We start from the raw sequence: 126,580 nt of genomic DNA, 5'->3' as shown, positions 1-126,580 counted from the left end.
GAGCTGCTTATAGTATCTGTCATTGACTGTAGGCTTTTTTGAATCTTTTGTAAGTTTCAAACTCTGTTCCATGGGAGTGGATGCAATCTGCTATATGAAACTTCTTCAGGAGATTGTCAACATATTTGAGCTGACTCATGAAGGTGTTGTCTGAATCATGCCAGAACTCAATTCCAACAATCATATCATCTACGTACAAACATGCAATAGTAATGTCTTCCCCTTGAACTTTGTAGTAGAGAGTATGATCTGCTTTGGACTTCATGTATCCTAAATTAATAAAATACTTGTCAATTCTACTGTACCAACTTCTAGGTGCTTGCTTTAAGCCATACAGTCTTTTCTTAAGATGGCAAACCTGATTCTCCTTTCTTGGTTTAACATAACCTACTGGTTGTTGCATGTAGACTTCCTCATCTAGGTAACCATTGAGAAATCCATTCTTGACATCGAGCTGATACACATTCCATCTAGTGAGTGTCACTATTAATATCAAGAACCATATATGGAATCCATCTTTGCTACTGGAGCATAAGTCTCATCATAATCCTAGCCATATTGCTGTGCAAATCCTTTTGCAACTAGTCTGGCTTTGTATCTTTGAATACTTCCATTTGGATTGTACTTCACTTTGTATACCCATTGGTTTGCTATGGCCTTTTTTCCTGGTGGAAGGTCAAATAATTCCCAAGTATTATTCTTGTACAAAGCTTGCATTTCTTCATTCATAGCAGTTTGCCATTCTAGCTTGTCTACTGCATCTTCAAAGTACACTGGCTCTAGTCTAGCCATGATGGTAGTCATAAGAGCACAGTTGGTGGTTTCAACATGAATTGCTTTGCCTTTCTAAGCATATGTCAATCTGGATGGTGTTCTACTTTCCCTAGTAGACCGTTTGAGCTATTGTGGCTCTGCTTGGGGTGTTTCTGGCAATTCTTGCTCTTTTTCATCAACCTTTTATGTAGATGACTCCTTTTATGTAGATGACTAAGTAGTCGGTGCATCTATCTCCTGTGTATTTGATATTTTCCATTCTGGTTCCTCATCAAAGATTCATACAACTTGTATGCGTTGCTTTCTTCACTGTAGCCAACCATGATGCATTTACGTGACTTTGCATCCAATTTCCTATGATGGTTATCGTGTATGTGGGCATATGCAATGAAACCAAATATGTGGAGATGCCCAATGTGTGGCTTGTGTCCAGTGAATGCTTCATAAGGTGTCATATCTTGGATCAGTTTGGTAGGAAGCTGATTAAGCAAATAGTTTACAGTGGCTATTGCTTCTGCCTAATACTGATTCGAAATATGCTTCTCACTAAGCATTGCTCTAGCACTGTCTGCTAAAGTACCATTCTTCCTTTCAGCTCTTACATTTTGCTGAGGAGTATCTACACAAGAGAATTGTCTTTGAATGCCGTGACTTCTGCAAAAGTTCATGAATGTTGAGAACATGTATTCACCTCCTCTATCTGATCTCATGGCTTTGGTCTTTTTGCCTATCTCATTTTCTACCATGGCTTTGAATTCTTAAAATCTAGAAAACACTTTAGATTTCTCTTTCAGAAAGTAGACCCAACAATATCTATTGTAGTCGTCGATGAAAATCAAGTAGTAAAGTAAACCATTTATGTTGCGGGTCTAGGCATAACCCCATACATCTGTATGTATTAAATCAAGAATACCTCTTGCTTGAGAGGTGCTTCTGCCAAAGTTGGTTCGCTTTTGTTTGCCGAATCAGCATGCTTTGCAAACTTTTCCAAGAAACTGTAGCTTAGGAATCCCAATTGCCACATTTTGATTCTTGAGATCTATTAAGCTCTTGAAATTGACATGACCATATCTCAATCATCTGCCAGCTCAGATGGAGAGGACATGTAGGATGACACCGTATTAGGTAGCGTTCTCCTTGCTAGGTCAAAGAAGAGAAAATTCAATGTCCAAATAGTTTCTAAGTCTCATGTGATTAATACAAGGATGGAGAGGACCCCAAGCAAAAGGAGGAGTTACTATGGGCATACAAGTTAGCAGAGACAAGCAAGTAGTGTGTGATCCGAGTGTGTGAGGAGGTCTATGATAGTCCATTAGACTAGCCTGAAGAGCTAGGAGAGGCTTTCTATAAAGAGGTTGATAAGATAGTCGGGAGTTTGGAATTTCCTTGAGTTGCAAAATGTCGTATTTTGAAAAAGTAAAAATTTTGCAGACATTTCTTGGACTTGTGGACTTTCTCGGCCCTGCCATCATCCAGGCCAAGTGACGGAACACAACTACCGAGTCATATTTGATGGAGATGAATGCCCTATTAGAGACAAATCCAGAAGATTACAACTAGTAGGAAAAGGATTCAAGGAAGGATGCTTGTATAGAATGCTAGCTATAGTACCAAATTTGCATACCATGTCAGCTCAACCGCAAACAGATGCCACTATCCAAAAATGGAAAGCACAGCAAGGTTAAAGACATAGATAGCAGTGAAAATTTCACTCAGGTAGCTGAGATTATATCAGGCCCCCAACTTGAAATAGAGCTGGATTTAGCAAAAGAAACCTTTAAATCATCAAAACTGCACCGGGTCTGTGCTGGAGAGCACTTGGCTGCTGCAAGCACAAGTTTCTTGAGTAATATGCAACATCTGGTTGAGGAGCTCCAATGCAGGGTCCACGAGTTATGAATCTAGCACCAATAGACCATCCCGTAGGCTCTGCAGCATAAACTATGAAGGTGGATATTGAATGGTGAGATTCTTAACATTCCATTAATAAATCGATGTTTTAGGTTTTACAATTAGGTCCTCGTACAAGTGGTATCTATTTACTCTTTCAATAATTGTGTGGGTGTGATTTCTATGGTCTCAAATTTTGTCAAGAAAATATTGATGTGGTGTTTGCACCATGTTCACACACATACCACATGATGTGTGCATCATTCCATTTTTCAGAGAAGTTGCAATGCATTTATCCATCCTACAAAGTATCTATATCAAATGCATGGTTGGCTGCCATGGGCTCCAACAAAGCAGATACATTTTCTATACTCTTTGTTTGTTATTACTTATAACTCAATAGTATTGAGACATACCATATGACTAAATAGAGTGACTAAATAGTATTGTTTAGTACTATTCAGCACTATTTAACAGAGATTTTACACTATTTAGCACTATTTAGTATTTTAATTTTAGTACTATTTAGTACTAGTTAGCACTTAGTACTATTTAGCATTTAGTACTAGTTAGCACTTAGTACTATTTACCACTTAGTAGTATTTAGCACTATTAGTCACACATAGCACTAAGTAATATTTAGTACTTAGCAATATTAGTAGTATTTAGCACTATTAGTAGCACTTAGCACACTTAATACTATTTTGCACTTAGTATTTAGCACTTAGCATGTAGTACTATTTAGCATTTACTACTATTTAGTTATTAGTAGTATTTAGCACTTAGCACCTAGTATTATATAGCATTTACTAGTCTTAGCACTTAGTACTATTTAGCATTTACTACTATTTAGCACTTACTACTATTTAGCATTTAGTACTAAGTTACCACTTAGCACTAAGTAATATTTAGTACTTAGAAGTATTATTAGTATTTAGAACTATTATTAGCCCTTAGAACTTAGTACTATCTAGCACTTAGTAGTATTTAGCACTTAGCACTTAGTACTATGTAATAGTATTGTTTGTTGTTTGAAATCAATTCACATATTTAGGATTTGTTTTTTCTTACTTATACTCTTTAGTACTAAATAGAATTGTGTATTGTTTATGAATAACTAGTATTGTTTAGTCTGAATTAGTATTGTTTATAACTAAATAGTATTGTTTAGTACTAATTAGCTCTAGACTGCAACACAGACCTTGTCAATATGGCCCTTGATTCCTCATCCAAAAAAGTTCAAGGATGCCACAACGCAAGGTGAACCTATTAAAAGTGGAAATTTTAAAACTTCCAACATTTTAAAAGTGTTCATAGACATGGAGAAAGAACAACGCAAAGAAGGACATGCCTCGTGTAGAGTACATCTTTCACTAATCCTTTCGTACCAGTGAAATTGTTCATAGGGATAATGCATGTCCTTTGAACTAGATTCGGTGTATTATCTGCTGTGTAGATGACATTCTTTTGACCTTCTAACGGTTTCATCTCTATGAACCATTCCTGATGCTTTGTCATATGAGATGATGCACCGTTGTCGATGTACCAAGGATCCTGATCTACTTGGTCGACTTGATAGCTGAAATCCTCTTTTGGATTGCAATCAGTGTCTAGGTACACTATATCAGTCTTTTGCATTTGCAAGAAACATATTCCCATGTTCATTTGCAAAATAATTGTGAGTAGAATGTCCACCATGATGATTTTCTCTTCCATGGAAATTCCCTTGATTATTGCTGGATTGACCTCCTTGGTCATACTGCTTCTTGAGGTGATCTCTTTCATAGTGTCCAAATTTATGACAGTAGTTGCACTGAATGTTTGACACGTTGGTGGATGCATTCCCTCGTCCTTGAAATCTTCCTCGATTGGAATGATTTTCTCTTTGCTGATTCTAATGTTGCTGAGGATGATGCTAATGCTGATTTTGACTTTGATGATGATATTGTTGTTGATGATGACCACTTCTATGGAATATTCTACCTCTACCTCTGCCTCTTCCTCTGCTTCTGTCTGAAGCTGTGAATGCCTGATCATTAGAATGACCTTTGCATGCATGAATGGCCTGAGTCTTGAGTTCTTCACCAAGTAAGACTGACTGAAGTTCTTCTAGTGTCAAAATTTGCCATTGAATGGCAATACTCTAGACTAGATTCTTGTATCCCTCTCCTATTCCATTCAGGATGACTTGAACCATTTCTACTGGATTCATGGTTTCTCCTACTGTTGCGAGTTGATTGTTGTAGTCTTTGATTCTAAGTACGTAAGCATGATCGATTTCATTGCTATTGCAGAAACTTTGGTTGATTTGGTTTCTCAGTGTGAGAATCCTAGAAGTGATCTTCGACTCTAGAGAGCTGCGAACATATCCCATGCTTCTTTTGATGTCGTGATAGTGTTGAGCTATCCTAGCATGACATCTTGCACATTCTACTTGATCAGATGATATGCATACTTATCTTTCTTATCCCATTCTGCTTGTGCTCAAGCAATGGCAAGATCTGCTACAGGTGCAAAAACTATTTGTGTAGCTATAGATCCCACTACTAGTGTTGTGTGACAATAGGTGGAGTAGAGCTACTACTGGCTGTGGATCATCTAATGGTCTAGGTGTAGATCCATCAACATACTCCCATTTGTCCTAAAGTACAAGAATGGTCTCCATTTGGTATTTCCATGTGCTCTAATTGGAGTTGTCTAGCTTAGCAGATGCCTCCAGATTGAAGTTGCTAGTCGTAGACATGGTGCAAGAAATGTACTCAAAGTGTCATGAAAATCACTGTATGAATCAACTGCAAAACAATGACTGTGGCAAGTGAAATTTGAACTATCGATGAAGTAGAACTACAATATATATAATCCGATCTGAATTACAAGGCTTGTGGCAAATGATGCTGGGAATAGCCAAGAGGCTTTACAAGGCTGAAATGATGTGCACGATGCCGTGAAATAGCCAAATAGGCTTTACAATGATGGCATGTGTGTGTGAAATCAAATCATGTGCTATCTACCCACTGATCAAATGACAATGCCTCTGAACACTCTGAAGTCTGCTCACTTAACTGATGAATGTCAGGTTTCAGGCAATGTGATGATGTGAAACCATATGTGACAGTAGGGACTGACTCCGAGTAGGAACTAGTCAAGAATTTTGGGCATGGCTTGGATTGGCAACTTGGAGAAATTCAAAGAGTCTCCTCTATGGCGATCTAGTCTATCTGATCTAGATCTATACCAACCATCAATCGATGAAAAAATAGCAAATAATTTATTTTCTTTAGTTCTTTTTATGTACTAGGTCAGGATGTAGAGGCTGATGTACGTGTAGGAAGTGGATTTATCGGCGGCAAGGCTCAAAAGTGAGTGATACTTGCACCAAAATTTGTGCATGATGTGACGAGTGTGTAGAGCATGAAAAACTGGTCGTTTCACCTTTTTGTAGCATCCTCAAATTCCTCCTGGATCAAGAGATATGACTTGATCTAGGTGGAGGGGCAAAAAAGAGTGAAATGGTGACGTGGCACTCAAGTCACATGTAAAAAAAAGATTGTGCCTATGGAGAGACAGTGCTTAGGAAGCACTGTGTGATGTTGTGTCAGCTGGGTGCACATGGAGTGACTGTATGTGCCTAGCAGGAGGTCACTGTGCTTAACAGGGGCAATCCCACAGGGCAGTGCTGACATGGCACTGATGATGTGGCTTGCTGACTGGTCAAGATGATGTGGACTCGTGATGTGGATGCTGATAAGCCAAGTGACATGGCCAGGTGATGTGTCAGGGGTAACGTGGACCCGATGATGTGGTAGATTAGGTCTACTACTGATGTGGCAAGATAGGGTGACATGTGTCATAAGGGTGACCAAACCTCTTAACCAGGGGTTAACTATAACTATGCCTAGTTACATGCTATTTGCCAAGTGTCGACTCAAGGTGGTCCAAAATCCTGGAGATGCTTCGAAATCTTTAGAGATTCCGTTGACGAAGGTTTTCCTCTATCGATGGCTTGTCTTGTGAGCCTGTGAGCTTGTGAGCCGTCATTTGCCATTGGAGCCTCTGATGGAGAGGCAGCTTTGCTAAAGGAGGTGGCTCTGTAAAGTAGAGTCGTGTGGCAGTCCGTCGATGGAGCGACACTGCGTTTGGAGAGGTTTGTAGTTGAAGCATATGTAGATAACCTTGGAGGTGAGCACTGAGCCTCCCATTTAGAGCTACTGTCGATTGAGTCAAGGCCATTGAGCGTCTGTTGGGAGCCGTCTTGAGTCCATCCCGACTAACTGTACACTAGATTTAGTTGAAAATGTAGAATATATATAAACCCATTTAGGGTTAGGGTTAGGGCATCTAACCCTTTCCTTTATAGCACTCTATAAGTGTTAGTGCTATTCACATGTAATCACATGATGATGAGCGTGGTCTCTCAACAAGCAAGAGATTCAAACACATATGCATCAAGTTGTGGGAAAGCATTGTTGTAAAGTTGGCCATGTAAGGTTGTTGCCATTACAAGAACCACCTTTGTAAATCGTTTAAGAAGAACATAAGGGATTTTAATAGTGCGATGGCATTTGTCTTGCTTGGTGCTCAGCTAGATGGAATGTTTTCGGCGAATAGAGGTATACACAACCTTCGAGTTCATGGTAGTGTATACCATCGTGTCGGGAATTTGTTGCCTAATGAGTTTAGACAAGATGTCCCATGTTTTGCACAACTATATGTGTTTGGCACGGAAAATGAACTACAAAACCATTTGAATGGAATGCTTGGATTTTGGATCTTGGCATTTTGGAAGAGTTGCAGAGTGCATGCTTGCAATCCATATGCCAATGCATTGTTAGTTGTGGGGGAAGTCTTGAAAAGAAATCCATATGCAAACTTAAAGATGGTGATTTGTGAAAGTCATCCAACCTCTAAGCAATATTAACAATCTACTTTATGGTGACTTTCTAGGTGGCTAGTTTTGGAACAAGCCCTGTAAGAAATGGACTAAAAGAAAGATAGGAAACATCATTAGTATGTATAATGTTTCTTCATTTGCCGGTGAGCAATATTTCATGCGTATGTTACTGAACATTTGTAGGGTTGTAAGTTGTTTGATGACCTGTATACATTTTTCAAACAACTTTATCCTTCTTTCAAGGTAGCATGCATAGCTAGGGGACTATTGGAAAGTGATGAGGAGTGGTTTGTTTATATGCAAGAGGCTACATTCAATCAAAATAAAATGCAATTGAGACACCTGTTTGTTACAATCTTGGTCTTTTGTGAGCCTACGTTTCCTGGACTTTTGTGGGAAAATTTCTCTTTAGCACTTTCGGATGATTTTTTCCATGCATTTTAATCTATTGTGGATAATAGAATTGATTATCGGGCAGTGGCAATAAAGGATTCCCTACTGTAATTAGAGCAAAATCTTTAGCAATGCAGATGAAGATTGTCAGATTTTGATGGGTTGCCTATGGTGGTGGACAAACCATCTTTCTCAGTCATAAATGGTTTAGTGCAAGAAGAGAGAATGTTTGATGTTAGGCAACATGTACAAATCGCTCGAGATATGGAAAGAACTTTAAATAATTGCCATCGGGCTGCTTTTAAACGAATTCTGGTGACAATATATGCAGAGGTTGATGGAATGGTTTTTTTAATGGCTCGGGAGGATCTAAAAGACCTTTCTCTATAATCTTTTGCTCTCTCGGCTACGTGCTGAGGAACACATTGCTTTAGCATGCACATCTTTTGGCATTGCAACATAGCTATTTGCCAATGGCCGCACTTCATACTCACGCTTCAAGATAACATTGGATCTGCATGCCACTAGCACGTGCAATATAAGGTTACAGCCACCTTGTGAATGTTTTGAAGGTACCCAAGCTAATAATATGGGATGAGGCACCTATGACTCATCGCTATGCGTTTCAAGCATTGGATCGGTCGTTGCAAGATATCATGTCTTGTGATCAATGTATTGGTGGGAGGTAGTGTTGTTGGGGGGAGATTTTAGACAAGTGTAGCTAGTGTTCCAAAGACAAGCTGAGAGGACATTTTCAATGCTGCATTGTGCAATTCAAACATTCGGAGATATACAAAATTCTTGAGGCTCATACAAAATATGCGAGTTCTTTAAAATGGTGACAACCCAACAGAGCACGAATTCATACATTGGGTTCTAGACATAGGCAATGGAATAAACAAAGGGATACAAGAAGGTGAGGTTGTAATTTCAAAAAAAAAAAGCATTTGGAGAGAAAATCCATGGAAGGCTTGATTGAATCGGTTTATAGAGGCCTTCCAAGAATGGTGGACTATGCAACATATTTTTGGGAGCGTGCTATCCTGGCACCTCGAAGCCTTGATGTTGAGTATATTCAGAACATCGAAATATATGCATAGATCCAAGACTATGGGATGCTCCAGTACTGGCTCAATTATTGATTGATCTGGTAGACTTGGCCAGTTTTTCTCGGTGAATATTTTGTAATTTTTGTTTCTATTCCTTTGTTTTTTTTTGTAATTTTTGTTTCTATTCCTTTGGTTTTTTTTTTGTATACATTTTTTGGTTTATATACAAGTGTTTAAAAGGGCTATTGTTTTTACTATAGGTTGATTCAAGGTGGGGTGTTTGTATTAAAGCTTAGCATCTATGATTGGGTTTTGGAGGGGAGTATCTTCCCCTTGGGTTTTAGAGAATTCATGCTCATAAAGCTACTGGACTTTCCGGTCCACACACCATCTCTGTAAGCTGCTTAGTAAATAAACTACATGGGGCTTTGCATGTTTTTATTAGGACCTCAAATGATTATTACACATATAGCTTTTTGAGGCTTTTTAGGCAACCACCAATGCTTATTAGGCAACCACACCAGTGCGTGAAATTAAGTATCCTAATGTGGAACATGCAATTACTTTTTTATTCAATATTTATTATTCTTAATCTTAAATTTTTAAAACTTGCATAGGTACAAGTTGTATCACTGGAAGTCCAGCGTATAGGGGTCGACCATGTACTCTTGAAATACTACATAGATATCATCTTTTTTTATTAGTTGATCTTATAGAGGGGAGATCTACAATATTCTTTCATTAGGGGAGATCTACGTAGAAATACTATATCTTTTTATATATGGATATGCACTTATGTGTACCATTTTGCTTTTCATATCGAGTTGGAGGCCTTAATACTTTGTTTTGTATCATTGTGTTCTTTAATGCAGACTCTCTCTCTCTCTCTCTTTCTCTCTCTCTCTCTCTCTCTCTCTCTATATATATATATATATATAATTTATTTATTTCTTTATTTAGAGAGAGAGAGAGATGTACATAATGCTATCAAGATTCAATTTGAAAATGCTATCAATTTTTAAACAAAACCTACAATCTTATTCATATGATCCCAATTCCCAACATGAGATCTGATGAAGGAGGGTTGCTAACCCTTTGTAGATGGGTTAGGGTACTCGTATATGTTATCTTCTAAGATTGTTAATCCTTTCATGATGGAAAGTTTGAGGCCTTGGTGAGCAACTCTCGTAGTGATAAGGTAATAGCTTCCAAGTTTACGAGATTATCAAGGGAGGAAGTCTCTTACCCTTATATCTGAATCACACGCTAAATAAGCACATGAGGGGGAGAAGGACAGAGTGTTGTGTGGATTGTTGGTGATTCTAATGGACAAGGTCTGAATGGGTTTTTACAAGACTAGAAAAAGGGGGGTTCATATGAGGGTCAATGCACGATCAGGTGTAGCCAATTGCAAAACTATTTTAGGGATAGTTTTGGGGCTGCGATGCGACACATTGGTGGGTAAAATTTTGAATTTCAAGTGGACTCATGTTCTCGCCAAAATTTTTCTTGACATAATGATTGCCTTCCTAGCATAATAATGAGATGAAATCTGTCAAAACTTGTTGTTCTAAACACTGCAGAGCTCAACACATGTCATTACATGAGTAGTTCTGCCCTCCTTCGTGTAGTCTCTATGCTGCATCTTTGTGCATCAGACGAGTCTATCCTGTCATCTACCACAGCTCGCCACCTATCATGTACCCACAAGTATCACCACCTATTATCTACGTGGAGCTTTTTTGCGCTATCTTGGATTTGCTAGACTACCACACTAACGATGGCTTGGTGCGACCATAACGCTGGTTCTTGGTCAAGGAGAGAGGAGGTGGAGATACTTTCCCTCCAAACTTCAAGTAGTTTGGGGCCTATCCAGTCCCAAAAGACCTTGTATAATTCTACATGTAAGCTATCCTCTCCAAGAGTTTTGCCATCTTTCATTGACAACATTGCTTCCTTGAGTTCTCCCAAGGTTAGAGGCACTTCCAAGCTCTGATGATTAAGACCAGTGGACAACCTTCTGTCTTGAGGCCTTGCATCTAGCTCTTGCTTGCGTAACTCCATCATCTTCCTGTGTCATTTGTGACCGAATATTCTTAAAGTGATCAACAATGTACTCTCTATTCTCAGTGTCCGATTGAGCCCAAACGTTTTCTCTGATTTCTAGGAGTGGGATTTCCTGTGCCAATCTCTTCCTACATATAATCTTAAAGGTATCCTTTGTTGGCCTATCCAGCTTGCCATCCCACCACCTTCTGGTATATAGCTTGGCGGAAGAGTACCTTAAGCTTTCAAGTCCGGCTAGATCATTCTTTGCAAGACGAAGTTCCTCCTATGCTTGAGTGTCACAGTTACGAGCCTGGGCTTCAAGAGCATCGAACCTTTTCTGGACGTTGAGAATCCTCTAACAGTGGACTTTATCTTTGAGCTTTCTCGCCTTCTTAAGCACTTCCTGCGTTTTGATGATATTCATGATCCAAAAGTAAGCCTCAGACTCATCAATGAGTCTAGGAGAGTTCCATAGCTCCTTCACTTTGTTTTGAACAGTTCCCAGCTGGAAGAGTGAGGGATCCACCTTAAACTAGGACGGAGCGACCCTTTTTCATGACCCAAAATCACATTGAAGGAGAAGTGTTTTGTGATCAGAAAATGCAAAGGTGGAGAATACTGTGCATTTCATATTAGAAGTGTCTTGGAAGAGCCCCTGGGAGAGAGAAACTTTGTCCAAGTGAGCCTCTCTTCTTGAGTCCCCGATCTACCGGTTGGACCACGTGAATTTGCCTGATCAACAATTGTCCACCGTGTAGAGAATCCTTAGATCACTCTAAGAGCGCAGTTCAAATCCTCTTAAAGTGTTCCCTTTCCCCAGCCATCTATCATTGCTTGATTTGACCATATTGAAGTCTCTTAAGAGTACAACGTCCTCTTCGAAATTGGAAAGAGACTACCAAGTGGTGCACCTCTCATGACAGCTAGTAGGAGCATAAACCAAAACTAACGAGAAGGAAATTCCCTTGAATAGGTACTTTAGAAGAATCCACCGATTGTTTGTATCAACGATCACATCTAGAACACTCAAAGAGTAGTGTGATAAAATTTTGATTGCACACCCTCCTCTACCATCCTCGTGTGTTGTGTAAAACCAAGTTCTCCTCTTGTCCACACTCTTGAGTCGAGCCTCAAGAGCTTGACCTGTGGTTTTAATTTCTTGTAGAACCAGAAAAGTTGACGAGATAGAGTTATCTCTTAACCAAGTGGCCAGCATACCTGCCCTGTTGGGGTCTGTGAGACCTCGAGCATCCAATGTTAGAAAGGAAATGGGTTTACTTACCGTTCTTCTTCTGCCCCTTTTTGGCCCTGGGGTTTGGGCTACTTGCATGAGCTGTAGGACCTTTGGTTGTAGACAATCTTCTCTTGCTATGAGTTGTAATAATAGGTTTGCCCTTAACTACTATGCCTTTATCTGGCTGAGGAGGAAGAGGGAGATCTTCTTGAGAGTCATCTAAGTCCTTCGTGAGCATATCATCACTCTTTATTACTTCATCTTCAAACTCGTTGTCCCAACCATCACCCTGTTCCATCTTATGAATGATCTGAGGATTGGGTTCAAGCATAGGTTCAGCCAATGCTTCAAAATCGTTTTTCATTTGAATGTCAGGTGCAGCACTGGCTTTAGGTACCGGAGAGACTGCCCATTTTGATTTAATTGGGCTGGTTGGGCAAGAAATAGTTTTCGCCTACTTGGGAATCTCAGGCTATTTGGACGTCCATTTTTTGTTTAGATCTTTGGGCTGATCAGAATCATTCTTGGACTTGACTCGTTTTAGCAAGCAGCTCTTAACTGTGTGGTTGGATAGACCACACAGAAAACACGAGTTAGGGAGGTTATTATAAAGAACCTTTTGTTCTCTTAGTATTCCTCCTCTCCGGTTAAGAATTACTATTGTATCAAGTAGTTCCTCCGCTACATCAAGTTGCATAGAGACCTAGGGATTTCCTCTAGGATTGAGGAATTGTTCTCTTTCTACACTAACCACCTCTCCGAGGCTACTGCATATCGATGCGGCTTGATTGCACAGTGAGAAAGGCAAATCTAGAAGCCCTACCCATACTGATAGAATCGTAGAGCGAGGGTTATTCGGACTGAAGAAAGGAGACCAGTTGTCAAGAGAAAGAGCTGGTTGCACATAGTCCAGAGTCCATGCCACAAGACTCTTGCAGCATGCTCTGCTTTTTCGAAGAGAAACATGAAATAGCCTCTATAGAGGAAATGGAGATTGGTTACTATATTGCCTCTCCTGCTCCAATTAGTTCTAAACCAATTTTCGAGGAATGTAGCTAGGGGACAAGGACCATGCAGATACCCAACAAGTGAATGCGACTTGAGCCATTTGACCAATTCATTAAGAAGATCCTCATCAACTTGGGCGGACACAGTTTTACCTAGTTCAGAAGGCGTCCTCTCTCCTGGAATGCTTGAGCTCTACTTTTAAAAGCCTCATGTAGCATCAAATGATCTATTTCCTGCTTCTGTTCTATTGGGGGCGGGGGCGTCACCTTTGCCTAGAATCTTACTGGTCGGTTGGCCTTCCTCTTGGGTCAACTTTTCACCCACGGTTTGGGTCCCATTCCGCTTTTCTTGTACGCCCGCTTGTCCGGGAGCTGCCAAAAGGTTTTTTCTTTCTCTCAAGGGGATGGAGAAGAAGCACCTGCTACTCTGCTGAAGAGTGCCTACATACGAGCCACCGGGTGCTGAAGCTTGTCCAGGGCAGCTAGAAGACGTTGCTTCAGTGTTGAGAGCACCACGACTTGAGGACCTTCCAAGTCTGCTACCTTCGTGATCGGCAATGGCGTAGGAGTTTCCTCATTCACTGGTTCCTCTTTGGGTTCCTTCTTGGGAGCTAGCAGGAGAGGTGTTGGCATCTCTATATCCATCTCCAACATTCGTTTGGGAAAGCACAGTCGAGTTGTCTACTAGTGGCAGAAATGCAGCAAGGTCTGTGAAGTCAGGGTCAAAGTAGTCTCTTCCAAAGGAGGGAATGAGGGGCGCAGCCATTGTAACATCTTGCATGCAGAATGAGGGATTCTCAATGAGTGTCATATTTGGTGAAGGTTGACTTGAGTGAGACAAGAATGATGTAGGGAGGGCACCATACGCAGGTCTGAGAGGGAGTGGAGGGAGCCTAGATTGTGAGGGACACAGGTCACCACCATCACCGTCCTCCATCCAACCCTATCTCCAATCCTCTGACCCCTTTTCCTCCTCTCTCCTCTCCCTGCCCCTCTTTTTCAACTTAGCAATTGTTGATAGCCTTAGAGCCCAAATATTACATCCAACAAGGATAACCACTCAGCCAAAGGTGGGAAAAAAATTGAGCACATGCCTACTGCTAAGCAACACTTTTGTAAGTGGATACACCTCTACCCACAATCCATGATGTCTAGGACTACATTATAATGGATAGGGGAAAGTACTTGTTGGACACATGAAATCTATTCTTGAGTTGGACAAGCAACTAGGCCTCGAGGAAGCTTCTAGGTGGGTCTTCAATAAGTAAAGATTGTATAATTTCCTTGTATTATCTACAACTTATCCTTTTTATATTGTAAAGGTAGCAAACTAAGGAATCATACATTAGTTGTTGTCATGACTCCATTTAATTTATGTTTCAAGATTCTTTACTTGTAAGATGAGGAGTTTTGTCACATGTCCCACCCATGGTGTCAAATTAGGAGGGGATTGGATTTATAGCGGTTGGGCTCTCTATATGTGTAAGGACTTGTGCCATGAAAGAGTACTATATCTACCAAAGCATCCTCATTGGATGTTTTTGTCATTTCAACTACTTTTCATGCATATCTTTTTGTTTACCAACACATTATGGTGCAGGCTATGGACTTGGTGTTTGCATTGATAAGGGCACTATTGATGGTGTGCTTACAGGAAGTTAGGATGCATTTTTTTTGGGGAGCTTTTTGAAGCGGGATTTTTGTAAACTTACAACTTTTGGTGATCTTTTAAATTTTAGATTTAGAGGTAAATTTCAAGCAAGGCGAGCTTCGTTGTAAATTTATAATTTTTATAGAGCTTTCAAGATTTAGATCTAGAGGCAAATTTTTTAGTGACTTATACACCTACACATCAATACAACCTTATTACGCAATTTGATTTTGCAACTTCCAGAAGCACCTTCTTCGTGCTGTGCCCAACCCCTATCTTTATAGCCTCATCTTATTGGATCAAAGCTTGATGTAGCCAAAATGAACAATCACAAGCCAACATGTCTCTACCGATACTTCATCTTGGTCTAATCAAGCATCTCATCAACTACTCCACATCAGCATACACATGATCTATGTATATTTGGAATAGCTCAAGTGCAATATATAGCGGTTAGATCTCCTCCCTCGAGTAGCTTTTGGATCAACCTTGAGTTCACATTTAAAGAGTCTACCAGTCAACAATAATCCATATGCATCACCAACCCTAAGCAACACATCCATACATGCTCAGGGAGGCAACTCAAAATTATATAAGATAGCATGTGAGGTCAGAAAAAGGGGGTTACATAAAATACACATACGTAAAGCGGTTTTCATTTGAAAAGTGAAAATTTCCATACAAAAGGGGTGTTTCAATTATGGAAAGAGGTACGTAAGGGGTATATCTAAACCTAAAAAATATGTAAGTAGGGGATTTTATAAATACCCCATGAATGCACGTGCTATATAGAGTTTTCATATACTGGTCTCCATGAGTGTACATGTTATATCCTCCTACTGAGGGACATCACGCTATCCTCCTCCTCCTCATGAGGGACACTAGCTTGACCCTACCCACCACCATCTCACCTTCTTCTTGCACTCTCACAAGCACCCTAACTTCTTCCTCATCACCATCCTCCTCCTCTACCATCACCTCCTCCTCCGCCAACCTCCTCCTCCTCTACTATAGCCTCGTTGTCATCTTGTTCCTCTTCCTCCTCCTCCTCCTCTCCATCCCCATCACTAGCCTCCCCTCCCCTTTGCATACTCCTTTAGCCCGTACACCACCCCTCCCTTAAAACTCTCTCATTCCTTCCCCCTTTCCATATACCATAGTTTACCACTTGATTCAGTATCATTGTAACACCTATCCAAGAATAGTTGTAGCATCTTTGATGTTCTTTTTTTTAACATGGCATTGCAAAGTCTAGCAAATTGCCAAAATGATACATAGGTTGCAATCCACCCTTGCCTTTGGCATATAAGTTGATGAGATTAATCAAGGTCTTGCCTACCAGAGGTGTACAAAGGCTAGGCATCCTCAATGTAGAAAAGAGTACTCAATATTATTTGAATTTTGAAAAATTTTGCGTTCTTTCAAGGCATAATAGCTTTGTTCACATATAGTCATGGAAACATCTACAATAGATACTCCCAAAGCTTTCACTAAGCGAAAACCACTTCTTGGTTTGGCCAGGTTCATGTATTTTTTTGTTTGTGGCCAGAACTAGGAAGTGGCTTTGGCTTAGTGAAATATTGTTATTGGCTTTGGCTATAAAATTTTTTTGCCTCATCCAATAGATTACTTAAACTAATTCGTCCCAATAAACAAAGTCGCATGTCAAGAAGACTTTTCTACTTTGAAAGCATGATTGATATGGCAACCCAAAAGGGAACATAAAGGATTGACAAGAAGCAATCATCCAAGGCTGCAAAAGTAAACAACAAAAATTATCATTTAGAATCTAGACATTGTTGGTTATCCGTGGGCAAAGCACAACTTGAGAAGCAAATCCTTCAGGGTAGCAATCAGATCATTAGAGTGGACAAAGCTACTACATAGCATGGAATAGCTCCCTCCAGCTAAATTGAGGTATGACAATTGATGCAGATTTGGGAGTTCAAGGAGAAATTCCAGTATACATCAATTGAACAAAGTAGACATCACATGATGAGGCCTATCCATCCATACGCCTTTTGCACAAATGCTCGAAGTTGGAGGACCCAGGCTACTCCTATTCTACTTATTCAATTTCTAGCCTGGGGTAAGATGGGCATGCAGAAGCTCGTCACAACTAGGCAAATACCCTTAAAAAAAGGCAAGCTCAATAGACATATAGAAGCTCAGTGTCAGAATCAGAGACCAATGTAAAGATGCTAGTCTAGTGCATTGGCAGACAAGGCTACTAGGCGACTGCAGGAGATTGAGAGAGCAAGAAAAATGTACTCGTTCACCTTAGCCAAAAAAATCGTGCTACAAACTTAACCCACATAAAAAGATCTTCAGTGATGGCTCTCCTTCTATCATGCTAACATGCAAGATACAACTATAAACCAACACACCCACAAACTTGTAAATAGTCTTTGCACCTTATGATGGCTTGAAGTTTTCTATATCACAATCGCATATGCAAAAGAAGTTCCAATACATTAGATTGGAGGACTAGAGTACAAAATGGCTCCAAGATTTGCAATTGCTAGATTTAAAACTCCTAATGTACTTTAAAGCTCTACAGCTTTAAAACTTTAATGTTCAAGGCTTCCATAATAAGGGGGCATATGTTGTTGACAATAGCAAAAGAACCAAATTTAGAAATTTGTAACTATGTTTAAACAAGCTTGAACTAGAGTAAACATATGTCCTCGATGTGACATGCCAATAGAATACGTGGTAGTTTATTTAAATTAAATTAAGGCGAGCTAATGTTTTTAATGAGTAGTGGGAATGGACTTGTCTTTAAGGAGGAAAAAGGCAAAATAAATCCATGGGTTGGAGCTCAACTGAGCTCCTCTAAACAAAAAGTGTACTTGGCTATTAGTCATGCTAGCAACTAATAAGCATCGTGCATTGGAAAGCAAGACTAGGCACAAGGAGATGCGGAAGCTCAAAAATCCATGAGGACATGCATTGGAGGAGGAAGTGATTGTGAAGCAACATGCAAAACCACTTCTTATGCAGAGATAGGTAGGCCAACTCAGTGGAACATCGACCTGGTTTGTCTGGAGAATGACTTGCAAAACAGATGAATATTAGGAAAAGATAATCGTTTTAAGGTGGCAACGCACAATCTAGGAGGTACTATGGCTAGTTGTGGTTTCTTTATGATATTTTTGGGGAGTGCCTCAAGAAGATGATTTTGAAAGATGGTTCAATCATACATATCAGGGCAAGTGTAGTCTGGTTGATTTTTGGTTCGTCCGGAAGGGGTTCTGCTGGAGTCTCTTTGTTGAAGTTCGGTTTGGGATTTCTTTGATGCATGCTATGTGTGCTGATCATTTGGTCACTTCGAAAGGGATTGTCTAGTGCGACATGCATATGAATTTGAGCTATGCCTGGCCTTGAGGAAGTTTGCATGCAAGGCAAACTCGCTTCTAGCAAAATGCAAGGTAAAGGGGGTGACAAAAAAAAAGAGATTCAAGAGAAGAACCAAGAACACTTGTCAAAGACTAAAGAGCAAGGCAAGGTGCCCCAGTGTGACGAGGCTCGTGAGATGTTTGATGATCACTCAATTTTTGCCAAAAGTAACAAAGAAAAGGATGAGGCAACATGATCAAAGGAAACATTGAAGGAAGTGGCACAAGTTTGAAATCATGATAAAGAATATGAGAAGGTTCTAGTGAAGGTGCTAAAGAAGGCCTTCCTAAGTGTAAGTCTTTTGTATGACAAAAGGAAAAGCCAGGAAAGGTGCCTTCATCAATGTGTCTGCTCCTTTGGCAAAGAAAATGACCAAGACACTAATGTTTCTCATGAATAGAATTGCTGGTAAAAGATACATGTTGCTTGCATGACATGGAACGTTACAGGGGCTTGTTCTGCATGGAAGAAGGTTGTAGTAAAGCGTCTTCTATATAGAAATAAGCCAACTTTTTTTGCTTTGCAAGAGCTTATGGTGGGGAGTACTTTGGTCGAGGAATTGCTAGGTTTTCAGGTGTTTAGCAATTGCCCTTTTGTGGGAAGAGGAGGCACAATGATTTTGGTGAGCTCTTGCTATGAGTTGCATCAATTAAAGGATGTAAAAGGAGAGTATATTATGGTAGAAGTCAATTTGCAAGGTAAAAGTTTCTTCGTTGTTTCTATTTATGCGCCCAAGAAATCTATGCAGAGGATGAGGTTATGGTAGAGACTTAAAGATGTTCTGCTTGGCAAGCATGCCATATGTTTGGGTGATTGGAATAATGTCTATGATTCTGGTGATAGATCAGATCAAGGAGTCTGAATGATAAATCAAGAATTGTCATAGTGGGAATGCTTAATCAATGCTTCTAGATTTGTGGACTGGGTTGATTACGAAATGCTAAAATCATGCAAGGTCCTCACATGGCACAATTGGCATTGTCATTTGAGTTGGAGGGCTGCTCGCTTGGATAGGATGTATGTCACTGAGGAAGGTTGGTGGTTAAATCCTAGAATGGATGGGAAACTACTCACTAAAGTCGTATTTTCTGATCACTTTTCTTTGCTGGTTACTTTTGACTTAGTTGTGCTAGCTCAGACTAGAATTGTTCCATTCAAGCTTAATACTTCTTTCCTCGAGATTGAGGAGTTTGATAAGGTTGTTCAACACGCATAGAAAGAAGAGGTGAGTTGTCATTCTCACGCTTTTTACAAGTGGAATGCTTGTATATAGATTTTGGATGAGAGAGAGGAGGTAGGATGAGGAGGCAAGAAAGTGAGGCGGGTTGGGCAAGATCATGCTTGCTAAATGCTATTCTTTAGATCCAATGTTACCTTCGCTGCTTTCTTCGGTAGAGGTCTATTGTGCATAGCAGATTAGCCACGGCTAAGGCTCAATGGAATAAGATGATTGCAAGAGGGTCACATGCCTCTTTCCACTGCGGCGAAATTTGGCTCTACTTGGAGACAAGGGATTTGTTTGGGTTGGCAGGTGTTGAGGGCAATTGTTATACAACGTATATGGGAATGCCACAAAGGTTTAATCTTCAAGAAGAATGGTAAGGTGGGGGTTTTGGTACAGCGACCTTGAAGATTCCATAAGAATGTCTTTCGGAGTTTGAACGGGAAAAATGGGTGTTTTAGGCAAGTATGCTTGTAAATTAACAGCTGCCAGACTCCATTGTCCTTTTATTGTCCCTTTAAGCAATATATAGAACTTTTCAAAAAAGAAGAAGAGGAGTCACCATTGTCCTTTTATTGTCCCTTTAAGCAATATATAGAACTTTTCAAAAAAGAAGAAGAGGAGTCAAGGAACAATAGATCTATTCTATTGTTCCTAAAGAAAAGGCGAGACCTACTTCTCCGCTTTCAGCTTTCTTGCTCTACATTTTTGGTTCAGCCATTACAATGATGAGAGTGGCTTTCTCATTTGCTTTCCTTGCGCTAGGCTTTCCTTCTTTATGCTTTTGTTTCAGATAAAACCACCCTCAACAATTAATTGAAAAAACATAACATTTGGACCCTTGCTAATCCAAAAATAAGCGGGGGGGGCCGCAGCTTAAACCTGCAACTTATCAGGGTTTGTACGCCTTGCGAAAACGGAGCGAATTTTCTTGGCGTCGCTGCAAGATCGCCCAAAAGTACTGTGTGAAGGTAAGTCATTTACGAAGTTTGTGCAAGAGTCCAGCTATAGACCTCCAGAAGGCGAGCTTGGTCAGTTTAGGGGGAGGGTCACCGTTGTGTCTCAAAGCAGGGTGGATCCGACGAGCTGATTGTCAAACCGAAGGAGCATCAACAAGATGCCCGAGTTCATTTTTGAGATATTGTTGCCCCTGCGATTGAGGTTCTGGATTGGAATTCAGAACACTGTGCTTTCAGGAGATGAATGACATGAACATGGTAAGGAGCTCAGGCGGAGACACTGTGCTTCAGAAACATCCGGGGAGGTGTTTGTATATTGGGTTGGTCCTTCGGTCTGGTTTTTCCCTGTAACGCTAGGTTGTTATAAGCAGCCATGGGCGATTTGCTCTCATCGAGCCGATCAGGACGTGAATTAATTAATAGGCCTCTTGCACAGTTATGGAACTAATCGATGTTTCAGCCTTTCCCTCGTTTCCGTTGCACCAAAAACAAAAGACGGCAGCACAGGCGCCAGCAACCCCGACTCAGAGGTTTGTGTAGCCACAGATGAGCCAGCAGGGTTGTGTCGGCCCTAATCAGATTGGCTGCCGGTGAGAGCTGCAAAAGGCCTGCTACCGTACACATGAGCATGCAGCAAGAGATCTCTACCACTGCAACTATACTTTCATGTTCTTTCCTGCTGTCTCTTTTCCGTCTAAACTAGAGACAATAAAAGCCAAAGGGTTGGGCCACTAAAGCAGGCATCCACACCAAAGGCTGATGTATGAGACGAGAATATCAATACAGAGATAACCTTGTGAGAGTTGTACGAGAGCCAACAATACCAAGCATGAAAGAAAGGGGAAAGAGATTCCTGTCAATGTGCCGTCCGATCTGCTGACCATTTGAGTGACGGAACCTATATAAGCTGTTTGAGGGACTAACTCTATCGGTCGTCTAAGGATAGAAGAGATCATCTGGACTCTGGATATGGTGTGGCCTAGTGCGATTGAGGAAGTCAGTCAATAATAGAGTGTTATTGGTGCTCAGCGTAATTAGTCTGTTTAGGCCCCTCTCAGACAACGAGCTATCACCACTCCAGTGGTCTATCTTCCCAAGTCAAATAGTAAAGAGAAGATGCTTGTGATCCTCATACAAGGGTCAACGTGAGGGCAAGTCTTTCGTGTTGTGGTCTTTGGGTCCATGCTGTGTCGTATTTCTTGCTGCTTCTGGCTTGAGTCACCAAAGAAGTACTCTGTAATCGTCTTTGGGTCAAACTCTGACATTTTGTCTGTGCACAGGAAGGAGTTGATTTGGAATTCTATGAGTGGTCCCAATTCGCTCTTAAATAGACAGTGATGCCATCCACGGATCTCATAGTAGACAAGGCATTTGAATGCAAAGTGCTCCTCTGTCTCAATCTCGTGCATGTCACATAGAGTGGAGATCCCTCCCTTGTGTGGGATGCCTTGTGTTTGTCCTATCTCAATACCTAGCGAGTGAGAGGATACTCATAACTACCCATCCTCAATGCATGTGGCAGATTTATCAGAGTAGAGCCAGGGGGATTGGTAAAAGCATCTTCCAAGATCTGTAGGCAATGATCTTTGTAGAAGCCAAGTTTTACCAAAAGTTCATGGGATGCTAGCCAGGTCTTGTATGTGTGGAGCTATAGGAGGTCCTCTTTGATGACCCGGTTTACCTAGTGATAGGTGGAGTGGATGGGGCCTCAAGGCTATATTGAAACGGTGGCAATCTGTCCATATGGGGTCCCAGGCCTGCAAGCCATCCACGTATCCTAGTGTACCAACTCCTCTTATGCCCCTTTGGCTCTAGTTGCATAGACGAGGTTCAAGGCAAGCCATGGTAGCCTGTGCCATCCAGATGTGCTGCTGCTAAAGTCCCCAACTTTGTGAAGGTATGTGACCACTGGGAAGGTTGCATCAAGCTGTAGAGGGGTAGCCCCAAGTTTGGCTAACAAGATATGATGTGGGACCGATGGCTTGCTACGGATCATCCATGCAAGAAGTAGAACCTTTAGTCTCTCGACACGGGACAGTTTTGTCTCAAACAGATCTGCCCCTCAAAAGGGACTGCCAGCTGAACCTATATATGTGTGTCTGTTAGAGAGAGAGAGAGAGAGAGAGAGAGAGAGAGAGAGAGAACGAAAGAAAGTCTATTAATGTCCACTGGAGACCAAAAGGTCTATGGGATAGCAAGAAACCCTCTAGTACATCTGCTTTAGGGAGGGCACATGGCAGCTCCCAAGGAGTGTATACATTTTTATAGCATCTTGCTGTGTCTCCTTCTCCTTGTTTTGAATGTTTAAGTTATGCCAAGAGCTTTTTGACTTGACATTTTTTGAAGATAGCTATTGAGATCTTTCTTACATGTGGTTGCAGGTTTTGGTGGATGTGATTTATGTTATTGGGTCAGGCACTGTACATCCTTGTAGATGATGTAAAACTACCACACATTGAGGGGACAAGGCAAGATCTAGCTTTTTCATAGAGTTGGCACATCTCTATAATTAAACAGGATGGGTGCTACACGCAAATTACAAGGGGAGATTGAGAAAGTCTTGAAAAAAGTGCAGGAAGGAGTGGATGTGTTTGACAGCATTTGGAATAAGGTCTCTCCTAGTGGCCTTTCACATGCTTTTGTGACATTAATTGTTTTTCGTTAATTGAATTTCATTAGCTTTCTTCAAAAGAGTGAATTTGATCTCTAATGCATGGCGCAATGGAAGATTTAATTGTGTTTACCAGTGTTGTCACCACTTCCAATGTGTTTTTAGAGTGAATTTGATCTGTAATGCATGGCACAATGGAAGATTTAATTGTGTTTACGAGTGTTGTCACCACCTCCGGAGTGCTGACAGAAACTCAGTACGAAGACTTTGTATAAATGGATGCTCAAGTATGTGTGGGTGTGTGGATTTGTATGTGTGAGAGCATATTTTTATACTATGGTCTACACCCACTGTTTGGTGCTGATGACGTCAGTGGGGATGTCACTATGTTGTGTTTTTAGAGGATCCTGGATTCATCTAGGTATGACCACTTCCAATGTGAGGTCTTTGTTGCATGTTGCAGGCAGGCTTGAACACTTTCCACGTGTGCTTGACTGTATTTCGCTGAGCATTCCAAGCTGATGAATATTTTTTAGTTGACCTTGTCTCTTGTTCATTCGTGGACTTGAATTTTTGGTAAGGTTGTTGTCTTGCTATTGTGCTTGAGAAGACACATGAGCTACCTTCTTCTCTCACTAGCCTGTTCAAGCTATGTGAGTGCAGAAGCATAACTGAACTGAAGAGAGATGTACACAAGTGCTTGCAGACATACAAGGGAGGGCGCAAGACAGTAACACTAGGTGCTGTTGGCCCCCTGCCAAAGTCTTTCTATATAAGGTGCCCAATAGGCTGAACTGGGGAGGCTTATATTGGCTGCTGACCCCCAGGGTGACCTGACCTGTAAACAGCTGACTAGCAGTCCGCTCAGGTCGACTGCTACTGCTCCAAGCAGGCCTGGCAGGCTGGTCTGACTGCTGCTGATGTTAGCATATGTTGATGTGGCTGCTCTTCTCAAATCTCATTCACATAAGTGTACAGTGATGTTACTTTCCAAACTAACTAAGGTTAGCTTGTATTTAACTAGGCCTATGTGGAAGGTAAGGGATTGGTTAGGCATTGGCCCAAATTAATTGACTGGGGAGGCTGATGACATGTGGACAGAAGTCAGGGTTTGCTTTTTAGGAGATGCTTTTGGGCAGTTGTTCCTTCTGTGGGTGTGTGGAGCATAATTGGGCTAATTATGGCAGGCTAAAAAGTGAAAAGCAAGGGATGACTGGAAAAGCTAGAGTAGGGTCTACTCGGTGGAATAAAGGATTCAAAAAGCTGAAAGCTAAGGAGAAAAGCAATGCTAGGAAGAGGGAATGGTCCTGGATGCTGGATAAAATGATAGCCTGCTTACATGTCTGCCATGTGGACCTATATGCTGTGCTGCTGTGCATGTTGCTAGGCAGGCTGCCGATGGGCTTGAGCATGCCCCTTCCTTTGATTGTTGGTGAGTTTTTCCGTGCATGTATGTACTCAATTGTGTTAGTGCATGTCTATGCAGAGGAGGAGGGTGTCCTTAAACAAGACATGAAGTAGGGGATTTAATTGTAATTTGTTACATCTAGGTCAGGTGTAAATTCATGTGAGAAGGAATTCAATAGTTTGATTCTCAGGTCTGTATTTACTATTGTCTGCGGCTTTATAGATGTATTACTTAAAAAGGCATATTTTTTTTCAAATACAAGTTGGATTTCCTTTGCACAAATTATGACCTTGCTTTTGAGCTTGCCATTGAGGTTTTGCAAAGCTCAGTTAAAGGACTCCTTATTTTCATTTGTGCTTTCCTCAGGTTTACGACACAGAAAATGCTAATCAGAAAGAGAAGTTTGAAGCAGACCTGAAGAAAGAAATAAAGAAGCTACAACGATACAGGGATCAAATAAAGACATGGATTCAATCTTCCGAGATCAAAGATAAAAAGGTGAGAGCCTGAGCAGGAGAGCTATAGAATCGAATAATTATGGTGATGCAATCTATGCATATGACATTGTCTATAAAAGGTGCATTGTGAGCTCGAAATATGTTCCTTTAATGACCTGCTACCTGTAATTGTATTTCGTTTGTCAATTTGCACAGAAAGGCAATTATGAGGTTCAAAATCTTATGCAACTTGAAGCATTGACTTACTTAATATGTTGTTTTTCAAACGATCTTCAAATTTTGTTTGTTTCTTCTCTTGTAAAGATTCTCTCTCTCTCTCTCTCTCTCTCTCTCTCTCTCTCTCTCTCCCCTGCAATATTTTCTTTCACTGGATGTAAGTCACTTTCAGTTGATAGTGATCACCAGTCCCATAGATCCTGAAGGGTGTCATGAGGTCTTTATACAATCATATCATATCATCTCTGTCTGTCTGTCTCTCTCTATACTCATGAGCAGCACCAAATAGTAATAGAAAGTGGACAACAATGTGGTAAAGAAGGAGATGAAACCTTGAATTAGAAGGTGAGCAGCCTAAAGGACACTTTTTAACAAAAGTGAAAGGGGAGAGCACTGCCTGAAAGGCATAGCAAAAAATTCTTCTTGACAAGAGAAATCTGACAATAAATCTCTCGTGTCTTGTTTCATAGGAATAATGAGAATTTATCAGCGGAGGATTCATCTAGTACTTCAAAACTATTGGAGACAGCCATGATCACATGAAGAGGCTGGGGCTTTGTGAAGTAATTCACAATGCAAGAGAAAGAAACACGATATGTTCAAATGTTCGACCTAAAAAAGAGAGTGTTATTTACGGTTTATAAGCTACACCGTCCAGTATGATGGCCTTATGCAAGTCATGATATAGATGCAACCTCAACGGTTAGAAGCCATGATTTTGAGGCAAGCTCTGGAATTAGAGGCTTTTATCATGCGTATCATGCAAATGTAGCTAGAGTAAAAGGTCCTTTTTGATACCGTGCCACGAACAAGGAACATTGGCAATGTGACTTAGGAAGCAAGGATAGAGGTTTTTACCATGCATTTCATGCAAATGTAGTCAAATCAAGAGGCCCTTTGTGATGCTTGTGCCATGAACAAGGAATAATGGGGTTATGCTGTAGGGGAGGCCAAGGAAGAGCAAGTCAATGACGTATGAAGCAAGGAAGAAAGGAATTGAATGTTGCTTGTATCTGTGATTCCCGCCGAAGTAACGGGTTCATTCACCTACCAAGCCTTTGTTTCTTGGGAAGCTTGATTTTGAAGGTATGATAGAAAGATTGATCCATTAGTGCTTATGTCTTGGCTCAATAGTTCGAGTGCCATTTTTCTTTTGTGCTAATGGATGACAACATGAACTTTATGCTTGCTTCTATGTACTTGGCAAGAGAAGCCCATGGTGCACCGACCATTATAATGCAAATTGGAGATAGCTTGTAGGTCCTATCTCTTGGTTTCTCACCTCAAGTTAGAATCCTTTGATTACTCAAACCATAGACAGGTGTAGACAATCCAAAGGAGCAGAAATCATAAGTGTGGAGCTAGCTAGTTTACCACATTGCTATAGGTTTAGTGTTTGAACCCCCTTGGGTGTGTGGTCTTGAAAATCCAAATGAAATTTGAGCTGCATTAAGTTTTCCTCAATTGTTGGGGAAGGAAAGAGGAGCATGCATGCACACAGAACGCAGCACTATGGTCTAGAGCAACACGGCTGGACCCCTCGCCGTGTCCCCTTGAAGGTGTTTTATTACAAGAACTGAGTACAACAGCTGCTATGTAGCCAACTTTTCATAAAAGACCTCCTTACAAGAGAAACAGAGAGAGAGTGGATAGCTCTCCTAAATTGGCAACTACCACTTGTAACAATTCTAACTACTTTCTGTTAGCACTTAGCCTTGGTATGAGCCTTGTAGATCAGGTCAACTCTATAAGTTGACTTCTCAACCATTTGGTTGACTTGGGGGCCATATAGTCCACCCTTTGTATTTTCCTTTTATCCATTTGAGTAGTACTACGTTTTGCTCCAGCTTGTTGTTTGCTTCCCGCACTCCACTCCTGTTCCATTGCTTCCTGCACCCACTAGTGGTATCAGAGCAGGTTCTCTTGCTCCTACCTGCCTTCCCTCGTGCTCTCCCATTGCTCCTACCTGCCATTTTGCTCCAGCCCAGTCCGGTGCCTCATTTCATTGCCAGAAACCTGTTTTTTGAGGTCCGATCTCAACGTTTTTTGAAATTTCTGAGCCACCCCCATACAAACGACCTTGCCATGCACCATTTAGGCCGATTTTTTTTTGCCCGTACTACCGTACGGACTTGTACGTATAGGTGCACGATGCTGCCAGGAATCCGTACGACTTGTTAGAAGTTGATTACGAGCATTTTTGAACTGTTTTTGGAGGTTTTTTGCTCAAATTTGGACTCTTTTCAGTCATTCGGGCCTTCCTCCAGGTGCTCCAACCTGCTCTAGCACCATTTGGCTGGGATTCTCTCCCTCTTGACTTAAATCTGTCTAGTACAATTGGATTTGAAGCTTTTCACCCCCTTTTATGTACGTTTGCACACATTGCAGTGACATTGAGGTGATTTTGCTCTAGAGATTGGGGCTTTTGTGTCTCATTTGCAGGTTTTGCTGTGACATTTGCTTTTTTGGTCACATTTTGGGGCTTTTGCAGTATTAGCCCTATTTTGACTTCATTTCCACTCCGACACTGGGGATTTTGGATCTATTGCTGACAGATTGCGAGATATTTTTAGATTAGCAGGTTATTGTCACATTTGCTTTATTTCAGCAAAATTTGGGGCTTTTGGTCATTTTCCCCAAATTTGACAGTTTTGCCCTTCTAGAAATTGGGGTTTTGTCAATTTTGTTGAAATTTGCAGTGACATTGGCTTGGTACACCCAATTTTGGGCATTTGGTAGACATTGACATGCAGGAACATTGACATTGGCTTGGAATTGCAGCACATGGAATCACATTTGCAACTTGCAGCACAATTTGGGGCTTTTCCCAATTTGCGCTCTTTTTGGCATATTTGCCTTCTCAGATTTTGGGACTTTTGCTAGATTTGCTGTCCATTGCAATGATATTTGCTTTGTTCACCTCAATTTGGGTATATTATACATTTGCCCCTTGATTTGGGCTTGTTGTCTTGTTAGATTTGAGGCACGCAGCCTCCACTTGGGACATTTACAGCTCAATTGATCATTGGATACATTTGCCCCTTGTTTTCGGCTGATATTTTTGCAGGACAGCTATCTTTGGGGTCCTTTGACCGTACAAATATTGTTTTGCAGGTCATATTTTTGGGGACAGCACGTGCATTTAGGTCATTGAGCAGTCAATTTTTGGTTGGTCACTGTCTGACATTTGCTGTCATTTTTGGACAGCCAGTTCATTTTGCTGTGAAAGCCTTGAGGCACATTTTTCCTTCAGGGATTTATGTTTGCCATGGGAAGCAACGATTGGCTGGGTATGTTCTCAGCTGAGGACAAGCTCGATGGACCCAATTATCCCATGTGGTCATACATGGTGAAACATTTGTTGGTTGCCAAAATTTTTTGGGGTATTGTCTCAGGATCGGATCTTTGACCTTCCTCTGTGGCATCCACTTCTACTACTGCTACCGCTGGTGCAGCTACTACAACCACTTCTGGATCTACTGCCACCGCTGGTGCAGTTGTTACAGCCACCTTTGGATCTACTACTACTCCAGCCACACCTCCTACACCCGAACATGCCAGATGGGATGGTAGAGATGCCCAAGCACATTCTATCATTGCTTTTTCAGTCAAGAGACATATCATTCCTCACATTCGGTCTTGGAAAACATCAAAAGCTGCATGGGACATCTTGGCTCACCAAAATAAGGGAAAGAATTGGCAAAATTACAGCAAACGCAAGCCTTCTGGAGGCTCATCTACTGCTGGACACTAATCTAATTCTGCCCCGTTTGATGCAAAGAAGAAAGACAGCAAACGTTGTAATTATTGCCAGAAGCCAAGACATGAAATGTCACAAGCGCATCGCTTCTGAAAAGAAAAAGCAGCAAAAGGGACTTGCTGTCACTACTACTGTTGCTGCCCCAGATCATGGTCATGAGGCAGCAAACATTGCTCACCATGAGTGGGTTTTCACGGTGACATGCCAGTACCATCCATAGAAGCATTCTACAGCCTTGTCTGTCTTAGATTCTAAGTCAGATTGGTGCTTCGATAGTGGTGCTTCCAAGCACATCACTTCTTGCAGATCAGTCTTTCACACATTGGAGGCTGCTGCACATGGTGGCACCGTGACACCAACAATGCATCATATCCCGTGAAAGGGATTGGCCAGGTCGAGGTCACTTACAGTTTGAGGTGATACGATCACGCTGAGGGACGTTTTGTTTGTCCCAGGTATCAAGAAGAACCTCATCTCCATTGCTACCATATCCTTGAATGGCTTTCGGGTTCTCTTTGGTGGTTATCGATGTGCCGTGTATGACAACCGGTACGGTCACATCATAGTACTTATTGGGTCACTTTCTTCTGGGCTATATCATCTTGATGTCTATGACACACAGCTTGCTATAGAGGCAAATTTGGTGGCTGAATCTGTAATTTCAGATTCCCACCTATGGCATGCAAGGTTGGGTCACCTCAACTACAGAAGCTTGGTTAAAATGCATTCACAAAACATGGTGGTTGCTCTCCCACCCATGCATGCACCGGTTAAACATGTTTGTGAGGGATGCTTGTTGGGCAACATGCACTGTTTCTCATTTCCAAAGGATGGGACAGTTGGTGCATCTAGGAAGCTTCACCTTGTGCATAGTGATGTGTGCAAGCTGATGCAGACAGCATCTCTTGGGGGCTACCTTTACTTTTCTACCTTTGTGGTTGACTACACCCTTGGATATATGGCATGAAGGCCAAATCAGATGTGTTCTCATGCTTCAGACATTGGCTTGCCATGGCTGAATATGAATCAGGGAACAAGCTCCTTACTCTACGCACTGACAGGGGGGGAGAGAACATGCCCCGCGAATTCTCTGATTTTTTGGTAGTTCGGGGTATTATTCATCAATGTATAGTGCCTTATACTCCGTAGCAGAACGGGCTGGCAAAAAGGAAAAATCTGTCAGAGATGGAAATGGGCAGGTGCATGCTCAAAGGGAAGTCTTTGCCAAATAAGTTTTGGTTGGATGCTGTCACGTGCTCCAACTATGTGCTCAATCGGGCACCCACAAAGGCATTGAAGACTATCACACCTTACGAGGCATGGCATGGTCGCAAACCTGAAATTTCTCATATGTGCGTGTTCGGGTCATTGGCTTATGCTCATGTGCCATCTCAGCTAAGGCACAAGCTTGAAGACAAAGCTGTAAAATGCATATCCATTGGTTATAGCGCAAAGAGGAAAGGATACAGGTTGTATCAGCCCTGCATGGGCAAGGTCATTGTTGGTAGGGATGTTGTATTTGCTGAAAATGTGCCTTTACCTGGTTGGAATGCAAAAAACAGCCTACTGTCGATTCCTCAGATCTCTTTGATACATTGTTGCCTCTCTTTCAGTCGCCCATAGATCCAGAGCAGCCAGTGCAGAGTTTGTGCCATACACTTCTACCAGTGCACATCCTCCTCCAATAGTTCTTGCTCAGCCTGATATGCCTTTAGTTGATGATCATGCTATTGAGCAGGCAGTTGCACAGGAGAGTGTTGTCATTAAACAACAAAAATCAGTCTTGAGATGGCTTTTGGACACACTCAGGGACAGCAAACAAGCTGAGCCTTTGCCAGCCCGCACTAGAGGTGTGCATAAACAGATGCATGTCAACTATTTGGCTGTAGCTTTGGTTGCTACTGCTTGCAATGAGAAACCTTTATGTCACAAGGATGCCTTTGACAACAAGGAATGGATGGATGCCATGAAGGCTGAGCTTGAATCCATTCATGCAAGCAACACTTGAAAGTTGTGACTTGCCAGCAGGCAAGCGTGCCATTGGCACAAAGTGGGTCTACAAGGTGAAAAGTGATGGCAGTGTTGACCGTCTCAAAGCCCGCTTGGTTGCAAAGGGATATGCACAACAGCACGGCATTGACTTTGAGGAGACCTTTGCTCCCACCTCATGCATTACTACTATGAGGTGTGTCATTGCTATGCCATCTCATCGGCATTGGGAGGTTCATCAGCTGGACATCAAGACTGCCTTCCTTCATGGTGATCTTTAGGAAGAGGTCTATGTCACTTAGCCACCTGGTTTTGAACAATTAGGTTCTGAAAATATGGTTTGCCGGCTCAGAAAAGCCCTCAATGGTTGAAGCAGGAACCCCAGGCATGGTATGCGAAGATACATGCATTTTTGACAGCCCGTGGCTTCATAATAGCCCAACCGAGGCCGCTCTTATGTGGATGACATGCTTATCACTTGGCCAGATATGGAACAAATTGCAGATTTCAAGGCTGATATACAATAGTCTTTTGCCATGACAGATATGGGCCGGTTGCACTATTATTTGGGCATACAGTTTGCATATGTTGAGGGGGGTATAATGTGTGAGATTAGAGGGAGCAGAATGCAAGAGTGAGCACTGAATGGATGAGTATGAAAGTACAAGAGAGTGAGAGGTTTTATCTAAGTGACAAAACCTTATCCTATCCACTAACCGTAGTTAGGGATCTAACTGTGGTCAGGGGGAAAAACCTTAATGAAGGAAAAGTGCCCCTAACCTACTTATTACATTACATTGGCCACTACCTAGAATATACCAATAATTCTAACACCCCCCTGCAGTGCCAATGTGGTGTATAAGGTAGTGACCAATCACCAAAAGGAGTTAAGTTCAGGGCACTGTGAAATGCCTCAAACTTCTCACGTGGAAGTGCTTTGGTGAAGATGTGTGCAACATTGTCATGTGTTGGTACATAGATCATACTGATCTCCCCTGCATGCAAGTTCTCTCTGACATAATGATAATGAACCTCAATGTGCTTCGTGCGAGTATGAAACACATGATTCTTTGCCATTGCTATAGCACTCTGACTCTCAGTGAGAATTGGAGAAGGACCCTCCAATAAGAGATGAAGATCAGCAAATAAACGACGCAGCCAAACACATTCAACTATCGCTGTGAAAGTTGCCCTGTACTCAGCTTCACATGAGGAAGTAGCCACTGTAGATTGTTTCTTGCTCAGCCAAGAAATGCAAGCTTTGCCCAAAAAGAAACAATTACCACTAGTGGACTGCCTGGTATCATAGTCTCTAGCCCAATCTGAGTCACTGTAAGCATGCATCTGCAAGTCACCCCCCTTGGGAAACATCAAGCCATAAGACTTTGTGCCTTGCAAATAATGGAAGATGCGTTTCACAGCCTGCCAATGTGTTGTCTTTGGGCTGTGCATATTCCTGCTCACTTGAGATATTGCATACTGAATATCGGGTCTTGTATTGCACAAATAAATGAGGCATCCAACAGCCTGGTTGTAAAGTGTGACATCCACTGATTCACCTGCATCATACATAGTAAGCTTCAGCCCCGGCTCAATGGGAGTGGCTTACAATCTTGCATGTTGAACCTATCCAAGAGCTTTTACACATACTTGGATTGAGACATAACAATGCCACGCTTGTCTTGTATGAATTGGATCCCCAAATAGAAATTTAACATGCCCAAATTTGTCATGTCAAATTCAGCTTTCAACTCAGCTTTTATTTCCTCATTTGACCTTGTGAGCAGCATGCCATCTACATAAAGAATGATGACCAAAATATCCCCACCATCCTTCTTGCTGTAGAGGGTGCTTTCCGTGGGACTATTGTGTAACCCCTTACTTGCCAGGGGCATACCATGCACGTGGGGCTTGTTTCAGCCCATATAAAGCTTTATTCAGCTTGCAAACTTGAAGTGCATTGCCAGAAAGTTCTAATCCAGGAGGTTGTTTGACATAAACCTCTTCCTGTAAGTCACCATTAAGGAAAGCTGTTTTTATGTCCAATTGATGGACATTCCAAACAAAATTTGCAGCCATGGCGATAACTGACCTTATGGTGGTCCTCCGGGATGTAGGAGCAAAAGTCTCCTCATAATCTATGCCCTTTTTCTGTGCATAGCCTTTGGCAACCAGCCTTGCCTTATACCTATCAATGGACCCATCTGGCTTCCTTTTCACTTTGAAAACCCATTTGGTATCAATGGCATGTTTCCCTGGTGGCAAATCCATAACATCCCGAGTCTGATTTTTCTCAATGGACTGCAATTCATTGTGCATGGCATGCATCCAATGCACATTATCCTTTGCTTCTTCAAAAGAATCAGGTTCTTCTTTATCAAGGAGAGTACCTGCATAAGTTGTCTCAACAGAAAGTGCCCCCCTCCGTGCCTTACTGCACTACGAGTCCTGCCAGGCAAAGGTGCCTCAAGCCTACTCTCCCTGAGAGTCTGTAGCAACCAATTCGGAACTGTTTTGGTTGCATGTATCTCTTGAATCTCTTGCTTGACAACTTCATCCACACCCTGTGGAGGAACAAAATCAGCATGTGGCTGAATTGGGGCATGTGGATTAGGAGGAGGTTGCTGTAAATTCTGATTTTCAGCATGAACCTCAGCTGGGGAACCAAAAGCTACAGGAAGTATCCCCTCAAAAACATTATCTGAAGAAGTTGGAATAGTAAATTCAGCATGTGTATGAAGAATTCTCTGAAAAATTAACATCTCTACTCACAACATTCTTGCGAGAGACAAGATTGTAGAGACGATAGCCTTTGCTTTGTGCACTATACGCAACAAAGATACACTTAAGTGCCTTATCTGACAACTTATGTTGAAACTCCACAGGCACGTGGGCATATGTAACACAACCAAAAACTTTGAAGTGATCCATTGAAGGCTCTCTCCCATGTCAAGCCTTCCATGTTGCTTTTGCTGCCCTTTCCCTTTGGGCTTGAACTTAGAAAGCATGGCATGCTCGCCAGCCCTTGTTGCCATGTTCTTTCTTGTCTGCTCCTCCTGCAACAAGAGTCCTACCAACTCGTGAAAAGAGTAAGGATTGCTGTCCCCCCTCAGTGACAAATTCAACGAGGTGTGGAAATCGAGATAAGACTCAGGAAGAGAATTTAGAGTTGTGGTAATCATCTCTGAATCTGGAATAACCTCATCTATATTCAGCAACTGTTCCCTTAAATCGTGAAGTTTTGTGAGGTAAGCATTCATGGAATCTCCCTCATCCATATGTGTATGAGATAGCTCTCTCTTCAGAAAGGAAACTCTGGCATCATTTCTTGTTGCAAACATGCTCTCTAAAATCTCCCAAGCTGCCTTCGATGTCTTGCATGATTGAATGTGAGGAATAATAAACCTCTTGACAGAAAGAGAAATAACTGAAAGAGCTTGTGCATCCCTAGAATCCCATCTTTTCTGCTGTGCTGTGGGAGCCACTGGAGTAGCAGTTGCTACTCCAATCACTTGTTTTGCATTTTGACCTCTACCCTTGCCTCTAGCTATAGGAGTGATAGGTGTAGCCACAATTTCTGGCCTTGTCTCATCTCCATTGACATAATCCCAGAGATGTCTACCAACCAAGATGTTGCGAACCATAAAACTCCACAAGGAGTAGTTGGTGCCATCCAACTTATCCTTTTGTGTGAGGACTCCAAACACCTCATTGGGGTTGTTTTGAGCCATTTCTGCCAGAAAACTAAAAAATGCAGCAAACTCGACAAGTAAAATCCCTTCTTGTGTGTAGGCCATCTTCTGCCGGTTCTAGTGATGCCCTATGGGCCCTGGTATGTGCCTTGTAGACATAGTTATAGGCACTTAGTGTTTTAGTGCCTTTTATGCCACATAGGACATTTAGTTCTATGTGACACCTAGGACACTTAGTCCTAGGGTCTACCTTCAAGTATCTTGTACTTTCATTTTTCTTATCTAGTAGACGTCAATCATGAGGGTACGATAGTTCCCAATGTCCATGGGGTCTCCTGCTTTGTGTATCGGTACGATAGTAGTGGTGCTCCATGTTGGTGGGAAGTCGTGGCAAATTGCAAGGTTAAACATATGTGCAAGGATTGGTGCTAGGACCTCTTGTGTGAGGAAGGCTCGTCTCTTGCGGCGTGTCAGCCGTTGAAATATCCTGTGTGTCTCGTGTGGCGTCAACTGACCCAGGGGTCGCTGTCGTGTGAGGTGGGCTCGCATCTCTCTCTACTCATCATCAAACCAGGGATTCTGAGGCATCTTCCCATCTCGTACCCGTGAAGATTGGGTCGTAGGAAAGGATCTGGTGGCAGCATCCTGTATCACTGTGACAAGGGTAGCTGAGGCGTGGGCGAGGTCTAGATCAGCCTCCAATAAGGCCGTCTCTGGCCAAGTGGCACACATACACTGGATCAAGAGCACGGTCAAAGTGGATCTGGGTATGGGTAGCGGTACGAGAGAGAGAGAGAGAGAGAGAGAGAGAGAGAGAGAGAGAGAGAGAGTTTTTATTCTTGTTTTTTGGAAGATTCTGTTTCTTGTTTTGCTTGTTTATTTTTGCTTATTCACCTTCTTCCTTTCTTCTTTATTTCTTGTTTTCTTCTCTTTTGTTTATTTGACGTATTTTCGTAGTATAGCTGCTTATGCTTGGGCATTGATGACGACATTAAGTATTGCTTTGCTTGCTAAGTATGTCTTCCTTTTGTTTTTCAAAAAGTTTTTGTTACCTCTTTTTTCTTCTCTTTCGTTGTCTCTTTTATTTTCTGTGTAGTTTTTTGGACTTTTGAACAAAAAAATTTCTAAATTTGTATGATTGGATATATTCTAGTCTTACAAAGGTATTTAAAAAAAAATTCAGAATGAATTGCTTCATTAATGCACAAAAAACAACTCTTTTTTGGCTTACAGCTATTATGAGATTCACACCGGGTAGTTGTAAAATTTGATTTGAGGAAATAAGCATGAGCACTAAGATCAGGGTCATTAATAATTAAATCAACGTCTATAGAGCTACAAAAGAATAAAGACGTTGAAGTAGCATGAAATGAAAGTTGCTTGTCTTTATTATCACACTTTGGATTACAAAATTTGGCCACCAGGCCATTGAGGTTAGCCTCCAAAGTAATATGCTGTCCATGCATACAAAAGGTATTAGTATGGCCCACTTAATCCATATCAGGGTTCCATTTGAAGAATCACTCTTTGCCTAGCAAAACATTTATGCGGTTCTGCTTTCTTGTATTCGCAAGGACGATGCAGGTAGATTGCGATCACATACCTCTGAATCACCCAGGGGGACTTCACCACTTAAGAGTGGTTACTGCTCATTGTAGGTAGGTTCAATTCTCGTACCAGAGGCAAGGCGACAAACTTGTGAGTTTTTGAATCAACATTCACTTGATGTCCATTTATGGCCCCTCACATGAGTAAAATGTCATACCGGCCAAAAGTCAGTGAAAACAACTCACAACTATCACAATCATGCGAGAAGTAAACAAATCAGTGCTAGAAATTTCAGTAGACATATCTAGCATGGAAACTGAACTGCTTTATCTTCCATTATTGAGTATTTTTCTTCACAGAAGGATAGTTCTTGGCAATGTGACCAGCCTTGTAACACTTGAAGCAGAGGGATTTCTTCTTGTGGTTCATTTGAGTTTCTTGAATCCTTTTGTCGTTGCTTTCGAGGAAAAGTTGTTGGCAAGATGTATTGGTGCGGGGCCTCTTTGCTTGGTTATTACTCTTTTGGCAGCGGCCTTTTGATTTGCACTTTGACAATCCACTAGGTGTGCCTTTGGATGCGATGGTATCGTCATAGGTCTTCGCAAAACAAACTACATCCTCCTGTGATGTAAGTTTATTGCGGTGGACGACCTTTTGATAGTCATGTGGGCAACCAGTGTAATGCATACCCTCCATAGGCACTTGCGGGAGATTGGACTATGAAGCCACATGGCTAGAACAAGAGAATTGCTTGGGCCCATGAGCATAACAAATCGCCGTACAGTCATCTGAACTGTGTACAACAACAATTATCAGCCGTATAGTTACCAAGTTCCGTCACATGCTTGCAAAGTGCGTTGTTCAGCCATTAGGGTCTGCCATGCAGCCTACAAAATCAGCTGTACAGCTTTAAGGCTCATAAGCTTTTCCCTCTAAAGGATTTTGATACACTCCAAGGCTGGATCTTCCAACACAAAGTGGTCACTTAGGAGGAGGGTCTTCCCCTATCTAGAGAACTCCATGATATCATCATGTATCATCTCACATGGGATGTGACCCTTTGTAATCGCGTAATGTGCATAGGACGATATATGTGAGGGAAATTAGCATACTACAATGAAAATCAGCCATTGGCTGCATCAGGTGTATGAACTCGTATCCACATGTGTCTAGCATGCTCTGCATCATAGATATGAGTGGTCTCAGATGAAGAGAACTACTCCATTCCCAGAGCCTCATACTCCGCTCTCTCTCCTCATCTCCTTCTTATGGGTAACTTGGGTAGCGCTCTCTCAGGACTCTTGTGTGTCTCAGTGTAGAAGACAACATCTCCTCTATCAGCGTACGTCTTTGAGAACCCTCTTGGATCGGACCAAAGGGTGCCATTAATCTCAGAATCGTCCCATCTAAGATCGAGAGCGTGCCGCTCCTTTGTCTCCACACGCCTATGTCATGCGTAACATATGTTGTTGACCCTTTCTTGGAAGTCGCAGACCATGTGATGATACTCAGCACGGCGCTCGGGCACGGATGAGAATTGCAATTGTTTCAACAAAGCAAGCACTCAAATGTGTATGGCTGTAGTTGCAGCCAAAGAAGTACTTCAGAGAGTCCCCATCAAAAGTCTTCCCCACCAATCTGGTGGCAACACCAATAGATCAGTAGAAGAACAACAGCAGTCAGCAGGTTACATCCGCAGCAGCAGGTCAACTACAGCAATGCTGACCTGCAGGTCTGCAGATTTATTTGGGGGGGGGTTAGGGTGGCTAGAGGACCGCATGAATGGAGAGGGGAGGGGAGGGGGGTGGTCTTAGAGAGGGAGAGAGGGAGAGGCACAGTAAATTGCGCAGTGAGGGGGGTGAGGGCTTAGGGGCTGAGGGGTGAGCTGGAGAGGGCTGGGGAGGGATCGCGTCAGAGGGGAAGGGGGACTGGGAGGGGCAGGTGGGGGCCTAGAAGAGCTAGGAGAGGGGTCATGACAGAGGGGCAGGGGCTGGGGGGTCTTCTAGATGTGTGTGTGGAGGGAGGGAGAGAGAGAGAGAAAGAAAGAAAGAAAGTCTATTAATGTCCACTGGAGACCAAAAGGTCTATGGGACAGCAAGAAACCCTCTAGTACATCTGCTTTAGGGAGGGCACATGGCAGCTCCCAAGGAGTGCAAGGAAGGAGAGAGAGAGAGAGAGAGAGAGAGAGAGAGAGAGAGAGAGAATGCAACATTCACTTTGTTTTCTAGCTCTAAACTCTTCAATATTCCTTTTGTGCTTCTAGATGACCGTGATGTTGCTCCCAATTTTCTTAGGATATTTTTTTTAAAATATTGGGTCTAGATGTCCATGATGTAGCTGCCAAAGTAAAAGAGAATTCAAGAAGTTTTCTTAGGCAGGAAAGAGAGAGAGAGAGAGAGAGAGAGAGAGAGAGAGAGAGAGAGAGAGAATTAAAGTCTTCAAAAGACTGATGGGTCTATGAGACTGAAAAATCGTGCAAGTTGTGTGGGTGGAGCTACTAAACGAGCATCCACTCCAATGCAGAATGCAAAAGTGCTGAGTGCAAATGATAAGTGCTGTGAGAGAGAGAGAGAGAGAGAGAGTTTTGGAAATGGTGGCTAACGTATGTTGACAAAGGTGAATGCATCGTATGAACAGGCTCTTCTAGATGCACGAAAGCTTATTGAGCGAGAAATGGAACGTTTCAAAGTTTGCGAAAAAGAAACCAAAACCAAAGCTTTTTCTAAGGAGGGTCTTGGTCAACAACCTAAAACTGTGAGTTATTTCTATATCTAGTTTTTTCATATTTGAGCCAATCTATGTGCCTTGTAGGGGAAGGAAAATGACATGAAATGAACGATTTATGACAAAGGATCTAATAATTTTTTGAAGCATTTAAGATGGTGAAGAAAAGTGAAAGGTGGGACCAAATGCAAATGTAATTTTAGATTGAAACATGAACCGAGGTGGAAGCAAAAAGCACTTCCAACAGATTATATAATTCTATTTACCAAAATTAAAATTAGTAAATGGTGGGTCTCGTGCCTTTTGGACTGTGCCATTGTACTTTTGGAGGTGATGTACCATGGCTAGGGTAGAGAGTAAGGGCCTTAGTTGTGGGTGTGCCCGCCCCTTGAGAGGATAGGGTTAGGCATGTGGTTAGCCATGCCCCTGTGATGGATAGCCAGGGTCCTGTGGTGGATCCAGTCATCCCTGGAGCAGGTATGGCTGGCTGGAGGGCAGCCCATGGTGGCTCACTGCATACGGTTGTAGTATGTACCCAGGAGGGGTTGCAGGCCAGATCGTGGTGTTCAGGGCTGGCAAAGGGCCTGTTGGTATGCTGTTATGGAAGCCATTTGCTGTGCTTTTTGTAGGCCTGCAGGGTGGGCCAGTTAGGCCACCCTTTGGGGCAGCAGACTTGTGGGCTAGGGAGGAGTGGAGTGCCTATATACAGCTCACTTGTTGTATCATCTCAGAATGGAGGTTTTCCCAGCAGTTACAGATGGGCCACCTAGGCTGCCTAGTCGGCCCAGTTAGAGCAGGGAGTCGGCCCATTCAGGGCTGTATGGATGGCCCCTACTGGTTGTTCAGCCCCTATAAGGGCCAATATAGGGCTGCTGGCCGGCCTGTTGTACCAGCCGACTGGGTTCTATAGGCTCACGGAAGCAAAAGGATGCACAAGAGTGGAGCAAGAAGTGGAAGCCGTCACATCAACTAGTAGAATGAAAATGAAAGTACAAAGTACTATAAAAGAGAACCCTAGGACCTAGTGCCCTAGTGGTACCACTAGTACTAGGTGTCAGAAGACACTAAAAGTACTGGGTGACCTAAGTGCCAATAACTTAAGCTACATGGCACATACCAGGGCCCAGAGGGCATCAATACGATCGGGAGAAGATGGCCTACAACCCCCCCTCCATGGTATGGGCTGAAGTATTCTGGAAACGTCTCAGAATACTTGGTATTTTCTAGTCATGGTGGCACATGTTCATCCAAAAGGATATAGCCACCTATGAATGTACAAGGTATGCTAGATCATGTAACTAAGGGAACCAAGTGTAAAGCTTGTCGAAAGACTTCGAACATGGGATGAGGAAGCGCCTTTGTAAACATATCTGCTATGTTGTCCTCTGTGGGAAGGTAGGACAACTCTCTGTCTCCTGCCGACAACCGCTCTCGAACATAATGATAGTGAACTTCAATGTGCTTGGTACGTGCATGAAAAACTGGACTACGCGCCATGGCCAAAGGACTCTGGCTGTCAGTGTAGACCATAGTGGAGGATGTCTGGCTGTCAGTGTAGACCAAGATCTGTAAGTAACTGTCGAAGCCAGACACACTCTACTGCAGTGGTGAAGGCTGCCGTGTGGGTCCACTAGAGTAGAGATTGGCTTGCAATCCTCAAACTAAAAACGATCAAGAAGTTGTCCAATATAGTTGGACTGTGACATCATGATACCCCCCTCAACATGAGCAAACTGAATGCCCAAATAATAGTGCAGCTGTCCCATGTCTGACATTTCAAAAGCTTGCTGCAAATCAGCCTTGAAAGCTGCAATATGCTGAGTATTAGGGCCCGTGATCATCATGTCATCCACATATAAAATCAGCACTAAAAGACCAGATCCACTCCCACGGACATAAAGAGTGGGCTCTGTGGGGCTATTCTTAAAACCAAGGGACAGTAAGTGTGCATGAATTTTAGCATACCATGCCCTGGGTGCCTGCTTCAAACCATAAAGGGCTTTTCTCAGCCGGCATACCTTGTTTTCAGAGCCAACAACCTCAAAGCTAGGAGGTTGTGTCACATAAACTTCTTTCTACAGATTCCCATGAAGAAAGGCAGTCTTGATGTCAAGCCGGTGCACTTGCCATTGGTGATGGGCTGCAATGGCAATGACACATCTAATAGTAGTAATCCTGGAAGTGGGAGCAAAGGTCTCCTCAAAGTCAATGCCTTGTTGTTGGGCATACCCTTTTGCAACAAGACGGGCTTTGTGTCGATCTATGCTGCCATTAGATTTCCTTTTTAATTTGTAGACCCACCGGGTACCAATAGCATGCTTGCCGGAAGGGAGATCTACTAATTCCCCTGTGTCATTTTTGGCAATAGATTGTAGCTCAGCTCTCATTGCATCCATCCACTCTTTGCTGTCAAAAGCATCTTTATGGCACAAAGGCTCTTCATTGCAAGCTGTAGCAAGGAGTGCAAACTCAAGAAAATGACCATGCATCTGTCTATTCCCTGATCTTGTCCGGGCAGCAAGAGGTTGATCTTGTTTGCTGTCCCTCAATGAGTCAAGAAGCCATTTGGGAACATGCCTTTGCTGTCTATTTACAGCTCTTTCTTCAATCATTGCATCATGAATAGTGGGATCATTTTGTGCTGGAAGAGGAACCTGCAAATCAGCATGGGGTGCTGGCTGATCATTGGTGCTGGCTGATCATTGCTTGTTGGAGGGCCTGCAGGAGGCTCATGTTGCTGGTCAAAGTCCCCCTCTGAGTGAAGCAGAGGTAACCAAGAGTCAAAGGCATCAAACATGTCAACTTCTGGCTTAGCTTTGCAATCCACAAGAGGAGAAGCCGAATGTTCAGCAAAGATTACATCTCTACTAACAATAATCTTCTCAGTATTTGGTTGATACAACCGATACCCTCTGCTCTCCTGGCTGTAACCAATAAATATGCATTTGATTGCCTTGTCATCAAGCTTATGTCTCAACTGAGATGGTACATGAACATATGCAAGAGACCCAAAAACTCTCATGTGTGAAAGTGAAGGCTTCCTGCCTTTCCATGCTTCATAAGGTGTAACAGTCCTCAATGCCCTTGTAGGTGATCTATTCAGCACATAGTTGGCACACATCACTGCATCAAGCCAAAATTTATTGGGCAAGGACTTGGCCTTAAGCATGCATCTGGCCATCTCCATAGTGGACCTGTTCTTCCTTTCAGGAACAGTATTATGCTGAGGAGTGTAAGGAGTAGGGCATGAGTGATCAATGCCCCGTGAAGACAAGAATGCATCAAACTCCTTTGACATATACTCTGCCCTCCTATCTGTGTTGAGGGTGAGAAGCTTGCATCTTGATTCATTCTCAACTATATTCAGCCACCTCTGAAAGCATGAGAACACTTCAGATTTGGATTTTAAAGCATATACCCAGCAATATCTTGTGAAGTCATCAATTAGAGTCATGAAATATTTGTACCCTGCAATGCAATTTGTCCTCATTGGGCCACAGACATCACTGTGCACTAGTTGCAATTTCCTTTGTGAGAATTTTGGGCTTTTCTTTTGAAAAGGAAACTGATGCATCTTACCCAAAAGACAACCCTCACACACATGTTTGGAAACTGAGTGAGTTTGAGGTACATCATTTGCCATTTCTGTGAATGTAACTTGGCAAGAGCTCTATAATTGAGATGACCCATTCTCTCATGCCAAAGATGAGTTTCAGCAAGCTGTGAATTTGAAATAGCAAATGCTTTAATAGAAAGTGCAGCTGAGTGATGATCAAGGTGATAAAGCCCCTTTTGCAAAGTGCCAGTGAGAACTATGGCATTGTCACCACGAAGATCATATACTAGGCATTTGTATCCATCAAAAATCACTCTGAAACCTGAAGTGGCAATTGCTGAAATTGAAATCAAGTTGACTTCAATTCCAGGCACAAAAAGAACATTTGTCAAAGTGACAGGATGGCTTCAAATGGATGTGAGCTGCACATCTCCAATTCCTTTTACAGCACAAGAAGCATTATTAGCACATGTGATAGTCCCCCCTCGAGGTGCATTAGCTAAGGAATGAAACAACTGTCTGCAAGATGTGACGTACTATCAAAATACCAAGACGGAGCATCATTAGCAGTAAAGAATGCATCAACTTTGGAGGGATCAAAGGAGCAATGGACAGCCCATGCCTAATGATCCTGGAGAGCATGTGCATGTGAGGCATCTGCTGGCTCGTGGGATTCAATTGCATGTGAGGTATTGACTGTCAATCCTGCTTTCTTTTTCTCCGAAGCAATGTGCTTCCTGCATTCTGAAATTTCATGCCCTGGCTTGCGACAATAGTTGCATCTTTTCTTCTTTGACTTATCTGCTGTATTTTGAGATGCATTGGAGGAATTGCCACTGTTAGGCACATATTTAGGCTTGCCCATAGGCTTGGAAGCCTTGCCTTTTCCTGTCTACTGTGATGGAAATGCATGATTAGGAATAGTAGCTTGCCTATTAGCACGACTTTGCTCTTCCTGCAAAAGCAAAGTGACTCACTGATCAAAGGAGTAGTGGTTTGGATTACCCATGGCCACTAGTTGAAGGGTTGTAGCAAACCCTTGATATGTATCTGGCAGCCCATTCAATTTCGTACTGACAAGCTGAGAATTTGGCACCACCTCATCAATATTGGCAAGTTGTTCCATGAGGTCCTTGACCTTTGTCAAGTATGCATCACCTTCATTCATGCTGACTTCCTGCAATTGCCTTCTTAAATATGCAACATGTACCTCATTGCGAATTTGATAAGAGAAGCCAATTTGTCCCAAGCATCCTTTGTTGTGACCGGATGTGAGGAGTAATGATTCTCTTGCATGATAAAGCAATACAGGAATGTGCAATTATATCTCTTGCATCCCATCTTGTTTGTTCCTGAGTTGGAGGAGCAGCAATAGGGGTGCTAGAGGATAAAGCATCAGGAGTAGTACCCTCTGCAGAGGGACCAGCAGTAGGGGCAGCCACTGTAGCATTGGCTGGCCTCAGATCAACCCCAGAAACAATGTTCCAAAAATGCCTTGCGACAAGAATATGTTTCATGAGATAAGACCACATCGGATAGTTGGTGCCATCCAACTTATCATCTTCACGAAGAATGCCAAATAAATCATGATTGTTGCCAGCCATTGCAAATGGGACGAGCCAAAAAAAATTGACAAAGTGACGCAAAAGATAGTGTCAAGGCTTGCAACTGCAAAAAATAGGACTTGCTGTCCAAATCTGAAAAAGCCCCAAAATAAGCTGTAATTTGCAAATGTGATCAAATGCCCTGCAATTTCTTGCCAATTTCACTTCAAATCTGAAAGTATTGTGCAATCTGCTTGCAATAGACCCAAAATCCCCAATTTGTAGAGCAAAACTGAGCCAAAAATGGTGCGAATTCAGGAAAAGCCCCAAATTGTTTGCAAATCTGCAATCTACTTGCAAAATCGTAGCCCGAATGCAAAAGCCCCAAATGTCACCAAAAAATTGCAGATCTGCTGCAATGTCTGCTCTGGACACTACGTAATGTACGGATGCTGAAGTATGAAAATGTACAAAAATCGAAACTGCTCGAAAATCCGAAATCCATAGAACTGTACGGACAGTACGGAAATCTATACAAATTGTACAGAGAGGTTCTGACGCACTGTACGAACGGCCGTACGAAATCGTACGGATGTTTTTTTTTCCCGACAATTGACGCGCCGCGCCGCGTGGAAATCCGTACGACTGTACGGAATCGTACGGACATCAGGTCGCAGGGTTGCATCGGAGCTGTGCGGGACGTCCGGTAGTTGAGCTTGACGATGGAGCTGACGTGCGGGAGCTGGAGCTGGAAGCAAGAAGCTAGGAGTAGGGAGCAGGTCCGGGAAGGAAGTGCTTTGATACCACTGTAGGCTCACGGAAGCAAAATGATGCACAAGAGTGGAGCAAGAAGTGGAAGCCGTCACATCAGCTAGTAGAATGAAAATGAAAGTACAAAGTACCATAAAAGAGAACCCTAGCACCTAGTGTCGTAGTGGTACCACTAGTACTAGGTGTCATCAGACACTAAAAGTACTAGGTGACCTATGCCAATAACTAAAGCTACATGGCACATACTAGGGCCCAAAGGGCATCAATACGATCGGGAGAAGATGGCCTACAAAAATAGCTGATTAGAGGGGGGCCATGCCTGACCAGGTAGGTCAGGTGTAGCAGGCTTGGTAAGGGGTCAAATGGCTCGCCAAACAAAGCACCAACCAGGTGCACACGTGTCGGCTGGTGGCAGCTCCAAGGCAGGCTTGTGGCGCCTCCAAACAGGCCGAGGATGGGCATTGCAGATCCGTGCACGGTCTTGTCAACTCTGCATCAGATGGGGGTTCCCACGAGACCCTGAAATAGGGGCAAACAGCTCCAAGCAGGTCCGTGTACACGCTAGCCACCGTGGTACCAAGGGGGTTCACCATGGTGAACTCCCTCTGTCTCTTCGAGGCGGGCAAACCCACAATAAAGGCCCTGACACTCCCTCACATGGACGGGCAGACCCACAACCAAGGCCCTCACTCAATGATACATGAGATGACCAACACCCCTTCTCAACTCCTGGATCATAAATCATCCCGAGCGAGTTGGAATGATTGCCAAGCAGCTGCTGTACCAAGGGCTTGGTGAAGAGGTCCGCCTTGTTGTCCTCTGTCTTGCAGTACGGTAGTTGGATCGCGTCATTGAGCACCTTCTCTCGGACATAGTGGTACTGGGTCTCAATATGCTTGGTACGGGCATGAAACACTTGGTTTCGAGCAAGGGCAATACAACTTTGATTGTCACTGTGAATGACTATCAGGGATGTTTGTGGGAACCCAATCTCTCCGAGCAACCGCCAGAGCCAGACTGCTTCACAAGTAGTGGAACATGCAGCACGATACTCAGCCTCGGTGGAAGACAAGGCTAGTGTTGGTTGTCGTTAACCCAGCGATGGTTGTTGAGTCTAGAGTAAAACAGTACCCAGTGGTGGGACGACGAGTGTCTGAATCTCCTCCTGAGTCGGAATCACTCCAACCTAAATGTTGGATCTTGGAATGTTGTCTAGACTGATAGAACAACCCTCGATTGAAGATAGCGAAGGATGTGCATACCAACGTCCCAATGGGTCTTCTTAGGGGTCTGCATGGAGGAGCTGAAAAGACCAACAAAATAACATAGTTCTAGTTTGGTATTGAGGATCCAAATCAGGGAGCCGATCAACTGGCGATATCTACTTGCATCCACTGGATCACTAGGGTCATACTTGGACAATTTGGCACTAGGGTCCATGGGTGAAGAAATGGCACGATAGTCTGTCATATGAAAAGCCTCCAAAAGCTCATGAGTATAACATTTCTGGGACACAAAATATCCTTCTGGCTCCTGTGAAATCTCCAGACCTAGGAAGAAGTGTAGGAGATTGAGATCTGTCATCTCAAAGGCTTGGAAAAGAGCTGCCTTGGTCTTGGAAATATGAGCAGCATGACTGCTTGCAATGAACAAATCATCACGATACAGGATGATAATGGAAAGAAGTCCCCTTGACGGAAAATGTACAGACTGGAATCAGCTCTTGAATGCTTCCGGACAAAAAACTCATCAATTTTCTGAGCCCATATAAGGCTTTCCGTAACCTTTAGACCATACCTACTGACTTGGTAAACCTAGGCGGTTGCTCCACATAGATTTCCTCCTTCAAATCACCGTTGAGAAATGTAGATTTAACATCCATTTGATAAATGGGCCATTGCTCATGAGCTGCAATTGCCAACACTGTCCAAAGAGTGGCCATCCTGGTGGTAGGAGCAAACGTGTCATCATAGTTAATCCCAGGGCGTTGGGAGTAGCCCTTAGCGACAAGTCGGGCTTTGTGGTCCCATCGGAGGAATACTTGGTCTTGAAGACCCATTTAAAACCAATGACGGAATGACGTGTGGGGCGTGGTACTAATTCCAGGTCCCATTCCGCTCAATAAAATCCAACTCCAACTCCAACTCCATGGCCCTCTTCCAGTGTGTCTGAGAGAGTGCTTCCGGAACATTCTAAGGCTCCTTGCCTTTGAGATGTGGGACATCAAGGAATAATTGACGTGAAGTGGAACTACCTCCAAAACCTTTTCCTTATTCCTTGGGATCGCCGGGGTCCATCCTCCTCCCGAAGCCATGAGGAAGGAATGTTGGTGACACCTGAGTCACGAAGGGTTTCAATCAACCAACCGGGTACGTTCTGAGAGCCTGACCCGAAACTTTCCCCTGCTGCCTGGAGAGGTGGGGAATCATTTGGATCACTGTCGGGGTCACTCTTGGGGGGAGGATGAGGAACAAGTGTGGGGGTTGGGGGCAGTGGAGGAACAGAATCATCACTACTGTCATCATCCATGATCTCTAGAAAAAGAGATGGGTCGACATCAACCATTGAAGGTGGAATTTGCTCATCAAAGATAACATCCTTGTTGAGGATAATCTCCCTCTTGGAAGGGTCATACAGTCGATAACCTGTAGATTGATAATTGCAACCGACAAAGATCATCTAAGTGGACTTCACATCTAACTTCCCCCTCTGCTTCTTTGGAATGTGTACAAAGGCGTCACACCCAAATAGACGGAAATAGGAAACATTGGGCTTCTTGCCAAAATAGGCCTCAAAAGGAGTTGCCTTGGGAACAACAGACATCGGAGAACAACCACGGTATGATTCTTCCGCTCAACAACACTTGCTTCAGAGGCAGTGTTGGTATTGGCGAACTCCCACTGAATGTCCTTTGTTACAGAAAACTCCTCAAATGGATGAGAACAAAATTCACCACCTTGGTTAGACGGAAGGATTTTCACATGAAAGTTAAATTCATTCTTAACTAAGGCACACCATTCCCGAAAATGAGAATACGCCAGAGACTTGTGGGCTAGAAAGTATACCCACATAAACCTGCAGAAGTCATCAACCATTAGCATGAAGTAGAGAGCCCTGCCATGGCTAGCAATCGTCATCGGTCCACAGAGATCAACATGGACCAACTGCAAAGGTAAGGAAGCCCGCTGTGAGGCTTGCTTCGGGAACGCATCCCGGTGTTGCTTTCCTTGAATACATGATTGGCATTGACTGTTCTTGCTGCCCACATTTGTTAAGCTGAGCACGATTGTTCCGCCTTCAGTGCCTCCTTCTTTGCCTCAATCCTCGTATCAAGGGTTCGGCGACCTTGATTCTTGCCCGACTGCGGGGCTGCCAAAGCATCGGAGCCACCGCCATGGGGGGAACTTTGAAACTGCTCCTCTTGATCCAATGTCATAGGCACCAACTCTTCCAACGTGAGAGTACACTAGTGATTAGTGAAGAATAAAAAGTAGAGTACTGGGAAGTGAGATGAGAGAGCAAAGTAATGGCCATATCTTCAGATGAGATCTCCTTCCTGGCCTGACGTATCTACTATTGAGATTCTTGAAGCTTATTGATATTTTCCCGCATAGACGAGGAGTTAGGAGGATCCAATATCCTCAAGAGAGACCCTCTTCATAGGGGACGTCTGGTTATAGAGGGAGGCCAAATGCTCCCACATGTGCTTTACATTAATAATAATCGGAGGAGTAAAGTTCAAGAAGATGAATGAACAGGCCCTTGCATTGAGATTTGGATCAGGTTCTCGGTCTCCATCTGATATAGAATACCTAAACTTGCATCAAGGGGATTTGGCCTTGTGACACCTACTAGAATGAAGTCCCCCAAGTCGTAAGAGTGTAATACTGACTCCATCTTAACACGCCACATGCCATAATTGTTCCCGTCCAATTGACGGTTGATAGGGAATGTGGGTAACACGGGGATCTTCACCTTGTTTTCTGCCAATTGTTGTAGAGAAGCCATGGGGAAAGAAACGGAAAGAATGGGGAAGATCGGGGAGGAGGGTAGAAAAAGGGGATGAGGGAAGAGAGGAGGAAGGAGAGAAGGCAGAGAGGATGGAAGATGATTCTTCCTTCGACCTCCAAGTGATTGGCCTTCACACAATCCACAAATTGGATCTGAAAACACCCTTCAAAGTAAAATGCCCTTCTTTGTACTCCAAAAGACAGTCCATACCTTCTCAACTTCACTTCGAGCAACTCCCAAAAAGTCGGTGTAGCTTGCTGATTGTATGACCTCTCCACAGCCTAGGTCTTCTTAGCCAACCTTTGGCTGTGATACCATGTGAGAAGTGCAGCGGTGCTGAGCAACGATGGAGAGAACAACAAACGCTCACACAGGAAGAACTGAAAACGAGAGAGCTAGGAGAGACTTGCGCAAGGATCTCAGGAAAAGTCCTCAACTTCCGGAGAAAACCTCAACCAAACAAGTGGAATTGGTGACTGCTGCGATGCCTCAAGTGGGAGGGAGGGGGCCCTATTTAAAACAGCTGACTAGAGGGGGTAGGTGGTTGACTAGAGGGCCGACGCTGGTATGGAGAAAACTGACCAGGTAGGTATGGTGTAGCGAGTTTGGTAACATGCCAAATGGCCGGCCAAACCAGACGCCAACCACGCGCGCACGTGTGGCCAGGTGGCAGAGGCGGGCTGGTGGCATCTTTAAACAGGCCCAGGATGGGCATTGCAGATCCCCGCACCCTCTTGTCAACTCTGCGTCAGATGGCTGCCCCCACGATGTAGGCCATCCTATGGTGGTTCTAGTGATGCCCTATAGTCCATGGTATGTGCCTTGTAGGCATAAATAAAGACACTTATAGTGTAGTGTCTTTTAGGCCACATAGGACACTTACTCCTATGTGACACCTAGGACATTTAGTCCTAGGTCTAGGTACTTGTACCTTGTACTCCTTTGTTTTTGGTTAATCTAAGTTTGACGTGACGGGTGTTCTTCTGTGACCCTTTGCTATCTGCACTCTCTCTCTCATTCGACCCTTCAGTGGTATCAGAGCAGGATCTTCTTCCTGCGCACCCTTTCCGTACAGATCGTACTAGTTGCCCGTACACCTGCTGTATTGTGCTGTACCTGCTCCATCGTTCAACAGGTCTGCTATTCTGGGCCATTTCTCCGTACAGTCCGTACAGACACGTACGGATACCGTACATTTCCTGCAGCTGCTGTTCCAGGGACTTCCAGGAGTTTTTCATCGGCGACTTCACAGGCGTTTGTCCACAGCACTTTGCAGATCTCCATCAGCTAGTTTAGGCCTTGTACAGCTGTCTTTTCACTTCGGGCTACTTCTACAGCAGATCGCGATCTGTCTAGGACACTCTTCAGGGATTTCCAGCAGCTACATCGTTAGCTCAAAGCCTTTTGAGGCAGTTCCAGCCATCCTGTAGCTGCTCCTTCACCTCGACTTGCTGCTGCTGCCCTTCTGGAGACTCTATCTCCATCGTAGGTACTTCTACTGGCTAGGCGACCAGCTGGATACAATTTTTCAGCTCGCAATCTGCACTAGGCTCTATTTCGAGGCACCTCCAAGTGGCGAATGCTCATCTATAGCAGGCGCCTACTCCACGCGAGTTATTTAGGAGCCTCTCTAGAGTTGTCCAATTTGCTCTCTACAGGATCCTATAGCCTCCCCTTTGCTGAACCTACTGCATTGTGACAGTATTTGACTGTCAAACCCTAATTTCCAACAGGAAAAATTAGGGCTTTTGACATCTGGACCTTCAACCTGTCAATACAATATTTTGGACAAGGTTGACAACTGAAATCTTTCCAAAAATTGAAGTTTTCAGTTAATTTCAGGTTCAGGACTGTTGCATTGTGCCATGTCATCACTCAGGTCAACAAAATTTGGGGCTTTTGTGTTGGGAGCTTAATTTTAGCTGGTGTTTGGGAAAGTAAATCATACTTTTGCAGTTTAAAGCCTTGAGGCTATACATTGGGTCAGATTTACATACATTGGGTCACATTTGCAAAAATTTCAGCAAAATTTGGGGCTTTTCTGTATTTGCCCTCTTTTTGGCCAATTTGCCCTCAATAAATTTGGGGCTTTTGCCAGATTTACCGTTTTTGCAGTGAACATTGCCTGCCACAGTCACATTTGGGTCAAATCTGCATTTGCCCTTTGATTTGGGTCAGAAATTTGCAGATATTTGCTGTCATTTTTGGACAGCCAGCTTTTTGCAGTGATAGCCTTGAGGCTTTTGGGTTTTCAAGTCTTTTTCAGGGTATCACATTTGCTATGGTTGGGAACAATCAAGATTTATTTGGAGTTCTTCGTGAAGATGATAAGTTGGATGGCACCAACTATCCGATGTGGTCTTATCTCATGAAACATATTCTTGTTGCAAATCATTTGTGGAATATTGTTTCTGGGGCTGATCTGAGGCCAGCCAATGCTACAGTGGTTGCCTCTACTGCTGGTCCTTCTGCAGGGGGTACTACTCCTGATGCCTCTTTCTCTAGCACTCCTGATGCTGCTCTTCCAACTCAAGAACAGTCAAGATGGGATGCAAGAGATGCAAATGCACATTCATGCATTGCTTTATCATGCAAGAGAATCATTATTCCACACATCCGGTCTTGCAGGACAGCAAAGGATGCTTGGGATAAATTGGCTTCTCTCTATCCGATTCGCAATGAAGCTCGTGTTGCATATTTGAGAAGGCAATTACACGAAGTCAGCATGAATGAAGGTGACTCTATGGATGCATACTTGACAAAGGTCAAGGACCTCATGGAACAGCTTGCCAACATTGATGAGGTGGTGCCAAATTCACAGCTTGTTAGTACCACATTGAATGGACTACCAGATACATATCAAGGGTTCGCTACAACCCTTCGATCAGTGGCCATGGGTAATCCAGACCACTATTCTTTTGATCAGCTAGTTACTTTGCTTTTGCAGGAAGAGCAAAGTAGAGCTAATAGACAAGCCATTATTCCTGATCATGCATTTGCTTCACAGCAGACAGGAAGAGGCAAGGCTTCCAAGCCTATGGGTAAGCCAAAATTTGCGCATAGCAGCTGCAATTCCTCCCATGCATCTAAAAATACAGCAGATAAGTCAAAGAAGAAAAGATGCAACTATTGTCGCAAGCCTGGACATGACATTTCAGAATGTAGGAAGCGCATTGCTTCGGAGAAAAAGAAAGTAGGATTGACAGTTAATGCCCCTCATGCTATTGAATCCCATGAGCCAGAAGATGCTTCACATGCACATGCTCTTCAGGATGATTGGGCATGGGCTGTCCATTGCTCATTTGATCCCTCCAAAGCTGATGCATTCTTTACCGCTAATGATGCTCAGTCCTGGTACTTTGATAGTGGTGCTTCCAAGCATGTCACATCTTGCAGACAGTTGTTTCATTCTTTAGCTGATGCACCTCGAGGGGGGACTGTCACATGTGCTAATAATGCTTCATCTGCTGTAAAAGGAATTGGAGATGTGCAGCTCACATCCATTTCAAGCCATCCTGTTACTCTGACAAATGTTCTTTTTGTGCCTGGAATTGAAGTCAACTTGATTTCAATTTCAGCAATTGCCACTTCAGGTTTCAAAGTTATTTTTGATGGCTACAGATGCCTAGTTTATGATCTTCGTGATGACAATGCCATAGTTCTCACTGGCACTTTGCAAAAGGGGCTTTATCACCTTGATCATCACTCAGCTGCACTTTCTATTGAGGCATTGGCTATTTCAGATTCACAGCTTGGTGAAACTCATCTTTGGCATGAGAGAATGGGCCATCTCAATTATAGAGCTCTTGCAAAGCTACATTTACAGCAGATGGCAAATGATGTACCTCAAACTCACACAGTTTCCAAACATGTGTGTGAGGGTTGTCTTTTGGGTAAGATGCATCGGTTTCCTTTTCACAACAATTGTCCAAAACTCTCACAAAGGAAATTGCAGCTAGTGCACAGTGATATCTGTGGCCCAATGAGGACAAATGCCATTGGAGGGTACAAATATTTCATGACTCTCATTGATGATTTCACATGATATTGCTGGATATATCCTTTAAAAGCCAACTTTGAAGTTTTCCTATGCTTTCAGAGATGGCTGAATATGCTTGAGAATGAATCAGGATGCAAGCTTGTCACCCTCAACACAGATAGGGGGGGAGAGTATATGTCAAAGGAGTTTGATGCATTTCTGTCTTCACGGGACATGATTCACTCATGTACTACTCCTTACACTCCTCAGGAGAATCTTGTTTCTAAAAGGAAAAACAGGTCCACAATGGTGATGGCCAGATGCATGCTTAAGGCCAAGTCTTTGCCCAAAAAATTTTGGCTTGATGCAGTGATGTGTGCCAACTATGTGCTGAATAGATCACCTACACGGGCTTTGAGAAGCATGGAAAGGTAGGAAGCCTTCACTTTCACACATGAGAGTTTTTGGGTCTCTTGCATATGTTCATGTACTATCTCAGCTGAGACATAAGCTTGATGACAAGGCAATCAAATGCATATTTATTGGTTATAGCCAGGAGAGTAGAGGGTATCGGTTATATCAACCAAATACTGGGAAGATTATTGTCAGTAGGGATGTAATCTTTGCTGAACATTCAGCTTCTCCTCTTGTGTACTGCAAAGCAAAGCCAGATGTTGACATGTTTGATGCCTTTGAATCTTGGTTACCTCAGCCATCATCAGAAGAGGATTTTGACCAGCAACATGAGCCTCCTGCAGGCCCTCCACTAAGCAATAATCAGCCACAACCTCATACTGATTTGCAGGTTTCTCTTCCGGCACAAAATGATCCCACTATTCATGATGCAGTCATTGAAGAAAGAGCTGTCAATAGATAGCAAAGGCAAGTTCCCAGATGGCTTCTTGATACATTGAGGGACAGCAAACAAGATCGCCTTTTGCTGCCCGGACAAGATCAGGGAATAGACAGATGATGGTCACTTTCTTGAGTTTGAACTCCTTGCTACAGCTTGCAATGAAGAGCCTCTGTGCCATAAAGATGCTTTTGACAGCAAAGAGTGGATGGATGCAATGAGAGCCGAGTTACAATCTATTGCCAAAAATGACACATGGGAATTAGTAGATCTCCCTCCCGGCAAGCATGCCATTGGAACGCGGTGGGTCTACAAATTAAAAAGGAATGCCCAACAACAAGGCATTGACTTTGAGGAGACATTTGCTCCCACATCCAGGATTACTACCTGCAGCCCATCATCATTGGCAAGTGCACCAGCTTGACATCAAAACTGCTTTTCTTCATGGGGATTTGCAGGAAGAAGTCTATGTCACACAACCTCCTGGCTTTGAGGTTGTTAATTCTGAAAATAAGGTATGCTAGCTTAGAAAAGCCCTTTATGGTTTGAAGCAGGCACCCAGGGCATGGTATGCCAAAATTCATGCACACTTACTATCCCTTGGTTTTCAGAATAGTCCCACAGAACCCGCTCTTTATCGTGGGAGTGAATCTGATTTTTTAGTGCTGATTTTATATGTGGATGATATGCTCATCACGGGCCCAAATACTCAGCAAATTGCAGGTTTCAAGGCTGAAGTAGATTTTTGACATTTCAGACATGGGACGGCTCCATTATTATTTGGGTATTCAGTTTGCTCATGTTGAGGGGGGTATCATGATGTCTCAGTCCAAGTATATTGGACACCTCCGTGATCGTTTTCAGTTTGAGGATTGCAAGCCAATCTCTAATCCAGTGTACCCTGTCTTCAAATTCTCAGCTCATGATGGGAGCCCACCATGCGATATGACTCTTTATCAACAGGCTGTTGGATGCCTTATTTATTTATGTCACACCAGACATGACTTGCAGTATGCAGTATCTCAGCTCAGCAGATTCATGCACATGCCCAGTTCACAGCATTGGCAGGCAAGTGAAGAAAGTCTTCAGATATCTCAGAGGCGCTCAGGATTTAGCCCTCTTCTATGGTGATCAGAGTTCACTTACCATGCATGCTTACACGGATAGTGACTGGGCAGGATGTTCCGACACCAGAGTGTCACATACTGGCAATTGTTTTTTGCTTGGCAATTCATGTATCTCTTGGCTCAGCAAGAAGCAACCAACAGTTGCCACGTCTAGCTGTGAGACTGAGTACAGGGCAGCTTTCGCCGCTACAGTGGAGTGTGTTTGGCTTTGACAATTACTTACAGATCTTGGTATTCGCCAGCTATCCTCCACTATTGTCTACACTGACAGCCAGAGTAGTGTTTCATGCGTGTACCAAGCATATTGAAGTTCACTATCATTATGTTCGGGAGCGGTTGTCAGCAGGAGACATAGAGTTGTCCTATCTTTCCACAGAGGACAACATAGCAGATACGTTTACAAAGGCACTTCGTCGTCCCAAGTTCGAGGTCTTTCGATAGGCTTTACACTTGGTTCCCTTTGTTACATGATCTAACATCCCTTGTACATTCATAGGTGGCTATATCCTTTTGGATGAACATGTGCCACCATGACTAGAAAATACCAGGTATTCTGAGACGTTTCCAGAGTACTTCAGCCCATCCCATGGAGGGGGGTTTGTAGGCCATCCTCCGGTGGTTCTAGTGATGCCCTATAGGCCATGGTATGTGCCTTGTAGGCATAAATAAAGACACTTATAGTGTTAGGGTCTTTTAGGCCACATAGGACACTTAGTCCTATGTGACACCTAGGACACTTAGTTTTAGGTCGAGGTACTTGTATCTTGTACTCCTTTGTTTTTGGTTAATCTAAGTTTGACGTGGAGTTTGGGTCCTTGGTTTCCTCCCTCCATCCTAGAGGTGTATACATGGTTGAGGACATATGAAGGTGATCCATATTTAGTTAGCATCATCATGGTCATAAGGTGATCAATAATTTATTAGTTCCATTGTGATCATTTTGTGTACAAAATGGATCAAATCATGTCGGTAGCATAAAAATTGATGAGCTACAAATAGCTGTTTGTGAGGGATTTTGCTAGGAGGAGCTTCTATATTATTGGTAGGACTATTGTTGCCATGTAACTCCATAAAATAAAGCAACCCCTTTAACTCACATACTACCTTACATAATTCTGAGTGATCACCTCGAGGTGTAGACATTGTAGCATTTCCCCTTTTGTATCTATTGAATGATTGCTAACTTGCATGTATTTATTATTTATCGAATAATAGGTTTTCTCTTTGTATGTTGCCAAGAATTTTCCCTTTGGTATTCATTTAATGATTGCTGACTTGCATGGATTTATGAGTTATCCAATAGTAAGTTTAATCTTTGTAAGTTGCCAAGAATCATACAAAAGATAATTAAAAACAATCTGTAATAGTGTCATGTAGATTCAACCATTTTTAGTAAAAATTTATTGCTCCTACAGGTTTAGACAAAGTTCCTCATAAGCATTGCTCGAACTTTGGGCTCGCTCGAACGCAATCGCTCGATGTTCTAACTTACCCCATGGTATGGGCTGAAGTATTCTGGACATGGCTCAGGATACCTAGATATCTAATGTCATGGTTGCACATGTTCGTATTGTAGGGATATAGCAACCTATGACTGTATAGAGTATAACAGATCAAGTTACAAAAGGTACTAAGTTTAAAGCTTGCCGAAAAGCCTCAAACTTAGGTCGAGGTAGAGCCTTCCATAAAGATTTGCCAAGTTGTCTTTAGTGGGAATATAAGACAACTCAATATCACGTGCTGATAATCGCTCTCTGACATAGTGATAGTGAACCTCAATATGCTTTGTGCGAGCATGGAAAGAAAGATTCCGTGCAACAGCCAAAGCACTCTGACTATCAGTGAAGATGACGGTAGGAGCAGTTTGACATGCACAAAGATCTGCAAGTAGCTTCCGAAGCCAAACCCACTCCACTGTAGCTGTAAAAGCTGCTCTGTACTCAGCTTCACAGCTAGAAGTAGCAACTGTACTCTGCTTCTTGCTGAACCAAGAAACACATGAAGTACCAAGTATATCACATGAGTGTCCGAACGACCAGCCCAATCACTATTAGTGAATCCATGCATGACAAGTGAAGTATCAGCCCCATAAAGAAGGCCTAAATGCTGAGTGCCTTTAAGATATCTAAAAACACGCTTCACGGCATGCCAATGGTGCATAGATGGACTGTGCATATATCTGCTCAACTGTGAGACAGCATACGGTAGATCAGGTCTTGTACGGCATAGGTAAAGCAAACAACCAACTGCCTGTTGATAGAGAGTGACATCACATGTACCGTTGCCATCCTCAGAAGAGAAGTGAAAACCAGGCTCTAATGGTGTGGATACTAGCTTGCAATCCTCAAACTAAAAACGTTGCAAAAGCTGTCCAATGTGCTTGGATCGTGACGTCAAAATGCTCCCCTCACTGCTAGCAAATTGGATGCCCAAATAGTAGTGCAAAAGACCAAGATCAGACATAGCAAATGTCTACTGCAAATCAAGTTTAAAATCTGCAATTTGCTGAGCATGTGTCCCAGTCACAAGCATGTAATCCACATAAAGGACTGAAATCAGCAAATCTGTCCCACGCTTGCGGATGTAAAGAGTAGCCTCTGTAGGGCTGTTCTAAAAGCCAAGTTGAGCAAATGCGTATGAATCCTGGAATACCAAGCCCGAGGTTCTTGCTTCAATCCATAGAGGGCTTTTTTTTAAGCGGCATACCTTGCTTTCAGAACCTTCAACCTCAAAGCCAGCAGGTTGGGACCTCTTCCTACAAATGCCCATGAAGGAAAGCTGTCTTGATATCAAGCTGATGTATCTCCCAATGAAAGTGGGCAGCAAAGGCAATAACAATGCGAATAGTAGTGGTCGTGGAAGTGGGAGCAAAAGTCTCCTCAAAGTCAATGCTATGCTGTTGAGCATAGCCCTTAGCAACAAGACGGGATTTGTAACGGTCCACTGAACCATCAGCTTTCCGTTTGATTTTGTAAACCCACTTAGTTCCAATGGCATTCTTGCCAGGAGGCAAATCACACAACTCCAAGTGTTATTTTGATGGATTCAGCTTGCATGGCCTTCATCTAATGGAAGTTTTCAAGCTGAGATTTGACAAAGATAGATGCGAAGTGCTAAAAGTTGAGAAAACAGCCTTATGCTTTGACTTTTTGTGGCTAAAAATTAAAGATCATGACATCGGTTCTAAAAGGAAAAGATACACAAAGGTAGTAAGTGTTGAAGATGTTTGCTCTTGGATAGATTTTCTTTTAGATAATCTTTATATCACAATAGGTGATTCTTTGTTTCAACAAATTATAGGAATCCCCATGGGCACTAATTGTGCTGTCTTTTTAGCAAACTTTTATCTTTTCACTTATGAATTTGAGTTTATGCAACGTCTTATTTCTATCATTACCTGCCCTATCATTTTACATAAGCTTAGCCAAGTTAGGTGTTTTATAGATGATTTATTTGTATCAGATGTTCCTAACTTTCAAGACCTTATGTACAAAGACGCTTGTGCTTTTGGAGAAGGAATCTATCCTCGTGACTCTTGTGAACTGAATTGCACTTCAAGGGGGGATTCTTGTGTTTTCTTAGATCTTAGACTCTCTCAATCTACCATAGGATTAGAGGTTGATATTTACGATAAACGTGAACAACCTGAATATAGTGGTTTACACATTATAAAAATGCCTCACATTGACTTAAACATTTTTGATTTGGCCAAATATAGAGTCCTGTTTTCCCAATTCCATAGATTTTTCCGCGTTTGTATAACTAAGGAGTCTTTTATCACTCAATGTAGTAATTTGATCACTTTACTATTACACAAGAGGTATAATCCAAGGAAAATAATCAAAAAAGTATGCACAATCTTAGATATGAAGTCTTTTATCTATGGTGTATCGGCCTTAAGTATGTTTAGAATGATTGAACATAAGCTGAAAACAAAAAGCGGGGAGCTGAATAGCCCGTTTTTCCTTTTAGTTTCAAAATAGAGTTTGATTGAGTATGCTTGTGCTTTCTAAGTTAGGAATGTAATTTTGCCTCTTTGTAGGAAGCGATACATAAGTGTAAAGGGTCCTTTTAGTTTTTTATGTTTTAAATAAGAGAGAGAGAGAGAGAGAGAGAGAGCGAGAGCGTTAATTCTAGTTTTTTGAAAGATTTTGTATTTTGTATTTTGTTTCTTGATTTGCTTGTTTATTTTTGCTCAGTCACCTTCTTCCTTTCTTCTTTATTTCTTGTTTTCTTTCTCTTTTGTTTATTTGACGTATTTAAGTAAGCACTGGGTTTGCCCAAGAGACTCCGCGGGTCTTTAGAAACCCAGTATAGCTGCTTATGCTTGGGCACTGATGACGACATAAGTGTTGCTTTGTTTGCTAAGTATGTCTTCCTTTCGTTTTTCATAAAAGTTTTGTTTACCTCTTTTTTCTTCTCTTTCGTTTTCCCTTTTATTTTCTGTGTAGATTTTTGGTCTTTAGAACAACAAAAAATCTAAATTTGTATGATTGGACTTATTCTAGTCTTACGAAGATATATTCATCCAACAATCATTCTGAAAGGCATCTTGATGACATAAGGGCTCTTCATTGCATGCTGTAGCAACTAAAGCATAAGCAAGATGCTCTTTCCTAAGAGGTGCTCTTGTACGGGCTGGCAGAGGAGTGTCTTGTTTGCTGTCTTTAGTGTGTCAAGGAGCCAACGGGATACCTTTTGGGCTTCTGAATTTCAGCTCTTTCTTGGTCAAGAGCCCTGTGCAAATGGTCCTGATTAATGAGAGCCATATCAGGCTGAATATTTGGCTGCACATGTGGCTGCAAGTGACCAACAAATGGAGGAGGTACAACCTCAACAAAGGCATCATGCTGTCAAAGATGTCAGGGGCATCAACAATGGGCTGTTTTTGACAGTTCAGCAAAGGCATAGTGGAAGATTCATCAAACACAACATCCCGATTGACAAAACACTTGTCCGTGCGGGGCTGATATAGCTTATAGCCCTTGCTCTCTGAGCTATACCCAATAAAAATGCACTTGGCAGCTTTATCATCTAACTTAGTGTGTGTCTGTGAAGGCACATGAACATAAGCTAAGCATCCCAAAGTCCTCATGCGAGAAATGCAAGGTTTACGACCCGTTCAGGCCTCATAAGGTGTGATAGTCTGCAATGCCTTTGTGGGACATCTGTTCAAGATGTAATTTGCACCTATGACTGCATCCAACTACAACTTGTTAGGCAAATTTTTTCCTTCGAGCGCTTGTCCGTACAATGTACAAACAACCGTACGTATTGTACGACAGGCAACGGCTAGCGATATACGGCGAACTTATAGGCGATTGTACGGCTGTACGTTGACGCCTGTTGTACGGATGGACAGCTGTACGGCAAACATTGACGCCTGTGCGATTGAAGTTGGTACGGTACCTGTACTACAGTACGACGTTGCTTGCATGTTTGTACGATCAAGTAGCGGGAGCTGTACGACAGGTTGTATAGCTAGAGCGTTGTTGGGTGTATGGCAGAAATGAAGTGTAATAACGAGGGCTGTACGGACTAGTTCTCCCAAGCTTGGAATGGAGAGAGTCGAGCTCACAAGCAGGGTAACCTGCTCTGATACCAAATGATGGAAATAGAGAGAGAGAGAGAGAGAGGGAAGCAGGAGAGTGTGAGAGTTGAATGTTGAGTATGCAATAGAAGAGAGTAAAGCAATACAAAGGGGCGATAAGGTTTTGTCTAAGTGACAAACCTTATCCTTCACTAATCGTAGTTAGTGAACTAACTATGGTTAGGGGGGAAAACCTCTAAATGAGGGAAAAGTGCCCCTAACCCACTTATTGTCATTACATTGGTCACTGCTAGAATATATCAATAATTCTAACAGTGGCATGAGAGGATTGGACATCTCAATTTTGGAGCCTTGGTGAAGTTATATAAGGAGAGTATTGTTGTTGATCTTCCCAAAATACATATGCCTACAAAGCATGTTTGTAAACCATGCTTGCTTGGTAAGATGCACCGTGCTGGTTTCCCAAGGATGGGAGAGTTGGTGCTTCACGCATGGTTCATAGTGATGTTTGTGGACCCATGAGGGTTGCAGCTCTTGGGGGGTATTTTTTCACTTTATTGATGACTTCACCAGGTATACTTGGATTTTCATATTGAAATCCAAATCTGAAGTTTCTTCATGCTTCAAGAACTTTATTGCCTTGGCTGAGAATGAGAGTGGGCCGCACATTGCTTACCTTCATACAGACAAGGGGGGTGAATACATGTCAAATGAGTTTGCTGTTTTTTTGGCTTCTCGTGGCATACATCATCAATGCACAGTGCCTTATACTCCTCAACAGAATCCCGTGGCTGAGCAGAAAAATAGATCAGTGATCGAGATGGCCAGTTGCATGTTGATACATTTGTAGCTCTGTACCATGCTCTAGTCCGTACAACCGTACAGTTGGCAAAATCGTACAAGCAGGTTCGTACAAATAGCATCAGCGTCGTACTGTCGTACAACACTGAACCTGCTTCTTGCTTCGTGCATTAGTTGTTTTTTTTGCAGGGCCTTTTTTAGCAGAGGATTCTTTGCAAGGGCCACTTTGTAGGTGTGGTTTGCACTTTGCATTTTGTGGATTGGACAAGTATTGCAGGAAGATTGCAAATTTGTCAAGAGTTTGGGACTTTTGGACTTGCATTGCAATTTTTGCAACAGTTGGGTCTTTCACTCAATTTGTCCTCTTCTGGTTACAATTTCTGGCAAGAAATTGGGGCTTTTGCAATTGGATTGCAATTTTGTAGTGGAAGAGTAATTTGGGAGCTTTGCAAGTTTTTTGGACTCAGTTTGAGTCACATTTGAGTATTTGGGAATTTTTTGCAGATATTTTACTATGGTGTATTTTGAGCCATTGTTTGGCTGTGGATTCAAGCAGGTGCATTTTGAGATTGTGGGTGTGCTCATTTGCACACATTGGCAGTAGCATTTGGTTAAATTGCAAATTGGGGCTTTCAGTCAACTTGCCCCTTTTTGAGTTGCAATTTCTTGCAAAAATTTGGGGCTTTTTGCTTTACACTGCAATTTCTTGCATTTTTGGGGCTTTTAGGCAATTTGCTCTCTTTTGGTTGCAATTTCCTTGAAGAAATTAGGGCTTTTGGCATTCTGATGCAATTTGGCAGTGTACAAGCATTTTGAGACTGTTGTAGGCAATTTTGGACTCATTTTGAGTGACATTGCAGACATTGGCAAGTTTTCAAGTGTTTTTTTGGCAGATTGAGAGCATTTGCAGGATAATTGAAGTGTATTTTGAGCCTTTGATAGGTTGTGACAGTATTTGTCAGTGTGGGCAGATTTTTCTTTGCAGATTTTACTCGTGCATTTTTATACTTGGTCAGTTTGCTGTATTTTTTGAGATTATCTGGTGAAAATGGCTCAGAACAACCCCAATGAGGTGTTCGGAGTTCTCACACAGGAGGATAAGTTGGATGGCACCAACTACTCCTTGTGGAGTTTCATGGTTGGCAATATCTCGGTTGGCAGACATCTTTGGGATTATGTCAATGGAGATGAAGCAAGACCAGATACAACGGCTACACCTATCACTCCTACAGCTGGAGGCAGGGGTAGAGGTGCAAATGCAGCACAAGTAGTTGGAGCAGCCGCTCTAGGAGCTCCCACAGCAGAACATAAAAGATGGGACTCTAGAGATGCACAAGCTCTTTCAGTAATTTCTCTTTCTGTCAAGAGGTTCATTATACCTCACATTCGGTCATGCAAGACATCTATGGCAGCTTGGGAGATACTAGAGAGTGTGTTTGCAACAAGAAATGATGCTAGAGTTTCATTTCTGAAGAGAGAGCTTTCCCATACGCATATGGATGAGGGAGATTCCATGAATTCTCACCTCACAAAGCTTCATGACTTAAGGGAACATTTGCTGAATATTGATGAAGTCATTCCAGATTCAGAGATGATCACCACAACTCTGAACTCTCTTTCTGAGTCCTATGTCGGTTTCCACACCTCGTTGAATTTGTCATTGAGGGGGGGAAGCAATCCTCTCTCTTTTCATGAGTTGGTAGGACTTCTGTTGCAAGAGGAGCAGACACGCAGAAATATGGCAACCCAGGCTGGCAAGCATGCCATGCTTTCCAAGTTCAAGCCCAAGGGTAAAGGGCAGCAAAAGCCACATGCCAATCAGCCCACAAATCAACATAAAGCTGATTCAGGACAGCCCTCTTATAAGGCAAAGGGTGATACAAATAAGCAAAAAAAGAAGGGCATCTGTCATTATTGCAAGAAGCCAGGTCATTATATTGGAGAATGCAAGAAGCGCATAGCCAAAGAGAAGCAAAGGGATTCTGGTATGGCTGTGTCAGATGCATCAGCTCCACATTCTCATGATGGGGGAGATGTTGCAGCCAACTTTGTGGAAGAGCACTATGCCTTTCTGTCTTGCACTTCAGATTTTTTAGTGGGTAGTTCAGATGCTACAGCCACTAATGATGATGACTCATATGTTTTCTTGACTTGCAGTTATGATAATTCAAAGGATGCATGCTCTCTTAGTGTCGATGAGACACTTCATACTTGGTATTTTAACAGTGGTGCTTCAAAGCACATCACTTCCAAGAAGAGTCTGCTTATATCTCTGCATCCTCCACCTACCAAAAAGAAGGTGACTTGTGCGAATAATTCTTCTTATTCAGTGTGTGGAGTGGGTGACATTATTCTCACATCCACTGATGGCACAGATTTCAGAATTTCAGATGTTCTCTATGTGCCAGGGATAAAGAAGAATTTGCTTTTAGTGTCCTCACTCACGGGCTGTCAAATATGCATGTATCTTTGCATACCATGCTCGGGTGCCTGGTTCAATCCATGATGTCCAACTGATGGACCTCCCAATGCCTGTGAGATGCAAAAGCAATGACACACCGAATGGTGTGAAATGGGGGAAAATGTCTCTTCAAAGTCAATACCATGCTGTTGGGCATAACCTTACGCAACAAGGCGAGCTTTGTAGTGATCAACACTGCCATCAGCTTTGCGCTTCAATTTGTAAACCCACTTTGTGCTGATGGCATGCTTGCCGGCAGGCAAGTCACACAACTCCCAAGTGCCATTGGCACCTTTGCTTTGTGAGCTGTAGCCAATGAATGCATTTGACAGCCTTATCGTCAAGCTTATGCCTCAATTGAGAGGGTACATGCACATATGCAAGAGACCCAAACAATCCGATGCTCTTCTCGGATGTCAAATGCTCCTATGAGGAGGAGGATCAGGAAGAAGTTAGTGAGCATCCGCATGAAGAGGAGGACCAAGTGCATTTTCACCAAATGGTTGAAGTTGAGATGTCCCAATTTCTCATGCCATAGATGTGTATTAGAAATTACAGATTCAGCCATGCCATTAGCTTCTATAGCAGCCTGTTGTGCATATATATCAATATCATATATAGCTCTCTTAGTTGTCGTACCGATTATCATAAACGGCACACGATAACCATAAAAAAGAACTCTGAAGCCATGCGTGGAGATGGTTGAGATAGAAATCAGATTCTTTTCGGAAGATACCTGGAATATATAAAACTTCCACAAGTGGAATCATATCACCTGATACTGTAGTGATAAGCACTTGACCAATCCCTTTGGCGGGATATGTTGCATTATTTGCACAAGTGATAGTGCCCCCCTTTGGAACTCCACTCAATGTGTGAAAGAGGATTTTGCAGGAAGTGATGTGCACCACTATCAAAGTACCAGTGTGAGGCTGCAAAAGCTGAATCATACAGAATAGGATTATAATGACACTTCACAATAAATGGCCACTCATCATGAGCAAGATTGGCTGCCTCTATATTTGTGACATTAGCAGCTGGAGTATTTGTGACAACAAGACCTTGCTGTCCTGGCTGTCCCTGCCGCTTCTTCTTGGAAGCAATACGCTTCCGGCACTTAGATATGCCATGACGTGGAATCCTACAATAATTGTAGCGTTTCTTCTACTTCCCATCAGCAGGAGAAGAAGAGGATGAGGTACCAAATTTAGGTTTGGGCTTGCTGTAATTTTCCCGCCCTTTTCCTTTGCCCCTATAATCAGTAGCAAAGGCTTGATGTGCATGAGTAGAAGCAGCCATGTTTTGACGACTCTGCTCCTCCTGCAAAACTAGGGAAACAAGCTGGCCACTAGTCTAAGTGTTGTAGCAAATCCCTGATATGAGTCAGGGTGTCCCATCGAGTGTGGTGGACACGACCTGTGAGTCTAGTACAATCTCATCAACATTGATAAGCTGCTCTCTTAAGTCCTTGGCCTGTGTCAAATAGGCATCCATGCTGCCTTTATCATCGTAATATTGTCAAGTTGCTTGCGCAAATAAGCAACTCTGGCCTCGTTGCATATCTCTGATATAGATTGGCCAAAGTGTCCCATGCAGCCTTGGCTCTTTTGCAAGACCGAATGTGAAGTATGACAACTCTCTTGCAATTCATGGCAATCATGGCATGTGCCTGTGCATCTTGCTGATCCGAACGAATCTATTCTTGTGTTGGAGGGTGGATGGCAGGAGTAGTGGTAGATGAACCAGAAGTGGCAAAATTGGCTGCGGTGGCAGTAGGTGTCTGTGATGAAGAGACAGGTCTAGTCTTCGATCCAGATACAATTCCCCAAACGTTCCTGGATACCAATAGGTGGCGCACGAAGTACGACCACATGGGATAATTGGTGCCATCAAGCTTGTCCTCAGCAGCAAGCATCCCAAAGGATTCATGGTTTGCCATTGCAAATGAAAATCCCTAAAAAATAAAAAATAAAATTGCCCTGCAAATGCCAGAGTCTCAAGGCTACAATGCAAAGAGCTGGCTACCCAAGTATCTGACTGCTCCTGCAAATGTCAGACCAAAAATGACAGCAAATGTCTGCAAGTGTCAATGCCAAGATGGCTGCTCAAACACTGAGCAAAATGCACAAGCTGTTCCCAAAATGACATGCAAGAAAAATGTCTGTCCAATCAAAGGACCCCCTTGCAAATAGCTGTCCTGCAAATGACCAACCCAAATCAATTGGCAAATGTTTGCAAATCTGAGCTGAATCTGTCCCAAATGGTGGCTCAATGCCACAAATGCCGAAGGACAAATAGCCCAAATAAAGGGCAAATGCAAATAGAACCCAAATTTGGATGTGTCAGGCAAAGAATGCTGCAAATATCAGCAAATATGGCAAAAGCCCCAAATTTGGAGAGGGCAATTATGCCAAAGAGAGGGCGAATTGGTAAAAGCCGCAAAAAAAGCTGCAATTTTGCAAATGTGACCAAATTTGCTGCAATAGGCCCCCAGTCGGTAAAAAACAAGGATTAATCAATTTGTGTTGCAGCTCGGGGATGCAATGGATCGATTAACGTAAGTTATATTGGGGTTAAAACGAGGAGATTGCAAGCGTAGAAGATTCGCGATGTCGCTCATTATGGCTTCTTCTAGAAGCTTCTACATCTGAAGCCTTGGATATTGTAAAAGGAGGTGCCCTTGAGTACAATGATTGCCTTCTTGGCCGTTGCTAAGACGACAAGGGGGCGGGAAAGGGGGAGAGAGAGACATGGGGGAAGCGAAGAGGGGAGACTGAGAAGGATGATTGGACGGGGAGGAAAGAGGGGGCTAAGTGCTGCCGCCATTTTGGGAGGGATAGGAGCTCAAATGCGGCAATGCGGGTACCGATGGAGAGTTGAGGGGGAAGAGAAATGGTGTTGGGAGTGGGAGCTATGAGGGAATGAGGCTATGGTGGATGAAACCTTGAAGTTGCAGAGGCTAAGGCTGCCGCTTTACAGTTTGCTTTTGTGGAGGTGAAGAAGAAGAAGGTGAAGATGAAGATGAAGATGAAGATGGGTAGTATGTAGGGACAGAAGGGGAAGGGGCGCTCGAGCGCAGGGTGAGGAGGCGGGCCAGAGCGTGAGGGAGAGCGGGCAGAGCTGGAGGAAGCAGTGGGAGCGGGCAGAGAAGGAGGTTTAATCGACTTAGAAGTTAGGTTAATGTGAGGAGCGAAAAGTGAGGTTAATTAGTTAATTAATTAATTAAAAACAAGCGAGGAGCGATAAGTAGAGACAAGGAGTATGATCAAAGCAGCCAATGTCACTAAAAAACCCCCAATTTCATATCAAAGCAACCAAATGTCAGTGCAAATGTGACAAAATAAACTGCAAATCTGAAAATATCCCTCAATTTGCGAGTAATAGATCCAAAATCCCCAACGTCAAAGTTGAAATGGAGTCAAAAAAGGGCAAAAGCTCCAAAATGTGACCAAAAGGAGCAAATATCACTGCAAAAGCTGCAAATGTGACACAAAAACCCCAATTTCTAGAGCAAAATCACCTCAATGCCAATGCAATATTGCAAATGTGACGTAAGAGAGGGCGAAAAACCTCAAATCCAACTGTATCAGGTAGATTTGAGTCGAGGGAGCAAATCCCAGCGAGATGGTGCTCGAGTAGGTTGGAGCAGTTGGAATGACTGAAAAGAGTCCAAATTTGAGAAAGAAAACCAGCCAAAAAATGCTTGAAATCAACTTTTGACAGGTCGTATGGATTTCTGGCAGCGTCGCGTACGCGTTTGTACATGTCCGTACAGCCGCACAACTGTATAGACAATTTTTTTCCCTGGCCTAAATGGTGCGAGACAAGGTCGTTTGTATGCCGGCGCTCAAAAATTTCAAAAAAAGTAGAAATAGGACCTCAGAAAGTCAAAAAACAGACGATGGACTGTTTTTCCTGCTCCAAAACAGGTTTCCAGCGACAAAATGAGGCATAGGACTGAATTGGAGAAAAATGGCAGGTAGGAGCAATGGGGGGCTGAGTAATGAGCACGGGGGGAGGCAACTAGGAACAAGAGAACCCGCTTTGATACCATTGTTGGGTGTGGGAAGCAATGGGATGGGAGTGGAGCTCAAGGGAGCAAACAAGAAGCTGGAAGGAACACGAAGTACTTGCAAAAGGATAATGAAAAAGTACAAAGGGGTGGCCTATATGGCCTCGAAGTCAACCATATGGTTCACCAATGAAGTCAACCTAAGGGTTGACTGAGTCCTAAGACTAGCCTACAAGGCCATACCAAGGCTAGTGCTAACAATCCCAACAAGTAGAACTTCCTGCGGCTCAAGAAATTCATGATGTCCGAGTATAAGGCTGCGCATGGTGAAGTATCATCCCCCTCGCGTAGGTCTTGAGCAAAGTGTGAGGTCTCGCGATGAATAGGTCCTCTCGAGAAGGGCGTTAGATTTGAATCCATAGAAATTTGGCATGTATATTGTGCCTCTCGACGGAGATCGTCCCATGTTTAATACTACCACTTTTGTTGATCCATGCACTCCATTTGTCTCACGAGTCTCATCTTGGAATGCTGCCTCCCGTGTGTGCCCACTAACAACCAGCAAAGGGGCGCTTTGGACTATGATGGGTCTTTGTGTAAAAGGCTATTTCTTCCTATGTAAGACTATGAGAAATTCCTTGGCTCTGACCATAAGGTTGTCCCAATGAGAGAGGGTCTGTGTAGTATTGCCACTACTTTTAATCTATGCACTCTATCTATCTCTTGAGTCTCGTCCTGAAATGCTGCCTCCCATGTGTACCCACTAACAACTAGCAACGGGAACTCTGGACTTTGATGGGTGTCTATGTAAACAGCTATATCTCGTCTTGTGTAAAACTTTGATAAACTCGCTTGTTGTGACCAAAAGGTACCATTACAATATTATCGATGTTGTGAGTCTCATAGACCGTGCCCCCCTATGCAAGGGAGCCATCAGATGCATCTTTGAGCACTACTGACTTCTCCTTGCGGACAATGTCTTGCTGTTGTAGGGCCTTTTCTCTACCTGTAGAGGTGTGAGGCTGTCCTACTCCATCTCTCGTGCACGGAGGCGGTGGACCTCCATGATGATATGCTCCCAAGCCTTGAATGAGAACAGGTGTGGCTGAGGTGATGGGTATGGGTAGGGAATGAATGGGAGCTGAGTAATGAGAGGTACGGACATATGACGAGGGAGGAAGCTATCGAAAAGAAGTTTTGGAACATCACAACAAGGCATTTGGACTAGTGCACAAGCTAGCTCAACAAGTACTAGCTACATAGCAAGTGTGGTATTTTCCTTTCACCGAATGTAAAAGGTTGCTATATGTTGATAGTGTTCAACAGTCCAATAGATCTTGAAGGGTCTACAAAGGATTTTAATACAATCATATCATATCTCTCTCTCTCTGTCTCTCTGTGTCTCTCTCTCTCTCTCTCTCTCTCTCGACTGAAGAACAGCTTTGTAGCTGGCTGCTCTGATAGAATTTTCAGGTTGCTCCTACTTTGATCATATCTTTCTTTGATGCGTGTGTAGGCCTGACATCTTAGGAGCACATGCTGCTCATTTTCAACCTCCCTTTTGCATATTCTTTCTTCTCTTGGTACCCTAGGTCTTGCTGTCTGCACTTCTAGGTCATGTGAGCTGGTTCTCATTTTGCGCCTTTTGATCTCTTCCCCAAGGTATTTTTGCATGCCGTAGCTGTCCATTGGATTAATTTCCTGTTTGTAGAACTGCATTTTTGCCCCTTGGTTTTGCCATAATTTTTGTAGCGTCTTTTGTGTTACTATCTCCCTGATCTCACATGCATCCTTTGGTATTATCAGCAGCTGTTATACCCCATAATTCCATCCATTTCAGTCCATCTCGATGCCATCCCCAGTGGTTTGTGTAGCTTCCAATGCCTTGTGAGGTGTCATGCTGGCATCCATCTTCTCAACTATGTTGAGATAAGCCATGAATTGGCATATTGCTTCCCCTTCAAGAGTTATCATACTTGTCTCAGCCAATAGGATGTTGTAGGGTGTCTAAGCCTGAACCCCCAATTCTGCAATGAGAAATCTCTTATGTAAAGTTTCTATTCTTTTCCAATAGGTCCTAGAGAGTCGTGGAAACCATGCTTGGACATCCATAAAGGATCCTTGTTTGTACAAGCATAGTGTATAGAAAATTTTTCATTTCCCAATTCCACATGTGCTCTTGCACTTATTTTGGAAGCCGTACAAAGCTTTCAAACCTCCCAAGATTCTTCTTTCTACACATGTTTTCCATTTGTAGTTGTGTTTCCAAAGGCTCCCCTTCGAAAGTGACATCAATCTGAGAGAGAGAGAGAGAGACTAACAGACGTGTGTGTGTGTGCACGCGGGACGGGCGCACGCTTGTGTGTATACGTATATATGCGTGTACGTATATATATATATATATGAGTGTTTGCGCCTGCACTAAAGGGTGATGAGCGAATCATCTTTGCTGCCAGCTGGTATGTATTTACAGGATTATGCCCACTTGGTCACCGGTGGTACATGACAGATTGTTTGAACAGAGTGTCCACCTGGGACTTGTTTAAAGGCTTGATGGTCATCACTTTTGTTTCTCTACTCATTCTAGAGCAGTACTTGACTTATTTCCATGCTTTACCTCAGATTGGCACGGCCAGAGTTTATACAACAGTTCTGGAGACTTTTCCTCTTTGTGCATGAGCCTCAAACCATCGGGCTATCTGTCAAGCTTGCTGAGATTTTTGAGCCAAAGTATACAAGCAAATACAAGCAAACTGGGGGAAATACATATGGGAATGCATTGGAGGCTCATAAGAACCCCAAAATGCTGGAATGGAAATTGCAGCAGCTCCATTTCCTAGGTATCCCACAGTATTAGGCTCTATGCAAAGGCATACAGACTGCCAGATGCAAAGAGCCTGATGCTTTACCAAATAGATATTAAGAAGCATTCCTGCGCTGTCATGGACAGCAGGGGGGTATTAGAGTTTTGGTTGAGCACATCAACTTTCTGCAAGACACTATCAACCTCACATATAACAAACCCTAGTTGAGACGGTGAGAGGAAGAAGCTTCCTGGTCGCTTCTCACAGAAACCAGGGCTGCAGCCCCATCCTTTGGGGCACACTGACACAGTGTGCCCAATCAACACATAGTGACATGAGATAGGGTATTGTATTGGTGCCATGTGGCAACCATCCCCTTCATCCATGATGGATGTATGTGGGGTATTGCCACATCATGTGGCCCCTTATAAATCTCCAACTCTTGTCCATGACATAAAATCATGGGTTTCCTATCCCCGAATTTAATAGAGTTTTGATTATTGGTCAATAATGGAGTTGGATCTTTTGAAATAAGTCCAATATCATCTAAGATTCTCCTCAACACTAGCTGCATCAGTGGGTGTTAGATCACTGACCCTACCTATGAGCCGCCATATGAGGAGGACAAAAGGGAAGTAGATCTGTAGGCTAGGCACGGCAGCAAGGATATGAGCAAATGCTGCAGTCCTTAGAGGCAACTTTCAGCAGATAAGGGTTGCCGATTTCAACCATTATGAGCAGGAGATCCAGATTGGGTCTTTAGCAGAAACAAGCACTGTAAAGGCGTGCAGGACTGGGTCAACAGCGTTGACCAAGTCGGCTACCTGCAACAGATCAGGCCGGCCTGGTCTAGTTGGTCCAGATCTAGTTTGCTGGTTGCCTGGACCTGGTTGGCCAGATTTAGGGCTGGACTGCCCTATAAAAGGGAGGCTCTTGCCTCAGTATGTGCATCTCACTGAAGCCCTCTTTATCGAGGCATGCAGGAGTATCTGCGAGCAGCAGCAGTCTCCTATTCCCTCAGCTTTCTGTCAGCCACACCCTGACTGTGTTTTACTCAGCACTGTTTTCCTACATCAGTGGATGAATAGACTGAGCATTTTGTGAAGTTCTTTCTGCTGTTATATTTCCTGCATATCTGTGCTACTGTGGGTTCGTTTACAGCGTACTGCTAGGTGTGTTTTGGGAAGAGTTCGTTTTGCTGTGTGTACAGGTGCATAGTGAGCACTTGATCTTTGACATGGTATTAGACCCTTGTCTGCGACTCTTGCGAGGCGACTCTATTTTCAGCAGCATACCACTGTTGACAGTTTTCACTCCCCTCCTAAGCCTTTCACATCCCTGGAAAGATGCCCCTGTCGATTTCCTCATTTTAAGAAAGCTGCATTACCAGATACATTGGAGGCTTGAAACCATCCTCAATTTTGTAGGCAGTGCACTAGATAGTTGCCTCCTACAGCATAAGCACTTTGTGCTTTCAGATAAATTACGACACCCTAAGGATGTTGAGAATTTGCCATGCTCTATCTGAGTGACAATGGACGCTTGCCTCGCAAATGGGTATATTGATGGTGTGTGCGGTTTATTGTAAACACTTTATATGCCACCTACTCTGAGGTTCCAAACCCCTCACAACTTATTGCATCATTTTTTAAGTTAAGATCGTGGATCCATGGATTCTTTGAAATAACTGATGTTCTGTTGTTCTCACGTAGCAGCTGTTGTGTATTTGTCATGGATCAATTCAAAATTCATGTAATGTATGCTTCAGTCATGGTGTTGAAGAATACATTCTGGAATGAAAATGATTGTTTTACATGTTCATCATTTGTACTCTTTTATGGAAAGGAGGGTTACAACACAGAGATGGAGATGGGCACCTTTCATTTAGCATCATCAGGTTTTGAAGGCTTATGTGATATGACAACAAGTATTCTGTTGTGTGACTTTCTGCAGGATCCCAGGGAAAAGGCCAAAGGAGAATCACGAGACTGGTTGAATAACATGGTATAGGAATAGTTTCTTTGCCCTATTTGCCCTATGCAATTAGATTACTTCATTTGAAACGATGTGTGAGAGGTTTGCGGAATGTTCTCAGATGATTCAATGATGAGCCTGTACATGAACAAGAAAAACTCAAAAGTTTCTAGCGTTTTAGATGCAGCATATTCCTAAACATCCATATCATATTATCATATAGGTGCCAGGGGACTCAAGCTTCTTGCAGATATTGAACACACTCAGCTGCCCCCTATTGTCTGGCTCTTAGGAAGAAATGACGTGGGATTTGTGTTTATCTCACCTATTCCTTCTTTGTCCATGTGCAAGCCCGTTGACAAGAACGCAACAGCTACACTAAGAGAAGGATTTAATCGTTCACTTAATTGTAATTGGCCTTTCTCGTTCTGTTTTGTGTAATTCAAGAAACAGCCATCTGCAAATGAAAACAGGAATTTTCTCCAAAACTGGAGTGGAACCCACTTGTGTTGGAGAGTGTTATGGAGCAGAAAGATGTGATGACTGATTGGTTGTCAATTTTGTTCACCCTCTGCGTTCCTTGCACTAGATAGTGGGTTTTCAACCCACCCTACCCCTTAAACTCACTACGCTCCACTTTAAATCCCTTGTACCCCTTGACGCCCCTTTAGACCCAAAAATTCTGGACTCGATTGTGACATTAGCAAGACATCTCAGCATTGATAGAGCCCTTCTACAAGCCAGATTCCATCTATCAGAACAACACAGGAACCTGAGGTTTAAAATGCTGACCCATTGAAAAGAACTGACGACTCGTCACAATACTGTGTATTAGGGAGACTTGCCACTATACCGTGCATTAAGGAAACTTGCAACAATAGAGTATTTCCTACATGAGAAGGAAGCATGGATTCCTCAATGGATAGTAGGGCGTGGTGTAGCAGTGAATGTAGATTGTATGTGTAAAAGAGGTTTTGTTACAATTTCCTTCTAAAAGTATCAATTTTTTAACAACCTCATAAAAAGGACAACGTTTTGTCTAGTTTGATTACCCAACTAGTGTTAAGGGTATAAGTGTTTAAGGTACAGGATGATAAGTTAAGGAAAAACGGATGAATGAACAGTCTGAGTAGACTGTTGTTGCTGATAGAAATGAATGGAATATCACAAGATTGAAATGACCGGTGATGTTTTATAGAAAAGCCCACAAAGTATGCTACAACATATTTCAAAGCTTGGAGGTGGTATTCCTCCAACAAATTAGCACTCTCCCACAAAATAGATTACTGAAGCTTTCCTTAATTTACTCGGCCTCTATTGTTCCAATAATCTCTGTGTTTTCATGACCTAAGTTTGAAATTTGATCTGTTGTTAAGTTATTTGGCGATGATTTGTCGATTGATTTCAGCTTCTGTCTAAATTTGAAGCTTGATTCCTCTTTTGGATTTACAAGCTCTTCCTCTTTGGGAGTTGTATTGGCATCTTCCTCTTTGAACTCTTTGAATCTAGAGTTGATCCCTCTCTATGATTATGTCCATAGTTGGGCAATCAAGATGACTATGAGAAAGTCAACTTTATCCATGATGAAATTCACCAATCGCATTTAAGATAAAGTTTAATCTTTTACCATTTCTGTTTTAGAAGAGTCATGTCACACACTTTGAACATAGATCTTACATCTAGAAGAATTTATGTTCGTAACAAGACCTGCATCTTTCATTCAATAAGACAAGTGACTTCCATATATGATTATCACTGTCATAAAAGGACATAGTATTAAAGTGATGGGTATCAATGATGTCTAATATTTTGATGTTCTAAACAATGAATTGGCTTCAAAAACGTTTATGAATATTTGGTTGAAGATTCAAAATAACGCAAATTTCTAACATCTTGATGAATGATGACTTCAAAATTTTTTATGAAAATTTAGCTGAAGATTTTTCCCTCCTCCACCCCCCACACGCAACCAACCCCCGCGCCCCCCCGCCCCCCCGCGTCTCTCTCTCTTTCTCTCTCTCTATCTCTCTCTCTCTCTCTCTCTCACACACACACACACGCGCGCGCGAGCGCACAAAATGCACATCTCTATAGTTGCTAGGCTGAGTGAAGATACTGGTTTGTTATTTGTTGATTTGAGCCGTTCTTTTGACCATTTTGACCTCTTTCATTCCTTGGACATCTCCTTAGCTTTGTGTGTTTGGATGTTTTACCCTTGGCTCAAAAAGCTGTTGCCATTAGTGAGTAAGGTCTATAAGACTCTTCAAACGCTTAAAACCCTAGATACTACCTTAAATCTAGCTTTCACCTTACTTGAGTTATGTCTTAACCGAGGTGTAATGGATATTAGGTCAGGGTGAATAACTCTTGAGGCTAAGGATTGGTCCACTAGCGTCGAAGGGGAGGTTACTAAAGTTTGACTTACTATAGCCATAGGGATTGAAGCTGTATAAGTTGCTGGACCACCAATTATTTGGCTATCGATCATCGTGCTGCTTGGACTCGTCAATGTTAGCCCATTTAGCCAGACTTCAACAAGGCATCCCTGCGCCTCCCAGCCTTGTGAGAGCAGATCATGGATCCAAATGACTCAAGGAAGCTTGTGCACGGATTTGTTAGCTTGCTGAGAACAAAAGGGGCACCTGAATTCAAAATCACGTGGCTTGTGATTTTGTTTTCACATGGGATTTAAGTCTGGTGTTATTTTGCCAACAGAACAGCCTAGGTGCCAACAGGGGCTGTGATTTCAACTCTGCTGGCATCAAGAGCTGTGATTTCAGATCAGGAGCTTGGAATGGAGTGCAACCATTGCGACTTTCTATGCAGGGGTTTTATTGCAGCAGTTTTTGCAAACTCTTGTTTGAATTTCAGCACTTTCACCTAGGAGGGGTATAATTGTAGGAAGGTGCCAAGTGGTCGGTATGATTGGGAGTGGCATCCATTAAGGGAAGCTCAGTTCAAATATGGCAAAACATGTTTCTAGCTGATGAATCTCAGCCTACAGCCTACTTGAGTTCACATCTACCCCTTCTGCATCCTCTTGGATATCAAGTGCATGCAGCTTGGGCCATACGTGTTATGATTACTCAAGAAAAAGAGACGTCATGTAACCGAACTATTAGGCAATGTGTCTATCTCTTGGGTTCAATCCTTTGGATGGTAGTCAGTGTCTAGGATGCAATTTTAGAACATCTGCATGACTTGATCCGTGGTACTGGATGAGTCATGGAGGCTCCAGTGCATGTGTTATTTGATGATGGTTCACCGCACAGCTTCTATCAAAACTCTGACTCCCAACTGTTTCAAGTGACCGCATACAAAGTTTGGGGCTATATTGTCCCCAACGTTTTAGATGGAAGATTATAAAGAGGATATCGTTTGATGGAACAACAAGTTTTGTTGATGGGCCTATTGAAGGTCCACTATGGGATATGTGGGTGTAAAGCAAACAATGAAAGCAACTCGATTACAATCATGGATACGGCTATGAGAGAATGATACCAACTAAGGACATGTGGCTTGGCTATCCTTGTTAGATTTAGATGCTCGTTTGGGAGAGACTAAAATGAAATCGTTTAGACTTCACAAGCAGTTGTAGCTTGAATGAAGAGATTTGGACTACTTTTTGATTAGCCTTCTCCTTTAGTGCTAGCCTTCGTCATGGCTGAGTTTGCCCTTCACCTCCGGAGTGCCAACAGAAACTCAGTACGAAGACTTTGTATAAATGGATGCTCAAGTATGTGTGGGTGTGTGGATTTGTATGTATGAGGGCATACTTTTATACTATGGTCTACACCCACTGTTGGGCGCTGATTACGTCAGTGGGGATGTCAGAGTAGCTAGTCCCTGCTATGTGTGATGGAGTTTATGGTTTTCAATCTTATGAGTGACTATCGTGAGATTGAAACTGCACTATGTTGTGTTTTTAGAGGATGAGTTTGGGAATGTTCCTGGATTCATCTAGGTATATGCTTCTGCCGTATTAGCAGACATGCAAATTTCACCTTGTGAAGTTTTCGTCCAAGTTGCGGCCTGCTGGTATTGCGATAATTCTTTCTATCTTAAATGGTGCATTGCCCTATCAGCTAGATTTAGATTTAGATGCTCGTTGGGGAGAGACTAAAATGAAATCGTTTAGACTTCACAAGCAGTTGTAGCTTGAATGAAGAGATTTGGACTACTTTTTGATTAGCCTTCTCCTTTAGTGCTAGCCTTCGTCATGGCTGAGTTTGCCCTTCACCTCCGGAGTGCCGACAAAAACTCAATACGAAGACTTTGTATAAATGGATGCTCAAGTATGTGTAGGTGTGTGGATTTGTATGTGAGAGCATACTTTATACTATGGTCTACACCCATTGTTGGGTGCTGATGATGTCAGTGGGGATGTCATAGTAGCTAGTCCCTGCTATGCATGATGAGAGTTTGTGGTTTTCAATCTTATGAGTGACTATCGTGAGATTGAAACTGCACTATGTTGTGTTTTTAGAGGATGAGTTTGGGAATGTTCCTGGATTCATCTAGGTATATCCTTGTTTGGTCTCTTTTAGAAATTCGTCGATGGGCCTGTTGGCGGCTGACAACAAAATATGTTAGTGTTAACAAAACACTGACAGCAACTCGATTACAAACATGGGTATGGATATGAGGAAGGGCAAACAAGGACATGTGGCCTGTCTATTATATGCTAACATTGCAAAGCATCGTTGTAGGTTTGTGTCCAGGATCATTGAAAGAGGGATATGCAGATGGCCCTGGCTAGGTTTCTTAGAATCTGTGATTATGGAATTCCCTTCATATTTTGGAAGTGTAATATGTTGGCATTCCTCCACTGTTTTTTCATTGGTCTAGGTCAGTAGGATGACTTACCCATGTTGCTCTCTCAACTTATATATATTTTTGATTGCCTTTTCAGGATAGAAACTTACCTATATTTTCTTTCCTACTTGAAATTTATGATTTTAAATGATGGACTCATGGGTGACTGTCTCTCACCTCATCACATTCAAATTGCTGGAGCCATATACTCTCTCTCTCTCTCTCTCTCTCTCTCTCTCTCAAGAGTAGGATGATATAATGGGGTTTGGGGGGCGGGGTGGTGTAGACTCCGTTTGGCTTGTTTATTACAGGGGTCTGAGTCATATAAGTTGGAATAGGTTACGTTGGAATAGGTTCATTAATGCAGCTGTTTTGCAAGGACTGATTGCAATGGTATCCAAAGTGGCTCAGTATGATAAGTTTGCTGATAAGGTTTTTTGCTGTGGTAAAGAAAGGACAGCTTTCTTGTTTGTATACTTTTCTATCGATTTTGGAGTAGTATAAGGAGGTGATTATTGATTATGCGATGAAAAGATATCATATTATGTCATTTGCTGTCAAGTCCATGTCCAGGAATTTCATATAAGCTTAGAAATCATCCATGTATGTCCATATGCTCCTTTTGAATGCATGTCCATTTTGTTTAGTAAAACATTTAATGTTTATGTGCTTTTGACTGCGGAGCTAATGCTTGAGTGTGTTTTGATTCAGGTTAGTGAATTACTGTCTCAGGTCGACTCTTTTGAGGCGGAATTGGAGGGTCTGTCTGTGAAGAAAGGCAAGAGTAGGCCTCCGCGTTTGGTATGCATCATCTTGCATCAATCCTTACATCCTGCCTTCAGTTTTGAACTCCAAATGCAGAAGAGAGAAAATAATTAGCACATGGTAGTTACTTTGAATTAGGCAGACATGTTAGAGTGTGACTACAGTGTCCATGAAGCAAAATGGTTTACTGGAGAGCTGATTAGATTACACGTGGAATTGCTTTAATGACAGTTATATTTTGTTGGGATTGCCAGCTTTATGGAAAACTAGGTGTATCCTTGATTGTCTCAAGACTGTGATGCTCCTTATTGCAGTTTAATATTTAATTCATACAAAGGTTTTGCGCGAGGGGGTGTGGGTAAGGTGTGAAATGGCCAAGATCAGCCAAGATATTATCTATGGTTCTTCGTCGTCCTCCTCTTCTTGGGTAGGTCAAGTTTTGGACTTCTCAGGAACCTTGTGAGAAAAATGCACAAAGGCAAGCAAAGCTGCTAAGTGGAGAGCTACCAGACCAACAACATAATGCATTGAATTGCCGAATGCTTTAGATTTTGCATACTGGAATGAATAGATTATGGTCTGTGACCCTTTCAAAATTTCTGTACTGTTTTACCCCCGACCCATGGCAGGCAAACTTTATTCACTAGCAATGGGGTACGGAGGGGTTGTGAAACAGCATACAGCAACTAACGTGTAGCTGGTCTTTGCCTCCGTCTCGCTCACATCGCTGGGGTAATCAGTTCCTGACAAAATTTTAAACGTAATGTACACATCACACAAGTACACAAAGCAGAGAGCTTACAGCTTAAAAATCTTCTTGAATTACTGAACACCTGGAGATGCTGAAAGAATGAATGCAGTCTGCTTTGTATTATCAGTTTGGTGCCATGTCAAGCTGTCAACAGTAAAGTGGATGTCAAACTGTCAACAGTAAAGTGGATGTCAAACTGTCAACAGTAAAGTGGATGTTAAGCTTAACATTCTGCTTTAATCACTCAACACCTTTAGATGCTGAAAGAATGAATACAGTCTGCTTTGTATTATGGGTTTGGTGCCATGTCAAGTGGTCAACAGTAAAGCGGATGCTGAAAGAATGAATACAGTCTGCCTCGTATTATCAGTTTGGCGCCATGTCAAGCTGTCAGCAGTAAAGTGGATCGTCTCGTTCTACAAGCTTTCCAATTACAGCTCCAACGTCGTCTAGATAGATGTCTCTTATGAGTGGTCTTGAAATATGTATTGCATTTTCATTTTATCAGTCCATTCTGCTGCTGTTTTATCATTTATCTCCTGAAGGAAATAATCTTCATAAGCTTATCATAAAGAGTAACATTGAAAAGGCCTTTTCAAAAGAGGAAATGTAGAGAAAAGTGAAGGAAAGATATAAAACGTGACGCATGCCCGAATTGAAAACTTGCTAGTATTACAAGGTTGCAGTCCAAATTTGAAGTGAACATGAGAGTCATTGGTTCTTTTCTTAAAAACTCTTGGTTTTGGAATTATTTTTGAGAAGCTTGTGTCTTTGAGCACCTTTTGTTGAAAGGGTTTTTTTTTTGGTTGATCACTGATGCAGATTTGATTTTCTTATGCATGGCTGTATCAGACTCACCTGGAGGAGTCTATCACTCGGCACAAGGCACATATTATAAAACTTGAGCAGATTTTGCGACTGCTTGACAATGATGGACTGAGTCCTGACCATGTCAACGATGTGAAAGACCTTGTAGAAGATTACGTGGAACGCAACCAGGTAAGACGAACATTTTGTTTTTTGTTAGTAGTGTATACAGAACGTCTCTGAGCAGCAGTTCTTCGGCCTCCAGAACAACAGTAGGAATGATGTGGCCATTGCATTGTCAGGATGACTTTGATGAGTTTGCTGAAGTGGATGAACTTTATAGCTCCATACCCCTTGAAAAGATAGAGGCTCTGGAGAACTTGGACGCAATTCCTAGTGTTCCTCCTTCAGTTATATCAAAGGAGAAGGTAATTCTGGTTTTCAAATCTGCATGCAAGTGAAAAGATTTGCAGAAAGCACTGAGATCTATTTACAGGGGGTTTTCTCTGCAAGATTCCATATCTAGCATCTTCTGTGAAGTGCTTGAGTTACACTCCTCCACCATTTCTTAGTTTGCCTCTCTCACTTTGTTCTTTCTTTCTTTTTTGGGGGGGGGGGACATAAAATCACATGAGTTTGCACTCTTCATTGGCTTGTCCATTGTGCTTGGTGATAGGGAAAAGTAATGGTGTAAATCATGACCTTATTCACTCTTCATTGGCTTGTTGCCCAAAGATGAGAACGTGCTTGGTGATTGGGAAAAATAATGGTGTTGACCATGAACTTATTCTTGTTGGGATTATTTCTAAATGTTTGTGCTCATCAATTTATTCTGGAATATTTAGCTGTCTCTTGAGGTCTTACATAATGAAGGATGTACAAGAATGTTTTTGGCATTGATGATTATGGAGGCCATGCATCAGTGAATACATAACCCACCCATAGTTACCATAAAACACGTTTGATTAGGTTATCAAACGTTTGAAGATGTTTGAAAAAGCGACGTTTGGAAACTCAAAAAAAAAAAAAACGCTGCTTTGTCCAGCACACGGTTAAAATTTAGATTTGTTTGTCTTAAGGTTTTTAGATGCTAGCTATTTAGTAACTAGTTATTAGTTAGTAGCCTTGACATTGATGATTGGGGACACAATCATGATTCATCATTGATCAATGTGAACTTGAAGCTGGAAGTTTGAAGTCACACTTTTAAGTTTCACATTTTTCAGCTTGACTCTTTGAGAGTCAAAACTCAGAATGGTCACTCCACCTCAGTTTTTCAAACTTTTCAAACATTTGAAAACTCCAAACGTTTCATTGTTACTATGAACCCACCTTCAAGGCCTCCATGTAGTTCCAACTCATAAACTTAATGCTGTGTGGGCGGAAAATATTTTTTCTTGCACTTTCACATACGCATGCAGCAAGGGAGGAGGTTGTGTGTGTTGTGTGTGAGAGAGAGAGAGAGAGAGAGGGGGGGGGCGGGGGGGCGGAGGGAGGGAGAGTAATTTGTGATTTTTTTTGGCAGGGTTTGAAAGATATATTTGCACCACCTCAGGTTCTTGATGAAAGTTTGGCACAAGGTGGTATCGAAAGTGGGACTAGAACGCCACCCTTACAACCAGACGTGTCCACTGGAGCTGTTGTAGCAGGTTCTGTTGGTGGTTCTGGTGCAAGTTCAGTGGCTGTGCCAGTTTCAGTTCCACTTGTAAATGGGACTCGAGGGATCAGTATTGGTAGCCCAACTACATTATCAGCTGTCAGGGTCACTAAAAGTAATAACCCATCTGTTCCATCATCTCCTGTCAGTTTCTCAAGTACAATGAAAGAAGAAGAAGGAGCTAGTTATTTGGGGCGCAGTGGCAGTCTTCCAAGAAGTGTGGGAAGGGGAACTTTAACAAATTCTGTCAATTCTGGACAGTCATCACCACTTGTTTCAGTAGGAATGGTTACAAGTAGCCTTGCTGGCAGTGTTGTGGCTCCTACAAGTGGCCATGGTGCTGGAACTTCCATACCTGATCTCAGCAAAAGGACAGCGTTGGTAGGAGATGACAGGCTAAGCAGTGGAAGTCTTGCACAGCAGCTGGCTTCACCTCCAAGTTCTCAAAACAGAGTGTTTTTGCAATCTGCTGCCAAACTTGCAGATGCAAGTGGAGTAATGGATACAGGATCGTCTACAGATGGTGGAATCATTGGGAGCAGAATGTTCTCCCCACCTGGAGGCCAATGGAGACCTCCTACAGCGATGTCATTTCAGTCGTCGGAATTGGTAAGATTTTGCTAACAAACTTGTATTGGAAATATATGCCAGTTGTCAATGCAGTCTGAAATTCTGTGTGCTAATGAACCAGATAGCAGCTGTTATAAGGTGTTTATGGGTGTTTTTGGTCAAGGCTTTTTAATAACTTATCTGAAAGACTCATTTTATCTATAGAAAACTTGTGAAAGTCTGCAAGGAAACTCTATTTAATTATTTGCAAGCATGCAGGAAGTTGTCATGAGAGTTACGTTTTTACAAATTTTCTAGTCCTTGTTCAAGAGTCTGTCCACCCATCATAGCTTGATGGTTTCTCTTAGGCAACCGCAGTTGCTCGTATTCTCTTTGGCTGTGCGCCTCTTTATATACTTGTAGGCTAGTTACATGAAGGGGCATTTTCAAAACTTTAGATCTTGTGGTTGATATTAAATGCTCTTACAACCTCTTCCGACTTCTAAAAAGATACAATAAATGTAATACAAGTTATTACCATAATCAAGTTAAGTGATAAGGGTAAAATATTAAGTGAACCTTACTAGGAGTATCTTTGTACTACAATCAGAGTGTCTTAATACAATACATGCCTCGTTTCATCACTTATGGGGTGCTTGGAATTGCAGCTTGTTAGCATGAAAAGTAAACCTGCATGTGCCATCCGATGCAAATCAAGTGCAATCCTGCACCAAACGGATTTCTGAGGCCATCTGTTCGTTGAGTGCAATGTCACTCTTTTACAATCTCAAACACGTTAGGGCCCAAAACCAATAGGCTGAAATCCTCCCCCCCCTCAAAAAAGAAAAAGAAAAAAAAGAAAAAGGAATTTAATTTAATGAAAGAAGATCTGAATACAAAGCTTTTCAGCTCGAGGCTTTCATATTGAAAAACGTGATTATAGGGGAGAGAGTGGATAGAACCAACTCCGTAAAATTGGCAATTGCTACTTGTCACAATCCTGGCTACTTTCCTAGGTACATGCCGTAGGATGGCATGTTCTAGAGCCCTCCAAGTCCCTTTTTCACATGTGGGTGTAGACTTCTGCTGGGATGCACCTGTGCTTCATAAGCAAAAGGCAATAAACCCCTTAGGTGTAAGGCACTAAACCATAGCCCCCAGTTAATTGTTAGCACTTGCATGCAATATAAAACTCTAGACTAATCCGAGGCTCTGTGAGCGTCCCCACCAAGCAAACCGGTGCACACAAAATAAAAGCTCGCTGCTTGATCGAGGTCAATCCTCTTTGACTGTGGTTGAGAACTAGCGTGTATTTTACTGAGAGTATTTACAACTTGGTGACATCTCCTCGGCTTCTAGTCAGTTGACCTCAACTGAAAAGCCTCCTTGTAAAGTTCTAAAACTTATAGATAATGAGACAACATGTCTTCATCCATCCACTTGGCATTCAATGCCGAATAATTCTTGAACTTGACAAGTACTTGTAAATTAACTTGCCCTGGGGTCCCTTGCGTATTGTATGATAGATACTGTGCTTTGGTTAAAGGATCTCTTTTAACTCATCCAGTTTTGGTGGATCTTCCAATATAGGGTTTGTAGGCTCCGGCCCTTGATATTTCTTTAGTAGACTCATATGAAATGCATGTCAATCTTCCGATGCTCTGGCAATTGCAAGCTACCTCATATGTGACTAGGAAAAGGTATGTGGTAGACAGCTTAGCATACACTCTCTCTTCGCCCTTAAGCTTGTGGAGCCCAGCTTTCTCAAACTTTAAAAGTACCCAATCTCCTCGCTTGAGGTCGAGCTGTATTCTTTGCTTATCTGCAGCTTTCTTTTGTTTCTCCTGAGATCTCTCTATTGCTGTCTGCACTTGGCTGAATGCTGTCTGGAGATCCATGACATACTGATCAGCTGCAAATATCTCATCTTTGGTCCTCAGGATCCATCTTTGGTTCTCAAGATTGAGTGACTTATATTTGAGCTCAGGTCATTCTTGACTAACTTATATCTTAGCAGGATCCATCTCTATTCTATTCTTGGAAATAATATGCCCCAAATAATGGATCTTTTCCAGGAAAAAGTCACTCTTTTTGCTATTAGCATAGAGCTGATGCTTACGCAGGTCTTGAAAAACAATAGCAAGGTGTTACCTGCGCTCTTCTTCAGACTTAGAAAATACTATATTGTCATCGAAAAAGGTAGTAGTAGAAGCGCCAACAGCGGGTACAAGGGTGAAAGATAAGATCCATCATTCTGTAAAAAGGTGGTAGGGGCATTTGTCAAATCAAATTGCATTTCCAAATACTCATACAAACCAAAAGTAGTGCGGAATGCAGTCTTGTGCACATCTTGTGCTTGTAAGGGGACTTGATGATAAACACTTTTTAGATCTATCTTGCTGAATACTAAAGCTCCACTTAGCTGATCCAACACATCATCTATATGTGGTATGGGAAATTTATTTTCGGCGCGTTAATCCTCGTACATCCGAAAAGAGCCATCCTTCTTTTGAACTAGTAGTACAGAAGAGTAAAAAGGAGAGGAGCTGGGCTGAATTAGCCCTTTGGACAAGGATGCATGTATGGCAATCACATCATCTATATCTGCCACACATGAAGCAGAGTTATGGAATGCTAGGTTTGGGCATCGGAATTATGGCAGCTTAATGCTCCTGCAAATACATGGTATGGTATAGAATATGTCTCATGTAGAACTGCCACCAAAGCATGTGTGGGAAGGGTGCATCTTGAGTAAAATGCACAGGAATGGTCGGTAAGAGCTGTCAAGAAATTGCAGCTCATTCACAATGATGTGGGTGGCTACATGAGGACACCATCTTTTGGAAAGTATTTGGAATCTTTATTGTTGATTTCTTCAGATTTGCTTGGGTATACCCATTGAAACAAAGTCTGAACTATTAACTGTTTTCACCATTTTGTTGCAATGGCTGAAAATGAATTTTGTTGCAATGATTGAAAATGAATCAGGTTGCAAGGTGCATACCTCCGTATGGATAGAGGGAGGTAATACTTGTCAGATGCATTCAAAACATATTTGGCAAAAGGGGGGATAAAGCATCAGTGTACTATGCCATATACACCAGAGATAAATGGTGTTACTGAAAGAAAGGACATGATCGTGTGGAGATGGCAAGATGCAAACATCGACCTCAGAAGTTTTGCCTTGAGCACATCATGTGTGCAGCACAAATTCTGAATAGAGTGCCCTACAATGGCTTTGAAGACCATCACTCCATTGAGGCCTGGTATGATAAAAACCTAAGGTTGACCATCTCAAAGACTTTCATGTGCCTTCATAGATGAGAGGGAAACTATATGACAATGCTGTTAAATGCATATTTGTGGGTTACATAAGTGAGTGGCAACAAAGGGCAGCGTTTCTTTGATCCATGCAAGCATAGGATCTTTGACAATAGAGACGTGGTATTTACAGAAAATTCACCTAAGCCACTTCTTGAATTCGGCAGACAGACGACACACAATTTGCAAGATTTGTTTGAAGGTTTACTTCTATTGGGCACAGAGGTCCATGAAGGGAAGCCACTTGTAATGCCTAATGGACAACATGTAGAGGCAGAAAATCAGCCTTAAAATCACTCCATGGTAGACCATGAGGTGGAGGAAGTAGTAGAGGAAGAGGGAGCGGCCATAGAACTAGCTGGAACAGTTCCATGTTGGTTGATCCATATTTTGCAGGAGAGTAAGGTTGTAGATCCTCTACTTAGGAGGACACAGGCTGGTGCAAGAAATGCTAGAAAGCAAGTAGATCTAGCCTATATGAGCAACTCTCAATGAGGCAGAAGAGCAGCTTCAAATCATTGGCACTAAGTGGGCATATCAAGTCAAGAAAAAGTCTGATGGTACCATTGACAGGTTGTGGCTAAGGGCTATGTCTAGCAGAAGGGCATAGATTTTCATTTTCTGTCGCTCCTTTAGGCTGTCCACTATTAGATATTAGCTCCTCTACCTAGTATGACACGGGCTGGTGCAAGAAATGCTAGGGAGCATGTAGGCGTGGCCAATATGAGCAACTCTGGATGATGCAGATGAGCCAACTTAATTTGAAGAAGCTCAAGAAGGTGAACATTGGCATCCATGCAATAGAAATGAATACAATTCATAAAAATTGCACATGGGATCTAGTGGATTTGCTACATGTCAAGGAGCCATAGGCACTAATTGGGCATATAAAGTTAAGAGAAAGTTCGACATTACCATTGATAGGGTACAAAGCTAGACTTGTGGCTAAAGAATGTACTCAGTAGAAGGGCATATATTTTCAAGAGACTTTTGCTCCTTCCTCTCGGCTGTCTACTATAAGATGTGTAATCAGTTGGACATAAAAATAGCCTTCTTAATGAAGGATACATTGAAAAAATTAGCTCCTTGGTTTTGTTGTGTCTGGTATGGAAACCAAGGTGTGTAAGCTGAGAGAAAAGCACTTTTTGGTCTCAAACAAGCTCCCTAAGCTTGGCATGAGAGATACATGCCTATTTGGTTACCCAAAATTCAGACACAGTCCAATTGAGAGCACCCTCTAAAGAGGATCGTTGTGTTCTATTTGTGCTCAATCTACATGTGGATGACGTGCTGTTGACCTGAATAATCAGGATGCCATTTCAGTTGTCAAACTAGTATTTTGCACTATTACTTTGGCATACATTTGTGCAGTCAGATAAAGGCATATTTGTGCAACACTATACCGGTCTAGCAAGTTTATGATCCTGATACTTAAGAATTGGCAAGCAGTTGTGTGTTTTTTGTACCTACAGGGTACATAGATTTAGTGATTTAGACTGGGCAGGTGATCATGATACCCAACAATCCACCAATGAGAATTGCTTTTTCCAACTCATGCATATCTTGGCTAGATGATGCTTTTCACACTTTGTCATAGTCATTGTTGCCACCTCTAGCCTAGTCAAACCCTTTCTGCCTCATTCAGTACGCAACTGCCCCGTTGGCCAATTTGTTTGTTTCAACTTTCTCCCCCTTTTGGCATGCCCTTTCTTTCGTTTGTCATGTCCCTCCTTCCGCCAGCCTTGGGCTAAGGCCACTAGCAAAGCCTCAGCCCCCTGCCTTCAAGGCCTAATTTAGGCCATTTCCAAGCTCTCCACAAGGGGCCTTCCAAGTCCCACGTTTCTCTGTTCCGTCTGATCACAGCCAGTCCTAGGCTCTTTGCTGTCCATAGGCAGGTCCACTACCTTTAGCAGCCCATTCTGGCCTGGGGGGGTCACAGTTCCCACCTGTTCTTTCTCATTCCCTTGGATTTCTTGTTTCTCTTCCCTCAAGTTCTTTCTTATTTTGCAAAACACCCCCACACACACCCCTTTTTCCCTGTCCTTCAGCTGCCTCCCCCCCCCCCCCCCCTCTCTCTCTCCCCTCTTTCTCCCTTCTCCTTCAGCTCCCTTTCACTCTTCTCTACCCTTTTTCCTTCCACCTCCCCCATATGATTAAACAATAGTGATTTGTCACTCTCATGCCTATACGACGCTGAGTTTGAGATTGGGTTCAAGCAAGTTTAGCGATTGATGGTGACCACATGCAAAAAGTCACCAGCTATTGGAGGGATTTTTCTTCTATAGCTCATTTTGTCGGTGAGCAGCCAATCCCTCGTATACCAAAACCCTATCTCTCTCGACCCATCCTCTGTACCATGGATTCACTATCGATGCATGGTTTTCCCAAATTTCTAGGCACGCTACGTCCCATGTTGTGTTACAAAAGAATGACCAAAATGAGGAATATATCCTCTAAAAAGGAAGGTAAATCCAATACTAACCCTAGAGGGGTAAACCTCCATAATCTAACAAATCCCCCTTATAGTGACGGTGTGCAAGTACAGAGAAAGGGATCGATCACCAAAAGAAAGTATGCCTAAAGCTTTACGGAAAGCTTCAAACTTCTCTCTTGGTAGCACCTTGGTGAACACATCAGCAACATTGTGCTGGGAAGAGTAGTAGGTCAATGGTATCTCCCCTACATGAAGTGTATTTGGCATAATGATAGTGAATCTCAATATGGTTGGTACCGGCAAGAAAAAGGGGATTCCTTGTCACATCCATAGCACTTTGACTATCAATGAGAAAGGTAGCGGGTGTCTCTTGACACTCAGCGAAGATCTCCAAGCAACCTCATCAACCATACACGATGTACCGTGGTGGTAGTGAAGGCTTCCCTATTCTCAACCTCACATACCTAGATGAATCCAGGAACATTCCCAAACTCATACTCTAAAAAGACAACATAGTGCAGTTTCAATCTCACGATAGTCACTCAAAAGATTGAAAACTATAAACTCCATCACGCATAGCAGGGACTAGCTACTATGACATCCCCACTGACGTCATCAGCGCCCAACAGTGGGTGTAGACCATCACACATACTTGAGCATCCTTTTCTACAAAGTCTTCGTATTGAGTTTCTGTCGGCACTCCGGAGGTGAAGGGAAAACTCAGCCATGAAGAAGGCTAGCACTAGTGACTGTCACGGGTTGGAGAAGAAGATGGAGTTGAAGAGAAGCGCCCGGGGGGGGGGGGGGGCGGGGGATATATATATATATAGTGGGCTGGCTGGGGGTGGGGGAGGACCTAGCAAGTCAGGAGAGATTCAGGGGATATTGCATTTGCTAACTTCTTGCATTCTGGATACCATTATAGATGCAACATGCAAGCATTAACTTGGGCTCAAGAAACCTTGCTCTACTTCCATATCTTTCCTTTCCATTTATGGTTTTAATTGTGGTATTGAAAAGAGGCTGGATGTTGGAATGCTAGCTTCCACTAAGCAATCGGGAAACAGAAACAGATGGTTATAGAGAAAGAGAGATTCTAAAAGTATGATGAGTATCATAACAAGTGGTGGAATTCGTTGCCATCAGAGTCTCTAAGTACTATACTTGCAAACAAACAAACAAACAAACAAACAGGCAGACTAACATACATACATACATACATTGCAAACCTACATATGTACCTAGGTACCTATGTATGTACGTATGTACACATACATAGATAGCTTATGTTGCATAATTACAAAATTTGTCCACCATATTGTGAAAGCGAAAGAGAGAAAGAGAAAGAGAGATTCTAAAAGTATGATGAGTATCATAACAAGTGGTGGAATTCGTTGCCATCAGAGTCTCTAAGTACTATACATGCAAACAAACAAACAAACAAACAAACAGGCAGACTAACATACATACATACATACATTGCAAACCTACATATGTACCTAGGTACCTATGTATGTACGTATGTACACATACATAGATAGCTTATGTTGCATAATTACAAAATTTGTCCACCATATTGTGAAAGCTAGCAGCAATATGATGATTAGGATTGTTGGGATACAATTGAAATTTTCCCACTAATTACTTGGCCTTTTATTTCAATGCTTTCTATCTATGGCAACTGTAGACGTTCTAAATAAAATACCATGGACGTCGTATAAATCAAAATTCTGTTTCCATTATTTTGATTTTAGATTGGGCTTGATTCCTTTCTTGCAGGGTCATGTCCTGGCAAGGACAGAGATAGCTCCAGACCAAAAGCAAAAATTTCTTCAGCGCTTACAGCAAGTATCTCAGCAGCAGCAGCATAGTAATCCCCTTTTGGCGAGTGCACAACAAATCTCCCACATGGCAACAACTAGCCAAAAACAGGTGCCCTCTTATGGACTGTAATTAACCCATAACATAGAAGCATGTGTTCATGGAGAGAGAGAGAGAGAGAGAGGAGGCTGGGGCCTGGATTTATTACTCGTTTTCCTTCTTTAGTTCTAAACCATCTTTACAAGTTTAGCTACACCGAAAAGCATCCCCCGCAGCTCACCTGCATCCACGCACACAATTGAATGCCTCCTAGATTAGACAAAAACAGTCGAGCAAAAGATTTTCTAATACCTTCTATGTAACATAACTTGAGGCTGTGTTTTTCATCTCTCTGGATCCATGAATTTTCCATTAAGCTAGCCAAATCCAACCTAGGGAGATGTTCTGCACTGTGGGTGTGCATGTGCATCATGTTTTTGGGATGTATGGTTACTTGCATGTGTGCACGTGCGCACTTCCATGTATTTATGTGTAGACATGCATTCATGTATAGTGTTATTTTTCACTGGAGCATTTCAAAGGCTCTGTCTCCTCAAATGTTTCATGTGGTTTGCCAATTGAAAGGGTCTTTCAGTGCCAGTCTTGGTTAAAGGTGAGTTGATCAAAATGGAAGTGGTGGCATGCCTTGTTTTATCCATTCGCCTTTTCAAAACTGTCATGGCTTGCCGTGGTAGACCAGCAGTAGTGGGTTTATTAGACCACACAAGGACAGCCTATTCGGAACTTTCCAAAATCAGGTAGCAGATCCTAGAAGGTTCCAGATGATGAGGGGTCCCGTCTAGTAATTTTTTTACTGGAAGAGGTAAACTTAGGATACATGTATCTTTGGATGGAAAGAGGGCTCAGCAAGAGCGATGGATGTTTGAAAGGTTTGGGAATAACTGCTTCAAATTCTTTTATGCTGATTATTCTGTCATTCAGAGACTGGCCAACACTCAGTCTAAAGCATAGCCAAAGCCCACAGGCCCCCCTCGCCCCGCACCTCCTCTTTTCGCTGGGCGATCTGTCTCACCCGGCTATTAAACACATCAATGACTCATAAAAGATGGCGCTGCCTGTGGGTACCGGATAATTGGGCTATAGGTAGCACCTGAGGATTTAAATTTGCCAAAATCGAAGTGAGGGTTTCCACGCAATCTTGATTTTGGGCTTCAGCCCAGCTTTTCTAAGCTAGGTATTGAGGCAATTCCCACTGAAACCACCAATAAAGCTGGAGGGTGCGGATATAAGTTAGCTTTCGGCCATCCCTTTCCAACAAACCTTTTGTGCACATGCTTTGCGCCTTTTCTTCTTCCGAACCTTTGTTTTTCACGAACGAAGCTCAAAATGAACCCACATAGCGTCCTTACTTGCGAACCGTTGTCTTTTTTAAATTATTAATATTATTCTTCCAGGGTTTTGGGGGGATGTTGAGATATCAGTGCTTATATTTTGAAATTGGAAAATATTCTGATGATATAGGCGAGTGTTTAGGTACATTGGTGTCTTGAAATCAAACAGGGTCTTTTGCCTGTTTGGATTGCCTGTGAAGCCCTCCTTACTAGGAATACCCAGGGAATTCTGGGGATGTTCTATTGCCTTTGGAACATTTAAGATTGCACAGTAGAGATCAAAGTAGAGATGTCGTACTTGAGCACACATGGGCAAAATCAAGGCTCTTGATCATAGGCCAGGAGACATTTAGTTTTCAAATTGATTTTATAATCGCTAAAAGAACAACCGTGTTTGTAGAGAAAGGACCGCCTTCCTCACTATCTTTCAATCAAAGACACATTTATTTAAGCCTTTAACATGCCCAAGTAGCACATGTATTTGTTTGCTTCTGAGACAGAAGTCCTTCATGATAGATTTTTGAACTTAGCAGCCATTAAGAGCTTGGCAACACACCATTAACTCATTTAATTATTTGTGTTATGCCCACTTCATTTTTCGGGGTAGTATCAATCTGTGCTCATTTGTTTACAAACAATTTCCCCTTTCATGGCAACTGATTTTCCACATGCAGGCACAGTTGCAGCTGCTACAGAATCAGCAAGTGTCCCTCCTCCAAGCTTCACAAAATGCAGCACTACAACAGCAGCAGCAGCAGCAGCAGCAGCAACAGCAACAGCAACAGCAGCAACAGACAAACGTGACTCTTGGAGTACAGGGGCAGGCTATATCTGCAGCTACGACACAGTCTCAGACAAATTTACAAGTTCTCCAACCACAGCCTCCCTCCGCTGCCCAGACAGCTCAGCAAATGGTTCTTCCTGCTGGAGCCTCAGGGAAAGAAACTGGTTTGTGCTTGACACATGTTGTAGTTTATAGTTTTAAAGTTTGTTCATGACTTACATGCACCTTTTATACAGTAGCATAGCTTCAAAAAGCCAGTCATTCTTATATTGTGAACAAACAGAATCAGCTTCAGGTAGAATTGGGGAACTCTCGCAGCAGCAGAATCCATTACAGAAGTTGTCGGATGATGTGAAAACTGATACAGCAACGCTAGGGGCACCGTATACAAGACCTATTTTCAAAAGTGACGATGATCTGAAAAATTCAGACACATTTGATGTGCTTGTAAGTTTTTCTTTTTTTTGGTGGGGAGGGGAACAATTCTTAATTTGTACTGCACATGGTTGTAGTCTAGGCAGCTGAACGCTCTTTAAGCTCGTTACTAAATGGTCCATTTTTTACTTTATTTTATGCATGCTAGTGTAAATTGTGAGAAGAGTCGTAAGCAAAAGTAAATCCGATAATTGTTCACGCAGATATGAGAGTTGAGAGAAGTCAATGTAGGTCTTTATTGATGTTGCACAAATCAGGTTGAAATAGAAGGTTCACCACAATTCGAAACAAGTGCCTACGCTCTTCTTCTATTGAATGTTAGTAGCCTTAGTGCACACTCCTGAGATGGGAGATGATGAGGATGTGGTGCTCCAATTAATGGGCACAAGACCTGCTGCCTGCCTTCTATTCTCATGGAGGGAGGAGTAAGGATCCTCAGATGTATGTGGCGAGGAAGGGGCACCTCTCCCTTATATCGGCCACCAAGGGCCTAGCCTTGGAAGAGAAGAGGCTGACCAGTAGGAGATAATAACAACCCGGCTAGCGAGCCCCAGGTTATGAAGGAAGGAGAAGGCATACGGGTGCTCAATAATCTAGCAATCCTCTCGGGGCCTCATGTGTTATATGAGAGACATGACTATTCTTGGGCTTTTTCAGTTCGGCGACATTTGGTTGAGTCATGGTCTCTGATGATGTTATTGCCTCCCCCTATAGACCTGCACATGCCTCTGTGGATAGTTCATGGGAGATTCTGGTGAGCATTTCAGAGTGGCATATTTGGAGATCCAGATGCATAGAGACCTTGGAGGGTTTGCCTGCACAAATCATGTACAGCTCCAGATCTGCGGCAAATGGCATGGCAATCAGCCATCTAGCAAAGCCGCAGGTGACATGGCAATCAGCCAAGCATTATCAAGGGATCTGATGTGACAAAAATGCCATGTATCAGTCAATTGCTGATGTGGCAGTCGGCCACGTGGCAATCAGTTGCTGACATGACAATTGGATGCTGATATTCAGTTGTCCACGTGGCAGGTCACCTTGTGAGTCAGCCTTTTTTTTTCAGAGAGAGAAAATCTTAAATATGACAGAAAATCCTTGAGCAAAGGATTACATCATGCAAGGCATGAAAACATAAACACCCTGACAGGGCCAAATCAAGCAACTGCGATAGAGCTAGAAAAAAACCAAGCCTGAGGCTGAAAATGCCACCTCAATCCTGCGGAGGAACGGGGAGCCACTCCACTCCCTAATGAAAACTACCCTCCTGGTGGAGGCTGTGCCATGTCACCATTTAGTGCTGATCTAGTACTCTTTGACAGCTCATGCTGCTGTCCAAAGACTCTATGTGACTGATAGAGGGCTGAAAGCTGATGCCTAGGGCATCCGTCCTGCTCCTATGCTATGTCTAATGGCTTCTCTTCATGTGAGTCTTTACATTTGAGCATCCTAGAGCAGTGCCCCCTCTCAATGTCCAGACTTTGAACTTTTGCTTAGGTCCAATCTCATGTTTTTGTAAGCTCGCTAATATTTGTATAGCATTTGTGCTAGTTTCAAGATATCAACTAATGGACCTGACTTGTACAAGGTATGCATGTCCCATCTAGGAGGTCTTTCCTTTCCTGGTGGAGGTTTTCATCGCAGGAGCAGCTCCAGGACTTCAACCACTCCTTGTGTTTTTTCTTCCTTCTCTTCTTTGTGGTCAGTATCAGTGAAATCTAGTCCGTAATGTCATGCTCCTGAAACACAACGTTTCTTTGACCAATATCTTCTTAGTGGTTGGGTTGTAGAGTCGCTACCCTTTCTACTTCCACTTTGGTCTTATGTTTCATCCATAACGTGCATAAAACATTTAGAACAGAAAACTCTTTAGATGTTTGACAGAAGGCTTCTTACTTTAGCATGCATCACTGGGAGTCTTTCCTTCTAACGTCTTTGTTAAACTTTGATTGAGTAGATGCACTGCAACATTAACTGCTTCAGCATAAATAGTCCCTTGCCATCTAGTATTGACTGCGCCATCTCCAAAATGGAGCTGTTCTGCTGCTTTCCCAGGCCATTTTGCGATGGAGTAAGAGCTGTCACCAAGTGTTGCTTGATTCCTCTTGAGCTAAGGAACTGTTTGAACTCGGTTGAAACGAATCCTCCTTCTATGTCTGTCCTTAAGGCCTCATTCTTGACCAATGCCATCCATTCTTTCAACTTGTCAAATGCCAAGAAGAACTAAAAAGAAATTGGCTTTGGGAAATGGCAGCCTGGCTTTTTTGCCCTCTGTGCAAGAAGCAGATACATCTTTATGAGGGTGTCCATCTATTAATCAATTATTTTGCATGGTACACTACATACCCATGTGTAGATATCTACCCATGCATCTTTTCTTTTCTTTTTCCTTAAAAGAAAAGAACCTTCTATTAATGCTTGAAAGACTTCATACAAAACAGCAGCCCCGAAGGTGCTGAGTATGGGAAAAACCGAGAAAAGGCTGAAAGAAAAACCGGCCTGTTCCAGAGAAACCCAGCTCATTGCCTAGGGGATCTCTAGTACTGGGGCTAACAACCAGGTGGGGGGACTATACAACTAGCGAATCCCTCGCGGAGTGAAAATGTAAAAAACTCTTGGAGGCCAAGCCTTGCAGAATCGAGCACGCCTCGCGACAGTCGCCCTAGAGCCTAGGATCCCATGCTCCCAGGTGGAGCGGAGGGTGTAGATGATATCCTACCAGATGGCGACCAAGGTAGCCGAGGGTGGAACCGTGTGCTCACCCATCACCAGACCGCAGCGAGCATAACCCAAATGTTCCACGCAGTAATACTGGCTACTACCTCCCATACACTGTCTTCCTGAGGAGGAGAAGCGAGGCTATCAGGAGGGACCGTCTCATGGAGCTCTATCCTTTGAATGCCCAAACCCTGTATGTGGTAAGCTGGGGAGATCTCATCAATATGGAACGCGTGTCCTCCCTTAGTCAATCAGGCCACCATCCCCCAAGTGTAGTCCCTCTAAAGGCTCTACATACGGGTCATAATCTTGAGGGCTCCCATCCAAATCCTCGCTGTGCTACAACACCTCTAAAGGCAGTGAGGGATTGTCTCTAGAAAACTAGCAGAACAACAATGACACTGCCCCTCCACCCGCATTCGCTCTAACCACGGCTCGATGGGCAAGCCTCTGTGGGCGGCAAGCCAGGGGAAGTAGGAGATCTTCCTCGGCCGCAAACTAGACCATAACCACGTCCAAAACTTGGAATGGACATCCCGGGGCACTCTCCAGACCACCCAATACCTCTTCCTCGAAGGGGTCCACATCGAAGAGTCCATCTAAAGCCTCCTGCCAATCCGTGTGGTATAGGAGAAGAAGAACACCTCGTCCACCTGCTCGGCAAGGCCGCCCCTGATGGCTAGAACCACTGTCCCAGATCCCACTGGACCTCCCTCCAAGGGCCTACCCTCCCAAAGCCAGAGGTGCCATCTGGGGGCATCCTGCTCTGAGATACTAGGAGGGTCAATCAGCCACTCCTTCCCCAAACGTCCCACCACTCTGATTATCTACCAATGAATCCCATCTAGACTCCCATCCAGCTCTGAGTCTCTCTCAGTGAGTGCCTAGAGTAGTAGGCCTCCAAGTCCTACACGAAAAAAATCGGGCTGCATGCTGCCTGGCTGCATCATCATCCTCAAGGGGACAGCAGTCCGAGAAAACTGGCCCAACCATCTGTTGTCCCATCCATACGCGAAGCCGCTTCCACCAGGACTTAGGGATGGCTAGGTCAATGTCTCTCATCTGCTGCCTTGTCCCTCGCAAATGCGCTAAGGCGCCAAGCCTCCCCCCTACCTCCATGGGTAATCTGCTCCATCTACGAAAGGAGCCTACCAGTCCACTGTCCCAATGTGTCCAACCAATGTGAGTCCATTGCCCGAGCATAGGCCCCTCCTGATCTCCGATCTCTGGGTGCCAAACAAGGGGTTGACGCTCGAACTCCTCTTTGCATCTGGGCTGAGCACGAATGAGGCCCCTTGCTAATCTCTGCCAGAGCCTATGGAGGCTCCTCATCAAGGTGGAACCCTTGCCCGTAAGGGGGGCCTCTGAGAGGATCCATATGTGTGAATGTTGCCATTGCCCCCCAGTGCGTGGGGTGTTCCTGAGAAGCCCTCGCTGTAAGAGGAGCTTCCAAGGCTCTGCACTTGGGGTGAGGCCGCGAATAGCCAACATGCCCAAGAGGGCTTTGCTCTGTATCTCTGGATCAATGATACCCAAGCCTCCCAGTGCTTGCGGCATAATCACCGTCTGCTAAGCGGCGGGGGCTCTAGTATTCCTCGTGTCGTTTGAACCTGTCGAAAGGAAGTTCCGAACCAAGCGTAGAAGTTACCCAATGCACCCTCTGTGAAAACACCAGCAAGAGGCGATATACTAGGCCGTGGCAAGGACCTGGTTCGACACTAAGGCAAGGCTCGTTAGGGAGAGTTTTGTCGAGCTCCATTAGAGAAGCTTGCGCCGAACACTCTCGAGGACCGGAGCGAACGATCTGCTGCTCTGCTGTAATATCAATACCAACTTGACATCCGAGATATCTTGCTGTCTAGCCCCATGGTATCCATCTGAAGCCAAATTCGCTCCCCCACTCTTAAATCTTATGCGTCTTTTCAGAGCTTGTGAAGAAACCTATGGATTTTGTCCAGTTGATCCGTGCACCTGATGCCTCATAGTAGATAGCCATGGCTCCCTTGACTCTCTCCAAACTCGTTGTGGTGCCCTCTACATACAAGGCCGTGTCATCTGCAAACTTAGAGTCCAACAACTCCTCCTCCTGCCTGATTATGAGCCTCAACCCTGTGGTACCTGAGATGACTCACCTTACTCAATTGAGTTAGACTTCCCACATTCGTCTTTATGAGAAATAAGTCCATAGAATTGTTAGGGGACAAAGAACACCCTTGTAGTCTAGGAAATTCGCAGAATGACCATTGTCGTGCTGGTCGTCCATAGAACCTTTCAGGCTTTAAAACAAGCAGCACAACGAAAGGAATATTAAAAAAGATGCACCTTTATATTGCCCGTTGTTAACAAAGCTACACTTATGCATGTCATTGTGCTTGTGCTTGATTAATTGCTTTTGAAAGCCACAAACACGTTGACAAAGGAGAAAACATTGGGAGCCAAGGTGTGGCAAAGCCAACAATTTCCTAGTTGTATGCCTTCTCAAAATCCAAGAGGAGGACGGGGGCAACAGTTGTGACTCCTCCCCAGACCGATCCACTGCCTCCCAAAACGTGAAGATGTTGTCCAGGATGCTGCGCTCCTAGGCGAACCCAGTCTATGTGTTGTGAATGATGTCAATAAGATGGGGCCATAACATGGGGCCGTAACCGCAAACTCAAGACCTTGGCGAGGATCTTGTATGCAGTATCAAGCAAAGTGATCAGTCTCCACTGTCGGATGTATGACCTATCTCCCCCTTTCGGAATCAAACAAATCCCCCCCCTGCTCACGGACTGAGGAAGGGGCCCGTGTTAAGCCATCCTCGCGAGGACACTTCTGAGGGCTTCCCAAAGTTCCTCATATGTGAAAGGCTCTTCCAGATTTATTGCACAAATCCTACGAGACTACTATCAGAATGTGATCCCAAAATACCTCATGGGCCACAAGACGAGCTGGAGTCATCCTCTCTGTCTGAAAGAGCTGGCTGTAAAAACCTGTGGTCAGGTCTAAAATCCCCTGCGCGTCAGTGTGCATGATGCTGTGCAGATCTCGAATATGCCGCAACTGTGTGCCTGCCGATCGGGGCCTAGAGGTCTGAACGACCTGCTTCATCATCCTGTCCCCTTGCTATACGCACTGGGCTCGGGAAGAGTGGTAGGAGAACTCAGCCTGTCGAATCTCAGTGTCTTGAAGCTCAAGGCGAGCGCTTTCAAACTTGTCACTAAGCCACTGAGATCCTGGGTCTTGCTCCCTGAGTCTCTCTATGGAGACGAGGTCTCTCCGCAGTGCCCGCTCGCTCTCCTAAAGAGCTCTCCTCCACCTAAGGGCATGAGCCTGCAACTCCTCACTACTCCTCTAGATCACATCGGCCACCCACCAAGTCTAGCCCTCGCACGGTGCCGTCTCTGACTGCGGCCAAATCTCTGCCATGACCTGTTGAATCTCCTCACCCTGTAGGAGGTCCTCTGGAATGCATACCTCCTTTTAGGGAAGACCTCGGCGGAGCTGCTCTAAGTGAAGTATTGCTGGAGGTTGGTCTGACATCGTGGTACTTGCCAGAATCTCGTTAGAGCCGCCTCTGTGCAGTGCCCAGTGTCCAACATAGAAGCGGTCTAGCCTCTCAAGAAGTCCATCATGTCTCCTCTATCTGAAAGAGGAGGCTGCCAGGTATCCTGTTGAACTCTAGCTCTCGCCACGGGTCTCGGCACCACGGATCATGAAAATGAACTGCTCTTAGGTGCTCCGCTCTGCTGTTGGCATCTTAGAGAAGGAGGCGCCGCCCTGCTTATCCTCCCCAAACTCCAGGTTGTTAAAGTCCCCTTCAACAATCTAGGAGTCTACATCTGGACGACACTCTAATAGCCTCCTCGAAAAGACCGGACGGTGCTGTCTACATGCTGGGACATGCACGTTCAGGATCCCAATCCTGGACTCTCCCATCCTAACTCCCATCCAAACTGCCCGTCTTGGGATAAGCTCGCTCTGATCATAACCCTCTGGAGCTACTGTCTGTGATACCGAGATGCAAACCCCTCCGCTCCGTCCTACTACAGGGGATCACACCTCCATGCCTCTCCCTGGGAGAAGGTGGTGTCGCCGTCTAATGTCTGATGCTGAGAACATATGCTCCTGAATAAAAAGGATTTCCACTATCCGCCCTACCATTGCCCTTTGCAACTCCTGCCAAAGGATTAGGTACTACGAGCACGGTCGTGGAGCCCGTCCACGTTCCAACTCACTATGGTCTAGCTCATGATGACGGGGATGCAGAAAACAAGGCTCTCTTGTTAGTGGGTGCCTGTTCCAGAAAGACTACCTTATGTGGCTTTGTCCGGGGTTTGGAGGGCGAGTAGTCCATGTCTATACGTCGACGTACTAAGGTGGATATCAGCTCAATGCCAATCTTTCGTGCCCACTTCATCATGAAGGAGACTTCCACCCTGAACAACTCCGCACAATTCTGCAGTGGCCAGCAGTATGCCTGATCAACCTTTACCTCAAGTGGCAATGTGATAACTCCTACTGCCAAACTACACATCGGCTTCTCCCGCGTGAAGCACATCTGAAAATTCACCTCCGTACCATGGGCGTGCCCAAGGTCCAGTCCCTGTGGCCCCATCCACTTGTCCATCATGCGTGAAATTTGATCTCCCATAATAGCATAAAACACCACTAGGGACCACTTCTCCAACTTTGTGGAGGCGAACTGGAATCTCCAATCTGGGTGTGTCTGGGAGCCCACTACGCTGATCGAACCCCCTTTTCGAGGCTGCAAGACCGCAAGCGTTACCTCCAAGGGTAGAGGGTAAGAGTCCAGAATCTCCAGATAAGTCCAGGGTCCCAATCTCCAGAAGTCTTGCAGCAAGGGACGCCCATGCTGGAAATTGGGAGCTGCCTACCGGGAGGACGAGCCCCTTCCCTCTGGCTCCCTCCCCAAATGGAGAGAGGGGACATGATGTGGTGGTGAGGAAGCAAAAGGGGATGTTGTCTTACCCTTGCCTGCTGGTAGGGGTGTCGAGGCAGGGGAGGAGAGGGAGGCTGAAGAACTTGCTAAGGAGGTGGAGAGTGGGGTGGAGGGGGAGGGGGGGATGCGGAGGGAGGGGGGCCGGTGGTGAGGGTGACCATAGCAGGAGGGGCAAGGGGGGGGGGGGGGATCCGTGAGGGAGGGGGGCCAGTGGAGAGGGAAAGGGATCTAGAGGGAGAGGGGTGCAGGGGGGAGTAGGGGCGACCACAGGCCCCCCCTGTTGATTAGGCTCGCCAAGGCTCTAGATCCGCTCCTCCTCAGCCGTTGCCGGGCTAACGTCCTTAGCTTCCGTCATTGCAGCATCAACAGCTTCTGGGGCTTGCTGTTGATGTAAGGGTGAATGCAAATGCCAAACCTCCATCACGGGAGGATCACCTGGTTGGGTAGTGGCCCTTGTCGTTGGGGGGGTTGGGTCTCCACATATGGGCTCCTGTTGCTGCTCCTCCTCATGTGCCTCTCGAAAAACCTTGTCTCTCTCTTTGCATCTAGTCCTCTGCTTGTGGCGCTTTTGGGCTTGTTTGCTTGGTTTCTTTTTCTTTTGAACCTGGGTCCAATTCCCTTTTGAGGGGGTTACCTAGGGGGTTTGAGACTCCTGGTGCTCTTGTCTAGGGGGGTGCTGGGCTCTGGCCTACATGCTCTGCGGGGGTGGGGGGAGAGGAGCTCGGCCTTGGCCGCGGGAGCAATCTCTGGCTAGGTGACTATCTGTCTACAACGAAGAAACTTGCTTGGTAACCTAGAAATCTCCACTCGCTGGCGAAGTGTACCCCCTTTGAGGGTCTCTAGGAGGTCAACTCTGGGAGGAACACTGGGCTCTCAACCACCAGTATGGTCCTAGGAACCCCATCATCTGCTACCATTGATGTGGCCGAGTCTGGCAGAGACTCGAGCACAGTGCCAAATGCTTGACCAATGGAGGGGAGGATGGCTCTATACTCCTTTGGGAGCCCTAGGAAAGCAGAGTGTAACCAGAAAACGAGAAACATGGTGTGTCATGTCCATGTCCTCCACCGTAAAGCCACGGTACCAATGGAAGAGGTACACCATATGCGGGCGAAGGAGGACGGGGCTCTACTCCACAAGTGTCGAGGCAGTATTGGGGGAGCTCAGCTGGATGAGGAAGACGCCTCTTCCATAGATAGTGACCTCTTGAGTGTGGTCACCCTCTAGTATCAAGCTCGCCTGGATCCACTCTCGCACTTGTCGCCTTGTGGGTGTAAGGCCCACAATTCTTCCCACAATTGCCTTGTCTTAGAGGGACTGAAGTGTTTACTGTACCTGTTGCTTGTCGGCTAGAGAAAGAAGGGCCTTAACGGATGTGGGTGTTGCCATAGAGCCCCTCTGGCCCAGACCAAAGGTCACCACCAAGATCTTCCTCCTCCTAACAAACACAAATGCTCCTACTGCAAATGAAGGAGAGGAAGGAAGGAGATGAAGAGGTGGAGAGGAGGAGAAGGGACGAGGGGGGATGGAGAAGGCGGGGGGGCAGCAGGAAGAGGGGCAGCGGTGGGAAGAGGCAGGGGGCAACGGGGAGAGGCGGGGTAGAGAAAGCAGCAGGGGGGTCGGGAGTAGAGGCGTAGAGAAGGCGGGAAGGAGGTGGAGGGGGAGACGGAGGAGGCACAGAGAGGGCGGGAAGGAGGCGAGGGAGGAGGCATAGGAGGCAGAGATGGAGGCGGGGGCGGAGATACGTAAACTTATGTTCCTGTATTGTACTCCATAAAATGGGAATGGGCTGATGGTTTTTCCACGGCGTCACAACCCACGGCTCATTAGCTTTGTGAAACGGTGACTTAGCGGCTGGCTTGAGCTGAAGTTTGCGTCGACTAGCTGCTCATGAAGGTACACACAGCCATTGGCTGGCAGCCGAATGCCTCATAGCAAAGCTTCTCTGCACCACAAACTGCTCCAGAACAGGTCCTAAAGCAATGGCTGCCTCACAAGGGCAAAATGACCTCGTATTTAGGGCGGCCAGAAAAGACATCAACAGCTCTAGAACAGAGACGACCAGAAAACAAAGGCTGTTGCCAGCAAAACCGAGCTATAGCTCCATAAAAATGCCGTTGACAATGCTGCCCATGAATCTGAGCACAAAGTGTCCAAAGTGGACAAGGTGGAATGCACAGGTGATGGGGAACTTGCACTGAAATCACTCAATTTGAGCTGCTTCTACCTGATCTTCATCGATAGGCATATGCTCATCTGCGGGTCTCTCTGCTCCCATCTCAGTTGCATGCTTTCCTGGGAATGTTCCTGGATTCATCTAGGTATATAAAAGCAGTGTGAAGACTAGCAAGGATACTACTCGACAAACTCCTAAACTGATAGACAAGGTTGCTCCACAAGTACTAATGAGGTGCTGAAAGAACAGATGCAGATGGAAAATACAAGAATTTGCTATCTACTTGCACTTTGCACTCCTGTGACACCTTGGGCCATCTGGTGAGAAGTCGTGAAGTGGTGAAATAGGTCCCCCAAGGACTTGAAGTCAATGGTAATTCCAGAGGGCTTAAGATGATGCCCAAGGATGTTGATGGAGCTGCAAGTTGCTGCTACTATTTCCATAGGCAGCTGAATCAGGATTTTAACCCTAATCCATGCTGGAGTTAACCATGGATGGGTTAGGTTTGATCCTAGTAGCAAGCTGGAGTGTTAGCCTGCTTCAGCAAAACAGAATGATAGTAGATGAATGGGATTTGGAGATCGGGGGGCAGCACCTGGGGGGGATGCACTAGCTCCCGCTTGTAGCAATGGCAATGGATCGGGGGAGGAGGGGCCCTCTCCTGTGCCTTATGAAAGCAGAGGGGGACGTGAGGCTTGTGTGGTCCTATTGGCATACATCCTTTTCAGCCCTTTTTTTAAACACCCCTTAGGAAAGATATTGCTAACTCCCACTACCTTAGCTTACCTTTCCCCTCTATTACAATCACTCTTTACAACACACACACGCACGCACACACGCTCTCTCTCTCTCTCTCTCTCTCTCTCTCTCTCTCTCTCTCTTTGGTAAAAGAAAATTTCCATTAAGAAAGCAATAGTTGTCCTAGAGTGGGACAGCTACTACTCATAACAAAATACTGACAACTAAAAGCAGTAAAAGCTGCTCTAGTAAAGAACAACTAGTACAAAAGAACTAAAAATACTCAAAAAACACTTCTAGCTGGGTTGTCGAAAGATCTCCCATGCAATGTGCGTCCTGTAGAGAGCAAAGTAGGGAGGAACGTAAGAAATGTTTAACATCCACAACAGAGTGTCCATAGAGGCGAGAAGTACGGGTATGATACAATGACCATAGAGCCCAATAACGACACCAATTGAAGAACTGAATGTAGTCGGGTCTGGTGATATATCTCCCAAATAAGCAAAACTGCCCCAAAAGCATTACGAGGAAAACAGGCACGAAGATAAGTTCCCAATTTGGGAAGAAAGTCATGGGCAACCGGGCAAGTCCAAAGTAGATGAAGGACCGTCTCCTGCGGATGTGAACATGATGGACAATGTGAAGAAATAATGCGCCTAGCAGCCAAGAAAGAACCTATTGGCAAAGCACCAACCAAACATCACCATTAAAAAAGCTGTTGTCAAAACGGGAGCTTAAGCAAGTGGTTTGTCAAGATGCCAAATAGAAAGAGCCCGCTCATGAATCCATAACTGCAGTAGAAGAAGATGATAAACTTTTTGGGTAGTGAGATCCACAAAGGAGGAAAAGTAGAATAACCCGGAATGCCTTGATGAAACCTCCAATCCAGACGAGGAAGATCCGTAAACAATCAGGGAACTGCCAGGATAGGAAGTAGCACGGTAGTGAGAATACGCCAGATAGGGCTGTGATGCATACCCAAAGAGAATCGTGTCCTGGCTTGTGGAAAAGAAAGAGTAAGGCCCCTGTCATCCACCACATTATTTTTGAAATAAAGAGTGATATATTCTATTCAAAACAAATCATACAACAGGTGGGAGAGAAAGTACTCTATCCCTAGCCTCAACAATGTGGCAAAAAAGCCATGGTGGTGGACTAAAATGCCACGACATCCCAAAAGGGGTCAAATGAAAAAACAAGGAGCAGTCCCATGTCCTCATGAAGGATATAAGTTTCCCACGAGCTGCCAACGAGGTGCCTGTACACCGCTCCCATTGACTCCTGAGAGTGAAGATAATCTCCACCCAAATGGAAGCGAGAGTGTCAGCCTCCGAGCATAAATGGCCCCCAAGGACAAAAGAACATCACGAACACCATATCCGCCATAGGGTAATGCTGAAGTAGGTAGGGAATCCTGAGCTGGTACAGGTACCAAAAGCAAATCCTGTGGCTCCATGATGCTAGCCTCTGTGGGACCCCGTTTCTGGCGACGTTGCATGAAGAAACCGTGGTCTGCTGGCTGTGACTCAAAGAGAGTAAAGGCTCCAGATCCTCTCCCCCAAAGGGCAGCGCCCCATGTCAAGAGAAAAGACTCGGATGTAACATATGAGAACAACCTGAAGTTACCTGTCCAGACCACTCTAGAGCTAAGGCAGCTCTAGATTCCTGTGCAAGCTGACAACGCATACACAAGGAGGGTCTACCCATCTGCTGAAGCCAAGTACCCACAGATATGCCTCTATGTATAGTGAGCCAAAGAAAGCAGGAGACTTTCCTGGCTCTACTGATGCCCCAAAAGTGAGTCCAGTAGCTCAGCAAGAGCTCTGCAGTAAGTCCCTGTGCGCGCCAATGCTGGGAGGCAGATGGTAGGTGATGAGAGTCTCTCTGCTGAAGCTTGTAACCTGCCCTCGTCGAGTACTGAAAAAAGGAAAGAGGACGATCGCCTGCCATCGGAGCAGGCCATGCCCACTCACCTGGGTCCCAGTCAAGCTCCGCAAGAGGTCGACCCTGAAAAATCCAAAGTCTCCATCTAATATCCTCTGCAATGGTCGACCTGGAAGGATCTGTGGCCCATTCCTTACCTAGGCAACCAATGACCCTAACTCTCTGCCAAAGGAGCTCCTGCCGATCCAGGGACTGAGTGGGATACAATCTTTGAGAGGAGTCCGCCTCAAAATAGATAAACGGTGCCGGTCCTAAACGAACTCCGATGCATAGCCCAGCCTCACTAAAACAACCTGATCAAGTAGAGATGGGGTGAACATAGGTAGGATCTGTGAGTATATCCCTCTACTGCTGAGGAATAGCTCTCATGATCAATAATCTGGTAGCAGCAATCTGTCTAAGTGGCCCGTTTCTATCTCTGATCACCTCCTCTGACATCTCCACACCTTCCCTAAACCAATCTCCAACTATCACAACCCCTTGAGCATGCCAACTGGCCAAGGGAGTCCTAAGTTTTGTACCAAGGGAAGATCCTTGATACTGAACCAGGGTGTTATGGTAAAGTGGCCGTCGAGCAATTTCCTCTCTAGGGGAGGGAACTGCTCTGATGAGGTGCTGTCGAAAAAGATCCCCGATCTGAATAAGCCTTTTTACCAGTGGTGAGGAAGGCTGAGAATGCTAGTCCGCCTGGAAGATCCAACTGACTCTACCTGCCCACTGGCCTGCTTGCTCTGGGGGTGCACTGATGAATCCCATGCAGTAGGAACTGCTTCCACGACTGATCTCCTGGAGTCAAACCTCTAACAAGAAGTTTGACTAAAAGGGCTCTGCTCTGCATCTCCGGATCAAGAACCCGAAGTCCTCCCTGCGAGGAGGGTAAAGTGATAGTATCCCATGAAACTCTGGCCCTAGTGTCCTCAGAACCATCACCACCACTCCACAGAAAATTCCGAAGCAATCTCCTCACCTGGCGAATCGAGTCAGCATGAAAGCACCAACATGACGCAACGTACCACATAGTCGCAAGTAGAACCTGGTTGAGTACCAGCGCTCTTCCGGCCAAAGAAAGTCTAGCCGTACTCCAGTAGGCTAGCTTTCTCCGAATACTCTCAAGAGCTGGGGCAAAGTGTTGCGTCGGGGACACCTCAATGCCAACTTGGAAGCCTAGATATCTCGTGGAGGTGCCTCTGGGTATCCACACAAAGCCTCTGTCTCCTCCCCATGCTGGGGTATCCTGCTGAGCTCTAGTCCAGATGCCTTTTGATTTGTTCCAATTGACAAGTCTCCCTGAGGCTAGGCAGAACTTGTCAATTGAGTCCGCAGCAGTAGCAAGACTATATGCATCTCCTCTGACTGTCAGTGCCGTGTCATCAGCAAACTCAGTGTCTAGAAGCTCCTGCTCCTGCCGGATAGGCAGATGAAGACCCAAAGTGCCATGACTGGTAGCCTGCATAAAGTATCCCATAGCCTCCGCTACGAAAAGGAAAAGGTAAGGTGCAAGCGGACATCCCTGGCATACTGATCTGGATAGCTGAAAAGCCGGTCCTCTGCCTCCAAAGACCACCATCCTGCTAGAAGAGTGAGAGTAAAGTGAGGAGACCCAAGAAATCCATCTATCACTGAAGCCTAGCCTCCTCATAGTGCCCTCCAAGAAACCCCAGTCCACCCTATCATAAGCCTTCTCAAAATCGAGAAGAAGAACTGCAATCTCCTGCTGACTCTCCTGCGCCCAGTGAGTGGCCTCCCAAAAGGTGAAGATGTTATCCAAGATACTCCGATCTTGGACAAAACCTGTCTGAGTAGCTTTGATGATATCTGGCAGCAAAGGCCTTAAGTGAAGAGCCAAGGTCTTTGCTAGGATCTTATAGGCTGTCCCTAGAAGTGTAATGGGTCTCCAATTGCGTAGGACTGTCTTGTCACCCCCTTTCGAGATGAGACAAATCAAACCTGTGAACAATATCTTGCCCAAAGATCCTGTATTGAGAGCCTCTGAAAAGGCAGAGAGTAGATGAGGCCCAATCGTATCCCAAAGAGCTCTGAAAAGAAGTGGCGACAAACCGTCCTCCCCCGGGCATCTATATCTGGGAAGCTCATGTAACGCGTTCGTGATCTCCAGGAGTGATAGTGGGCTATCCAAAACATGACTCATCCTGTCTGAGACCATCTAGGGGACATGGCTCCAATTCTCCTCTCTGGCTCTGATCATCTCCTTGGTGACTAGATCGGCAATGTAAAGAGTGGAGTAGAAATCGGAAGTGATCTCAACAAGACGGTGAGGGTCCGTCTTAAGATACCCGGCCTCATCCACAAGTCTACGAAGGCTGTCCGAAGGGTATCTCTGACTCACTGCCCTGAAAAAATCTCTAGAGCATCTATCCCCCTTCTGGATCCAGAATGTCTGCTAGGAGTAAAACCTGAACTGGGCCCTCCTGCCCTGAATCTCCTCTAGTCTCTCCTGAGCCTTCGAAAGCTGCCCTCTAATGAAAAGAGAATGAGGAAAACTCTGAATCAATCTCTGAAGTCTGGATACCTCCGCTCTTGCGTTCCGATCTCTGATTCTGAGCTTTTCCTTCTCTTTTGCCCTCAACTGGCAGGCCATGCTGACTCTAGCCAAAGCCCTCTCTACCCACATCAACCAGACCTGATCCACAGGAGTGTCCTCTGACAACCAAGCCCCTCTCAACCGTTCCACGAACTATGCGTCCTGAAAAACAAGTCCGGAACTCTCACAGAGCCTCTGCTCTCCAAAGGAGAGGTAGGGAGAATCTGCAATAGGACTGGAGCATGGTCAGATAAAACATAACCCGGGCGGATCCCAATCTGTCCTCCTCTGGCCTGGCCCCATTGGCCAACATAAAACCCGTCAATTCTGACCAAAGAAAGAGAGCCATGGAAAACCTCGGACCAAGAGAACTAAAGACTGCTAGCCAAGTGACGAAAGTCGTCCAATCGAGCTGCATCGTGAAGTCCAGCGTGCAAAACAAAACTATCCCACTCCACTCTCTCCCTGTCAGAAAGGCCACCCTCTATCTGGCCCGACTTGTCTTTAGCGAATTCAACCATGTTGAAATCTCCTCCAACAATCCAGGTGTCGGCCTGAGAAAGGGACTCTCTGAGCTGTCTCCAAAAAGCACGTCTGTGGGCTGGATCCGTGGGGGCATACACATTGAGAACACCAACTGCTGTGCTCTCAATCTGAAGAATAACATAACATGCCCTACTTTCCACTAGTGTACCCTCTTGGGTGATCTCTGAGGCCCACTTGGCTGAAACTGAAATGCAAACTCCTCCCCTCGTGCCATCCGCTGGGCTCCAATATGTCCGGCTCTGTCCTCTGAGTAAGGATCTGCATCTGTCAATCCTGTCCTGGGAGAGAGCTTATGCTCCTGGATAAGCACAATGTTTGGAGGGGACCTTAAGGAAATAAACCGGAGGGAGTCCCTAAGCAACTGCAATCTAGGAACACCTGATCTCCGACCATCTGCATCTGAGGTAAATCTGCGGCCGTTCAGTCCTCTCACATTCCATGAAATGATGGACAACCTAGACATCGGATGGAAGTGAGGGGGTGCCAGTGGCACTGACACAAATCTCTCTCTCTGACGGCGCAATCCAAAGTCGGTCTCTGATCAAATTCCAAATCTGCCCCAACTCATGTAAAATGGCTCCATCCAAGGGAATAGTACTCTGGCGCGAACTGAGGAGCTGAAAGTCAAACCAACCAGCACTCCTGGGCACATCAAAATATCCCTGAACCTCAAAGAACAGAAACAGAAAGGCCCTGCCACCGAAGCCAGGTCGGAGAGTCCTAGGGCATGAATGAATCTGCGAGCCGACAATACAGTGAACCGGTGAGAACTGAGTCATGCTCATGAGCTGTCTAGCAATCTCGCTGTCAAGTAACTAAGTTGACCAGCTTTCGCTCCCCCGAGATCGAAAGCTGCCTGCGGAGAAACGAAGAATATGCCCCTCTCTGGAAAGAGTAACAGTTCCCAAGTACTCCTCTACCTCGTCTGACCGTCGGCAAAACACTGGGAGAAGTTCCAATCGGGTGAGGGAGTCTGTGGTAACCCCTCGAGCCAAGAAGGGCCAAAACTCAACGGGCAGATCTCTATCAACCATCCTGGGGTCAGGTCTAGTAGCCAGAAGAGCTGAAAAGGGCTGAGCCGTCCTAACTCTGCTCCTGGAATAGGTGAGAGGAAGAGGAAGAATCTGCAACGAGGTGCTTGTCAGCGTGGGTGACTGATAATCTCGCTCGATCTCATCTGCTAGGATCTCCTAATCCTCACGCCTGTCTGGATACTGAGCGAAATCTGTGACCGCACTCGCAAAAGATTTGGATAAACCAGGAGTGAAAAGCTGCGAGGACGAGGTTCGGAGGGGTGTCTAAAAGGACGCTCCGCATAGCAACAAAGGAAGGTCTTGTGCGACGGGAAAGAGAAAGAAGTCTCGAGGGAACCTCGTACAAGTGCATGAGATCCTGAAACGGGCTCTGACTCTGACATGTGTCATAAAATACCACTCTCTCAATCGACTACTGGGAAGAGGCATCCATCACAGTAACAGTAACCTGAGCAGTCTCCTGCTGGATAACTGTCTCAGGAACAAATAACTGTTGGAAATGAGCAAGCTGAGCAAAATGGAGACAAGAAGATGGACACAAATGAAGAACTGTCTCATCGAATGAAGAGAAATGAGGGCCATATGTAGGCTACCTCTACATCCAACTGACATCATAGATGACCTTATACCAAAGGCCACCGAGCTCCTAGAATCTCTCCACCTAACTTCTAGAAGCATCTAGCTCCACCTAACTGCCCCCTAGCACACACATAGGACTACAAGTGTGCCTATGGAGAGGCAGGACATTGACAAACCCCAACAAACCCCCCCTCAAGGGACTGCCTCAAGCTATGTCAAGGATACAGCTAGCACAAGGTGTCACATGCCATCTCATGGTGGTCATGGATCTATCAATGGCTAGGATCTCAAGCTAGCAAGGGTTCCCATGGGTGTAAGGTATACAAAGTGGGAAACACGAGCCCCCCCAATGGTTATCTCCCTTGCACGTACAAACAAAATGTCTGCAAGAGGTACCAAGGGGACAAAACACAGACACATGGTCTACATCATATGGTGACCAGAGGTGTTTACAAATCACACAATAGTTTATTCATCCATTTTGGAGGACTATCCAGGCAGAGTACCTTGACTCAAACAACTAGGGGAGATACAAGTGGAGCTCAAAAAACATACTCATTATCTACAAACGTAGAAAGACAAATACGAATGGATAGTAGAACGCAATCCAAAAACTAGGCATCTCTCTTAATAATGGTTTCGATGCGCTCGACCGGCAAGGAGGGCACGAACCCAATCAAAGGAAGCTGCTTGAAAAATCAAAGGAAGCTGCTTTTCTTTCAAAGCGGCTATAACGTGGTTGAACTTGTCGGCGCAGAATATAGTAGGAGGAGCCACGCAATGTATAACCTTGACAGAATATGGGAGCTTCAGAAACTTCTTCCACATGGAGTAAAGCCACTCCTCTGCTAGTGGCTCGCATCTGGCATAGTAAGCCTTAGACGTCTCCACAAAGCTGCTTTCATGCAATTCCGCAGCCACAGATATCAAATAGTCTGGATTTGCTTGGCGATTCCAAAAACCGTATATGACACCTCCTTTACCTTCTGAGGCACGTGGGTCTCCACGGCACATGCTAAAGACTCCAGCAAAGAGTAGAATCTCGTGAGGAATACCCTCAATCTTGTGGTATATAGGTCCAACAACGCTTCTGACTTTTTTTTCGACAGCATCGACACGAGGCTTCAAAGAGCCTGAGCACTTTTTCACAAATTCGTACGCCATTGCTGCATATGTTGAGGCAGAATAGACCGTTATTTCGACGAACCCGAGATACTTAAGCGCTGCTTCCTCTGCTAGAACATAAACTTGACGGCGGCCATTTAAGTAGAAGTTCCGTAACAAGATCTTTAGAAACTACTCAAGTCTCGGGGAACGAACGTCCAGGATAAGGAACGAGGAGTTGGAGGAGAGAGCCAAGAGGTTGACGATGCAGCATCATCGTCTTGTTATCCCAAGGATGACGACAAGCACAAGCTGCAACACAGGAGATGATGAGGTGGCGGGATCAAGCTCAAGGAGGCTGGTACTGCTCTGATACCATGTTGAAAAGAGCAAGCTGAGCAAAATGGAGACAAGAAGATGGACACAAATGAAGAACTGTCTCATCGAATGAAGAGAAATGAGGGCCATATGTAGGCTACCTCTACATCCAACTGACATCATAGATGACCTTATACCAAAGGCCACCGAGCTCCTAGAATCTCTCCACCTAACTTCTAGAAGCATCTAGCTCCACCTAACTGCCCCCTAGCACACACATAGGACTACAAGTGTGCCTATGGAGAGGCAGGACATTGACAAACCCCAACAATAACTGAACCTCCGGGGTAGTAGTGTCAAGAGCCATCAAATTCTGAGCTACAGTCTCCTGCATAGTGTCATGACCTGCCTGCGGATGGTCCTCCGCATCTCCCCTTTCCGGGGTCTCCTACACAAGTGTCTCAACTCCTTGGGCTACTGTCTCCTGCAGAGTGTCATGACCTGCCTGCGTATGGTCCTTTACATCTCCCCTTTCCGGGGTCTCCTGCACATGTGTCTCAACTCTCTGCCAACTCTGAGCTCGTACCTGGGGCTGCTCGTGCTGTTGTCTCTCCCTCTGTCTCCGTCTCCCGCGAGCTCTCCATGAAAACTGTGTCACTGGGGGCACCTCCAAGTCCTCTGAGTCCACTGGAGACTCTCCCGGAGGAGTCTCCTCTCGCTCTGCAGAATGAGTCGAAGCAGGCTCAGGGACCCGTGAAGGCTGAACTGTAGGCTCTGGGTCACCCGTAGGATGAGATGGAGTCCCTGAACGAGGCTGACGACTGGGGCAATCCCTAATAAAGTGACCTCTCTTCCAACAGAAAAGACACTGATCAGGAAGACCCTCGTACAAAACCCTCTGCTGAATCTGGACCCCATCTCCCGTGGAGTACGAAATCAAAGTAGGCAAAGGTCGAGGAGGGGGGAACTCTGAAGTGAGTCGTAACACCTGTACCAGCAAGTGACTGAGCATAGGAAAGTCTAGCACCTGATGGGATGATTGTACCTGCCACACTAGCCATATGCTCCACAGCTCTGTGACAAGAGCTGACCTCATCAGGAAGTCCAGGGAAAAGCATCCAAAAAGAGACCTGACGTGGTCCCGGGGAAGTAGTACTGAAGTGCTTCCGCCAAGGCCAGAAATGGATGACTCCGCTCTGAAACTGAATCGGAAGAGAAATATGTAGCAATGGCAAAAAGCAGAGCACTAAGTGGACAGCCTTGATGGACAGAGCGTCCTAATGACTATGAAAAAGAAAGAGCATCGGACAAAAGGCAGGATGCTGTACTACCATCATAAAGCCAGAAAAAACCACCCTTTTGCTTCTTATATCCAAAACCCACTCTCTGTATGACATTTGCAATGAACTCACATATGACTGTGTTGAACACTTTTTAAATATCTATCTGCATGATCAGAACATCCTGGTGCATATATTTGGCAAACGCGCGCACATAAGTGCACACACACACACACACTTTTTTTTTTTGTGGGAAGAAATCTTTTATTGCTGTAAAATAATTACATTCATAGTTACTTCAAAAACGAAGTAGCTACTACTCAACTAAAGATCTCAGTATAAGCTGTATACACGTCCTGATCAATCAAACGAGTCTGAAAACAATCGTAGAATGATTGTTGCAGAGAGCGTTTGAAAAAAAGAAAGGATGAAAATAGTGGATCACCAAAGACTCTATGATTTCTGTCCATCCATAAAGTCCATAGGGTCCAATAGCGCACCCATACAAAAAATAAATCAAAACCCTGTCTCCGTGGATGAAAACCAAACAACCAGAAAAATCTGCCAAAAGTAACAGTAGGAAATCGCGCTCGAAGCCTCTGTCGGATGAGAGCGATGAGATCAGAAGTATGTGGACATAACCAAAAAATGTGAAGCACAGATTCAGTAGAGTGCTGGCATCTGTGACAAACAGCTGGAGCAATATGTCTGTGTGCGAGTAACTGTCCAGATGGAAAAATGCCAAGGAGAACTCGCCATAGGAAAAGTTGTTGCCGAAGAGGGACTTTGTAATGCCAAAGGAGACGCAGCCTTTTTCTCCACCACTTCATTGAGCGATCCATATGTCAAACAGTATTTGCTTAGTGAGAAATCCAAGGTGGAGGTAATAACACTTTATACAGAGATGACACTGTGATATGTGAGAGCTTCAAAGGACGGGCGTGTAAGGAAGGAGAGCGTAAAATTCAATCCTCAAGCCGATTGTGAAGTTCCAAATGAGATACCGGCAAGTACGGTTGAAGCATTGTTGAAATCCTATGCCATAAAGGACGATAATGAGCTCCCAAGCCATATTTGCGAGCAGCCATAGAAAAAGATAAAATTGTGCCATCATCCTGAAGTACATCCGCCACAGATGAAATGCCTTTGAAGGAGAGAAAATAAGAACGTCTGGGTTCTTGTATGGCCAAAGGAGGGTGGAATACGTTAGACCAAAAAATATTCTCAACCCTCAAAGAGTTGCCCGACAGAGAATCCCTGCCATGCCATTCCAAGTGGGATAAGATGTGTTTCCAATCAAGAAGCAGACGAGAGACAAAAGGGCAGCCTCTGATCTTGCCTTGGATAGAGCCAAATAAAAAATCCCACTGAGTAGGCTGCCAATTTCCAAAGGCAGAGGTATGAAGATGTAATAAGAGAGAGCGGATCATGAAAGCCCAAGGCTGATCTCCTTGCATAGACTGTATCATCATTTTCCCTCTGTGAGCAAGTAAATGCATTTGAATATTGAGAACAGAGACGATGCATAGAGAGTAATCTGAGACTTTTCTTGCCATGTTTTGAACACCAGAAAATTTCCATGATAGCTGACATAAATCTGCCTTAGTGAACATAGTGAGAGGCAGATAAAATTGTATGTATGCTATCAAAATGGATTGTGTAATTCGCAAACGAACATGTAATGGCCAAGTTGCAAGCTTCCAATATTCAAGTTTTGCCCTTAACTTTACTAGCACCCAATCAGTTTGTTGTGAACGGGTGAGTCCCTAGCCTAGAGGATAACTGAGATGCCGAATGAATTGAGAAGCGGGGACAATTTCCCCAGGCCACAGAAGGTTGTGCCATTCCTGTGCATGCAACGGCATCAATTTTGATTTCTGAAAATTTACCCGAAGGCCAGCAGCCAATCCATATGTAGAAAGAGCGTGTATAATCATGGACAGATCAGCCCGAGTATTTTTTGGAGTAAAGAATGAATCATCAGCATATGCCTGAGCAATCATGCTATGACTGCCAAGAATCTCCAAACCGTGCAACTGGTCAGTGTCCAAGAGGTGGTCTAGATATTGAAGTAGTGGATGAGTGGCTATGGCAAAAAGTAAAGCACTTAGGGGACATCCTTGCCTGACAGAACAACCAATAGTCCAGGATGGAGAAATATCCCCTGAAAGTATGCAGGCAGCTTTACTATCTTGATATAGCCAAGTGATGAGTTGCTGCATTTTTGTGCCAAATCCCAATGCCTGCATAGTCGATGAAATAAAATCCCACTGAACAGTATCGAAGGCTTTGGCAATATCAACTTGCAATAACAAAACATCCTGCTGTGTGTATTTGGCATATTCAATTCCAACGTAGGCATTAGCAATGTTATCTGTGATATGCCTACGCGGGACAAAGCCATATTGAGCAGGATGCAACCCATCATGTAAAAACCCCTTTAGCCGATCGACAATCATTTTGGTAGTGACTTTGTAAATTACGGGCATAAGAGTGATAGGTCTCCAGTCTGCCAAAGACTCACAAATTTGTTTTTTGGGAAGGAGTTTAACAAGACCTCTCTTCCATGTGTCCGGCATTTTCTGATTTTGCCATGCAGCATTCACCATATATAGCAATGTATGCTTCAAGCATCTGACAGTTCCCTCTCAGTAAAGGGTTCCTCCAATTCCAAAGCTTGAGTAGGGGAAATGATAGGAGAAACATGTTGCAACAGTAAATTTCGTGCAAGCAAAATCTGTTGCGAGGGAGGAGCTGTAGAGCCAAATTGTTGAGAGAAATGATGCACACAAACAGAAGCAAGCTGTGACCGTGAAGTAGTCCATGATCCATCAGGCATAAGCACTCTGCAAATTTCTGTTTTGATTCTCCTCTGATGTAAACTTTTGAAAAATTCTTTTGAAGAGCAACCTTTATCTGTAAAGGCTCTTTGTCTTGCTCTAGTCTCCCATTTGGCCAGTTTCCTGTGATCATTTAGTTTAAGAAAATGTCTGGCCTGGCATAGTGTTGTTTGCTCATGCATGGACAACGAACGATGATGGCTGAGTTCAGTGAGGTCTTGACAAGTGGATTTGGCCTGAGCAATGGTTTCCCTCAGAGTCTTCATGTAAGACTTGCCATAAGCTCTAATCACAACTTGCATTTTGGAAATAAAAGAATCCCAGGCACCATCAACATGAATATGGCTGCTAGAGGACAAACAATGAGATGCTTCAGTAACCATTGCCTTGAAATCAGCATGTTGCAAATAGCTATTGTTTATGATTAGATGTCTCCTTTGTGGCAATCTATCATCTAGCATATTATGAAAGGATAACCGCAACCATAGAGGTGCATGGTCTGAATGCACAAAGGCATAGTCAATCCACTTTTGCATGTAAAATCCCCATTTTGTTGGGGAGCTACACTATACCAGCGATCCAGACGTGCCTGATAAGAGGAAAAAGCATTATGTTGAAAAGTGTAGCCCGGTGACAAAGGCTGCAATTCCTTCCAAAGGTCAACCAAATCCAGATGCAATAGTAATTGAGACCATGCATGCCTTTCAGGAGATAACATATGGTCATGTCTGGAGGTGTTGTCTCCCAATTGTGGAGCATTATTGAAATCCCCACATATGTAGGCATGATATCTCCACGGATATGAGAGGGAAAGAATGAGGGAGAAGTACAACGGGGAGAGAGTGAGAGAGAGGGGTGACACAAAAGATGTGGGTGTGAAGTGATGAGCCACACCACAAACTCATAGGTTTTATTAGGATTAGGTTTTTCACCCTATGACTGTCTTAAGACAGTCATAGGTGTCATATCTTTAATAAAGGGGTGGCAATGTGCCTTTACCCCAACAACCTCCCACCTAAAGGCCAATGTGCCTAAAGGGGAGAAAAGAATAAAAATTACAGCAATATACAGTTACTGTATACAAGACCATAAAATAAGAATGGTCTCATCCTAATCCCATGATGTGGCGGCAATGTGCAAACCGCTCTGTAGGCAAGCTCTTAGTGAGCAAATCTGCAGGATTATCATCAGTATGCACCTTCACAAGCTCAAGTCGCTTGTCTTCCAGTACCTCCCTGATGAAATGATATTTCACATCTATGTGCTTGGTCTTTTGATGAAAGACCGGATTCTTTGCCAACATGATAGCACTCTGACTATCACAAAGCAAAACTGGCATATCTCCTGTAATGCCCAAATCTCCCACCAGCCGAGTAAGCCATATTGCTTCCTTGCAAGCCTCAGTGGCTGCAACATATTCAGCTTCAGTGGTTGACAGTGCAACGCATTTCTGCAACCGAGACACCCATGATATAGCACCTCCTGCAAATGTGAAAATATAACCGGTAGTAGACTTCGGTTATCTGCATTCCCTGCATAGTCTGAATCTGTAAAACCATGCACCAATGCATCCTGCCTACCATAGCATATGCACAAGTCTTTGGTACCCTTGAGATACCTCAAGACACCTTTCACTGCTTCCCAATGCCGCTTGCCTGGATTTGCCATATACTTGCTGATGACTCCCACCGCAAAAGCAATATCCGGACGAGTGGCAACCATGGCATACATCAAAGAACCAACTGCAGATGCATATGGAACCTTGGCCATTTCAGCCTTATCATCATCTGATCTGGGGCTGTCCTTACTGCTGAGTTTTAAATGTGGAGGCAACGGGGTACTAATAGACTCCCCCCCTCCATTTTAAACCTCTGCAGTACTTTGTCAATGTACTCCTTTTGTGACAGAAACAAAAGTCCCTTGGACCTGTCACGAGTAATCCGCATGCCAAGAATATGGTTTGCATCACCCAAGTCTTTCATGTCAATCCCTGAGAAACAGTGCTCCCCAGCATAGAAAATATCATATCCACAATAGTGTCCTGTCTTGCCTGCATAGACATGTTGGTTGTGTTCTTGTAATGCCACTATGTTAGGCTGAAATCTATTGATGTACAGCCACACAGATTTCCATTTCCTACTGTCACACATGCCCTGGACATTGAGTGTAAAACATTTGATGTGAGCAGTCATATGTACAGATATTTATAGTAATATAACAACTATGTACAGCAGCAAAATTTATGAGGTCAGCCTTGCATTTCTATCTCAGGGTCAAGGCCTCGCCCTGAGAAGAAGTAGCCACCTGAGAAGTAGACAGCAAAGCAGCAACCTCTTCTTCAGGGAAGAGTGTTCTGCTGGCTGTTACTGCAGCCCATGTAATCCCAATTCCTGTATTTATCTCTGGGGTATTTCCACTGGAAGATGCACCATTCCAAGTGCGGGGGGGGGTGGAATTCTTCGAGCAGAAATAACTTTTCTTGGACTTTGCCAGCCATCAGTTGGAGGTTGCTGTCCTTTGGTCAAGGATTGAATAGCAGGAGGTGAATGTGAAGAGAGATTCCCATTGGGAGCCACTGGAGCTTTGCCTTTATCCTGACTTCCAGAAGGCTGTCTACTGCCTTTGTTTTTATTGGCAACTGGAGTAGGAGCATCCTTGGTAGGCATTTGAACTGGCAAAGTGGTACGAGGCATTTTATGCTGATTCATTGGACACTGTGAAGCCATGTGTCCAAACTTTTCGCACTCAAAACAAGCCCCTGCAAATAATCCCCATTTGAGTTTATAAAAAGCACTTCCCATGTTCACATTATTCACTGTGACTGAATAAGAGTCCGGTGTGGGAGTATGAGTATCCCAGAGAATGCAAAATCTGTTTGAGTTGCCATTTGGCCGTGGTGGGCAGACCACTTTACCTAAAGATGCTGCAATTTTAGGCAAAAGTGAGGCCATACATTGTGGGAAATCGACAACTTCAACCCAAACTGGGCATCTGTGTTGGATTAAAGCCTGAAAATCCCTTGTGGGAGACCATGGCAATACATGCACCATTTGCTGCCCAAAAAAGAGAGGTGAATGTTCCAAAAGCATTTGTCTGTGTATCTCATCCACCATGATAACCTCAAAAAAGCCCCTGGCTGCATAGTGTACTTTACGAACAAACGAGCCAGCCAGTGTGTGTGTCAACCATTTGCCTATCTCTGCAGCAGGTGGCATCCGGCCTGGAAAAAATAATATGACTGCATTCTTAGCATATTCTCTGACTGGATCCACAATTTCCTCGACCTCAACCATGAGGCCAACTGAAGGAACCGAGTCTTTCCACTCTTTCCTCGTATCTGCAAATCCTTCATGCATGATATCATATACCAGTTGAGCCTCAAGAGTATCATGCATCGGGTCATGCTGACCCTCAACCTGCTTTTGCTTCTTGCAGGGAACTGAACGCTCCTTTTGAAACGTTTTTTCATATTAATATTCTGCCATGACTTTGTAAGAAAGGGAACTCAGGAATGAAGTACCTGTAAAAGGGTAGTGGAAGCCAAAAAAACCAGTCCCAAAGAAATATCCACAGGAAGCCCACAGAGAGGAGAAAAAGAGTATAGTTGGTAAGGAGATATCAGAGGGAAAGGTAAGATTTTGGCGGAAACACAGGACTGTACGGGAAAGCACCGGAGCAAAAAACCCAAGACTTGTACGGCAAAAAGTATGAGACTGTACGGACGACGCTGAACTGTGCTGAGGTATACACGGGCTGTACGGAGAGAAGTCTGACTGTACGGAAATACAGACAAGGCACGGGAAGACTGGCTTGTACGGAAGGACAGACAAATGTACGGAAAGACCTGCAGGAAAAAGGACTACAATGCAAAAGGTACGGGGCTATGTATGGGACTTTGCAGAGGAGGACCAGAACCGACACAGATATGCGTACGGACGTACGGACGCCGTACGGCTACCGTACAGATGTACGGACGGGGCTGCGCAGGGTTCCTGGCGAGGATGAACAGCAGAGCGGCGTAGACCTCACACCCTCTCTCGTCGTTGCTTTACACCGTTAGCCGCTATGCTCATCAGAAAATCGCACCACAAGTACAGGTACATGCACATGCGACGTGCACACCTTCTCTCTCACCAGCAGCTAGCTCTCCTGCACGCTTCACCGATCGACGTACTCACACCGCAAATTATACGCCTCACACACACACACACACACACACACACACACAGAGATATATATATATATATATATATATATAGAGAGAGAGAGAGAGAGAGAGAGGGAGAGAGAGAGATAGAGAGAGAGATGATCCAGTTATCTGTGCAGGTTAGCGGACCTGGCACACTCGCAGAGCTGAGCCGATGGTCAAGTAATGTTGAATCAGCAGGTCAACCGGTGCAACCAATTCAGTCCTCTGCTGGACCAGGCATAATTGGTCGTAGAAGTGGATCAGACCTAGGAGCAATTGGTGACAACTTGATCAGCACAGCTGCCCATGACCAGATGTATAATTTGCAGATGCTGGAGGCTGCTTTTCACAAGATACCTTTACCAAAAGACTCGGAGCGATCTAGAAGCTATGTTCCGGTACGGGGCTACTTCCATACCTCCTATACTACCCTATCAATGTGTTACCTGTAGATCTACATGTGCTTTTGAGAGGATGTGCTGTAAAAGATATGCCACTCGATGTGAAGGGTCACAATTTATAAATTTTATTGTCATCCTATGCTGGCTATCATGCCTACATGTAATGTTCAGACAAATTTATTCAGTTGATTCTAGAAAACCACTAAGAAGTGCTCCATTTTCTATTGGTCATTGCTGCAGAGACATCCTGCAGTGACTCCTTCAAGCTATCCGCAAAGTCCAGCACCAATAATAGATAATCCAGCATTTTGGGAACGACTCGATACAGATGTTTTGTTCTTTGCTTTTTACTATCAGCAGGTTAACCTCTTCATTTTTCAGTGTTTTGAACATCCAGAACACTGTAATGGTGAACCCATGTCCCAAATCTTGTAAAGGACATGTCATGTTGCAATTTCTTCTCAGAAACTTTGGTTTGTGTTTCAGGGTACATATCAACAGTACTTAGCAGCTAGGGAACTGAAAAAACAGTCGTGGAGATATCACAAGAAGTATAATACATGGTTCCAACGCCACGAGGAGCCTAAAGTGACAACAGATGAATATGAGCAGGGCACATATGTATACTTCGACTTCCATATTGTTCATGATGATTTTCAGCAAGGCTGGTATGCCCCTGTCCACACTTTACAATTCGCAATTTTAATGAAAGAGGATCGATTATTTGGGGCTTATTGAACATCCTGTGTACTATGTTGCTAATTCTTTCACACTTTTCTGCTAGGTGTCAACGCATCAAAACAGAGTTTACTTTTGAGTACAGCTATCTTGAAGATGAACTTGTGGTCTAATGGCTTTTCGCTGCCCACCAATATCCCTATGAAGGCTAGCCACAAAGTGGCAAACCATCTCTTCTTTAAATAGTAACTACAAGGCACAGGAGGATGCCTTTCTTGTAACATTCATTCTCATCTAATGATGTGGAGTCAGAAGAAGATTATCTTTTTCTACTTCTGCTTACTTTCAGAATTGTTGGAACAAATCTTCACTCGCTGTTTACGTTGCCCATAAATTTGCATTGTATGATGGCTGTTTTGGTGTCCCCATTAATTTCTATCCAGGAAACGAGCAGTTTCTTTCTTCTACAAGAAATTTCTCTTTCCAGATTTCAATGCTTAGGAAATGGTACGTTAAACGCATATCTAAGAGGTAATACCCTATTCACTTATGGGTCTTAGATTCATTAAAATTCACATTTTTTGATTGACTGAATCAAAAAACCCTTGATGCATGTAGATTTCTATAAAATTTTGATTTTAAATACCTTTTTTTTGGGGGGGGGGGGGGAACCATGTATGGGTTATATCTGTTGGGTGCATCCCTTGGAACATCTTTGAACTTAACAATTAGACGAGATAAAAAAAAATGCAGGGCATCAATATGCATTTGTTGTCATTCAAACATAAGAATAACACAGCTTTCTTCAACGTACAGTTGATAAGATTACAATAATTTTTGTTTAAAGTTAGAGGCCATATGAACATACAATAATTTTTGTTTAAAGTTAGAGGCCATATTTGTTCAGAAGTAAATAAGATTGGATTGGATTTCCTACTTAATAAGTATCTCAGATTTAATATGGGGTTATGTGTGTGTGTATGTGTTTGGTAAACAAAGGTGAGAGAGGCCGCACGTCTCTGGTTTCATCCATACAGCCTCCCGTTTGCATCCGTACAGCCTCCTGTTTTCAGCTGTACAGTCCCGTGCTTTAAAGAGTGAGCCCTCTCAGTTGGTCTTATGGTCCAGATGGATACAATGTTGATCCTGTAAGGGATTATGCAAAGCATGCTATTATTATTTTCTTTTCAAGTCATATGCATGTTGCAGCAGAAGTCGGAAACTGGCTGACTAGGACACTGGGGGGTCTTTCGTTCGTAAGGTCCATTATGCAGTGCCGAGGCTTTTTTTAAATTATTGGAGCACTCTTTTTTGGACAACAAATGGTACATGTCCTTCCATGGTTACCGAACAGGGACTATCAAGCTCTTATTAGGCATCGCTATCTAGTTTGGATGGAAGTGGTTGATTTTCTACTGTGTTTGGTTTTCCTCTTGTCAAAAATTGCAATCTTTTTTCGGCAAAGTGGTTTGTCCTCTGAAACTAAATGGGAATTCAAATCGATTTTGCATATTGTGGGATACACACTTAATCTTATTCTCACTATTAACAATGTGGTTATGGGAAGTGCATTTTACAAACTCAAGTGAGGCTTATTTGCAGGTGCTTGTTTTGAATGCAAGAAATTTGGGCATATGGCTTCGCAATGTTTCCTTGCATGTGCAGAAGATGCAACAAGACACTATGTCCACACAAATGCAAAACGAGGATATGGGTGGCTTTTCTGTCATTAAAAACAGAGGCAATAAATAGATTTATGTTGTACAGGATAAAGGCAAAGCACCGCTTGTTTCTAGTGTGAATGCTACTACTACTTTGCTTTCTTCCTCTCAGGCTATAAAGACTTTACAAGAGGTTTGGCAAAGCCATGTAAAACTATTACATCCAGAAGACCATTATTTTCACGCACTTGGAATAAAGATAAAGCATCGCTTGTTTCTAATGCGAATGCTACTACTTTGTCTTCTTTCTCTCAATCTAAAGGAAAAGAAAAGACTTTTGTATTGGCTGACGTTCCATAAAACTATTACAACCAGAAGACCATTACCTCCATGCACTTGTAATGGTACTACATCTAATGGCCATACTCTTAAAGAAAATTCAGGTGTTGGCGTTTTCTGTTGTGACGGCTGGTCACACTCTTTTCCTTGAAGAGGATGTGGTGGGTTTGCTGTCCTCTCATCAAGCACCCTTGTCACCTCAGGGTAGAGGTTCTAACCATGCGGACTTAAGTCAACTTTGCTTTCGATGTATATAAACTATAAATACGTTATCACAGATTAAATGTTTGACACTTAATGTACATGGTTTGTGTGATGCTCGAAAATGGAAGATAGTCTGGATGTATCTCAATCATTTGAAGTTTGACATAGTGGCTCTACAAGAGCATAATGAGCACATGTTCGCTAGACAGCATGGTCATTTTGCTGGTTATGATATCTTTTATACTACACAACATTTCTTTTCATGAGTGGTATTTTTTGTGAAGCATGATCTTCAATCCACTATTGCCTTCAATGATGCACAAGGCAGATGGATGGTTGTGCAGTGTCTTATTCGGGGAGTAACTTTCAAATTTGCCTCAGTGAATGCACCTCAATCCTCTCGCAGTAGAGGTATGATTTGGAATGATATGCAGAGATATCCTTGGAGGCAGCATGCTTTTCTTTGTGGTGATTTCAACAATACCCCTTAGCAGGGAGATAATACATCAGGTCGTAATCGTATGTTGGCCTTTGAGAGGCACAGTTGGGGTCTCAATTCAGTTTTGCTGATCTTGAAAGAAATCACATCTTTTGTTGTTTAGCTTTACTTTCCACCATAATACTGTCTTTGTATCATGCTTGATTGGATCATTGGTACAAGATCAACCCATAGAACTGTGACATTCTCACTACTAATTTTTGGGTAGATTATGCCTTTACGTTGGATGGACAAAAGCAGTAGAGCCTAATCCGCCTTCACAGCCACCCTCATCCACGTTTAAAACAATTGAACAAGGCAATCACAAGGTAAAAGGCATTCATTCAACATCCTTCTCTCTACACAGCTTCTGATACAACTCTTCCTTCATGCAATACCCAACTAGGAATAGATGACCTTTTCCATAATCCCACCGATGGGCTCCTAGTGTCCACTTCTTCCTCTTCTAAGATTTGCATGCATGGTCAAGACCACGGTTCCTCTTGCCCATAGAATATTTCACGTTGCCAGCAGTCCTTCGGAGGATTTAAACCAGCCTATACATCCTTCGTATCAGCACACGTGCAAACAATGTCTGTCCTGCCTATGGAGTAACCTTGCTCAGCCAACTACCAAACAGATCACCAACTCTGGGAACCTCCAATGCAAAGGTCTTCTCAGCATGACCGGCATATGCTTGGCCAAAGCCTCTTTGTTGACAGCCTTGAAGCAAACGTGCCCATCCGATGACTAACCAGCTTATGCTCTCGATGCAACAGCTCCATCGCCCTTCTCCTTCATGCGATCATATCTGCCTCACAATATCTCTCTTGCTCATAGAGTATGTCCTCCACCGTCCAAGGCACTCTCGGCCTACATAATAGAGACACCACAGCCAAGTCTCTACAAGACTCCAGTAAAAGCAAACAACCCGTAATGCATTTGTCACGTACAAGCTCCTAGCTCACGTACAATCAACGATCAACTACCTTGCAACCTCTCACAGCCGCTTCTACAGCATCCTAGAGCTCACGGAGCTCACGACCTCCTCCAAGGTCCTCTGTGTCATAACGACACCTCCAGCCACATTCCAAAGCTCCATCTTCAAAGCATTTTGTCCCCAGCTAGCCAGTTGGATACTGCCTTTTGCTCTCTCTGTCTCGTCAAGCCCCAACACTCCATAGCTCTCTTCAAAAGCCGCAGCCCACCACTCCTGTTATCACTCGCCTTCCTTAATGTGATGATCACGGCCTCGTATCAAGAACTCCAGTGTCACGGCTTCTCCCTTGGACCTGGTGCACACACTCTCCTCATCCAAGGTATCTCGCCTCCCTCCTTAGATTCCCCCTCTATTCATAGTTCTCCTCCTCGCAGTGCTCCCTTCCTTTTGCACACAGAGCTCTCGCCTCTTCCAAGGTCCTCCAGCTCGCTGAGCTCCTCACCCTTCAAAAGCCTTCATCATCCATCAGTCCGAGATCTCCTTCTCATCGTGGCGACCCCTAAACCCACAAGCACAATCCCCTTCTCCCTCCTGGCCTGCAGTCGACGCCACCATCAACCCACGACGACTCTACCCCATGCTCCTCTGAGGGATCCTCCGCTCCCCCTCTGTTGCCCATCTCCCCCCTCTTCATCGCCTCACCTCGTCGCCAAATCCTCCACCCAAGCAGCCCATCTTTTCCAGGACTCTCCAGTAGCCCTTCTTCACATGATGATCCTTCGTGTGTGTACCCAGTATAGCGACGCGTGCTCCCCTCAGGATCATTCTCTAGCCACCCTTGGTTGCTGTCCACTTGTGCATCTGCTAGCTCGTCGATGAGGAGCTTCCCTTCTAGCCTTACGTAACATGCATGGCTTGTTTCCTTGTAAATTAGCCACGTCATGCATTTCCTTTTTCACCACTCTTCACCCTTCCCTTCAAACTTCATACCAAGGCAATTAGTGCCTATACTCCAACCTTAGGCACCACCAATGCACATAACCTTCAAGCACATTTTTATTACTTGATTGCCACATATAACCGCGCGTCCATGAAGCCCACAACCCATGATATAATTGCTCACATGACTTACAAATCAAGAGCAATCATGGTAAGACAAACATAGCTCCGGACAACAATCAAAGACATGTCCTCCCACACCAAATGCTCTGGAGTGCCTGATGTACCCACACTACTTTTCATCATCTCCCAGAAGTCCCTGGAGAAGCATCTGCCATCTCAAGAAAGTATATCATCAATGTGGAGTCTTTTATGAGAGTATCCATAGCTCATTTCCACTACCAACTAGCTAGGTACATAGCTATGCACTCACCCATCAACATGCAACAAGTGACACATTTTTACATTTTTATCCACACAACGTATTTTGATCATGCTTCTCTTTGGTTGCGGATCTCTTTTCATGAAATATTGCCCGATCACTTTGTCACATAGAAGACACTTCATTATGAATAATAGCTATCTGGAGCACAATCAATATAAGAAAATGATTTATGATGCCTGTCAGTCTCTTAATAGGAATCATCCTTCTAGACTAATGCCAGGAATGAAGCTCACTAGCCAATTCTTTTGCTAGAGGAAGATGAAGTTTCTACTACTTGATCAGTTTCATTACCCTTTTTTCGAGCACTTTTTGATCCCTCCCATCCACCTTGTGAGCTATTTTAGCATCCTCATTGTATTCATTGATATGGGTTGCAGTATCTTGAAAGCATCCCTAAAACTCATACTTTCCTTAAGACGGTAGTTCCCTATTGGGGTTTCTTTGATAGCATCCATACTATCATCTACATCAGTCTCTTAAATCTCTTTTGCCTCTTTGTGAAATCTCACTTTATTTTTCAAAATTCTTGACAGGACTCCATACTTGCTCCTTGGCATGCATCAACTTGGAATCAACCTGAGAAGCTATGAGTTGGAACTTGGATTTTCCTCCTTAAAGGGTAGTGCTTGACAATGTGGCCATTATAATCACCCCTAAAATACGAGAGCAGGAGTTTCTTGTATATCATTTTAGGAAATAGTGTCATTTGGACTATGTTTTCAGATAATCCCATAAGAACTAATGAATGCGCGTGTGCACACGCATGCATGCGCACAACATGCGTGTCCCCTTATGTGCACACGCATGCACACGCACGTTGCACGCACACACGTCCCCTTACATGGGGGTCCCGCACTTAGCTTTGGAAAAAGTTTGAATAGCATTGAAGAGGGTACACGTTTGGTAATGGAGTGTTGTGAGTTGTAGAAGAAAGGCAAGGTGAAATCCGGTGTAATAAGTCTAATTCTATATACCTTGGGTCATTGGAACGATTCTTCAGTTTATGAGCAAAAACGATGCCAGGATCCCCTGGCGAGGACCCCCCACTCAGAAGTAGATTGATTAAATAGCGTGGGGATTAACTACTAAGGCTCATGGGCTGGATGAAAGATATGAGGGCCATATATAAGTTATAAGGTGCAGACCCTCCTAGAGTTAGAGACAAGAGTGTAATGGACAATGCTTGATTTATTGTTTTCTTGCTATGGCATCAAGACCCTTATAGATGAACTTCAACCTATGTATATGATTATACATTTATTGGTGTGTGTGTGTGTGTGTGCATGCATCGCATGCACACATGCACACACACACACTCACATGCATGCACGCGTGCACACACAACACATAGATACATATATATACAAATATGTATACATGTATATATGTTTGTACATATATACATATTTATCTGTGTATTTGTATATACAAGGGAGCATGTAATATTGAAAAGCCATAATTCGTATTTAAGTATTCCTAGCTTTGGGCTGAGTGGGATAAAACCCCCAAGGCACAGCATAGGACCCCCTGTGAATACATATATATACAAATCTGTATACATGTATATATGTTTGTACATATAAACATATGTATGTGTGTATTTGTATATATAAGGGAGCATGTAATATTGAAAAGCCATAATTTGTA

At 43.8% G+C, this 126,580-nt stretch overlaps 2 protein-coding genes across 6 annotated transcripts; one reads left to right on the top strand and one right to left on the bottom strand.

Annotated features, from left to right (window-relative positions):
- Window positions 1-20,216: 20,216 nt before the first annotated feature.
- LOC147885430 (transcription regulator NOT2/NOT3/NOT5 family protein) lies at window positions 20,217-120,475 on the top strand. 5 transcript variants are annotated; one of them, XM_087396087.1, is made up of 16 exons: window positions 20,217-20,530; window positions 22,900-23,129; window positions 24,904-25,035; window positions 38,817-38,954; window positions 72,348-72,398; window positions 77,895-77,984; window positions 79,552-79,698; window positions 79,809-79,934; window positions 81,032-81,772; window positions 89,247-89,399; window positions 91,360-91,627; window positions 91,747-91,910; window positions 118,986-119,246; window positions 119,490-119,609; window positions 119,736-119,917; window positions 120,034-120,475. In XM_087396087.1, exons 2-16 carry the CDS (start codon window positions 23,037-23,039, stop codon window positions 120,098-120,100), a joined length of 2,733 nt encoding a protein of 910 aa, XP_087252213.1. In that variant the 5' UTR covers window positions 20,217-20,530; window positions 22,900-23,036; the 3' UTR covers window positions 120,101-120,475. The 5 variants fall into 5 exon arrangements, with proteins under 5 accessions (XP_087252213.1, XP_087252215.1, XP_087252211.1 ...); XM_087396089.1 differs by having other exon boundaries at window positions 20,218-20,530; window positions 81,062-81,772; window positions 91,354-91,627; XM_087396085.1 differs by having other exon boundaries at window positions 20,218-20,530; window positions 91,354-91,627.
- Window positions 28,539-34,604, bottom strand: LOC147885431 (uncharacterized). Its single transcript, XM_087396972.1, has 3 exons — window positions 34,300-34,604; window positions 33,980-34,185; window positions 28,539-28,753 (listed from the first exon to the last, which is right to left on the bottom strand). Exons 1-3 carry the CDS (start codon window positions 34,602-34,604, stop codon window positions 28,539-28,541), a joined length of 726 nt encoding a protein of 241 aa, XP_087253098.1.
- Window positions 120,476-126,580: the final 6,105 nt, after the last annotated feature.

This window comes from Dipteris shenzhenensis, chromosome 25 (assembly GCF_047967505.1).
Source record: "Dipteris shenzhenensis isolate YYH24624 ecotype China chromosome 25, Dip_SZ_1.0, whole genome shotgun sequence".
Lineage (NCBI taxonomy): Eukaryota > Viridiplantae > Streptophyta > Polypodiopsida > Gleicheniales > Dipteridaceae > Dipteris > Dipteris shenzhenensis.
This window is presented reverse-complemented; position numbering and strand designations above follow the sequence as displayed.

Coding starts and splice junctions, on each gene's coding strand:
- LOC147885431 (XM_087396972.1), bottom strand. CDS start 34,604: ATGGTTCGCAACATCTTGGTTGGTAGACATCTCTGGGATTATGTCAAT. Junction 34,186..34,299: donor TGGGAGATTTTAGAGAGCAT/GTTTGCAACAAG, acceptor TCACGATTTAAG/GGAACAGTTGCTGAATATAG. Junction 28,754..33,979: donor GAACATGGCAACAAGGGCTG/GCGAGCATGCCA, acceptor GTTCGGGTGTAG/GAGGTGTGGCTGGAGTAGTA.
- LOC147885430 (XM_087396085.1), top strand. CDS start 23,037: ATGGGTGCTACACGCAAATTACAAGGGGAGATTGAGAAAGTCTTGAAA. Junction 25,036..38,816: donor CCGAGATCAAAGATAAAAAG/GTGAGAGCCTGA, acceptor ATGTTGACAAAG/GTGAATGCATCGTATGAACA. Junction 79,935..81,031: donor CAGTTATATCAAAGGAGAAG/GTAATTCTGGTT, acceptor TTTTTTTGGCAG/GGTTTGAAAGATATATTTGC.